This window comes from Anolis carolinensis, chromosome 3, assembly GCF_035594765.1.
Source record: "Anolis carolinensis isolate JA03-04 chromosome 3, rAnoCar3.1.pri, whole genome shotgun sequence".
Taxonomy (NCBI): Eukaryota; Metazoa; Chordata; class Lepidosauria; order Squamata; family Dactyloidae; genus Anolis; species Anolis carolinensis.
In genome coordinates, this window is record NC_085843.1 from 108,178,034 (window position 1) to 108,320,509 (window position 142,476).

Here is a 142,476-nt window from a genome sequence, read left to right on the forward strand (position 1 = left end):
ATGTAATATACAATTAATATTATTATATGGTATTATTATTAGTATTATACTGTATAACATTACAATATTATTATCAATATTACATGTATATACAATATATTATATTATTTAAAATGATATTAAAATATTATATTATAAAATTGAGGGCGGGGGCCAGGTAAATGACCTTGGAGGGCCGCATCCGGCCCCCGGGCCTTAGTTTGGGGACCCCTGTCCTAAATCATAACAGGAATTGTCATTTTCTTGCAACACAGTGAGCCTGTAGGTACAGTTCAGAAAATCATACCCATTGCTTTATGAAAATACCAAACATGCCAGGAAATGTTCTGTAAGAGGAAATGTAAAAGTGTACAAAGAGACTTCTCTCTGAGGACTTTTGACTCCTTGGAGAGCAAGGGAGCCTATAGCAGTAAGAATCCTCCTTCCTTTCTCAACTATGATACAGTAATGAAGAAATATGGTCACACAGTGGAGTGTATGTCGCAACAAGCTAGTTCCTGTGTCCTTTATTGTTATTTTTCTGCAATATGCCACCGGAAAATGTATGTTTCCTAACATAATTATGCCAGAGGCCAGACACAGCCTTTACACTGCCACCATCAAATAAATGACAAAAGACAAAATCTACCCAAAATTATTTGTTCCATTTTTGTCCCTGACGTCCAGACTTCATTTTTGTTCTTGTCCTCAAGTCATCATATTAGATAGTGAGCCCACATTTAAGGCAAGAGTTAGGAACACTAGAGTAACGTGATATTTCATTTTGTCATCATTAACAAGTTCCAGAGTGAATGTATTGTTGTTAACATGAATGATAAACATTTTAGGTTATAAGGCAATAGATATTTTTGCTAATATGTTGCCCAGTTCCATGATTGTCCATTTGGGGCTAATAGCCAGGGGACAAAATGCTGGAACAACTGGCTAAAGGGCATAATTTACAGGAGCTCTGGCATATCAGAGGCAGAACATTTGGAAATAAGCATATTTCTTCAAACAAAATTCAATCACACCATTTATTTAGTTCTTACTTTCCTTCAAAGTAAAGGGCTCTTGAACAATTTCTCTGGGTCTATCTGCTCACACAAATGAAGGCCTTTTCAAGGAAATTTCAGATATTATTCTGTTCCCACACTCTGGCATGCATAAGTACACCAGAAATGATAAAATTTCAGAAGCTTAGAAGGAAGGCTGGAGAGAAATAAAGGAAGATGGTGCCAGTGAGGAAGAATTTGCATTATTTTTGTTTAGTGGCCCTTGCTCTTTGTATCAAAACAATGTAGTAAAGGAGAATACAAATGGATATGGCCGTGTTGCTTTTGCAGAAAACGTAGTCTCATACTGTCCAATGTGTCACAAGGGAGACCTGGGACAAATCACGAGAGTGGAAAGTCCATAAAAAATGCAGGTCTTCCTCCATCTCCTTTCCTGTGAAAGCTCCCCTAGTTCCCAACCCCTTTTCTTTTTCCCCGCAGAAACCCATACAAACATGAAAGCCTGGACTCTTCAGACAGCAAAGGGTGCATCATAATCTTGTTACCTCCTTTCCCTCCAGCTCTACTAAATGCTTATTTGTTGTTTCCACCATCTCTTCTTGTTGATTCTCCCTTCTGGCTCATAATGCTCTCTCTAACTCTTTGTTCTTGAGCTCCAGAGACAATATAGCATGAGTTATAGCACCAGCACATTTGCATGCCCTTCAACAATGAAGCCACTACCATCACAATTTTTCACCTTTTAAAAAGATAACTCAGTTTTTTTCTCCTCCTACTTTCCCTCTTTGTCCTCAGCTTACTTCTTTGGGTCTAAACTAAGTTCAAGGTGCAGAAGGTCTTTCCCCTTTATTAACTTTACAGGGAGAGAGGAGGCAGCAAATTTCTGTATTTTTGTCTTCATTTTCATTAATGATTTTTGTTATCTCAACCACATACTGATGTTGTTTGATCATGTATATTGTGGGTTTCACCTGTGACCTTTGGTGTGTGTGTGTGTGTGCATTTTACAGTCCTCCACCACCATTTGTAGAGGACAACTCTTTAAATTAAAACTTGGTGTGGCTTTCTAATTTAAAATAATTGTAAAACTGTTCAAAATTATATTATTATTTGTATTCAATATATTTATGCAATTCTTCATGGGAAAGGTTAAAAACAGTAACCTGATACTTTAAATATTTATGTGTACAATAGAAAATAAAAGAGAAAAACTATATCTCCTAGACTTTTCTTTCCTACGATTTAAAGAACAGAAGTCCTGTGATCTTTCAGGCCACTTCCGATACAGCCTCATATTGCTGCATATTATTAAGATGAAAACTAAGATACACTATTCTGATGTCATGCATTCGTTCTTCTGTTGGATTGCTGTGTGCTCATTTAGAGACCATCTCTCTCTGTTGACACCAGGCAAGACAGCAGGCACTGCACTTGGTGCCATGTTTTTCACTTCTCCTTTTGCTCTCATGTGTACAGAGAGTAAAACATCAGCTTTTATTATCGGCTGCCACCTTTTAACTTGGATACTGGGAATTGTTAGGTATATTTCCTCTTTTCTAATCCATTAATGATTCTGTCATCCACCTGCTCTCTCCTTACCTCTCTGCTATGCAACAATATACCCATACAACTCTTCCCCCACATCAGGTAATAGAGTCAGATAACACAAGAAGGGAGAAAACTGGTAATTTAAAATGTTTTTTATTTGTTTTACATGGAAATTTAAAAGAGTACCATTTAGTTAAATGATATGGCCATCCTCCCATCTTCCTTTGGCTGGTGCAGGCAACTTCAGATTTTGTACTCAAGTAGTCAGTTAGTGATATGGGATATATATGGGTGAAAATAACAGTGGATGCAAAAATGTATTGTAAAAGTGTATTGAATATTTAATATTGAATATTATGGGTCTACTGTATAACAAATGATATATAACAAATGTTTTAATAAATATTATTTTTAAAAAAGCAATTGGTTAGATGAACCAGGAGATATAACAACAAACTCTTATGGATGGAATGGTTCAGCAGATGATTTTAAGTTGTACAGACCATTTCAAGTGGTTATCTAGAAATCCTGTTTCCATTCAAGAATATTCTTATATAGGTTTCCCTACTAAGGAATTTCCATCTACAATTTCGGCACAGAAGCCTATTCCCACATAGACTTTGTTACCAAGGAATGTCAGTCTACAGTTTTCATGATTCACTTTCCTATTCCTGTGCAAGTCATAATAATTCTACAGAAGAGCAGATAGGAACCCTGTCAGGCTTACTTCAAAGGACCAGTCTGAACGCAGATCAAAGACAGCTGCTCTCAAACACAATCTTTATTGAAGAATACATGACTTTGGAAAAGTCGAGAATGACCTAATGTTTACATACATCTAATTTTATCACTTCTGATGCAACGTAATATCACACGCAAATATCATCATCAAACCCCACCTTCTGGATCACATTTCCACCAAGGTTTCTATCCCCCCCACACTACAGCAATTATAATTGTTTATACTTTCACCCCTGAGTTCCCAGGCTCATTTTATCTTCTCCCGCCAGGTGCTCGCATGTTTATGTTATGAAGTCAGATTCAGGGCTTGGAAATTCAGCCCTGGGATCTGGCTGCATGACATGGCGCCCCCGTTTTCTTCGTCCTCCTCTTCGGTTCTTCTTTCACCATAGTCCTGAAGCAAATCAAACAATAACTCTATGGGCCCATTTTGTCTAAAGTCCCCATATATTTTTTCAGCAAGCTGCGATGGAAGACTGGGTGTATTTTTCCTAAACTTTTTGGCAATGCCAATTGGAAAGTCACTTCATTGATAACACCCTGTATTCTGAATGGTCCAATATATTTGGGGCCCAGTTTTCTTGAAGGTAACCCCAATTTGATGTTTTGGGTACTTAACCACACTAGATCTCCTTTATCTAATTTATCGCCTTCCACCCTCTTTCTGTCTGCGAACGTTTTATACTTTTTGTGTGCTTCTTTTAACGAAGCAGTCACTTGATTCCAACATTCCATCATTTGCGTTTTCCATTTCCCTGCCTCTGTTCCTTCATTTTCTGTCCACCTCGGCAATTGGGGTAACGGTTGTATTTCATACCCGTAAACTACTTCAAAGGGGGTTTTGTTTGTTGCTGAATGTATAGTTGAATTAAAGGCTAGTTCCGCAAACGCCAACCACCTAGACCAGTCATTTTGTCTCATGTTAGAGTACATTCGAAGGAACTGCCCAAGCGTTTGCTGAGTACGTTCTACCGCCCCGTTTGTCATGGGGTGAAAAGCAGAACTTAAACTCCTTTCTGCTCCTAGCATTTCCAAGAATTTTTCCCAAAATTTTGCTGTGAATTGTACTCCTCTGTCACTGACTACTCTACTTGGACATCCATGTAATTTGTAAATATGGTTTATGTACAATTCAGCTAGTTTCTCAGCCGATGGTAGCTTCGTCAGTGCTATAAAGTGGGCCTGTTTAGAAAACAGGTCTAATACTGTCCAAATATAACGATGTCCTTTGCTGACTGGCAGTTCTCCCACAAAGTCCATAGCTACACATTCCCAAGGCCTGGTAGGTTCCGCTACTGTCTGTAACAATCCCATAGGCTTCCCTCCTCCCGATTTATTTCTGGCACAATCATCACATTGGACAACATGATTCTTTATGTCCTTCCTCATTCCTGGCCACCAACAATGTTTTGCTATTGCCTTTGTTGTTTTGGTAATTCCTGTATGACCAGCGCTCTGGTTGTTGTGAAAACGATGCAGAATCTTAATCCTTAATATTGCTGGGATATACAGTTTCTTGTTTACAAACCAAAATCCCCCCTTCTGGTCCCCCTTTTCTGCGTTGGACGCGATCCATTGATCTCCTTTATAAGACTGTTTTAGTTCATTTCCCCAGTTATCTTCCCCGCCGAGTTCGACAAAAGCCGTGTCCTCCTTTTGGGTTTGTGCTCTTGTCCTGACAGCTAAGCCCCATTGTTTGTCAGAGAATATTGTCCCCTCCTTTGCTGTGGTTAGGCCTTCGTGTTGAGGCATGCGTGAAAGAGCATCTGCCAAGACATTCTGTTTCCCTTGAAAAAACTTTAATTGGAAATCGAATCTGCTGAAGTATTGCGCCCATCTGATTTGTTTGGGGGACAATTTTCTAGGAGACTTTAAATACTGGAGATTCTTATGGTCAGACCAAATTTCGAATGGGATTCCGCTTCCTTCGAGGAAGTGTCGCCAGCATTCTAAGGCTTTTAATATGGCTAATGCCTCTTTTTCCCATATTGGCCAACTTTTTTCAGTTTCGCTGAACTTCCGTGACAAATATCCACAGGGTTTTAAGTTCCCATTTTGATCCTTTTGCAATAGCACTGCCCCGTACGCACAGTCTGAGGCATCGCAATGGATTATGAAAGGGCTCCTGATATCAGGGTGTTTTAGGATGGGTCCTTCAGTGAAGCATTCTTTTAAGGTCTCGAATGCCTTTTGGCATTCTGGCGTCCAACTCAGTTTGGCGCCGGGAGCTTTCACTTTTGCTGTCTCCCCTTTCCCTTTTGTTTTTAAAAGTTCTGTAAGGGGTGCGGTTATTTGTGCAAAGCCTTTTATGAAGGGTCTGTAAAAATTTGCAAACCCCAGAAATGATTGTAATTGCCTCCTTGTTTGAGGCACTCCCCATTCTTTCACATCTGCTACTTTAGCTGGATCCATAGCTAACCCTTCTGGAGACATCCGATATCCCAGAAAGTCAATTTGAGTTTTATTAAATTCACATTTGGACAGTTTTGCGTACAGCTTTGCTTCTCTTAGTCTCTGCAAAACTTCCCGGACCAATTTTACGTGCTTTTCCTTATCTTCAGAAATGATCAAGATATCATCAAGGAATATGAACACCCCTCTGTACAATAACGGGTGTAGTATTTCATTTATAAGCTGCATAAAGCAGCCGCTTCCATTTTTTAACCCGAAAGGCAAAATTTCGTATTCAAAATGGCCGAATGCGCAGGAAAATGCGGTTTTCCAAGTATCCTCCGGTTTGATCCTTAATTTATGATACGCTTCAATTAAATCCAGTTTAGTAAATATGCTCCCTTTCTTCAATACGGTAATTAAATCCTTGACTAAGGGCATAGGGTATTTATTGTCCTTGGTAATTGCGTTTAAATTTCGATAATCAATACACAATCTTAGGGAATTGTCTTTCTTTCTCCTAAATAACACTGGAGCCCCGAGAGGAGAATTAGATGGCTTAATGAAGCCTCGAGCCAGGTTTTTATCAATGTATTTTCTCAATTCCTCCTTCTCTTGCACAGACATGGGATACACTTTTGGTTTTGGTAAGTCTGCTCCTGGGGTTATTTCAATCCCTACTTCTATATTTCTTTTGGGAGGCAATTTACTGGCCTCTTTCTGATTGAAAACATCCGCAAAGTCTCTGTATTCAGGTGGCAATAGCTGTGGGTCTATTTCCCCTGCTTCGTCTTCCTCGTCCTCCTCTTCTGCAATTTTGCTTATCTCCCATTGCATCTGCTGTTCTTTAAATGCTAAGCTTTTTCCTCTCCAATCTACTTCAGGATTTGCTTGTTCGAGCCATGGTATCCCCAATATTACATGGTATGTGGCAATAGGGGCTATCACAAAGGATATTCTTCCTCCCCATTTGCCTATTTTGCATGGAACTCCCCGTAATTCCTTTGTAGATACTTCCCCAGCAGCGACTGATCCATCTAGCTGCGAAAATGCAATTGGGGAGTCAAGTGCCATCTGCTGGCATTTCAGCGCTCCTGCTAATTCTGGGGTTATAATGTTCCTAGAACACCCGCAGTCTACAAACGCCTTGCAGGTGGCCCGATTTTCTAGCCCCGAGAGGCAAATTGGTACTACTATCATGCGTTTGTCCCGACTCACCAATCTTTCCGAAGATTCTGGGGCCTGCACCTCCTCCTCCGCACGCCTCCCGGTTGCTGGCTTGGGCTTTGGGGCTTTTGGCGGCTCCCCCTTCCGGGCCCAGCATTCCGCTGCTCGGTGGCCCGTCTTCCCACATACAAAGCATCCCGGTTTAGGTTTGTTGTCGTCTCCTCTGGAGGGAATCCCCGGCCTCCCTCCGGGTCTTTCTTGCTTCCTCGTTTCTCCTCGACCTCTCGCCACCGGTCTTTGCTGGCCGCTGCTGCTCCTGAAGCGCTTTACTTGTGCCAGGGTAGATTCGACGCGCCCCGCTAGTTGAATCCATCCCTGGAGCGTCTCGGGGTCGTCTCTGTGCGCTGCCCAGCTGAAAATCTCGGGGCGTAGTCCCTCTTTAAATAGTTCCACTTTGGTTACTTCAGACCACTCCGGTACCCTTTCCGCGAGGTGGAGGAATTCCTCTGCGTACTCGGGCACCGTTTTGTCCCTCTGTTTTATTCCTTTCAGCTGGTCTCGAGCCCTCAATTGCTCTAGCCGGTCTCTGAACCGGTTCTCCAGTGCGGCGAGGAAGCGGGGCACTGACCTCAGGCATGGGTCGCGTCTGGCATGCAATTGCACATACCAGCTGGCTGCTCCTCGCTTTAGTGTGTTGCCGATGGCTCGAACCCTGCTTGCTTCGGAGGGAAATGTGTGTGCGTTGTCTTCCATGTATCCTCTAATGCTAATTAGAAAAAAGTTCAGTTCCTCTGATTCCCCTCCGTATTCCAGCTTGAGATCTTCCCTTCTAGGCATCCATTCTGCAGCCCTTTGATATTGTCTGGGCGGCATGGGGAAGGGTTGCATCAGGTTTCCTCGGGTGGCTCCTTGGAACACGCCGCGCCCCACTCCGGTGGTCATTCTGCGCGGCTCCTGGAAGTCTGCCGCCGCTGTTGGCTCTTCCGCCCATCCGCATACTGGCCTAGCTGTAGCCCCCTCATCTCGCCTTTCCTCGTCGTACGGCACATCCTCCTCCTCTTCCTGGACCCCCCGCTCCTCTCCGCCTTCGTCTGCGAATCCACTGGACCCGATGCCTGGCCCCAGTGGCCTTTCCACCCCGACGCCCATTCGGGGGGTTGGGAGCTCTGTTGGAGACGGCGGCCTCAGGGTCCCCAGGGCTCGCTGACGCTCCATTTCTCGCGCCATGCTGTCCCGGAACTGCAGCTCCTGCCAGTATTCCTCATCTCCCTCGTCCCTTGCCGCCACGGGGCTCTGCGTTGACGCCCGCTGGCCCCTCTGGCTCCAATCTCCTTCTTTGCTTGGTTCTCTCTCGGCGCCATATCGGCTGGCCTCCTTCTGGAGATTCTCTTCCAATAATGGCACCAATCTCCCCACGGTTTCCGACAGCCTGGATAAATTAGTTTCCAGGATGGATAACCGCAGGGCCACGGTCTCCGGCATACTTCCTCCAGATCCCCAACTGGTTTCTGCAGCTGCAGAGATGCCTCTTCCGAGCCTGGAAATTCTCTGGGTCACGCCGTTCGGCTTGGGGTACCCCGTAGAGGAAGCTATGGCTTGCAGCGTCTCTTCTCTCTTCAGCCGGGCCCCTTGCAAAGGCCTCTCTGCCTCATTTGGGCTTTGATCTTCTTCCTCGCTCATTATCACTTCACTGCGAATTCCGCAGGAGGGTGAGAAATGGGATTCTCGACTTTAATGTCAGGCTTACTTCAAAGGACCAGTCTGAACGCAGATCAAAGACAGCTGCTCTCAAACACAATCTTTATTGAAGAATACATGACTTTGGAAAAGTCGAGAATGACCTAATGTTTACATACATCTAATTTTATCACTTCTGATGCAACGTAATATCACACGCAAATATCATCATCAAACCCCACCTTCTGGATCACATTTCCACCAAGGTTTCTATCCCCCCCACACTACAGCAATTATAATTGTTTATACTTTCACCCCTGAGTTCCCAGGCTCATTTTATCTTCTCCCGCCAGGTGCTCGCATGTTTATGTTATGAAGTCAGATTCAGGGCTTGGAAATTCAGCCCTGGGATCTGGCTGCATGACAGAACCCTGTATGATCTCATCAACTGACTGTCATAATTAGATATAAATTCTAACGAGCACCTACCAAACAGGCAGAAATGACTTATGTAAATAAACAGAAAGGTAATTATAAATATGTGCCAGTGTGGTATAATGATTTGAGTTTTGGATTTGAACTCTGGGAAACCAAGATTTGAATTGTTATTCAGTGGAATTGTTATTCATGGAAACCCACTGGATGAACTTGAGCAAATTGCACTCTCTCAGCTTAAGAGGAGGCAAGGGCAAACCTCCCCTGAGTAAATTTTTCTAGGAAAACCTAAAATAGTGTCACCATAAGTCATCATTGACTTGAAGGCACACAGTAACAACAATAACAACACATTTGCATATTGCTTTTGTTGGGCTGTAGGAATACCTTGAAATTCATAACCAATGGGAGTGAAGCCATCTCCAAGTTTATGTGTGATAGATAAAAAAAAATTCAGAAGTCATTACAAAACTGGGTGAAGGGGGGTGCTGACATTTCGTTTCTAAAGTGTTTCTAAAGTATCGTTAGTAAAAATTTCATTACTATAACGAGTGTAAAGAAATTTCGTTACTTTTTCATTATAGTAATTGTGCAAATGGGAAAATTTCCAGGGGCCCTTTCTCTCCCAATTTTATAGCTATTGGGGTGAAACTTGCTATAATGGTAGAACACATTTAACACTGTTAGCTTATCAAGTTTCAGCATGTTTCACTTATCTATCAATATTTGGAGAATTTTCAAAGTTTTTATAAACAACTTTTAAAAAACTACAACAGCTATCTTCTTGAATTTCTCTATAATTACACAACATAAGCAGGGCATAATTCCCCAACTTGCAGAAATATTCATAAATCTATTGATTTTGGGGGAATTTTTAAATTTTATTAAGCAAGAGCAAGGTCTCCCAAAACCTAGGGAATCTTTAAAGTTTGTGCCCCCCCCCAAAAAAAAGGATTTGGACTCAGTTTTTTGACTTGTGGTGGAGTTTGACAAGTGGTGGTGCTTTTTGTTTATTTTTGTTTTTGTTTTTGTTTTTGTTTTTTGCACAGTGATCACTTAAAGTCTGCCTGCCTGACTAACTCCGTCCTCTGGCTTCTCTCTTTTCGCTCTCCCGAGCTAGAATGAGGTGGAATGGGAGGCGCAGACAGATTTAAAGCCAAAATGACTGCTGCTCTGCTGCCACCTGCTTTCACCCCTCCATGAGATTTGTCTGGCAGAGAGGCATGCCAACAAGTTTGGCTTAACCTCTCTGCGGGGCTTGGTTACTCTGTGACTTTTTAACTGTGTCACAGAGCAATCCGAAGGAATCAAAACCTAAGAAGCATAGGCTTCTTTAGTTTCGATTCTTTAGTTTTGACATGGGGGCAATTCCCGCACTTCTAAAATAGTGTTGTTAAGTACAGATCATACAAAACTGATTCGACTTACAATGCTTTATTTTTTTTGCACATGTCTAATAATGAGTGTATGCATTTCATCTACATAAAAGGCCAGGTCATATTTTATTTGTATAGTCTTAATTTTATTCATAGATCCATGTAGATCCATTCATTTAACAAAGCTTGGTAATTCTATAAATGTTAAAGGCATCTCCCTATACTACAAACCCTGATTCTGCATGGGGCAGCCATCAGATTTAAATTGGGATGAACACTACCTAAACTGTAGTGTGATCAAGCAGGCACAAGTTCCATTCATTCATTGGGTATATTCTAGCTGCACCAAGCAAATGGAGGCAGGAGAACTATAGAAACCAGTTCTAGGACCTCTTCACATGGCTCTTTCAGGGCCTGCCGTTTTGCTGTGAAAGTGTTGCCAGTGAAAGGAAAGGTGTGTAGAGTGGCTCGTTACACCCTGTGTGTCCTCTCTTTCCCCCCATCATATGGTGGGGATGGGACAGGATGCATTGGCATGCTGTCCTTCTTCCTGTCCCCATCAGATAGGCAAAAGGGCAACAACGTGCAGCAACACATGTTGCCCCACACCATCCTTTCCCCATCATACGGGGAAAAGTGAAGGTAACTTAGTTGGAGCTACCCAAAACACACTTTCGTCCTCGTGGTGGTGGAGGAAATGCCTTTTGGTGCTTCCCTTCCAATTTGAGAGGAATGTGGGCAGAGCCTGCAGTGCATTGTGTGATGGCACTAGGCAGGCCCTGCCCAAACCGCAAGTAAAAGCGGTAAAACTGGGCTCTAAACAGTTCCGGCCCAGCTTATCGGTCCGAACGTGACTCTCGTTATGACCCACCTCGAAGTTTAAGATCTTCAGGTGAGGCCTTACTCTCGCTCCCGCCAGCCTCACAGGTGTGGCTGGTGGGGATGAGAGACAGGGCCTTTCCAGTTGTGGCTCTCTGCCTACAGAATGCCCTCCCAAGCGAAGTCAGGCAGGCTCCCTCCCTCTTATCCTTTCATAGGAAAGTTAAGACCTGGTTGTGGGACCAGGCCTACTAACAACTTTAAGTATTATAATGTGTGCTGGAACTCAATTTGATAGACTCGTATTTTTAGATCTGATTGTGCCTATCTGCTATTTAGTATTGTATTTTATGAATGTTGCTGTAATTAATTAGTTAACTATTTTAATTTATTTGTATTGTATTATATATTTTTATATACGTGTGTTTTATTGTAAGCCGCCCCGAGTCCCCTTTTGGGTGAGAAGGCGGGATACAAATGTTGTAATAAATAAATAAATATTTTGCCCCATGTGAAGAGGTCCTTTGTCTCTTGATGCTGCTGAATCTGTTATTTCCATCCTGTAGGTACCTCATGTGGAATTATATCGTTTAGTGCCACCTCATGTCCCTCATCAGCAATTGCAGGATGCTCTAGTGGCCATTCCATTTCTCTTTAAGTCTATGGATGTTTCGTATCTGATTTATCTAGTCTTACCCAATGGGACAGCCCTGGCAAAGTGTCAAATGTACTCACTTTCCATTAATAACACAAAACATTTGTTTGAGCTGTGACCATGACTCTGAGTATTTATGCATTTATGTGTTATGCTGTGATTCACCTTTAGGTATTTTAACTAGAAATTTTCCTAAGGGATTATAGTTGAAGAACAAATTTGGTCATCATGTGGCTTATAATAAAGAATGGTTACACACCAACATGTTATGTTTCATTCTTGTCTTCTTTTAGAACTCAGTTGTGACAAACTTCATTTCCTCTTCCACAGAAGGATGCCTCAAGATATCCCACTTGTCCTGGCATCAAAACAGTTGTTGGATCCATCATCTCTCCTGAACAATGGAAGAAATATAACAAATGCCACATGGGAGATGCTTCAGAGTTCTGTGTTTAGTATTGCCTTGCCTACACTTTTCTCCATTATCTTTACCATCAGCATTCCTCTCAATTCCATCTCCTTGTGGTTCCTCTGCAAGCATTCAAGGCCTTGGACTCCCACCATAGTGTTCTGCATTAATCTCACCATTGCAGACTTGTTATACAGCATGTTGCTCCCCTTTCAAATAGTTTACCATTCCAAGGGTAACTATTGGCCCTTTGGGGATGTTCTGTGCCGCATTGTCACTGTTTTGTCCTATGGAAACATGCACTGCTCTGTTTTAACCATGATGAGCATCAGCATAGAGCGCTATCTGGGGATTGTTCTTCCTTTGCGCTACAAAGTCATGAGATCCATTAGAACTTCTGTCCTGGCTTGCATCATCATTTGGGTACTTGTGGTCACTATTTGTTACCTGCCTCACATTGTCATAGCTGTCATTCATTATGTCCTCCTTGCTGATGATAAAACATTCTATGTAGCATATAAATTATCCCTTGCAACTGCTGGCTTTAACTGCTGTTTTGATCCATTGGTTTACTACTATGGCTCCAAAGAATTCCGTCGAAAGATACAGAAGAAGCTCTGCAGATGTGCTGTTGTTGGTTTTAGTGAAAATACCCCTATTTTTTCGGAGCATGATATGCAAATAACTCCCATACAAAAAGCACCGAGGATATAAGCCACATTGTTCTGGGAATTATATAGACTTGTCAAAAATGACATTATTAGGAGCCAGTTGCTTGTAGAACTTCAACTTCCACTGAAAAGTTTTCCAAATGAACAATGAACATCATCTATGATATTATATGTATAAGGAAAACTGAAGTTAAACTTCAACTGGATATGAATTTGATTATGTTACAGTTCAATAGTTTTTATCCTTTTGGGAGCAATGGAGCATTTTAAAAATCTGATGGAAACTATGGTTCCTACTCCTAAAAAATGAACATACAGAAAAACACACATAAAAGTTTGAATAACACCTAGTCCTGTTTGAAAAATATCAATGAATATTTGAAAAGGGCAAACATTTTCCTTAAAATACACTATGTTGGTGGGAGACACGTACAAGGACTTATTTGGAGCCCATAGGCTTCAGTTATAACTGTTTCTCTAGGCTGTGATTTACCAAAAAGTATTCTGAGATGGGAGAGGGGGAAGGAGAACAATCATATTTGACTATCAAAGGGCCCTTCCACACAGCCATATAGCCCAGAAAATCAAGGCAGAAAATCCCACAGTATCTGCTTTGAACTGGGTTATCTGAATCCACACTGCCATATATTCAGTTCAAAGCAGATAATGTGGGATTTTGTTCAGCTGTGTGGAAAGGGCCCAATAAATATTTTAATGCATAGAAAGAAGATTTAAGAGTTATTGTGCAAAACATACCTAAAATAAAGGTGTTCAATACTTTTAATTATATGACAGATGTCATTCTTAAGATGTACAGTCATATATTGATAATAAAGCAATGTGTATAGTTTCTTTGTTCTGATCTTAAGTAACATAATAGTTAGTATTATTTTTATTGCCCATATAATGTTCTAAGAATAACAGTGAGAAATCAGATCCAGCATGTATGTCAAATTGAATGAACACTTGGCTGTTTCCCTGTCCCTGGTTTACCTTGTGAAAAAGCTGTGCTGACAACACTAATGAGCAAATTTGAAGTTGAAAAGGAGAAACCCAGTGGGAAAAAGGGAAGTATGGCAAATAAGAAATTACACCATTTAGAAATGTGAACCTTCACATATAGTTTCAGGAAAACTGAATTGTGGAACTCCATGCTACAAAGGAATTTAGGAATTTGGGGCATTAGATATCAGTATAAAGCAGCATTGTCACTGATAGCTGATGGTGCCAAATGGACTTCCATTTGCTAGGATTATGTGATTGGTTGGCTAAATCAAATGGTGAAAGAATGATTATTTATTATGGTGCAATTGCTGTTATTGACAGGTGTTTTGTTTTTATAACAAATGTTATAAAAATGTTTCCTGCTTCTTAGCAGGGGGTTGGACTAGATGGCCCATGTGGTCTCTTCCAACTCTACTATTCTATGATTCTATGATTCTATGATTCTATAATTGTGGGTAATATGTTAGCACACACACAATACAGAGAGAGCCCCATCGAGAAATACTGTAAGCTAAAAAATATATGCTTTTAGAGACCAATATGCTTTTAGTTATAAAAAAATAAATAAAATCATGCTGACTTCAGTTGTGTTTTTCTTCTGCTAGTGGCTTGCAAACACATTACGCCTCTCTCTACTTTTCTTAAATTACATTTGGAGAATCTTTGATCCTTTAGATCTTTTAAATGACAACTCCCATAATCTTTGATCATTGGCATGGGTTTCTGGGAGTTCAGGTCCAAAACAACCAGAAAGATAAATTTGCCTCATTCCTGCCTGAACCCTTTTAACCATGATATGGGAAAGGTCTTCTCTACCAATGCATTTTGTCCTGTGGTTTGCTTACCACTGGAGACAGTCCATCCACACTATAGAATAAATGCATTTTGACATCATTTTGACTGCCATGGCTCAATGCAATAGAATCATTCTCTGCCAAAATGGGTTGATGTCTCACCAAATTACAAACCCCTGAATCTCATTCTATTTAGCCTTGGAAGTTAAAGTGATGTCAACTATGAATTCTACAGTGTGGAGGTACCTCAAGGATACATGAAACTTATGGTGAATCTACACTGACCCATTAACCCAGCGGCTGATCTGGTGTGATGTGGAATGGGGTTACACAGGCAACCAGCCCAGTTGACTGGGCAAGGGAGACATCTTGTCTAATGTCATTGCAGGCATCAACCAACCAGTAGGATCCATGTAGCAGCTAGAGACTGCCATGATATGGAGAATGGGAGGAGACAGTAAGTGCCATGCTGTGTTCCTCGGCCGCCAGAGCCTGGGAAACAAGAGATAACAGCAAAAGCAGTTGCAAACAGTTCTGTTTTGCTTGTACAGGCCCAAAGAAGAAAGCAAGGGTGTTGTAAATAGGTAACACATCCTATAGCGGGGAACACGATAAGGCTTTGTCCTTGTTGTGTTCCTTCAATAAGGGATTACAAATGCTTCACCACTTCTTGGTTTTGGTTTTGGTGTTTGGTTGTGTGGCCTGTGTTGCTATATAGAGCAGGATACCTGTGTTACTTTCTAGTTGCCTTTACAGAGAACATAAACCTGTGCCTTCTGCTCCAATCTTTCAACATAATCACAGAGTTGAAAGCGGTCCCATAGGCCATGCAGTCCAAGTGCCTGCTCAGTGTAGGAACTCTGGCTGGAGCATCCCCAGCAGTCAGCTATCCAACCTCATTTTGAAGATGTCCAGTGAAGGAGAAGCCATCACCTTTCCAAATAATTGGTTCCATATCAGACAGATCTTGCTGTCAATAAATTGCTTTTAATGTTCAAGTGAAATTAATCCTCCTTTAAGTTAAAACCATTAGAGTTGGTCCTATCCACTGGGGCAGTAGATAACAAACCTGTCCCATCCTTTCTGTGACAGTACTTTAGATATTGCAGTGTCAGTGTTACCACATACCAGGATGTATTTATCCTAAAATGAAAAGTACCAAACACCTCAGTTTTCTTTACTTGGAAATAGTTCTAGGTACCCAATCATTAGAGTTGAAAGAAGAGGCAACATTTTATAGATTACCACATTTCAGTCCTTTCTTCACCATGCCACACTTCAATCCTCTCTTCACCAGTTGAACATATCCATCTCCTTCCCTCATATATTTTGTTCTCCATGCGTCTTATTATCTTGGTTTCTCTTGTGTTATCCTGTTTCAACATGTCTATATCCTTAAAATCAAGTGCCCAGAACTGAATGCGGAACCTCAGATGATACCCGCATCTCTCATAAACTCAGAAGATAATTATCTTGGAAGCTTGTTTTAGGAACAATGCTTCTATCAATATAGGGTGAAATATTGTCTTGTTTGCTGCAGCATTGCATTTTTGGGCCATGTTCAACTTATGAGCAACAATTTGAACTCTGGTTTCTAAGTGCCCTAATTCAGCAGTCAGATCACTGCACCATTCTGGCTCTCTCATTACTCAAATCTTGTTAAAACCATCTTTATTTAAAAAAAAAAACCCCACCCTGTAAGAAGAAGAAAATACCACACCCAGGAAAACCAGCCTATTTTTTCAGTGTCTTGTTTGTGGTGTTTTGTAACCATAATGGATTTACTTTCGCTGTAATAAAGAGGTTTCCAAATACACTTTTAGAAAACAGCTCTTGTTCTAAGCAAGGAACTCACACTTCTGGCTCCACATGTTGTGCTGTGCTGTGTTGTGCATGTGTGCTATAGCTATATGCTCTAGTATTGCTTGCCTTTAGACTGTCAGTGCATTTTACATTAGAACTCAGAGTGCCTCTTTTTATTAAAATCTGACACATGCGTTTGGTGTTTGTGTGGGATTTTTCATTGAGAAAACATACATAAACATGAAACATCTAAATAAGAACAAGGAATCGATAATATGTAATATATGAACTCAAGTATATTGCTTCAGTTTTCAGACCTAACTTGATTGACCTGGTTTCGAAGAAAGATGAAGGTACTGCTGTACTGTTGATCATCCAGGTTTCCTTGATGACGTTTGATACTGTTGACTGCAGTATACCATTGGACTGGTACTGAAGGATTGGAGTAAGAGGCACAGGTTTATGTTGCTTCTGCTCCTACCTGTAGGGACAGTTCCAAGAATGCCATTGGGAGATACTGTTTAAACTCAAGGCTATGAAGCTATGGAGTGTCATAGTATTTCCTTCCACTTTCTGTTGGTGTTGAAATTAAACACCAATGATTATTTTATAAATATCTCACATCTTCAATCCTCTGATTGAAGCATTTGACAAATCTTGAGATTTTTCATTGCCATTTCCCATAGGTCCAAGAACTTAGGACATAATTTTTTGTAGCATGGAATAATCTATCAGGGCCTTCCATTTTTGCAAATATATCAGTGCCACAGTATATGTGGGTCTGGGTCCAAACTGGCTTTGGACAGTATACAGTTGTCTGACAATGATACAGTAATTTCTAGCATGTAATACTAATATGATTTTCTTTCTTCGTGTAATAGTTTCACCCTCTTTTTTCCCAGCAAAAAAGGGAGATTATTATACATGAAGTCTATATTGTACACAAGGCAATGCGTAGTACAGCAGTTGCTATTTTCATTATGTCTCAGTTTTCTTCTTCTGACAAGAGAGGTTCACTTGAAGAGAACTCATGCATACCTGTAACTCATGCAAAAGACCAAGCAGTTGGAGAGCATGTTAGTCAATCAAACAGGAAAATAATGGAGTTTTTCTTTTATAACCAAGTGCAATGATACTTCAATCTTAAATTTAATTTTAAGCCATGTGTGCTGCATAATCAGTTATTTTGTTTTTTTAACCCTAACGGTGCCCCAATTTTTAATTAACAACACAAAAATCCAAATTTAAGGGCCAAATGCATATTGTTTCGAATCCAGATCACAGCTGCATGCGTGCTTATTCTACAATACAAAAATCAATTGATTAAATGTAGCACATAGTCTGACCTTAAATCAGATCTTAAATCAGACATGAGGTTTGCACTTTGCTCTTGTACAGGAAAGGGTTAGTGCTGTAGATGTTAGTATCAGCTTCCTTCTTTCTAGCTTGAAACTGCAGCGATCTCTCTGACTCTTTCTGATAACCAAGGCTCTGTCACTTGTGGACATACAATGTGGAGCACATCCAATCTAATAACAAACTAACAAACTGGGCTGTCTTGGCCGATTTGTATCCGCACACCCATGAGGAAACAGTTAACGGTTGCATAATTTATACGTATGTATGGTCATTTCCTGAACTACAAAGAGCTGCCAAAACAACATCTTCTAACTTGCCTCCCATCACATGTGTCTTTTGCATGCTATGAATTACACACATCACAGCAGGTAACTATTTTTTTGTCATTCTAACTAAAAATTTAAATTTTATGAAATATGGATAATTTTTGAAATTACTAAATGTTGATACTAGTATTTATATTGCATATACTGATATGATATGACTCATAAATTATGAAATTGTTGCTGCAGCCAATCAGGGAAGCAGAAGATAGCTTAATACCGATATCAGTTATTGTTAACATTAATGTAGCAGATAACTTTTGGCATATTTTCTACAGTTACTTATTTTTGAATGAACTGCTTAACATGCTTTCTACATTAGAGGCAAATATATAATTTCATATTTTGAAATAATCTTGAAATTTCTATTTTTAGAGATAAATGGTGGAAAGAAACATGGAAATGGTCATAAGCTGCACAAATCCTGCATGAATAACTATCATGCATATTTAACAGGGAAAAAAATGTTTGTGATCTCTTGTCACTATGAAAGCAGAACTCGCTGGCTGCACTTTCCGAGGGGCTTTTTAAAAAAATCATGGCACGTGAAACAATACTGCTATTGTTGTTTGTTATACATAAAGTATAGCAGCCTTTACAGCTGAAAATTGCTTTAAGAGACACCCAAACTTCTGCTCAGGTTCTGCTCAGGTATGGGAAAATTTGTTTGATCTTTACTGGACGCCAAATTTCCCCAGAAATTATCTATATATTTTTTTTCAAAAATCAGATGCCTTTTTCTCTATTTTTTGTATTGTTTGTATTCTTTCCATCACTTCAGTAATATGTTCTGTATATTGCGTTTAGAATCTTGTTTTGAGACAGCTACAGCCAAATCTTTCCTTGAAGATAAGGACCAAGTGATTCTTGGAATACAATTTGTTAGCTTAATATACCTCAAAGGGTTGCTGTCTGACTCTTATGGGAGAATGGATAATTGTAAACCCCATGGAGGAAGGGTGGGATAAATACATAAATAATTATAATAAAGATATTCATAGATCTATAGGCTTGAGATACTGAATATATTTTGAGAGTTTTTCTGCCTATTACTTAGGCAATCCCTTGTTGTCCGAGTATGGTAGCCATCCAAGTGTAGTGTCTTGGCGGTGGGTACGTAGGTGACTGTAGAGTCCTATTCTTGACCCGCATGTTCTTTTACAGTGAGGACATCTGTTTCCAGGTAGAAGGCGGTCCCAGTCAGGGTTGTCTTGACATGCCTTCCTCTTGGCACATTTCTCCCTTTCACCCTTAATTTGTATCTTGAAAGATGCCGGTGCATGAGTTTTTTTTTTAATGTGTCGAGGTCGGTGCACAGCTGATCAACACACAGTCTTCACAGGGTGAGGTGCACATCCAGTGGCATGGTTAACACGACGACAGTGGCTTCATGATCTGTTGCAGCCTTCTTCCGCCTTCATACCCGTTGTAACATGTACCATGTTATCTTCCACCTGCTTTGCCATTGTGGTCTTTGGGTTTTTGGATTGTACTTGGTCTGGATCCTCTCCTACGGCCCTACCTGTGTTACACCCCTGGGCAACGAGAGCACCGAAAACCAACACAGAGGCCAATAACAATATAATATCTTTATTAAAGCAATTAAAGTTCCAAAAGGAAATAAGCAGCAAAGTTGAATAAGCAATTGACCTTCCAGGAAAGATCAAAATTAGTCCAATAAGTGAAAGTCTTATGTCTAATATTAAAGTCCAAAGTCCAGAAACCAAAACACACTCAAACTCAGCTCAAGTATTGAGTGGGGAAAAGGTTCAAAGAGGCAAGGAGAGTTCTTTGGAATAAATGTCCAAAAGCAGGATTTCAAAGCAAGGCATGAACTAGATGAGCAGGAGCTGAAATGCAGTCCAAACTTGGGCAAGGAGGTAGGCCAGCGGCCGGTCTACTCAAGAGTAAGCGCACCTTCAGGCCGCTTGGATTCCAAGAGCTAGAGACGATGATGCTTCCCAATGAGAAGTAAAGTTGACACCGCGAAGGAAAGTTCTGAGCGTAATACTTTTATTGCAGTTCATAAGCTCCCCAAAACCAGGTGCCTGACTCCCTAAAACTTCCCAAGAGAACTGAGCTTGTCATAGTCACCGCGCCAGGTGTCTGACTCCCAAATTCTTCCCAAGAGAACGGAGCTTAGCCATAGTCCCCACGTTCCGCTAATCTGGCGCTTCTCCTTAAACTTTGTCTCTGCGATCTGTCTGTTTTCAAGAAGGCCCTCCGATCAAACACTAACCCGTCTGGAGAATCTGGGAGAGCCGGCACTGTCTCAAGGGCATCCTTAATTGGCGCTGGCTCAGAAATGTCAACAGGAGGCATCTGGAAAGGAGTTGAATCTTGCTGACTTGGGAAAAAACCCAAGTCTTCTTCATTCTGGTCAGCAATGACCACAGGGTCAGGGGCCAAAGGTGCCTGAGGCATCACAACCTGGGAGTACATGACTCCAGTGGTTATGCCCGCAGGTTCATTGGAACACGCAAGCCCCCTCACCATGACAAGTTGACAATCCATGGAGGGGGGTCTCTGCCTATAATGTTCTGTAATACACAGTTATTGTTGATGTTATTGTGTAGTTTGAAGTAATTTATTGTGTATGATATCCCTATGGTGATTCCCTAAGAGTTTTCCTGGCAAAACTTGTTCAAATGTAGTTTGTGCCATTTCCTTCTTCTGCAGTTGAGGAAATATGATTTGCTCAAAGTCACCCAGTGAGTTTTCATGATTAAGTGGAGATGTGATTGCTGTTCTTCATAGCCATAATTCAATGCTCAGACCATTAAACTATCCTGCCTTTATTATAGCACCAGTATTCTGCTTAAACTGCCATTGCTGCATCATATGAAATATTGCTGTTTGTAGTTTGGATAGAGCTATCTTGAAGAAAATTCTAAATACTTGTCCCTAAATTTTAGATCCTTGGATTCTATAGGATTCTGTGCCAGATAAAGTGGAATTATTGCATGTTAATTAGGCAGTATGGAAGTGTAAAAGTGAATAGGCCCACTTTCAAGTATTAATTCACATTCCTAATTCAACCCGCATTAACTGTGCACGTGTATTTCTTTTATTGCAAAAGACCCTTTGAGGAAACATCTTCTTCCAGAAGAAGCTACAGATGAATAATTCTATCCATCAACCCTCTCTAATTCTGGAAAACTCATCCTTTTCCTCCATCATTTTGTCACCTATCCAATTCCATCTCTCATTCTATACTTGCCTTGTCCTAGAATCATCCCACAATCTCATTCAGATCCATCCTCTATAGCAGGGGTCCCCAAACTAAGGCCCGGGGGCCGGATGCGGCCCTCCGAGGTCATTTACCTGGCCCCCGCCCTCAGTTTTATAATATAATATATTGTATATACATATAATATTGATAATAATATTATAATGTAATACAATATAACACTAATAATAATACCATAAAATAATATTAATTACATACTCTATATTACATATAATATTACTAATAATATTACAGTATAGTGGTATAGTTCAATAAAGTAATATATAGATGCTAATATTGTGCTATGCTAATAATATAATATATTGTATGTACATATAATTTGTAAGCCACCCTGAGTCCCCTTTGGGGTGAGAAGGGTGTGATACAAATGTAGTAAATAAATGCAGTAAATAAATAAATAATAATTAAATACATTTTAGACTTAGGCTCGCCCAAAGTCTGAAATGACTTGAAGGCACACAACAACAACAACAACAACAACAACAACAACAACAACAGCAGCAGCAACCCTAATTAACTTGACTATCTCATTGGCCAGAAGCAGAAGCACACTTCCCATTGAAATCCTGATAAATGTATGTTGGTTAAAATTATTTTTATTTTTAAATATTGTATTGTTCTTTCGTTGTTGTTGTTGCTGTTGTTGTTGTTTTTGCATTACAAATAAGACATGTGCAGTGTGCATCAGAATTTGTTTGTATTTTTTTTCAAATGATAATCCGGCCCCACAACAGTCTGAAGGATAGTGGACCGGCCCTTGGCTTAAAAAGTTTGAGGACCTCTGCTCTATAGGAAACACAGCACAAATTAATTCCAGAAGGATGAAAAGAGTGGTGAACTTCCATTCAAAACTACTTCTGTAGTGGCTACCTTTTAACCAGTGTTTTGGAACAAGTCAAAACTCTAGTCATTCTTTTTGATAGTGGCTGTTTTTTTTTCTTCATCTTTTGCCATGCCTTTTAGAAGAGTTCAAAGAACACCATCTATTTGATTTTGTTTTTGAAATACAGGTTGAGCTGGATGATTCCTGCAAAGGGTGAAAAGTGTCAGGTGCAACAAGTATTGTGGTAAGACTGTGATTTAACCATACATTATTTCTCCGGTACAAAGGAGAGTTTTAAAAGTCTGAATATGGATTGATGAAAATTATAGTTTTAGGAAACCATAAAAGTCAAAGTAAGTTTCCGGACAGTAAACATTAACTAGCTTGCGAGAGAAAGATCAGAAGAAACCTGACATTATGTTGGTGCATCTCTACTGTTGGTGCATCTATAGCTCAAAAAGATCTTTCATAAAACAAATAGTCTATGGTGAGTTTGTGCCACCCAATGTTGCCATACTCTAATAGCTTCTCTAGAGATTCAAGAATGGAATTTCCCTTCTGTGCATACTGTATACTATATATGTAATTGCTTATTATGGTACACACAGGTGCAACACAGATAAGCAGTACAATTTAGGTTGAAATTTATGGATACTAGGTCCAAATAGAAATTTATACTAAGAATGGTATGCCACTCTATTGCTATAACACATACAAGGGATACTTGGCATCTACTGGGATTTTATTCCAGGACTCTCTGTGGATACCAGGGTGCTCAAACCCAATTATATACAATAGCATAGTAAAATGGTGTCATTTATATAAAATGAGCCATGGGTGATAGAATTTCTTGATACTGTATATAGGGCAAATTGAACATCTCAGTTCCAGGAAAAATGGGAAACTTGCATTGGCACTATAATCCCAACCATGAGCATTAGCTATGGCCCCATCGACTCTGTTATATAATGCAGGGTAGACTCATACAATGCCATTCATTGCAGTTAAACTGCATTATATGAGTCTACTGTGACCATATGATGCAGTCTCAAACTGTATTATATGGCAGTGTAGATGGAGCCTATGTCAAAAATCATGCTGCTGCCTCACTAACTGCCAATAGTTGTTCATACCTGTGTAATACCAACCCACTAGACCAACATGGAGGAAGGATAGCAATAGCTTTATAACACAGCATTCTATTGGCCAAAGAACCATAAATGCCACCCCAATGAAGTGGCTTGCTTGAGAAAAGGGCTTTACTCAAGAGGGCATAGATAAGCGCTTAAGGAATGGCAGTGCAAAGTATATCAAAAGTTTTCCCATCTCATCATTGGTATTGGCTGATGAATACAATATTTGTGTATATAATGGAATACCTCACTGGTTAAGGCCCATACAATCCAACAATGGTGATGTTTACTATCCTAGTTGGATGTGATTATACAAATCATAGAGCACTGATGCACAGTAAGGGTTTTCTTTTGTGCCCTTTCATAGGTGTTTATCTGGTAGCTGTCAATTTAGATGGGCTCTATGTCTCCTCTTTAAATTTCAGATGTTTTATGATGTCTTTTATATTTTTACTACTGTAATTATCTGACTGTACTCATGTCTTGTTATGTTTTGATACTACGTGGCAGAATAAAAACAAAAAGAAACTTAGAAGTATTTTGAAATTGCAGTCATAAGAGTCTGTTGATCATGAGATCAGTGTTTTCACTATGCGATTAGAATTTGTGAGCATTTGAAGGCAAAAAACACGTGCCGTCATCAGCTGCACTGCTGATCCAGATGTAGTGGTTCTCAACCTGTGGGTCCCCGGATGTTTTGGCCTTCAACTCCCAGAAATCCTAACAGCTGGTAAACTGGCTGGGATTTCTGGGAGTTGTAGGCCAAAACTCCTGGGGACCTACAGGTTGAGAACCACTGAGATACAGCATTGTCCCAGGAAACTTTTTCTTTCAAACTCAACAGAGAAAATGAAGAAATTAATATTGTTTAAATAACAACACCAACATATTTTTTTATTTGTCACTGTGGCTCAAAGTGGGGCACAATGTGATTAAAACAGACAAACAAATACGAAATCATTAAAATGCTTATATGAAAATACCCACAGCAAAGACCAAGACCAGGTTAAAACTGACTAAAAAAATAAAAATGAGGGAACACCAGGGAAAACAGTTTTAGGATTTGAAGAAGAGTAGATTCAATGTAGAAGTTAATGAAAGTATGGCTTAGATGAAGTAGGATGTTGGGACAATTATAACCACTAACTGGGAAGTTGGGGATCATTTATCTTTTCCCTTATCATTTTTATATTTTTGTATCTTGTATGTGTCTTATGTAGTTTTATAATTTATTTATTTATTTTTATTTACTTTGTTTTATATCCTGTCCTCTCTCCCTTGTAGAGGGACTCAGTGTGGCTAACAATTGGCAACAATTTGATGTCGTTTAAACATAAGACAATATCAATTCAAAATACATAGCAATTACATATACAAAAATTAAAATGACTGTACATGGTAAAACAATATTAAAACCCAACAGCTCCATCTCATTGGTAGGGTTTTTGATTCTAGTGTATTGTAGGCTTAGGTTAAGTATTGTATTTTGTTTTCCTGTATTGGGTCCAAACTGTCTGAAAGACTCTCTTTCCCTGGATAGGCCTCTCCAAGGTTTACAATCTTTGGAGGAGAGCTTTACTTCAATCACACCAATCTCAGACACATTTGTTGAGGACACATGACAAATCTTCCTTTGTGGCCGCTTCCATGATGGGAGATTTCTTCCCATGGTCTCCTCCATCCTATATTTTTGCTAGCAAACAAATATATTTTTATTAAGCTATTTACTACTTGTCAAAGTAAATCAGAAGACAAAGCTCAGTGTGTTAATAGATGATCATTTGCTTTATTTGCAAATTATTCAGAAGTGACCATCTACCAGCATTTGGAGCTTTGACTTCTCATATGTTTGTGTTTGTCTGTTGTCTGAGTTCTCTCCTTTGGACAAGATTAACGAGATCTGGCAGAAGATTGTTTCAGTGGAATGTACTGTATTTTCTCTTCTTTAGTAAGTCTTATATATGATTTAAATTAATGATGTTACTAGCTTATTAATGATGTTACTAGCTTGATTATTTGATGGTTTTTTTGGGGGGAAAGGGTATTAAGTACTGTACTTCGTCACATAGTAGCTGAGACTATTATGTAGTGGTGACTATTACACTGTGAAAAAATTGTACAGCTACAGGGTTTCTTTCGGCTGCTAGACAAGGTAATCCCTGTAGCTCAGAGAGGGGAGACATGCAGGTGGGTGAAGTTTCACCCACCCATGTGTCTATACCTATTGTAGTTGTAAAAATGACAGCCGCAAAGGCTTCACCTGCCAAGTTGCACTCTTGAGTCATCCGTCTGGGAATGGGTGAGTGAATCAAGGGTGCAATGATTATGTGAGGAAAGGAAAAACCCATTTTGGGACCCCCCACTCCCAAAATGGGAATGCGACCATTATGTGATGGTGACTATTATGCAAGGAAATATGGTGTATCTGTAGGAATCTTTGTTGTAAACCCGCTTTGAGTTCTGTGCCAGGGAAAAGGCGGGATAAAAGTTTTAAAAAGTAAATAAAATAAAACAGTATTTAGATTTCAACCCCACCACCTCACTCATTAAATGAAGTTGTGTATTGACATGAGCAGCACCTTTGTGTTGCTCAATTAGTCATTCAGAGAACTTAACTCCATAAATGGGTTTATGTTTCCAGAGATCGCCACTGAACTTATACTGGTTCTATTGACGTTACTGTACATTTACATGAATGAAAAATTGGTCTCCAGGTGACATCTGTCTCTAAACAATTTGCATCACTGTACATTAACGTATGAACAAAAAGTCATGTTTATACTGTCTGGTATTTTCATAAATTCTACTAATCAGAAAGCCTTATTTATTGCAAATTAAAGACACAAACTCATTTGGCTGGCTTATGAACAGAATTGAAATGAGATTTGAAATTAGTCCAGTTGATTGAAACAGTGCTTCCTTCCCAATAGGTATGTTGGGGATTGCAATCTCAGGACCTCATCACAAAGGCCCATTGATTCATCATGCATCGTGGCAAATCCATGCGGTCCTGGCGAGGTGTGGGGTGTGAAGAATCAATCGCTCCTTGCCCCACATCATCTGCCTTACCTTGACTCCCATCCCATGGGGGGAAGCGTCACCACCCAGCTTCCCCCAGTGCTCCTAAGGCAGCACGGGAGTTACTTTGCCCATCATATGGCACTTGCTCTCCTCTTTCGGCACAGAGCCCAGCTGGAAGTACACATGAGTTGTGCAATGGGCTCCATGCTGAAAGGGGAGAACAAGCAGCATTCGACAGGCAAAGTAGACCATTTGAGTGTCAGTTTATAATTCTTTATTTGCTCACTTGGAATAAGACCTACAGAATAGGTCTTATTCCAAGTGAGCCAAAATCCAATTGTGTGTGTGTAAGTATATGTCTCTGTAAGTATGCATTTAGCCATAGTTATTTATCAATAGCTTCATAAAAGCTAAACAGGGTTAAAAATTTCCACTCTGCTGTTTCATACACCATTTCTAAGGTTTAGCAACACATGCTCTGATTTGCAGTACCCTTTGATGCATATCCTTTTGACCACTTCCTCATTTCTCCTGCATTTTGTTTCACAGCTTGAAAGTCTCCTTCACAACACCCGCATTTTAACACCAGCTCATGCTGCTACTGCATGAAGGGTCTGTTCGGTTGCTTTACATGACCCCTGATTTCATATGGCAAGTTGTTTATGTGCCAGAATGTTCTTTTCAGGCTCTTTTTCTGCATACCTTAAAGAGGAGCGCTATGGTTCTGTCCAGAGGAAATCCTCCAACCATCTTCTTTAACATTGTCCCACAATGAACCACTTTAGCAGTGTCGAGACTAGCTACATGTTACAAGTAAACACACATAACTGAACCAAATGCCCACTGAAGGCACAAAAATGGAGATACCTGATTGATACTTCTGTGCTCCATATCTCTATCTCACCCAGCACACAGAGGGCACATCTACACTGACAGTTTAATGCATCTTAAACCAATATTGAAGAACATGGTTTCTCTGTGCAGATGATTACATAGGAAGATCTGGAACCATTTTGAGGCCTGGTTGATGATTAAACAAACCACAGAGAACTGAAACGCATTAAGGGCTTCCTTTTTCACTTTTGTAGAAGTGTGTTATCTGGCCACTTCAAATCTAAGCTAGCTTCAAACTGCATTAAATGATTAGTGCAGATGGGGTCCCTATCTGGGATGGTCCTATAGTTAGATGAAGTGAGACAGCTCTCTTAGATGGCAGATGATAGGATTCATCTGGATAGGAGACAACTGTGCCTCCTGAATCCTCCCCCTCTACAGCAGGATAGTTGTCTTTATACCACATATCCTATCTTGCTGCTCTAAGACACCATGTATCCCGCTACTAGTGCTACTAGATTCCCCTCCCACTATAGTTATGGATTGCAGATGGAATGGAGACTGTCTCCATATTCTCTTTTACCATAGGTAGGAAAATATCTTTAGATGTTCCCATGCCGAATGGCTTTTATTAGCTTTGTCATTAACTTTTGCTAGCAGAATTACTTTTTCAGACATTGCACAAGAAGGTATGTAGTATCACCTTGTATGTAGTATTCCCTAGTCGTCACTGATGTTTCAGGATGCCGCTCTGCTTTCTGCATACAAATACAGCCATTGATAACCCAGGTGTGTCCCCAAGAAGAACTCTCTCACCTTTTAACTTCACTAAACATCCCCCTTCTAGACCTCCCACATTCAAACATTGGGATTTTGGAAATAAGGCAGGTTAGCAAAACAGTAAAAAATGCAAATTAAAAAAAATCCCCTTTTTATTTGACAGAAGACCTCTCTAGGATTTTCCCACCAGATGGTAACTGTAGAATTGTGCTGGAGAACCTACAAATGCCTCAATAAGCGTTCTCTCTAGAAATATTTAGGTTTGCCTTTATGACTCTACTGTCATCATCTGGCAGAAGTTTATCATAAATCAGCACTGGAAGATCTCCACCCTAGAGAGAACATATTACTCAAATCCGTACCAAATTAAATCTGCAAATGTTAAACCTGCAGGGCTGGTTGCATATTTTACTTCCCACCAAACCACTGAAATGCAGTCTAGAAAGTGATGGAGGAGGGCTTACTTTGAAAAATGTATTGTAGATCAATAGGGAAAAGCTAAGGATGATGCAACCTAAAGGAATAAAGTGGCCTGAACTACACCAGAGTTATAATGTGCATGCTTCCTCACAAATAACATGATGGAAAAAAACAGTCTAGTTGCTTTCATTTTTACTGATGTTCTAGAGAACCAGTGATTCTCCAGATATAGATTCATTCTAATCTAAATCAACCCGTGACAGCATGACCAGTGGTGGGGAATGATGGGAGTCGCAATCAAACAACCTCTGGAGTGGTGCAGGTTTCCTGTTCATTCTAAACACTGTGACAATGTGACAAGCTTGGTCAGGGATTCAGGCCTTATTGGTCAAGTTCAACCTGGTTTAGGTTCCTGCTTTCCTTCTTTCCATTTGTTCGGTTTTACATATATTCTCCTGTTTAATCAATCTGAGTAAAACAAATACAGTTGCAATAAAATAAATAGTTTTCCATACTGGTATTTTATTGAAAACCCTTGGGATCTGTTGTGGCATTAGCTTCTTGTCTGAGTATGCATTTACTCATGTATTGGGAAAAGCTGAAGTTGGGAAAATGCATCCAGAAAACTGGAGGACAGTATTATAGAAAGCACACTGTAGAAACTAATCAAAAACTGGAGCAAGCATGCTATTGTTATTTCAAATAATCAGATTATGGAGTTATTTTTTTAAAGAATACATAAGGCAACTTTGATTTTGTTACAAGTTGCATGTCACTCATGTAATCTTGTCTGTTTCCATACGCTTTGCAATCCTACACTAACTCAGAGTTAGGAAAAGCTTCTTTTTGGACTAGAACTATCAAACTGCTTTCCCCTCCCAGACAGTTTAAAAGCCTGATGATTATTGTTTCCTGTCAATATAGACACTTTTTGCAATGCAAATTTTACTCAGATACCTCTTCGTACTTTAAAAAGTGTGGTAACATCAAGCCTGACCACAATTTCTTTACACATCCCAGTTTCCAATAACTGATGCTCATTGAGACGGAAGCCTACCCCTTTTCAGTTAACTATTTGTATGACAAAAGATTACATTGCGGGCCCGGCTGGGAGGGTTGGGCCAGGAGGGAGGGGGGCGGGCACATTGCTGGGTGGAGAGGGCCTGGGAGAGGGTGGGGGCCCAGAGAGAGCAGGGCCAGGAGGAGGCAGGGCAGGGCCCAGGTCATCCTGATTGTCATCTCAGCATAAGGATGGGGCTACTTGCCCCCTCCTTATGCTGGGAGAAAGGTGGGACACATGGCGACTGCCCCAATCCTCCTCCCGAAATCCTCCTCCTCCAATCCTCAGGCTGTCCTCTTGCCGGTGGCTGAGAGTGCTCCGGGGGGGGGGGGGGCTCTCAGCCACAGCGTGCCTTCCTCGAGCCGTCCTCCTGGCATAAGGATGGGGCCACTCGCACTGTCCTTATGTCGGGAGGAGGGTGAGACACTTGGTGACTGGGAGCACTTCAGAGGGCTCTCAGCTGCTACGTGCCTTCCTCCCCCATCTTTTTGACATAAGGTGGGCCACTGTGTCCTACTGCCAAGAGGACAGGGAAAGTGAGGAGGGTCTGAGGTAGCACCCAGGGAGCCACATCCGGCTCCAGGCCTTAGTCTGCCCATGCCTGGTTTAGATCCTCTGCTTTTGCAATCAAATAAATAAGGGATTGTTTAGTTTTTACTTTGGACTCGGAAACAAGCTGATTACTGGAAATTATTTCATCTGGAATTCCGGCACATGCTTATTATCATAAATCTAATGATAACTTTTGAATATTCATTCATTTTGCCATGTCTGAAGTAGTATTGAATACTGGTAGTTGATATATGAATTTAACTTTTACTTTAATGGTTAATATTGTGCATTTAGATTGTTTACTTGGTCATATGTTTTCTGCTTTTGTACATTGATATGAGATGTTTGAAGAAAGGCAGTATAGAAATGCTTAAATAAAAAGATATTCCCATTCCTGTGTAATAGGAGAAAGCTGAGCTATACATGCTCTCCTTTTCCACTGTCATATTTCAGGAAAAAATGATACTTTGATTGAAATTTACAGTTAAACACCTACAAAATTCTTCCCCAAAATTCTTTGGAAAACATCTAGCAGCACCAGGAACTATTTACAGTATTACAAGCTTATGTTTTGCACAATGTACTTGTTTTACTATATTTTTCTATCTCCATTCTTTCAGTGAGTTGAAGGTAGTGTACCTTCTCCATATTATCCCCACAATTCCCTCCCAAATGAAGGGAGGAATATAAGACTGCTGACTTCACAGCCTTCTGGCCACTACATTGAATTGTATGACATTTAAGAAGACTTGCATGAAGAGTCTAAGCATCACTGTCCAAAAGAACCCATGCGAATAATCTGTCTTTCTTTCCTTAGCATATTTTGTAGAATGGCAGGAAAGAAGATTGGTTGGAAAACACAGGATGGTTACAAGGGAAGATAACATTGTCTGAGGACTTCATCACATAGACATATTTACATGTCATGCAACACTTTCACCACAGTTCAGAGATGGAGCTGCTGGATCCAATCAAATGATATAGAGCTACCTCTGGCGGAGCTCCGTCCCCAAATTGTGGTGAAGGTGTTGTAAGAGGGAGCAATGAGAACACAGGAGGTTTCCCATGCTCTCGTTGCCTACAATGGGGCAAGCATGGAGGGGAAGCCATCTAGTGAGCTTCATGGCTTAGATTTAAATGTTGGTCTCAATTCATCTGATGTGCTATCTAGTTTTTACCTTGGAAAGAACTGTAATAGGTTATAATGAATAGCATATTATGACTTGGTGGATCTAACACATTGTGAAGCCTTTTTTCTAAGTTGAGTGGAAGAGAAATGAAGAGGTGAAGAGAACAGAAGATGATGGTAAAGCTATTTCTGGAAGACATATGTTCAAACTTTTCTAGATTTCTCTAACCTGCTTGAAAGGGGTAGAGAAAATTTTCCAGATTGAGAAGTTTTCTAACAGCATCTTATGAATTGGCTCACCATAGCAGTAGCAGAGCATTTATTTTCTTTGAATACCCACATGTCATGGTTCAAAGTTTTCAGCAACTTTAGGTGCAGCTACACTGTGGCATTAATGCAGTTTGACACCTGCCATATCACAATGCTATCAAACTTGGCGATTTGTTGTTTGACACCAGGGACTTTGTCATATGGGCAGTAATGGCCAGTGGCAACAGTCTTCTTAAGGGTGAAGCATGGAGCCCTTGTCTCACCTTGTCTTGCCTCATCTTGCCGGCCAGGCAATCATGTGAAGGGAAGCGAGGAGCACATATAATGCACGTGGCTTCCCCCCATGGAGCTGGCAACATGGGAAGCTCCCCGTGTTGCCAGATCCATGCCATTCCATTCCATGGGGAAAAGCCTACGTGCTCTCCTCACTTCCCTTCACATGAAATTTTCAGTCTGGTTCTAATTTTGGATAGATGGGTCAACATTCAAGGTAAAGCACAAAGACACAAATTGACAGGTCTCTGTCTGCATGAAAACTGAGGCAAGAAATAAATTAGTGCACCTCAAGCTGAGGTCTCATTTCTCCACATCTAAACACCACCTCAACCCAGTCTTCTCCAGTCATATGACCATCATGCACTGAAAAGGCAAACAAAAAAGAGAAAATGCTCTGGAACATGGCCACACAGCCCGAAAGACATACAACAACCCTGTGACCCCGGCCATGAAAGCCTTCGACAACACAGAAAATGCTTTGCTTATACATTAGTAGGTGTGTATTAGTTTGTTTCTAAAACTGTACACCAGACAGTTTGCAAATTATATGATTTATAAAAAGGAAGTTAAATACATGCTCAACTGTCCAAATATCCTCTTTGCCTTGTGATGCTCTTTCAAAATATTTCCTGTTGCAATTTATTAAATACACTAAGGTATATTAGAGAGTTGCCCTTTAAACTGTAAGAACATGACTAAGAATGTGGCCATATTGGATGGATTGTTGTTGGATAAGTGGGTGAATACAGCAAAGTAATTTTCCTCCTATGAGTCCTAGTTCTTTTCCTGATCCAATTTCTTTACAGGTTTGGGACTCTATCACATGAGGGAGAAAGATTGCAATTTCAGCAGCACAACAATGGAATTTATCGCATTGTGCCATTTGCCTTCTGTTGTTTTCTCAGTGGGAGACTGTTTGGGAGGTATTTCTTTTACAATTAATGGATTATTTGTGTTTGTAAAAGGAATCATTTCCAGGCTGTCTCCCACTGAGAAGTAAAAGAGGAACAATGCCATGTGAAAAGTCCCAGTTAAAGATGTCATCCAACTGCATTGTGTGATAAGCTCCTTGGTCTCTTCTGATCCTTGCCTCATCTACTGTCTTACCTGCTTTTTCACTCAAGCAGTCTTCTTTCCTATTATTTCCTATACAGTTCAACTGTAGTTTATCTCAGGGTGCATGCCGATGAGATACCCATTAAATTCTCCAGTTGTAGATAGTGAGGCCTTGCTTCTATGCGTCTTGCCTTTTTTCTCATTTCTTTCCCAGTTCATTACCCAGAGATCCCTATCTCTTCCTTAAATTCATGTAAATAAAGTCTTCTATAAGTGTCGCCTCAATGTGACATTTCCAGATTGACAATAAGAGGAAAAAACTTCCTCGGTTACGGTCTCCTGATTTCAGAATGCTTCCCTTGGGTGTGTTTTCCTGGCACTTTGATCTTTTTAGCATTGGCTTTTCTGCTATTTTGGCTGTTTTTATTGTTTTATTTTTCTTTCTCTGCAATTTAAAATCTAGTATTATGTCCCCATATGATCTGCCTTTGTAAAATTTCTTGAATATATTAGATTTAACCTTCATAATTCATGTGGTTACCTGTTCTTTTTGGAACCATGCTGTGTTTGTATGTTGTAATTGTCATTATTGAGATGGATTTTATTGATTGGCCATGGCACACTTATACTATTGTTTTTTATTTAAACCTTTACTGAACATTACAGAAAGAAGTTAATGCATAAGGCATTTCGCAGATACAATAAATAAATAGTAATATTCATAATTAAGAGCAGTGCAGTGATTATAAATTAGATAAATGCTAGATTTAACATCTGCACAAAAGTTGCATGTCAGGGTGTGGTGCCACTGAGAAAACCACAATTATTTTTTTCTTCACAGTGGTTTTTTAAAACTACTGCTTCAGCAAGTGTTATGCTTAATTTCTCAACGTCTTTTATCTTAAGGAACATTCGTGTAGATAAGAAAATCAAGCACGCAAAGCTGTCTGAGTAGGGCAATGCGGAAATAGCTGGTAGTCTGCACCTGGTCCACTGTTGTTTGTCTGTCCCCCCCCCCCCCCCCCAAAAAAAAAAAAAACCCAATTTGAATTTTATGAAAGAAAAGTTATTAGAGAAGTACTGGTCTCAGAGCAAACAGGTGCAAAGGGAAACTAGGCTCCTTTACCATTAGAGGGGGAAAATTGCTTCACTGCTACCATCGAAATGTCTCTTCTACATTACTACAGTAGAGTCTCACTGATCCAATGTTCTGTAATATCCAACACAGTCTGCTTCCTGCCTGGATCCACAGCTGTTTCTCTAGGCAGCAATGCACAGCAGGCCAACAGACCCAACAACAGCACAAGTGCAGCCACACTCCCAAACAAGTGGCAGACTTATTGTAAAACATGATGTTTTGGTGCTTAATTTGTAAAATCATAACGTTATTTGACATTTAATAGGTGTTTCCTTAATCCCTCCTTATTATCCAACATTTTTGCTTATCCATTGTTGTGCCGGCCAATTTATGTTGGATAAGCGAGACTCTACTGTATTGGTTATGTGGAGCCCTGTTTCTTTTTCACGTTTGATGACCATATATGATTTCTCAACTTCAAACAACAGGATGTTGTATCTTTCCGTAACTAGGGCCCCTTCCACACAGCAGTATAAACTTCACATTAAACTGTATTATATGACAGTGTGGACTCAGATAACCCAGTTCAAAGCAGGTATTGTGGATTATCTGCATTGATATTCTGGGTTATATGACTGTGTGGAAAGGCCCCTAGACAGGGGATTGGTCTGAAAAGGGCCAATCTATCTGTCCAGACTGCCACAAAGCCCCAGGATCTCCCATTTGGGATCCTGGGGCTTTGTGGCAGTCTGTGGTATCACCAAACTTTGCTTAAAGCAAGGCAAAGCTGCATTAACATGTCCTCCTCCAAATGGGATACCTGCCAGAAGTTGCTCTGCATTATATAACCACACAGTAGTACATTTATAGTATCTAACATCCTACCTCAAAGCTCATATATTCTTCTCACAGCCCTCACCCTACAAGCAATGATAAGAAACACAATTACAGATAGTCCCTGGGTTACAAAATCCTACTTACAAATGACTTATAGTTAAGAACAAGGCTAAGATAATAGGAAGTTGGAGAAACTTCCTCTGAAGGAAAATTCACTCCTGGAAACGTTATCATGGGGAAAAGGTGTCTCCACTGAAGCTTTATCACCAATCCTTGCTTTTACTAGCCAAATTGTTCAAAACCCAATTCTCACAGGGACAGAAAACGAGTTGTTTGCACAGTGACTATAACAACAAAACTAAACATCCCAGAAATACGAAATTTGGCAACACAATGCAAAAGGCTTGCCTCCAGGTTACAACAACACAACCACACCACAAAACCATAATCCAGACCCACAAAACTCACAACAACGCTTCATGCAATAACAACACAACTAAACGCCCCAGAAATACAAAACTTGGCAACACAATGCAAAAGCCTTGCCTCCCAGTTGTAACAACACAACCACACCACAAAATCACACAGGACCCACAAAACTCACAACAACGCTTCATGCGATAACAACACAACTAAACGCCCTGTAAATATAAAACTTGACAACACAACGCAAAAGCCTTCCCTCCAGGTTGTAACAACACAACCACACCAAAAAACTACACTCCGGACCCACAAAACTCACAACAATGCATCGTGACTATAGCAACACAACTAAACGTCCCAGAAATACGAAACTTGGCACACAACTAAACGCCCCAGAAATATAGAACTTGACAACACAATACAAAAGCCTTGCCTCCCAGTTCTAACAACACAACCACACCACAAAACCACACAGGACCCACAAAACTCACAACAACGCATCGTGACTATAACAACACAACTAAACGCCCCAGAAATACGAAACTTGGCACACAACTAAACACCCCAGAAATATAAAACTTAACAACACAATGCAAAAGCCTTGCCTCCCAGTTGTAACAACACAACCACACCACAAAACTACAATCCGGACCCACAAAACTCACAACAATGCATCGTGACTATAGCAACACAACTAAACGTCCCAGAAATACAAAACTTGGCACACAACTAAACGCCCCAAAAATATAAAACTTGACAACACAATGCAAAAACCTTGCCTCCCAGTTGTAACAACACAACCACACCACAAAACCACAATCCGGACCCACAAAACTCACAACAATGCATTGTGACTATAACAACACAACTGAATGCCCCAGAAATACGAAACTTGGCACACAACTAAACACCCCAGAAATACAAAACTTGACAACACAACACAAAAGCCTTTTCTCCCGGTTGTAACAACACAACTACACCACAAAACCACAATCCGGACCCACAAAACTCACAACAACGCATCGTGACTATAACACAACAAAACGCCCCAGAAATACAAAATTTGACAACACAACGCAAAAGCCTTGCCTCCCAGTTGTAAGAACACAACCACAACACAAAACCACAATCCGGACCCACAAAACTCACAACAACGCATCATGACTATAACAACACAACTAAACGCCCCAGAAATACAAAACTTGGCAAAACAATGCAAAAGCCTTGCCTCCCAGTTGTAACAACACAACCACACCACAAAACCACACCGGACCCACAAAACTCACAACAACGCATCATGACTATAACAACACAACTAAACGCCCCAGAAATACGAAACTTGGCAACACAACACAAAAGCATTCCCTCCCAATTGTAACAACACAACCACACCACAAAACCACAATCTGGACCCACAAAATTCACAACAATGCATCGTGACTATAACAACACAACTAAACGCCCCAGAAATACAAAACTTGGCACACAACTAAACGACCCAGAAATACAAAACTTAGCAACACAACACAAAATCCTTGCCTCTCAGTTGTAACAACACAACCACACCACAAAACCACAATCCAGACCCACAAAACTCACAACAACGCATTGTGACTATAACAAATACAACATTTGACAACACAACTCATCCACCTCTCCAATCCCTACATTCACACTTGGCCTCCAAAAAAACAATTACAATAATAACAATGACAACAACGACAACAATAAGAATCAACACCATCACAGGCAAGAAACAGCCAGGCACTGAGGCTGAGAGGCCAGTCAGTGCTACACTGGGCCTCCAAAAAACAATACAGTAGCATCTAACTTATCCAAACTTCATAATCACTACAACAACAATAATAATAAACACCTACACAGGCAAAACAAAAAAAAGACTATTGTACCACAATAAAAATATAAACCGCACTCAGCAGAATCAGACATTACAATTAACAACAAACCAAAGACAACAGGGATCTCAAGCAATTACCAATCAACACAAAATTGAAGAAGGTAACAGACTTCAAATACTACTACTAATGTGAGTATAAAGAAGGGTGGAGGTCACAGCATCAATACAACCTAATGTAGACTGACCAACACCACCAGACTAAGCCACAGCAACGCGTGGCCGGGCACAGCTAGTATATATATATAGGCTGGAGTTACACTTTAAAATGTACCTATTCTGACTTATATACAAATTACATACAGAACCTATTTTGTTCATAACTTGGGGACTGCTTGTATTATGCAATCATTGTCTGCAGATCCAATGGCTGAATGCATGTTGGATAGAGCAAAACTGTCCCTCTAAACTTTCTCTTTTCTGAAACTGTTACAAGTTTTATTCTTGAGATTAGTAACTTTTAAGTATGTTTTCCTTTTTATCTGTGACCACCTCTTGTTGAATATGCCTTTGCTATGATTTTACCGTTGGATGCCAATAGAGGCCATGTGTATGTAACTAACTATCCCTCTATCTATGGACAAGGTTTTCAGCTAATTGGGTGGGGGTCCCTGTGGCGCAATGGGTTAAATCCTTGTGCTGGCAGGGCTGCTAACTGACAGGTTGGTGGTTCAAATCCAGGGAGAGCAGGGTACGCTTCCTCTGTCAGCTCCAGCTCCCCATGTGGGGACATGAGAGAAGCTTCCCACAAGGATGGGAAAACATCAAACATCTAGGCATCCCCTGGGCAACACTAAAACAACATGCAAAACTGAGGAGACACACACATACAAAGATCGCACACAAAGCATAAAACACTATTTCTTGATATCCTTGTAGCTCCTTACAGACGGCTAATTCTCTCATACCAGAGGAGCAATTTCTCAAGTCACTCCTGACACACACACACACACACACACACACACAAAACAAAACAAAGTGGGTAATATGGAACACATCATATGTAGAACATGGCCATACAGCCCGGAAAACATACAACAACCTTGTGATCCCGGCCATGAAAGCCTTTGACAACACATATGTAGGATATTTATCATACAAGTTACACCTGTTCAAATTCCCTCTTCAACACGACTACAGTTGCCCTGTCCACCTTTCAGGAGGTCACCCTAGTAGAAGCACAGTTATGTTTGCAGAAATCTTCAATGGTTAGAGCTGCAGGTAGCTTTGAAGCTATGCCCTAACCAACTTACCAGGCAGGGATGTTGCAGCAGCTGGTGCTCCCCACCCACCATCTTCTCCTCAGGGCTTCTCTGGGTTTTGGTATAACCCCCCGCCCCATTGGTTGGGAAGTGGAGCATCCTTGTAGCATAGGGGTGCAGCAGTCCCAGGCTGGAACTAGTCGGCTCACTGCCTGCGACCCTTGCTGTTGTGATGTGGCATCAGCAGCAAGCTGTCCGATTCTTTTTCCAGGACCCATGCATGGCTGCCAACCCTGTTTTTATTGTAACCAATAAACAGGTTGTGGCCTTATGGTTATCCTAACTCCTTGTATTTGCCTTTTATTGCGAGTCCCTGGAGAGGGAGGTTGATCACCACTGCCCATACAATTGGACAAGCTAGTGCACACACACACACACACACACCGCATTTCATAATGTGTGGCTAAACTGGGTTAATCCGATTTACCCTGCAATAAGCAGCAAAAGTTTCAGAATGTGAAATTTCAGAAGTTTCAGAAGTCAGAGCGATTGCACAGTAAGTATGGGTTATTAAGCCCATTTAAATGAGACCTAGGACATGGAGCAATTATTGAAATTACAAGGGATTCCACCTAAACATTAGGAAGAGCTTCCTTTTGGTAAGAACTGTTCAGCAGTAGAATATGTTGCCTTGGAGCGTGGTGGAGTCTTCTTTTTTGGAGGTTTTTGAAGCAGAGGATGGATGATTGATTCCTATATAGCAAGTGGTTGAATTTAATGGTCTTTTCCAATGTTTCTATGATTCTGTAATCTATGAACCCTAGCTCCCAATCCAAGATGTTCTAGGACATATCAGGTCAGTGAATGTTGGACAAGTTTATGTACTTTCGGGGTCCAAACTCTTTGCTCCTCAACAGTCCCCACTAATAATGTTAGTCAGAGGTTGGTGTGGTTAAAGGTGACCCTTTTTCAAAACTCCTCCATCCTACAGCCATGTCTGTTCTCTGAAATGGGCAAATCTTGCATGAATGTATCCACTTCGTTTTTAGGATCATTAGGTCATAAAAGCACTACCTTTTTGTTTTTCTGTAACCTGTATTACTGAAATACTTTCAGAATGACAACTGTTGTATAGTAGCCTACACTGCCACATAATCCAGTTCAATTCACTTAATTTGCATTCTGAAACTGCATTATATGGCAGTGTAAATCAAGCCCATGGTGGGGTTTCAGACCTGAATGATGAATTATATATTTGTCCCTTGTAAGCACAACCACTACGTGAGCTGAGGATGCTCACAGAAACAACACACACACACACACATTGTACCCTAAAACAGCATGCAAAACCGAGAAGACACACACATGCAAAGGTGACACACAAAGCATAAAACACTATTTCTTGATATCCTTGTAGCTCCCATGGACTCTCTTCTTCATTATCTTTCCCTCTTGAGAATGGAGTATGCTTTGAAATGGAGTGCTGATTTACAGTCACTCATCACATTTGTTTCCTAAGACTGCCACTAGAAACAAAAGGGAAATAAAGATGGTTTCGAAGGCTGTTGCCTTTGCAAATCTCAGGATGGTTATTTTTTTTTAGATCACATCTCCCAGAATGTTCTAGCTGCTAGCATGTAGGGAATTCACTTGGAGAATGATTTTTTGCATTCAGCCTTTATGCACTCATACAGACACAGTTATATATGCAATGACTACTACTCCTAAAGAGGGATCGCCCAGCAACAAAGTAGTAATGTAATTGTAAATCAAGGAGAAATTATGATCACAATCATTGTCACCAATCTTTGTATTCATCTGTTTTCTTCATCTGTTCCTTTTCTAGATTACAGTGTTCAACTCTGCAGACTTTCAAAAGTCAGCCGCACAAAAATGAATGACACCATGACAAAGTTGGATAACGCAACCCTGGACATGCTCAAGAACCCAGTCATTATGATCACCTTGCCAATTGTGTACACTACGGTAGCTCTCATCAGCATTCCTGGGAATATTTTCTCCCTCTGGATTCTCTTCTTCCACACCAAGCCAAAAACAAGATCAGTCATCTTCATGATTAACCTGAGCATCACAGATCTTGCTCTGGCCTGCTGTTTTCCCTTCCAGATTATCTACCATATTAATGGGAACCACTGGTCATATAGCAAGAATCTCTGCAGCTTTGTCACTGTTATGTTTTATGCAAACATGTATTCCTCCCTTGTTACTATGACCTGCATCAGTTTGGAACGTTTCCTAGGAGTGGTATATCCAATGTTGTCCCAAAAATGGACAAAGAAGAGGTACGCCTTCATTGCCTGCTTTGTAACGTGGCTTCTTGTGTTGCTGGCTTTGTTGCCTCTGATAACGACTGACCTTACTTATGAAGTGAAAGAACTGAACATTACAACTTGTTTTGACGTCCTGAAATGGAGCATGCTTCCCAATCTTTATGCATGGGCAGCTTTCCTCTTAATACCACTTATTGTCTTTTTCATCATTCCATTCGTGGTGACGGTAATCTGCTACATTAGCATCATTCGCAAGCTCGTCAAGGCTTCTCACAGAGACGGCAACGGGCAGAAGACCAGGTCTATCTACTTGGTGGCAATTGTTCTCTTGGTTTTCATTATTTGCTTTGCTCCCAATAACATTGTTCTGCTGGGTCACATGATCTGCCGTCTCATGAAAGAGGAGGGTTACTATCACATTTACAAATTGACTTTGTGCCTCAGTTGCTTAAACAACTGTATAGATCCATTCATTTACTACTTTGCATCCAAAGAATTTTATCAGAAGTTCATGCAGGTGATAGGCCGGAAGACATCGGTGAGTGATACAATGGAAACCAGACGGGAAAGTGTTTTTTCAGCCAGGACAATGTCAAGTGGGCACGCAATAAAAACGGATGTGCTTACACCATGTTTGCAAAGACATGAAAGTGTTTTTTAGCTCTGTCATTCATATGAAACTGTGGTACTTTTTTTGTTCTATGGAATGAACAATCAACAACAGGAGTTGTGGGAGAGTAGAAATAGCTCAAAGAACACACCAGTTCAGCTGGGCCTTGAGATGTAATTCTTTTGGAGCACAACTCCAACCAGGGTTTGCTCAGAGCTTTAAAAGAAACTCTTGAACAAAATTTCCAAGAATTCCCAACCAATGCTTGATGGGTTTTGTGAGAGATATAGAATGCACATTTTCAGGTTTTGAGCTTGTCTTACCAGAGCAAAATAACATATTACTAGATGTGGGACTTCTTCTCCCAAAGATATCGGAATACCATATTCGTTCTTAGCCTCTCCAAATATGTTTGAACCCATGTGATGTAACAGTAATATCATATACTTCCTGGCTTACTGCAGCACCCTTTGATGTAGTGCTGGGAATGAGAATCGAACACTTATCTCAATGGGTAAAATATATATTACATGAGATGAATCCAGAGTTATTGTTGTTATTGTTGTTATTGTTGTGTGTCTTCAAGTTATTTCTGAGTTATGGCAACCCTAAAGCAAAACTATCAGTGTCTCTGGACTGTGTGTCAGTCACCTAGTGGGTTTTCAGTGGCTGAGTAGAAAACTGAACCATTATCCAAAAATGCATCTCAAACTACTACACCTAAAAATCTTACATCTTAAATTAGTGTAACTCAAAAGCCCCATTGAGTTCTAGAGGGTTTTCACTACATATTAATATATCTGGATTTATACTAGAACTGAAGGATTGTGGGCAGAACTCTTGGCTGCTCAAAATTTAGTGATATGTATCACCACCCTAAGGAATCATATTTGCTAATTTGCTTTAAAAATACATTTTGTCCATTATTCTCTCTTTCCACGTTCACAGCATTTAGCTCAATGAGCTGTCTTTCGATTTTTGTTTTAATGTATGACAAGGCTGACAGATTGTGGTCTTCCAAATGGTGTTGAACTACACTCCCATCATGCTTATCTCCTTGTGTTAACTACAGTTGACGAAATTTGTTATCCATACATTAGAGATAGAAATAATATTTTAAAGTGGTTTTTGAGTGTCAAGAAACTCTGACAAGAGTCATCCTGCATAGGCAAGAATCCCTGCAGTTCAGGATTAATTCTGTGCTAACTTTGTAGATGGCGGTTTTGAATAGAAAATAGCAGTTTTATAAAATAAACAATTTCTCCTGAACAGTATGTATTAAATTAAATATACTTTATTTTCATTTTTATTCACTGATCATTTGCAAGCAAGAATGACCAGGACAATCAGACAGAAAGATGTGGTGATTTAGAAACATTAGATTTTGTGTGGATGGATGAAGAGGTTAGGATCGCTTTCCTGGCATTGCTGCCAAAAGAAAACCCTGAGTGGATCTCCCCTTAGACATCCAGATAAGATTTCACCCATACTAAAAACAGAGCGTTGGGCCTAAGTAATAGACACATTCCTTGAGGTACTTTGATTGCCTTGCAACAAGATGATTGTTCAACCAATTTTCCAATTTCTCTGTGTATCCACCTTGTTTTCCAGATAATATTTTGAATACTGAATTACAGCCCACCATTCACTGTATAATGTCATTTGCACTTCTTTGCTTTCCCCACTGTTTGGACTCCCTTTGGCATACCTGAATCTACCTAATCCACAATCACAGCTTCTTTTCTATTCTGCAAGAGATTTTCCTTGCAGTCAGTGCCAGAAAGCTTTTTGAAATGTACCTGATAACCATAAGAGCTGCACCCAGGGAGATGTGTGATTTCCAACCCTACTTTTCTGAGCCCTCATCACCACTTTTCTTCCTTGGTTCTTCCTCACACTATTCATGCCTTAGAAATTTGACTCATCCTTTTTCATAAGCATTTGCCCCTCAGCATCTCACCCTCCTCATCTGCTGCACTCTCTCTGTTTCTTGGCCCAATTACTTACTGTGAAATTGGCAACACCAATTGTATCAATCTTCCATTGTTCAGCCCTCTGGCTCTAGCAGGGCTGAATTATTAATGATTCATTTGGTGCAATTGCTCCAAATAGGGAAAAGTGTGATTTACTTTCTCTTTTGCAGTCACTTTTGAATCTTCTTATATGTTGCCATGTCCTTGTGTAACTGAGCACAGACACAGGCCCTTCTAACCTTCCATATATCCCAGGATCCGATCCCAGATTATCTGCTTTAAACTGGATTATATGAGTTTCCACTCCCAAATGATCTGGGATCAAATCCTGGGATATAGGGAAGGGGCCACAGAAGGATGAGATCAGGGTCACAGGCTGGATCTACACTACCATATAATCCAGATTATCAAACAAATAATCGACATTACCTGCTTTGAACTGGATTATATGAGTCTACATTGTCATATAATCCACTTCAAAGCAGATAATCTGGTTTTTATATGGCAGTGTAGATGGGGCTTTAATCTCAAGATACTTCTACACTGTCCTGCACTTCATGATCTGATCCCAGAGTATCTGGCAATGTAGACTCATATGACCCAGGCCCCATCTACACTGCCATATAAAGTCCAGGTTAGCTGCTTTGAACTGGATTATATGAAAGTGTAGACTCAGATAATCCAGTCTAAATAAAATAATCCAGATTATTTTATTTAATAATCCAGATTATCTGATTTGATAATCTATATTATATGGCAGTGTAGATCCATCCTAATATAATCCACTTCAAAACAGATAATCTGGATTTTGTATGGGGCCCAAATTCAAAGCAGATAATCTGGGATCAGGTTTTGAGATATAGTTAAAATATAGGGTTCACTATTATTCATGTTTTCAGATATCCATGGAGAGAATTTGGAATATATCTCCCATGAATACAAGGGTGGTACTGTCAGGGCCGGCCCAACGCGGACGCCACTGAAGCGCCCGCTTCAGGCGCACGGTCCCGGGGGCGCCGTGGAGGCCAGCCGGCCAAGGGCAGGCAGGGCGGGAGGTGGGGTCCCGTCTGGGCGGAGCCCCGCCTCCCACCCCGTGCACCCTGGCCCCGCCTCTCACGCAGCGTGAGAGGCGGGGTCAGGATGAGCAGCACGGGAGGCGGCCTGGAGGAACCTCCGCTGCAGTCTGGCCACCTGGAAAAGGCCAGGGCGCGCGGGGCGGGAGGCAAGGCCCCGTCTGGGCGGAGCCCCGCCTCCCCCCCTTGCGCCGTGAGAGGTGGGGTCAGGATGAGCAGCGCGGGAGGTGGGGCCAACCCTGGCCCCGTCTCCCGCGCAGCTCACTCTTGCCCGTCTGGCCTTTTCCAGGTGGCCAGACTACAACGGAGGTCTCTCCAGGCCGCAATCACAGCCTGGAGGAACCTCTGCTGCAGTCTGGCCACCTGGAAAAGGCTAGGGTGCGTGGGGCGGGAGGCAAGGCCCCGTCTGGGCGGAGGCCCGCCTCCCGGCCTGCGCGCCCTGGCCCCGCCTCCCATGCTGCATGAGAGGCAGGGTCAGGGCGAGCAGCGCAGGAGGCCGGGCCAGGGCGTGGGAGGTGGGGCCAGGGCGCGGGAGGCAGGGCCAGGTCTGGCCATGCCCTGCCTCCCACGGTGCATGGCCACACCTCCTGCAGCGCGGGGGCGCAATTTTCGCCCCCGCTTAATATTCAAAATTTTCTCGGGCCAGCCCTGGGTACTGTATTTATCTAATTTGTATGCCACCACTCCTAGAGCAGTTTACAGATGTGCAAAAACACAACTGTGGTTTTGGAACTGCTCCAGGGCTCCAACCACCTTAATCCAGCTTTGGCCTCTAGTATCTTGGCTGCTAAACATGTTAAAAGAAATTAATCCAAGGTTTCTGGTGTATCAGTGTCTATTTTTTACAAATGTCAAATATGGCACAATAATTGTGTCCTTCAGATGAAAGAGTTCTGGAGGGGCTTTCCCTGAGAGAAAAGGTTCCAGGGGTTATCAGAATACATCCTATTATCTCTCCCTCCCTCTTGGTTCCAAAGTAATACCCTTGTATTCAGCAAATGATGGAAATGTGTAGTTGAGTACCAGATTCTTTTACACTGGGATCCACCCATATTTCTTTTTCTTTTTGTATAAAACTGTGAGTATATGTTGTTTCATTGCAGCTCCAGTTGTTGCTAAGCCATTGTCAAAGGCGGGGGTGGGGGTGGGGTGGGGTGGAGAGGGCACTGGAAAAGTGATATCAGAATTAGGCCAGCCACCAGGTCAAGGTCTATAATGGTGTCATGTGGCTCTAGGTAAATATTTCTGACAAAGACAGATTGGAGAGAAAACACACAACCTTTATCCTGGGTGGTTTTGAGGAAGTAAACGGTGCATTGTCAGCAGACAGGAAGAAGCGGTTGATGAGTGACTGAATTCTCTTACATCTTGGCTGCATTAAAATAAACAGTATGGTTCAGCTTTGCCAAGATCACACTTGAAATGCAAAGTATATTTGGTTTGATGCCTCCACTGTCTGAACCTGATTGCCAGGTGACTACCAATAAAAGCAGACACAAAGTAGAAGCAATACTTGTGCCTCACTGTGACAACTTTGTTTTACCAGATTATTTCATTGATTCTTCAAGATGTTGAACTGTGATGTAAGACTGAGCTCCACTGAGTTAAATAGGAATTGACTTCTTATTAGGCATTCATAGGACAACGGCATTACTCTCTGATTATCCCTGTCCTGACCAAACACCTTTTAAACTTTGGGATCTACTTTTGGATATACAATATAATATTTTGGGGAGGGGGTGTTAAAAGACATTTTTAAAAAAGGTCTACAACTGTTCTATTTTTGAACCTCAAAAATAGGATTACATAGTTAAACCGCTATGAAGGTCTTGATTACTCGAATGAACCTGCTTCAATTAGTGCCCTTTTTGCAGTTGAAAACACTGCACATTGTAAGTAAAATGAGCTTTGATCACTTGAAATAATCAGTTTTCTTTAGATGTCTGACATATCTGAAGAAATGCATAAATTAGTAGTTATAGTAATGTCTGGAAATGTTTTCTGCTCAGAGCTTGCAAAAAAGAGGGGACGGGGCTCCATCTGTCACATGTGTCCAAAGAATCAGAGCATTGACATGTTCATTTAAAAAAAAAAACACAATTCCAAGTATTCCTCACTTAAGTATTCTGGGAGTTGCAGTACAAAAACAATCTCATTCAAACACTCTAGTAAGCATGTAATGAAGGGACACATATACACACATACATATGTGTATACTTCAGCACATATACGTAGCAATATTATGACACACAGTATTCAAGTTGACACTACAGTGGCATCATTCTATAATCCCTGAGGGGGTTCCAGATGAAGTTTCTAAAGCAACCATTCCAAAGGCATCGTGGTGACATTTCATCATTAACCTGCTTTTCTTCTAATAAGAAAAAAATCCAACTGTGTTACTGATTGATAATGATTTTTGGATTGTCCCCTGGAATTCTATAAATGAGGAAAGACAGTAGCAAAATAAAAACCTTGTCTGTAAGCATTTCCATTTGAGGGACTTGACCACAAACAGTCTGCTTCTATTCCCACCCACACCCGCAGCCCCACAACCCTAGTAAAGCTGTTCAATTCCCAACTTGGAAATAATTTTACTAAAACCAAATTCATTAATGGGAATACTTCCTCCCAAAATGAGATAACTTAAAAATGTATGTGTTAAGAAAGCATTTAGCAGTATCATATCTCCAACAATTTGGATGAGCTCCCTGTCACCCCCAAAAAATCTCCTGAACAATATATTTAGATTTTGAAAATAATTGCAAATTATGCATAAATTGCACAAATAATATCAACCACTTTAATTGTAACATGCATTTTAATCATGTTTACCTTACCCCACAGACTCATCAACAAGCCACAGTGGTGCAATGGGTTAAACCCTTGTGCCAGTTGGACTGCTGACCTGAAGGTTGAGTTGCTGACCTGAAGGTTGCCGGTTCGAATCCACGAGACGGGATGAGCTCCCGCTGGTCAGCTCTAGCTTGTGGAGACATGAGGGAAGCCTCTCAGCAGGATGGAAACACATCCGGGCGCCCCATGGGCAACGTCTCTGTAGACGGCCAATTCTTTCACACCAGAAGCGACTTGCAGTATGTTCTCAAGTGGCTTCTAACACAATTAAAAAAAACCCATTCATCACTCTAAATCTTTTACAATATATTTTATTAGGTTACTTATATGAAGATTAATCTTTTGAGGTAAGTTCCTAGGTATATCCAAATATTGAAATTACCATGCTGTAAATATGCTGGCGCCAACCTTTAATTCCCACAGGCAGTATTTCTGATTTGGACCAGTTAACTGAATATCTAGATGTTTTACCAAAATTATTAATCAATTGCATCAAAACAGTGATCATCTGCTGGAGCTTTGAAATAAATAACAAAAGATCATCTGCAGAAAGAGCAATGTTAAATTCTAAACTGACATGCTCAAATTCATTCATCCAGGGATTTTGTCAAATTTCACATGCTAAACACAAATTTTCTTGCTTCGAGTGTGACATGAACTGTGTGCATATGTATGTATAGGAGGCAGAAAAGTTAAAAAACAAATTGAATATTAAGAGACAATGAACATTAGGTTTCAATGTAAAAAAAGATAAGGAAAAAACTATTGATCAAAACTCTTGCTCTTGGTACTGAGCATATTATATATTTCAAAAATATTTTTAGGAAACCCATGCACAATGCTTGGATTGACATCAGTCTAAGGATCTCATCACATGTAGGGAACTGAGTTACCCCATTCCCTCCCGTCTTGTGGGATCTCTAGCCATCCCACGTCCTTTCTGAGTCTTACCCTGTCATTCCCAAACATTCTTCATTTAGAAGTTGGGTAGAAGGTCTTTGGGCTCGATTTCCATGCACTTTGGAAACAGTGCCCCAGGGAGTCCCACCAGAAGTGCCCTTATGTCGTCCTTTTTTTCAGTGCATGGAAACGTAGCCTAAAGACCATAACATGAAGTCCTATGTTACTTCCCTTGTGTACATTCAGTGTAGGATGAGTACTCCTGGATCACGAATCTATAATAACTAGCCAGAAAAAGAAGTATTAAAACTCAATACTGTAGCTGAATTAGCCTGACCTCTAGAGGTCAGCTAGAGAAGAGCTTATCAATTGATAAGCAGATACTTAACTTTCCTACCAGTACCTCCTATACACACATATGCTATGCACACAGTTCATGTCACACGCGAAGCAAGAAAATATACAAGAATCTTGTTTCTCTTATTGATAGGAAAATATCTGAAATGTTTCTGGTTTTGAGCAGAACAATGGCCAAAGGTGAGAGGGAAAATCATAACTAATGTTGCTCCACATAGATTACACAGCCCAGCCAAAGAAAAGTCTTGGTGTCTTGGGTTTTAGGCTTGTTCCTTGAGTTATTTGGGGTGCTGGTTTAGAAAATTGCATTGGACAGACTGCATAAGCTCTAGTTTCTTAGATATGGTCATCATGATTTTATACGCAAGTGGGGGAAGACTGGTATATGACATATATACCCTATCTATTATTATTATTATTATTATTATTATTATTATTATTATTATTATTATTATTATTATATTTATTTTATATTATTATTATTTATTTTATTATATATATTTGATACAACAAAAAGAAAAGAAAAATAAAGTCCTAATTACAGGGAGAGGGATATTTGTTTTTATCCAATTGCTGCCAGTTAGAAGGCTAAGCTCTGCCCACTTGGTCTCCTAGCAACCCACTCAGCCCAGGGTTAGGCCTCACTTAGGCCTCTTCCACACTGCCTATAAAATACAGATTATCAGATTTTAACTGGATTATATAGCAGTGTAGACTCAAGGCCTTTCCACACAGCTATATAACCCATTTATAATCTTAGATTATCTGCTTTGAACTGAATTATCTTGACTCCACACTGTCATATAATCCACTTCAGTGTGCATTTTATACAGCTGTGTAGAAGAGGCCTCATATAATCCAGTTCTAAGCAGATAATATAAGATTATAAATATATAGTAGAGTCTCACTTATCCAACATAAACAGGCCGGCAGAATGTTGGATAAGTGAATATGTTGGATAATAAGAAGAGATTCAGGAAAAGACGATTAAACATCAAATTAGGTAATCATTACACAAATTAAGCACCAAAACATCATGTTATACAACCAATTTGACAGAAAAAGTAGTTCCATATGCAGTAATGTTATGTAGGAATTACTGTATTTACAAATTTACCACCAAAAAATCACAATGAATTTAAAACACTGACTACAAAACACTGACTCGGGCTGTGGCGCAGGCTGGAGAGCAGCTGCAATCAATCATTGCAATGAATCACTCTGACCAGGAGGTCATGAGTTCGAGGCCCGGCTCAGAGCCTATGTTTGTTTGTCTTTGTTCTATGTTAAAAGGCATTGAATGTTTGCCTATATGTGTAATCTGATCCGCCCTGAGTCCCCTTCGGGGTGAGAAGGGCGGAATATAAATGCTGCAAATAAATAAATAAATAAATAAATAAATACAAAAACATTTACTAATAAGGCAGACTGTGCTGGATAATCCAGAACATTGGATAAGCAAATGTTGGATAAGTGAGATTCTACTGTAATATGAAATACTTACTGTGGTAGAATAATACAAAACAATATAATCTCTAAAACCAGGACAGTAAATAAAGAGCAACACTCTGAAAGCAGGGAAATTGGGAATTCCACAAAGTAAACAATCAGGACCAGCTAACACCTCCCATGAAAGGATTCTACCAGAAAGGAAGCTGAGAAGGGAGTGAAGCAGTGTGTATTACCAAAGTCATTATTATTACTATTATTATTATTATTATTATTATTATTATTATTATTATTATTATTATTTTGCTGTAAACCGTGAAAATGAATACAATCTGACTCCAAGTATTCAAAAACACTAAAATCAGAATATATGAAAATTAGTGTGGTGTAATAAAACACAACAATACAATCTCTAAAATCAGAACACTAAATAAAGAACAACACTCTGAAAACAGGGGAATTCCACACAGGAAACAATCAGGGCCAGCTAACACCTCCCCACAAAGTATTCCCATCACCAAAGTCTGGCAAATCCTCTATTTTCTGAGGGCCACAGATAGTAGAAGTACATAAAATCTCACAAACAACACCACTCTGAAAACAAGGGAATTCCAGACAGAAAACAATCAGGGCCAGCTAACACCTCCCAACAAAAAAATTCACTTAGGCAGGAAACAGCCAGGCTTTTAAGCTGCAAGGCCATTACATGCTAATCATTTCCCCTAATTGCAGCATTAATACTTGCCTCCAACAGACAAAAAAACCCCCAATCAGAAATATTGTATATTCACAACATTTATGAAATAATAACCCCTGATGGCGCAGCGTGTTAAAGCGCAGAGTTGCTGAACTTCTGGAACGAAAGGTCGCAGGTTTGAATTGGGGGAGTGGACAGAGCCCCTACTATTAGCCCCACCTTCTGCCAATCCTAAAGTTCAAAAACATGCAAATGAAAGTAGATGAATAGGTACTGCTCCGGCGGGAAGGTAACGGCGCTCCATGCAGTCATGCCACATGACCTTGGAGGAGTCTATGGACAACACCAGCTCTTCGGCTTAGAAATGGACATGACTACCAAACCCCAGAGTCAGACACGACTGAACTTAATATCAGGGATAAACCTTTACCCTTTACCTTAACTACCACCAATTCCTCAATACTTTATTTCCCATACCACCATACTTCGCCACAGCAACGTGTGGCCGGGCACAGCTAGTATTATATATATATGGTATATATATGGTATATATATACTATATATACATATACAGTAGAGTCTCACTTATCCAACACTCGCTTATCCAACGTTCTGGATTATCCAACGCATTTTTGTAGTCAATGTTTTCAACATATCGTGATATTTTGGTGCTGAATTCGTAAATACAGTAATTACTACATAGCATTACTGTGTATTGAACTACTTTTTCTGTCAAATTTGTTGTATAACATGATGTTTTGGTGCTTAATTTGTAAAATCATAACCTAATTTGATGTTTAATAGGCTTTTCCTTAATGCCTCCTTATTATCCAATGTATTTGCTTATCCAACATTCTGCCGGCCTGTTTATGTTGGATAAGTGAGACTCTACTGTATATATATGTGTATACACACACACACACACACACACTATATGCCATATATTCTCCCTGGGGGAGAAGAGCGGTATATAAATTAATTAAATAAATAAATAATAAATAAATATGTTCTGTATCTCAAAAACTAAAGCTGATAGGGGGAATCAGCAAGACAAATATATCCAGAAACAGGTCTAATATTTGAGGCACCAGAATGTGTGTTAGCTTAGCTAGTGTTATTATCCCAGCTAATAACAGCTGATTAAGTTTTTTAAAATCTTTGCAAGATGGATTGTCTATCTCATGGTTTCTTGTCTAGTTTGACCCTCAGTAGACAGCTGCAATAAAAAGGGCAAGATTGCATGTTAGGGATTCTTAGAAAAAAAGATACATTCTAAGGTCGTTCATATCATGTTTTGATGTGACTCTTTGCTGTACCTGTGCCAGGAACAGCATATTTATTTCTCAGAAAAGTGAAATATATATGCTGGGAAAGATATAAAAATGAACCAAAATATCTCTAGAGAACTCTACTTTCTTACAAGACAGAAATTGAAGGGATTTTTTTAGTTGCTTCTTTAATTTGGTTAATGAAAGTGAAGCAATATCATTATGAAGGGTGTAATGAAATACATTGCTCTCACTCTCTTAATGATGACACTTGCTGAAGATTTAACAGGGATAAGATACATTTCTTCCTATGACATATTATTATGGAGTCTATCTGTACATGAGCCAGTATGGTTAATGCTGATGTTTACCCCTAGTATGCAGTTTCCATTCCAATCTACTGCTCTAAAAAGATAAAGGTTTTCCCTTGACATTACGTCTAGTTGAGTCCAACTCTGGGGGGTGGTGTTCATCTCCATTTCTAAGCCGAAGAGCCAGCATTGTCCGTAGACACCTCCAAGGTCATGTGGCTGGCATGACTGCATGGAGCACCATTACCTTCCCGCTAAAGCGCTACCTATTGATCTACTCACATTTGCATGTTTTCAAACTGCAATGTTGGCAGAAGCTGGGGCTAATAATGGGAGCTCACTGAGCATGGATTTGAACTTCCGGTCAGGAAGTTCTGCAGCTTAGCGGTTTAAACTCACGGTGCCATTGCGGCCCCTATCTACTCCTTGAGAAAAGTGAAATGGAGGGACTACTGCTACAGCCATTTAGTGATTGGAGATAAGAGCAGGAATGCCTTGGACACCTCTTGCCTTACTAACTGGGAGGAAAGGAGCAGGCCAAGGTTGTACACTTAGCAAAAACATTTGGCTGCCCATCATTGGAAATAAGATGTTGATGTAAACGAGTCTTTGGTCAGATCCAACAATAGGGCTCTTATTTTAATTTATTACGTTCTAATGTCCTATGATCATGGGGCATTAGAATGTAATCCTTAGGAAACTTTGGACAGGAATATTTCCAACTGTGATATTTGGTACAAACAGTGATGAATTAGTTCAATCACATATTTTTCAAGGATAGTTCCGTCAACAAGAACTAGCTTTGGAATGACTGTTATTCTGAACTATGTAATTCAAGAATTAAGTGGAATTTCCCATAAATCATAAGATAACTATACTACAACTCATAAGAACACATTACAATGGAGTAGGCCCTAAGATGCTAACTATGACTTTGGACAAATTCACATTTTTTTTAGTCCACTGGAATTTTTGTTTTCATAGACGAATGGGCTGTATCTAATGTCAGAGGGCACCAAAGTTATTTCAAACCATTTTGCTGGAAGAAATATAATCTGGGTGAATAAAAAATCTCTTCCTTAAAAATTTCCCACAATAATGTATCACTAGGAATAGCTTTGGCAGAAAATTGCAGCTACATAGAGACGAAAGTACTCAAATAATACAACAAATGTGTTTTCTGTGTAGGTCACTCTCTGGATCTCTAACACATACTGTAAAAAAATACATTACATATTTGTAAATGTCAACATTTCAAAACTAAACTTTGGATGTTGTCATCTTTGACCTCTATATCCAGCCTAGCCAGCAACTTTCCCAATAACTGCTGCTGTCTTTCTGTGGTTTCTGAAAAATCTTGAGTTATAATGATTACCTGCCACAATTTCCCAGTAACTTTGTTAGCTTATTAGACATAGTTTAGCTTGTTCACACAGGAATATTTGAACTTTTCCACAGATAGTCTAGCAGGGAGAAAAGTGTTTAGTGTAAGCAGCATGTTTGGGATTTATTTTTGTTTCATGGTGTTACAACAGCAACACAATTTTTCTATCAAATAGCACTGTTCTTATTCATGATTGTTGTAATTCTGCCTTCTGTTTTATGTTCTTGTATAAATTAAACAAATAGGGTAAAATGTAGCTGTATCTGACACCTTTGCCAATTCTTTTGCTCCTTATATTAGCATCATGTTCATCTTGTCTATAAGTTGCATATCAGGACAAAAAATGTTGTGGCAGACCCATATTTTGGGAGCATTACATATAGGATTCAAATAGTCAAAGACTTTATTCATAAAGCATTGGCTGTTTTTCTTCTGAAAATCTTTGATATATTCTATTAGCCAATATATGCCTCTAATATGATCTCTAGTGCCTTTTCCTTTTCTACATAGCTTTCTGGCATTTCTTGTCTTTGTAAAATCTTGAGCATCACTTTGCTTTCATTGGAGATAAGTATTCTGATAGAGCCCTTGGTGGCGCAATGGGTTAAACCCTTGTGCCGGCAGGACTGCTGACTTGAAAGCTGGGTTGCTGACCTGAAGGTTGCCGGTTCGGGAGATAGTGCGGACGAGCTCCCTCTGTCAGCTTTATCTCCCCATGCAGGGACATGAGGGAAGCCTCCCACAAGGATGGTAAAACATCAAAACATCCAGGTGTCCCCTGGGCAACGTCCTTGCAGACGGCCAATTCTCTCACACCAGAAGCAACTTGCAGTTTCTCAAGTCACTCCTGACATGAAAAAAAGTGTTCTGATAGTTTCTACCATTCTTAATGTCCCCTGTTTTGGGATATTATATTGAAAGTTTTTAGTACACGTTATTCTGTTTTTGATATTTGTTAGCAGATTTGATGGTTTATTTCTCCCAAATGCTTTGATAGCAACTTCTACTTCATTTTCTAAAAGTGTAATGTTTTCATTAAAACTTTCTTCTTTGAAGAAATCATTGATCTTTCAGACTCTTTGGTATAACTCAGGATATTGTTCCCACCACCTTTATTGTATTCTGATGCTATAGTGAATTTCCTTGTTGTCAGTGCAAAGGATGGATCAGAGCACAGATCAAATATTGCTAATATATATCAAAGCTAACAAAGAACATTAAATCAATCATTGTGGCAAAATGCAACCTGAAGATAATGTGTGAAGTCACTGCGGGAGATGGCTGGAAAGCTCTGGAGAGCTTCGGGCCATCACTGAGCAACTTTGCTGACATCAATAAGCAAAGGGTTTTTTTTTTTTTTTACCTTCCTTCCTTCCCTCCCGTCTTTCCTTTCCTCTTCTCTCCCTCTGTTGTGTTTTCTCTCTCTCCTTCTCTCTGCTCTTCCTCCCCCTTTTATTCCTCTCTAGCTTCCCTCCCTGCTTTTCCTTCCATCTCTCTTCCCGCCTTTCCTCAAAGACCGAGGAGGGAAGCAAGGCGCACGCTTCCGCGTCCTGCTGCTCTCTTTCTCTCTCTCTCCCCGCCCAGCCTTGCTGCAGCCCAAGAGGAGGAGGAGGAGCCGGGCTCTGGCTCTGCCTGCCCTTCTTCTCTTGCCCAGCGCGCCGTCATAAAGCCTCCCTGGCCGGCCTGCCATCTGCTCTGGGCGCCCTTCTCCCCAGCACGGGATCAGCTGCTGCGAGGCCGCCATGGTGCTGCTCAACCCCGTCATCGGGAAGCTGCTCCACAAGCGAGTGGTCCTGGCCAGCGCTTCCCCGCGCAGGCAGGAGATCCTCAACAACGTGGTAAGTAAGGCCGCACAACAGGCCCTAGGACGTGTGCTTGGCCTCAGGGGATTTTCTATGCACTTCTTATTGCTGGGCTGCTGTGAGTTTTCCGGGCTCTATGGCCATGTTCCAGAAGCTTTCTCCCCTGACGTTTCGCCCACATCTATGGCAGGCATCCTCAGAGGTTGTGAGGTATATGGAGAAACTATGTTGTAATTAATCACCTTGATTAGCATTGAATAGGAGCCTCCAGTGGCCTAGGGGATAAAAGCCTTGTGACTTGAAGGTTGGGTTGCTGACCTGAAGGCTGCCAGGTTCGAATCCCACCCGGGGAGAGTGTGGATGAGCTCCCTCTATCAGCTCCAGCTCCATGCGGGGACACGAGAGAAGCCTCCCACAAGGATGGTAAAACATCAAAACATTTGGGCGTCCCCTGGGGAACGTCCTTGCAGACGGCCAATTCTCACACTCCAGAAGCAACTCTGGTTGCTCCTGACACGGAAAAAAAAATTAGCATTGAATAGCCTCGCGACTTCAAGGCCAGGGGAAAATCTTTGTTCGGAGGTGTTAGCTGGCCCTGATTGTTTCCTGTCTCGATTTCCCCATTTTTCAGAGTGTTGTTCTTTATTTACAATCCTTATTTTAGAGTTCTTGAATACTGGTAGCCATAGTTTGTTCACTTTCATGGTTTTCTCCTTTCTGTTGAAATTGTTCCCATGCTTATGGTTTCTCTGTGTAACCTTACATAGTGGTGGTTAGAGTGGTCCAGCGTTTCTGTGTTCTCAAATAATATGCTGTGTCCAGGTTGGTTCATCAAGTACTCTGCTATACCTGACTTTTCTGGTTGAGTCAGTCTGCAGTGCCTTTCATGTTCCTTGATTCATGTTTGGGCAGTGCTGCATTTGGTGACCCCTATGTAGATTTGTCCATAGCTGCATGAGGTGAGAGGATCTCTCTTGTCCTATGTCTTGTTCCTATGCATAGGGAAGCTGATGAAGAAACACAACCTACAAAGTAGTTACAGACCCACTAAGAAAATCCAACAAATGCTACGTTCAGCAAAGCACAAGAGGGATCCTCGCACCTCTGCAGGAGTCTACCGGATACCATGCAGCTGTGGACAAGTCTACACAGGGACCACCAAGCACAGCATTGCCCAAACACGAATCAGGGAACACGAAAGACACTGCAGACTAACTCAAACAGAGAAGTCAGCCATAGCAGAGCACTTGATGAACCAAGCTGGACACAGCATATTATTTGCAAACACTTTTTAAAATGATGGCATGCACAAAGCAATAACCTGTACAAGAGTCATGTCAACCCATGTATTTGAAAGGCTGAACCTCTTGAATTTTTGCCTGTGAGCAGCTGTTGTCAATCGTTACTCTCCTTAGTTAATTGTTAACGTGAAATTGCATGGGCTCTACCTACAGAAAGTCTCAAGCTGGACATAACTGGTGAACATTTATCCTATATCAGGCAAGGCCCTGAGTGCATCTAAAGTAGCAGTCTATATGTTAGCACCAATGAGCTACACACTTGTGCTTTTTGTTTACTATCTAGTCAGACTGAAGGATCCAATGAATTTCTAGCTTCTATATATTTTAAAAACCCTGCTTCCTGAAATATTATTCCTTCCCGTTTCCACCTGCTACCTTTAAGATCTATTGTGAATCAGTAATATACCGAGATCTGTGTACTGTTCTAGAACCTTTTTTTCTTTTCAAAGTTTGTTTTGGCACCAAAGCCCTAAATCATTTGCTTTCCACATGTCCCTGCAACACCTGGAATTATATCTGGACAAACAAGAATATTCTGTACTTTGTTAAGGACAAAGTACTGCCTCTTCAATTTATAATGTATCTCCTACCTGTGGCAGGTTACCTATTACAGTCAAACCCTTAAAAACCCCCACCATGGAATTAGAGAACAGAGTCTAGAAAATGCACTGCTGGGATTAATGTAGAGTAAATGTAGTTTGACACAACTTTAACAGTACTTCTTTAGACAGACTATGAAAGCATATTATATGAACTTGGTTCTCTTTAAGGTGCTACAAGATCTCTTTGCATGCTGGTATTCCACACTAACACAACTATGTCTTGGAATGAATGGAATTTGCTCCCAAATACTGTATTAACATAAAAGGGCTATGGAATATATACTTCAGTTTTTTCTAGTGGAGGAAATCATTTCCTAGTGTTCAGAGGAGAATGGCACTTGAAATGCCTTATTTTTTCTTTGAACAATTCTGGACATTTTAAAAGCAGATTTACTGATATAGCATTAGAGAACAAAAGAGAAAGCAATGTGTTTGCCTGTATAATGCAATGCAAGGCCTGGAATAAATTATTTTACTCTGTCCAAGATACATATGTGTTGCAACACTGTGAGAAGATTCTGTTGCAGGAGAGGACAAAGTACAGCTTTGGGTGAAATGAGGGTCCACAAGGCTTATTTTCGTTATCAATTTATTCTCCGTCTTCATGATTTTGTCCCAAAAGTTTTCCTTTTCTGCAGATCCCACTTTCTTATCTTTCATATAATATTCTCTAATTTGTACTGTAACCTTTTTCCTTTTTCCAATTGACTATTTTCACCATGGGTTTTCAATGTTCTCTCTCCGTCTTGTTTTTTCCCCCCCAAAAGCTCTTTATATGTTAAACAATTTTTCTCTTCCTATTTCTCTTATGTTGCCTGCTTCTAGTGGCTAAATCCACATCGGGGGTCTGGAGTGTAGTTTTGTATTTTTCCCATGTCTTTCTCAAGGCACACCTAATAAAGAGCATACCACCTTGAGTCCCCTTGGGTGAGAAAGGCAGGGTAGAAATGTTGTAAATAAATAAATTAAATAAAGTAGTTACCAAAATTATTTTCTATTTTCATTCTTTCATACCATAGGTATGAATGCCATCCGGCTCTCAGGTCAAATCCTTCTAAATTTCATGTTTTGGTATTTGTCAAGGTCACCCAATCTTTAACCCAGCAGAGTCCACACGCCTCATAATAAAATGGTAGATCCGGTAGTCCAAAGCCTTTTTCCCTTTTTTCATCTGTTAAATTTAAAATTTTTATTCTTGTTCTTTTCCCCTGCCAAATAAATTTTTTGAGATCTTTGTTCCATATTTTGAAGGTCTGCATATTCCTAATTATGGGCAAAGTCTGGAATAAATACAATAACTTTAGTAATACATCTTTACTGCAACAATTCTTCCTAAAAGAGATAAGTTCAAAAATTTCCAGCTTTCCAAGTTCTTTTCTTTTCATGCAAAATCATAATTATTCTTCAATAAGTTTGAACATTTGGCTGTTATATTGATTCCTAAATATTTCACCTTCTTCGCGGTCCGGAGTCCTGTCATTTTTTGCAACATTTACCTGGTATATTTTTAGTTAATTTTTTTGTTTTCATTTTGTTAATCTTTAGTCCTGCCACCTTCCCAAATTCTTCTATTTTATCAATCTGTTTTTGTATAGTATCCTTCGGAATTTCCACAGTACACACTGTGTCAAATGCAAATTTTATCCTAATCAGGAGTATAGCAAGTGGATGAGAAATGCCAAAACAGACATACCCTCCTTTAGGATACATTGTCCCTTCCTGTATCACAGAAGGGCTTTTTAGCATGCTCCAGTTTCACTGCTGTATATTTCTCTGAGCTTGATGATCCCTCCCCTTTTTGTGTGGGTCGGGCTACCTTGGCTACATAGGATCCACATGGACAGTTTGTCGTAGGATGGTGGGCATTTTAACTGAGTTTATGAATCGCTCTAAACTTATTCGGTAGTTGTTCTAGCTGGATCTTTTAAGCAGTCAGCATCCATGTGAGGGCCCCCTGCGTGAGTGTGTCAAACAAGATTTTATCCAAAGTCACTTTGCTTCTCTGTCTTTAACAGGGTCTCCGATTTGAAGTTGTTCCCTCTTGGTTCAAAGAGACACTGGAGAAGTCATGTTTTGCAGCTCCTTATGAATATGCAGTAGAAACTGCAATACAAAAGGCACTTGAAGTGGCAAACAGAATGCATGTGGTAAGCCATTTCACTCTCCTGTCTAATTTGTGTTTAACATCTAAGCATTCACTCTGTCTACCCTCTTTCCAATTGCTGATATAGCAACTGGAATTTTAGATAGAACATGATTTCTTGTTTATTTCTCTCAACTAAACCCAACAAAGTTATTATCCTTTAAAATGGTCATGGTCATAAATACCTTACAAGTCTCTTCTGGTCTCTTCCACAGGGCTTTGGTTATATAAAGTACTAGCTGTGCCCGGCCACACGTTGCTGTGGCGAAGTATGGTGGTATGGGAAATAAAGTATTGAGGAATTGGTGGTAGTTAAGGTCAAGGGTAAAGGTTTTCCCCAGACATTAAGTCCAGTCGTGTCTTACTCTGGAGGTTGGTGCTCATCTCCATTTCTAAGCCGAAGAGCCGGTGTTGTCCGTAGACTCCTCCAAGGTCATGTGGGATGACTACATGGAGCGGCGTTACCTTCCCACCGGAGCAGTACCTATTGATGCACTCACATTTGCATGTTTTCGAACTTCTGGGTTGGCAGAAGCTGGAGCTAACAGTGGGGGCTCTCTCCGCTCCCCCAATTCAAACCTGTGGCCTTTCAGTCCAGAAGTTCAGCAGCTCAGCGCTTTGACACGCTGCGCCATCAGGTGATATTATTTCCTAAAGGTTGTGAATATACAATATTTCTGATTGGTTTTTTTTGTTTGTTGGAGGCAAGTATGAATGCTGCAATTAGGAAAAATGATTAGGATGTAATGGCCTTGCAGCTTTAAAGCCTGGCTGTTTCCTCCGAGTGAATTTTTTGTTGGGAGGTGTTAGCTGGCCCTGATTGTTTTCTGTCTGGAATTCCCTTGTTTTCAGAGTGGTGTTGTTTGCGATATTTTATGTGCTTCTACTGTCTGTGGCCCTGAGAAAACAGGATTTGCCAGACTTTGATGATGGGAATACTTTGTTGGGAGGTGTTAGCTGGCCCTGATTGTTTCCTGTGTGGAATTCCCCTGTTTATTTACTGTCTTGGTTTTAGAGATTATATTGTTCTGCATTATTCTATCCCAGTAATTATTTCATATTAAAGAAGAATCTCACTTATCCAACATTTGCTTATACAATGTTCTGGATTATCCAACGCAGTCTGCCTTTTCATAATCAATGTTTTTGTAGTCAGTGTTTTAAATTCATTGTGATATTTTAGTGGTAAATTTGTAAATACAGTACAGTAGAGTCTCACTTAACCAACATAAACGGGCCGGCAGAACGTTGGATAAGCGAATATGTTGGATAATGAGGAATTAAGGATAACCCTATTAAACATCAAATTAAGTTATGATTTTCCAAATTAAGCACCAAAACATCATGTTAGACAACAAATTTGTCAGAAAATGTAGTTCAGTACACAGTAATGCTATATAGTAATTACTGTATTTATGAATTTAGCACCAAAATATCACGATATATTGAAAGCATTGACTACAAAAATGCGTTGGATAATCCAGAACGTTGGATAAGCGAGTGTTGGATAAGCGAGACTCTACTGTAAATACTACATAGCATTACTGCGCATGGAACTACTTTTTCTGTCAAATTTGTTGTATAATATGATGTTTTGGTGCTTAATTTGTATAACGATTACCTAATTTGATGTTTAATTGGCTTTTCCTGAATCCCTTCTTATTATCCAACATATTCACTTATCCTGCCGGCGTGTTTGCGTTGGATAAGTGAGACTCTACTGTATATTTCTAATCTTATATTATCTGCTCAGAACTGGATTATATGAGGCCCCTTCTTCACAGCTGTATAAAATGCACACTGAAGTGGATTATATGGTAGTGCGGAGTCAAGATAATCCAGTGCAAAGCAGATAATATAAGATTATAAATGGGTTATATAGCTGTGTGGAAGGGCCTTGAGTCTACACTGCCATATAATCCAGTGCAAATTAGATAATCTGTGGAAGAAGTCTAAGTGAGGCCTAAATCTGCCTGTCCCCTAACTGAAACCTGGCTGTCCCTTGGTTGCTAGGCAACCAAGTGGGCAGAGATTAGCCCTCTAAACTGGCAGCAATTGGATAAAAAAAATTATTGCTCTCCCTCTAATTAGGACTTTATTTTTCTTTTCTTTTTGTTGTATCAACCTTGAGGCGTGGATGATGGGTTGTGTTGTCAAATTTTGAGGTTGGGGGGCCTGTACTTTTGTTGTTTTGTGAATTGCCGTGATGCCATCACTCTTTTATATATATAGATCCTCCTGTTCAGTTGTGCCTCTTATCTGATCCCTCTCTCTGCTCCTCCTCTAACTTCAAGCCAAGTTTTGCTCCTTCATTGAAAGATGTTGAGTTATGAATGAAGACTTTAACTAATCTTTTCATTAGTTAGTTAGAGTGCAGGTTCTGCATGCATATGTAAATTCAAATTCTAAGTTTGTATCCTACAACTATCTACTCTCATTCTCAATAATTTGATACTTCTAAACCAGGCCCAGGATGGTTCTTACTGCCATCACATGCAACCTCAAGCTGTTTTTTTTATTTCACTAGAGTAGTGGCCACCCTGTGCTTTAATTTGACATCCGAATTTTATTCTTCAGACCACTGGGGCTAATTAGTGATGTGGGTAAACTAATCAAATGTACTTGTATATTTTTCAGAAACATCTTCGAACACCAGATGTTGTTATAGGAGCAGATACTATTGTGGTGAGTCTTAGTATGTACTATCAATAGACATGTGGAATTCACTTACAGTAATATTCAGCATTCATTCAAAAGAAAGTTTTATTGTTGAGTAATTTGTTTTATTGTTTTGCTTTTGCTTTTATATTGTTGTGTCTGGGCAAGGCCCCATGTAAGCCGTCCCAAGTCCCTTTGGGGAGATGGGGCGGGATATAAGAATAAAATTATTATTATTATTATTATTATTATTATTATTATTATTATTATTAAAGTGCCAATTTCGGGAAGAAATGAAATACTCGTTGAGGAAAAAACTTGTTGAGGAAAAAAAATGCATATAGATACCAATTTTCCAATTCCCAGCAGATGAGGGGTTAACATCCTATAAGTTTGGGTTGCTCCTCGCACTTGCCCCTGTAGGCATGATTTTATATAAATAAATAAAAACCTCCAAATGTTAAGGTGAAAAAAAATATGTTCTACGTACTATCAGGATTTTTCATTGAGAACAGAAAATGACATTTCATTCAGAATCCCTACGGTCACAATTCTGTATTCGTTTTAAACATATATTTTTAATTTGATACTAATTCCACTGTAATGAGATGTATATAGCAAAGTATTTCTATTTTCACTTCAGACAATAGAAGACCAGATTTTGGAGAAACCAGTGGACAAACAAGATGCGTATAAGATGCTTTCAAGGTCTGCACTTTAAAAACTTCTGATGCTAATATCATAGTTTATATCTGTAGGTTCAGGCATTGTATTGTGTTATTTTTACACAGGATTTGGAAAATAAATTACTACATAATCATCATCTATATATATACAAATGTAATGTGCGGTTTTACTATGGAGTAAACAACAAATCCACTGAACCAAATCACACCAAATTTGGCCACAAAAGACATAGTCATCCAATTTATGTCTTTCAATAAAAAAAGCTAGAAAATAGTCCAAATTACAGAGGATGAGGAAGAGACTTTTTCCCTCTAACTGTCAGTCAGAAAGGTAGGCCCTGCTGCTTTTAGGCCCCCACAGCCGTTAGGCCCCGCTGCTTCATGTCCTAGCAACTCCCTTAGTCAAAATGGTACCCAGGGCACAGGCAGAGTGCACTGCCTCATCCACACTGCCTATAAAATACAGATTTTATTTTATCTGATTTGAACTGTATTATATGGCAGTATAGACTCAAGTCCCTCCCACACAGCTATATAACCCAGAATGCCAAGGCACTGCTATTCCACCTGGCCAACAAATGATTCCCATAAGCCACAGCAAAGCGTGGCCGGGCAAAGCTAGTTATCTCATAAATTATTAATAGGAGCCTCTGGTGGCCTAGGGAATAAAAGCCTTGTGACTTGGGTTGCTGACCTGAAGGCTGCCAGGTTCGAATCCCACCCGGGGAGAGTGCGGATGAGCTCCCTCTATCAGCTCCAGCTCCATGCGGGGACATGAGAGAAGCCTCCCAAAAACATCCGGGCGTTCCCTGGGCAACGTCCTTGCAGACGGCCAATTCTCTCACTCCAGAAGCAACTCCGGTTGCTCCTGACACGAACAAAAAAATTAATAAAATAGTACTTAAAGCTAAATAGTTGCAACTATTGTATCTGTTTTCCCTTAACAGATTGAGTGGAAAGGAGCACAGTGTCTTCACAGGTGTTGCAATAGTTCACTGCAGCAGTAAAGGTAATTGGTAAGGACCAATATAAAAACCCATGTCACACTATTGGCTCTGTAACAGTCTTGTGCTGAAATGTTATTGGTACACATGTAATGGCTCATTGACACAAACATTTGCAGTTTCTCTAGTTACATGTGAAGAGGATATGGCAATGGCCGGAAAAGTCATCCTCCTACAAGATGCTATTTTCTCTAATGAATGGTTTCTAACAAAGATGTCCTTCAAACTGGGTGGTCTGGGGAGGAGGGGAGAGATGGACAATCACTTGTGCCAACATACTAAGGGTTGCCTAAGACCACTCTTAGGGCACATTTTTTTTTAGGACCATCCCTCTCCAAAACTGTACATTGAGGAGATAGACATCTTGGAGGTAGCAACTTTCTTTTGGCATCTTCAGTGATTTATCCCTTTGCCCATTATCATTAATATCAATTCCAGGACTTTCGCTTGCTTCTCTTTATTCATGCTGCACTTTTCAAGGGCTCAGCTTTAACATCATTTGATTTGCATGGAGATGCCATGGTTCTTGTTCATTCTGAAGTAGATAAAACATTTCATGTAATAGTACCTCAGTAGCCTCTTGAGAAGTTTGTGACATCCAGTATGAGACGGTATGACAGTGGGTGCCACAGTCTGTATCAGCAACAAAATGGAAGAATCAGTAGAAAAGCAGTAATGGTCTTGAGATTATTATGCAGTTGGCTTTTCAGTTGAGAGTATATATAATGGATGGAAAGAAGCAGACGCAGGGCATGATGGACATCTAGATAGAAACAAAAGCTGTAACAACAGTGGTCTAGAAAAAGTCATTAAATCGCCAGATATGAAAAATCTTTACCTAATAATGTTGTTATCTTACTGGCTGTGGCTTGATTTAATACTTCTACTTGCATAAGTATTCAAAATACAGGCATGCTTGATTTGTTTTGTCTTTCCAGAAATTTTAGATCAGCAACACCTTTTCTCCCAAATTCCTCCTTCCAATAAATGCCTGTTACTGATAAACGTATGTATGCTTATGGAGAGTAAAATTAAGAACAAACCTACAGAACCTTATTCATAATTTGGGAACTGCCTATATCTAAAAGTAGCACTTCTACATCACATCCAAAATTTACAGCAGAATGTTTCCCTATGTCAAGGAATAAAAGTATCTTGCTTTTTTTCAGTTTAAAAGCTATGATGATCCCTTACTGTGGAATAATTCCAACATGTTTCTCTCCAGTTAAAATCGTTCAGTTCTGTATTGCATCTTCTCTGATCACTGCATTTTGCTGCTTCCAGTACAATGTTAACAAAGAAGTGCACCGCAGATAAAAGGCAGACTATTCTTGGCTGGAGGGGCAAGGAGAAAAAACTCTCCACGTATTACACCTAAATGCTGTACCAGTATAATGATAATTGTTTTATTATAAATGAGCAAATCTAGCATTTTGTTCTGGAAATATAGACTCATTTCTAGGTAAAACTAGAAGTCATCTTTCTTCAAAATTAAGGACTGATGACCTTCTGAGTGCAAGACTATTGCAAGTGCATGAATTCATATGTATATTATTGCTGTCTGTAATTTGTGAGGCTTGTAATCATATGTATTTGTTGATTAAATACCTAGATTTCAGATTTAGCAGTTGGGGAATATGGACTAAAACAATATCACATCTTTGCTTGCTGTCTGTTGAGGCATTGACGTTAAGCTTCTAATTAAGTGCTTCTAAGCTGCAGTTTGCAAGTTCCTCAAAAAGACAAGAAACAGACCTACAAAATAATAGATAGGAATCGTTAATTATTTCAGGTGATCCTTGCAGCACTACAGCAAATTCTGCAGCTTGGCAGAATTTGACAAAAGTATGGGAGAATGACTCATCCTAGAAGTAAAATTGGAGGTTTTTCTTTGTGCTATAGAACTGAGGTGAAATGCTACAATTGCTTTACAAACACCTTAACAGATGATGAAATTGGACATCATTTCAGTTCTGGAGTGAGTCATTAAGCAGCAAAGTAGGTCTGCCTTGCCCCTTCACAAGAGGCGTGCTTTGGGTTCAAAAGCAGTGTGGTTTACAAAGTGACCATCAGAACTGGCCCTTCCCAGTGGCACCTTGTTACTTTGCTGGTGCTTTCATTCTAGAATGATAGTTTTTGTGCCATGAAAATGGTGGTTGGGCTACTAATGAAAAGTGCTATCCAAGCCTTTAGTATTTTTAAAGAAAGTAAGGATATGTGTTATTTACAAATAGCATGACAAAATATTTGATATCTTCTGTTGCATGTTTCCCTGTCCTCTCAGTGTCAGCGCCTCCCATGACTGGAGTTGGGTTGGAAAGGAGGAGGTAACCTGGGCATCTTGCTTTAAGTGCAGCCCATCACATTTCCTCTGTTATCTACATTTTCCTCTGCTAGAATACGAAGTGTCTTCAAAAATCACACTTGAGTGTCATTATCAGATAATTTTATTGATTGATTGCATTGCATTTGTATGCCTTCTTTCTCCCAAAGTGGGACCCATCTCAGCTTCCAAAACATTTACTCAGAATTTTAATTTTCCAGATAATCAGCTGGAGACTGAAGTCACAGACTTCTATGAAGAAACTAAAGTTAAATTTGCTGAACTCTCTGAGGAACTCTTATGGGAATATATTCATAGTGGTGAGCCAATGTAAGTACAGTAATTAAAATGTGAATGACTTACATTGTGACCAAATAAGTCTACAAAACCTGCAGCATGAAGAAAAACAGTTATGTGTTTACTCTACACGTATGTCAAAATGGTGTGCATACTGCATGGAGGACATAGGGTAGTGAACCATTTTGTACTGTCAGAAGCAGTGGCTGTTTACTTTATCTCTTGCAGGCAGAAACACAAGTACAGTAGGAATAGTTAGGGTAGAATCTCATTCTTCCCCGGCCCTGCTTTATTGCATTGTTTCCTTCAGATATTTTGCTGCAATACAGCATTGAAAGTATTTTTCCAGCTCTCCTTCTCCATTGTAAAGCCTCCCAATGCCAGTGCAGCTAAAAGAAAATTCAGCCAAATAGAGGACAAGGATGAAAAATGGGCCTGGCTTAACAGATTCAACAAGGAGCTTGTTAACTTTGTTACCTCTGTCTAGTATGCCTGCATTTTTTTTGTTTGATCTTAAATTGTATTTTAATGTATATGTTTTAGTAATGTGTGTTTGTGTGTAATATGTTTTTTTTAATCTGAAGCTGGTATTGTTATGTAGTGTCATAAATATTTTTATTCTATAAACTACCTTGAAAGGTTTTGTGTTTAAGTAAATGATCTGCATTCCAGAAATTCTGATAATGCCTTCCTCCTTCTGGCTGTCTTTCTACCTTCTGTATTAAGAGTCACATGCTTAATGTTTTCCTGCATTTTTGGAGATCACAGCCCCAGGAAGCTCCTTTTTTTAAGGGAAATCCTAAGTTTGAATCTCATACCTGGGTGTTTTTCCTGTTTGAAAGAACAAGAGATGCCAATGGTTGCCAACTATATTTAAGTATAGTCTTCTGCTGATGTGAAAATATGCTTATTTGCATTACTCATATTTGAGAGGCAAATTCCCATATTTTGTCTTTAAAAATAGAACAATGGGATCAGTGTGACAAATGTGAGGTTTTTTAGATAGAAAGAATGCCACTCTCACAAAGGGCAAACTAATAAAAAAGCTGCCCTAAACAGTTAGTGGAAGGATTGGCAGTGGATTTAGCAGTTTCTTTTACTGTCAGGAGTTTGGAGTTCACCCATAATTAAATGTGCGCTTCAGAATTATCAAAAGTTCACAGACCTCAGAACCATAGCCAAAATTGGCCTGCTGTAAAATGTATGACCTAAAGAAGTAGCATGCCTTCTGGGTTTAGAAATTAGTCTCAACAGCATCTGGCACATTAAATGCCCGACATTAGTTCTTAATTAGAACAGATAAATTTGTTCCACGTTGGTAGGAAAACTAAAGGTTTCTGCAAAGGCACATATATCTACTCTTCTAACATGTAGTACTTTCCTGGTACAGCTCACATTTTATACTTTGTGATCATGTTTAGTGAATTGAGACTAAATTCAGTAAGCATTTGTAAAACAAAGTATATTAATAGAATCAGAGAACTGGAAGAGGGCCATCCAGTCCAGCCCCCTATCATGCAGGAAAACATAATCAAAGCACTCTTGAAAGATGGCCACCCAGTCCCTGTTTAAAAACCTCCAGAGGAGACTCAACACCCCCATTAGATATTCCTAATGTTTAGTTGGCATCTCTGAATGCATTGCACTGTGTCCTATTCTCTATAGCAGCAGAAAACAAGCTTGCCTGATTGTCAGTATAACATCCTTTCAAAATATTTAAACATAATTATCATGCCCTCTTAACCTTGGAGTTTTTCTTTCCTGGAGAGAGATGGTTAAACCATTTCTATTCCCCTTTTTCCCACTTGTTTTCCAGGCATGCAGTTCATACTAACAAAACAGCAGCATCACTATGCTGAAGTAGAACTCAAGGTCACTTTTAAGCTTAACGAACAGTGTGTATATGTGTGTGAATGCTAAATGACTCCTTGTTTTGCTGGCATGCTGGTCATTTTATAGCCATAATTTTAAGCTGCAACCATAATGTTACAAAAAGCTTTCAAGCCTTTTTATAATCTATGCCAACAGCATATACAGTGTTCCCTCACTACTTCACGGTTCACTTTTCGCGGATTCGCTGTTTTGCGGTTTTTCAATAAACTCTAAAAGACTATTATAAATCATAAAAAATCACAGTTTACAGCCTAAGGAAGGGAGGAAGGAGAAGCCAAAGAGAGAGAAAAGGAGCCCAAGCGTCAATGGGAGGAGAAGGAGCGATTTATCAACACACAATTGGTTGATAAAAACTTAAAATAGTGTATAACTACTAAAATAATGTATAAATATTAAAATAAATATAGAGTCCCTATTTCGCGGATTTTCATTTATTGCGGGTGGTCCTGGGAGCTAACCCCAGCAATAAGTGAGGGAACACTGTACCTAATTTTGACAGATCACCTTCCCAGGCTGGCCCTGCATTTCCAACCCACCTGTGATCTCTTCATAGATCTGGTACTTGAACACCAGGTTCCCCATATGGACCAGTGGGTAGATTGTTGTGGTGGGATCGTTGTGACCTGACTTTTTATCAGTCTTGATAAAACACAGCCAGAGATAGTGGTAATGCAAACAAACCAAAGTGAAAGTCACAGAAGGCAACATGTTAACCTTTCAATCACAGCTCTCTAAAACCAGAGTCCGTTATTTCTTCTGCTGACTGTTTCTGTATTTCTTTCTCTCTGTAACGAGAATCCTATTATCTATTAGCATTTCCCTGTCCGGCCTCTGACAGAGGCAAACTTCTGTCTTGTAGCATTTCTTCTCATGCAGGTGCCCCTGCACAATATTTCCTGAATTGTGATTAGCGGCTACCCACAGCCAGTCTTCCCGAGCTTTTCTTTCACATCCTCCTTCAGAAATCATTGCTTTATAGCAATGAGATCCAGCACCTTAACACAATATCACATTAAACAAGGTGACCATTGAAGTGACCATTCTCAAAATCATTATCAACTATTCTGGAATTGATATGATGTGTTGACAGGATGATACTGAGAAACCCTTTTTCTTATAGTGCCTCTTCTGCTTCAAAGTAACTTCAGGATGTGTAGTCAAAGTATATGTTGTTTCTTGATGACCTATAAGGCTTTTTCAAAGCAGTTAGACTTCAATCTAGAAGCACTTTTGAAAAAGCTGAACTTGTGAATCCATGTCAGATTGTGTAATCCTCCATGTTATGAGTCTGACTCACACAATACAATCGGACCTTGACATGCATAAGGGTTAGGGGTATAGGGTTCCCATGAAAGTGAAAAAAATGCAAATATTATAAGCCCCTTCTGCCCAAATATACATGCTATTGAGCCATCAGAATGCCTCAGCTAGATTTTAAGATCTCTTCCAGCTCATCCACCTTCTTGTCTCTTCCTCCCAATTCACTTGTGTCAACCTCCTGTTCTCCCAACGGTGCCAGATTTTAAGTCCCTTCCAGCCCATTGGTCTGACCTCACTCCTCTTCCTCCCATTTCTCTTCGCTGTCCTTACATGCATCTGATAAGGCAACCTTGCATCCACAAGTGATGCAGACCTTAAATAAAGCCAATGAGAAAGAGAAGAAAGTAAAACTAAGTTAACATGAAACAGTATTTTTTTAAAAAAGTATTATAAACAAATAGAATAACAGATAGAAAGTGAGGAAAACAGAAACTTCAAATAGAATCAAGATGCAAAGTGGCCTCTCAGTAAGCAAAAGTCATGAATTTGCCTCGATGAACAAAAAGAACTTGAAGTAATAATAGTTTAGTGGGCTCAAGAATAACTACTCAGCTCTAGAAAGTTCTAAATTTGGTCTCTGCTCAGGCATGAAAACTTATTTGTGTGAGGCATAGGAGCCATGAAGAAGAAACACTTATTGAAACTGGACAGGTACAGATCTGATCAGTATCCTGAATGGGAGACCCAGTTAAGAACTGAATATACAGATTTGCATATACAGATTTCCAGAATACTGGTGGCTGACCACAGAATTGCACTAGAGGGCCTAGAGCTTCCTATCAGGTTCTCCCTAAAAATCTACTTCCTCCATCATAACTAGAGAACATTGAACATAGAGACATGTTTGCGGTTCTAGCGATAGCTAGAGAGCATTTAAAATCAAATCTGCAAAAGTCAAAACCGCAAATGTTGAGGGACAACTGTGTATTGTAGCAAGAAGGCCAGTTGCTGTAGGGGTAAAGGGGAGTATAAATTCTCCTGTGCTGATGTGAATTCCTGATATAAGCTTTGCTTCTTGGTCAAATCGTTTTGTTTTTTAAGTAATATGGTGTGCCAAGCAGTTGAAATAGATACTCAAAATTTCAACAACTACTCTATTATGATTTATATATTTGTTTTTGTTTGTTTTTAGGGACAAAGCTGGTGGCTATGGGATCCAAGCACTTGGGGGAATGTTAGTGGAATATGTTCATGGAGATTTTTTGAATGTGGTAGGATTTCCTTTGAATCACTTTTGCAAAAAGTTGGCAGAACTATATTACCCTCCCCTGAAACACACCATTCATCACATAAAGCATGACTCTATCCCTTCAGTAGAGACTTTTGAGATCTTAAGTGATGGGGAATGTGCCTCTTCAGATAATATACAATATGAAGATGCAAAAAAGCTAAAAAACAGCCTGGGAAAATGCATAAACAGCAATCATACTTGCAGTTTGCCTGTGGAAAGTCAGAATGGAGTAGCAGAAAATGGAACCCATTTCCCTTCTCAACTTACCCACCTCCTGGATGGTTTCAGAGCATCAAAGGTAACATTTTCTTTGATGGTTTTTTTTTTGTTGGGGGAGGGGGAAGCATATGATTCTGTAAAATCTTGTGATGTTTCTATAGTGCATAGTCTGGCACATGTGCCATTGTTTACAAAAGAGTCAGAGGCCTTAAATACACAGGTTTTTGTCTTCTCTTACTTGAGGAAGGGAATGACTTTTGTTTTATATAACTTAAATAGTAATGCCTCTGTTTTTAGAGTTGCAGATTTTATAGCCAGATTCATATTATTACCCTCTGGCCATATTTCCTTGAGTGCTGTGATTAAAAAAAAATAAGCAGGTGAAGTTTAAAAAAAAAGATGAGGTCAAAGTAGTCATCAAGAGAATTAAGTCATTTGAAAATCAGCTTAATTTGTTGTATTTTGACATTCTTTCAGTAATGAATATGTCTTTTGTACTTACAGGCTTTGTTTGTAGCCTGTAAGCTGAAAATATTTGATCTTCTCAAAGAGAAAGGCAACATGACCCCAGTGGATGTTGCAAAACAACGCAATATCTCTCTGTGTGGCGCAGAAAGATTACTTGATGCATGTACTTCTTTTGACCTGCTGGAAAAGAGTTATCAAGGTGATTTGTTTTTTGCTTTTCAACAACTAGAAGGAAAAGGGTGTGAGAAATGAATAAATGTTGAATAACATATTAAAGCAGTTGGATTGTTTCCTAGATAATAATATCACTGAAAAGACAAATTCATCCAAAATGGAAAAGAGTGAAATTTTATTACCATTAAAATGAATTTGATATGGGTTTAGAGTTTCAAATTCAGCAGCAGCATAGCCCAGGAACCAATTTATTATTGTGAATTATGTAACATTTATTATGAGCTCTTTTTTTCTTTTTAAACATAGGGGTCCTTATCTGTAGGAAAGGGGAATTTGATCTATGAAAGTCAATAGGGCTTTTAGTCTTTACTAGTTGGTGGTGTTCATTGAATTTGTTGAAAAAAACACTTTTAAGAGCATATTATAATATATATTTTTAAAAAATCTCATTTAAGGCTACAGCAATACAGAACTGACAAATCTATATCTGGTCTCAAGCAGTGAATATTCATTTCATGACTATGTTCTCCATTGTAATGATCGCCTGTGGCCTCTGTATACACATCTGGAGTTAGCAGTTAAAGAAGGTACTCCACAGAATCATCTTGTGTTTGAGAAGAAAGGAGATGATTTGTTTCAGGTATTGTGCATATTGTATTATTTACTCTATATATTAACAAATATACTGAAATACTTTAATTGAAAATGATCAGTAGGCAGGTTTTACCATTTGGTAGTGTGACTTAACATGGCATTCCTTAGGAATGCATTTCTTTAAATTCTTGTTCTTAAATTTGCCTAGAAGATTCCCAAATGCATGTATTCCAAATTCAATGATCTCTGTTTTCTAACATTATCCAGAGTATAAGGATTGATCTTCCCTGTTAGTTAAAATTGTCTCAATTGTCATATAGGTTTGAATTAAATTATTAGTTTGCGCTGTTACAATAATAACTAGCTGTGCCCGGCCACGCGTTGCTGTGGCTTATGTTAATGCTTTGTTGGCCATGTGGAATAGCAGTGAACACTTGCAGCTTCAAACCTGACCGTTTTCTTCTTATGGGAATCTTTGGTGACCTGGAATACAAGGGAGTAGGCTTGCTGCTTGGAAGGCTGGGTTCTTGCGTTCTAGGGGAATGGTTGTTTGGGCTGCTAGAATTGAAAAGAATAGCCTTGCTACGTCAAAGCCTGGCTGCTTGCTACCTAGGGGAATCTTTAGTTGGTTGGCTTCAATACTACAGAGTTTTATCACTGCTTCAAAGCCTGGTTGCCTTCTACTGAGGTTAATCTTTTGTTGGTCTTGTTAAATTGCACTGAATAGCCTTGCAGCTTCAATACCTGGCTGTATTATACCTAGGGGAATCCTTGTTTGGCGAGCTGGAGTAGCACTGTCAATCAAAGAGCTGCTTTGAAGCTTGGCTACTTCCTTTGATTGGCGAGCTTGAATTGCATTGAATAGTCTTGCAGCTTAAAAGCCTGGCCGCTTTCTACATAGGACATCCGTGGTAGGCCAGGTTAAATGGGACGGAGTATCCTTGTGGCTTCAAAGCCTGGGGTCTTTTACCTAGGGAAAATCTTGGTTGGCCAGGTTGAATAGCAATGAATAGTCTTGATGCGGTGAGTATGAATGCTGCAATTTGTCACCTTGATTAGCATTTAATAGCTTTGCAGCTTCAAAGCCTGGCTGCTTCCTTCCTGGGGGAACCCTTTGTTGGGAAGTGTTAGCTGGCCCTGATTGTTTCCTTTTTGGAATTTCCAATTTCCCTGTTTTCAAAATGTTGCTCTTTATTTACTGTCCTGATTTTAGAGATTATATTGTTCTGTATTATTATACCACAGTACTTATTATATATTATATTTATAATCTTATATTATCTATTTAGAACTGGATTATATGAGGCCCTGTCTACACAGCTGTATAAAATCCACACTGAACTTGATTATATGGCAGTGTGGACTCAAGATAATCCAGTTCAAAGCAGATACTGTGGATTATGTGCCTTGGCATACTGGGTTATATAACTGTGTGGAAGGGCCTTAAATCTACACTGCCATATAATCCAGTTCAAATAAGATAATCTGTATTTTATAGGCAGTGTGGATGAGGCCTACGTTCACTCTGCCTGTCCCCTGGGCGCCATTTTGGCTGAGAGAGTTGCTAGGATACAAAGGGGGCAGGGCCTAAAGGCAGCAGGGCCTACTTTTCTGACTGACAGTTTAGGAGAGAAAGGCTTTTCCTAATCCTCTGTAATTTGGACTATTTTTCTAGGTTTTTTTATTGAAAGACACAGGTTGGCTGACTGTCTTTTGTGGCCAAATTTGGTGTGATTTGGTTCAGTGGTTTTGTTGTTTACTCCATGGGAAAAACGCACATTACATTTTTATAATAATATTTTATTTCTTATCCGCCTCTCCTCATGGTTTGAGCGGGTCACAACATACTTAACTATTAGATAATAATCACAGGAATATGACAGAAAAATTCACTAATTCTTTAGGCTTAGGATGGAAAACCCATAACTGACTCCAATTCAGCAAAACATTGAGATTTTAGAAATATCTCTATTTTAATAATAACCCATCAAAGAGCCAGTGTGTCACGCCCTGGCAGCGGAGCACTAAGAACCAACACACGGAGGCCAATAACAATCTAATATCTTTATTAAGGAAATATTATAGTAGGATAAAAACAAGTAGAGAATGTAGATCAGCAAACGACCTTCCAGGGAAGGTCAAATATAGTCCAGAAATATATTGTCCAGTATATAATATTAGAGTTTAAAGTTGTAATCCCAAAACTGAAACACACTCAACTTCCAAGCAGTTAGAGTGGGGAAAGCGTCCAAAAGTTTTACTGGAGTTCAAAGTAAGTCCAAGGCGGAACTGAAGACAAGACTGGGTACTTGGTACAAGATGCAAGGCTGGGAACACGGTGACCGGTCACGAACACGGCAAGGCAAGGCACGGAGAGACTAGAGATAGTGGACTCAAAACGCAGTCCACACTTAGCTAGAACCGAAGTTAATCCGTCAACTGACACGTTGACTCAGCACAGATTAGCCCGTGCGAAAAGCTTTTAAGGAACTTCAAATCTTCCTGCAAACAGGTGTCCAGAGCTTCTTTTCCCAAGGGAAAAAGAAGCGAAACACATCTTCATCCAGATGCGTTCCTCCCTGAAAGCTCCCAGGGGAAACTAGCTAATTAGCGCCCTGTCTGGCTGCTAATCTCGCGCTTCTCCTTGTTTGCGCTCTCTGGAAACGGCTCGCCTCGTAGAACTCCCTTCTCGCGAAGGGGGTAGAAGCGCTGGGAAGAACTTGTTCAAGGTCTGTTTTAATGAGTTCTTGGCAAGAACTATCAACAACAGGCATCTGGAATGGCTCCGTCTCTTGCTGAGACGGCAAAAATCCCATGTTTTCATCATCATGATCCATGATGGCGCTGGGGTCAAAGCTCCGAGGCCCATGGGGCATCACACAGTGTAGTTTATGAGTGGTAGGATACAAGAGCACAGGATTCAGGTTTTTCGAAATTCACTGCGTGACCTTGGGCTAGTCATACTCTCAGAGGAAGACAATGGCATACCTCCTCTGAATAAATCTTGCCAAGGTTGCTGTAAGTTGGAGTTGACACAACACATTTGTCAGAATTATATAGTTTACTCTCATTAATTTATTAAACAATTTCTATTACCAGTCTACAGAAGTGAAGCAGCGTTTTATGAGTGCAATGCACAGCATTTCCAAGCTGACAGCAAGGGATTTGAGCATGGCATTTGATCTTTCAAAATTCCAAGTTGTATGCGATTTGGGAGGTAAGGGTTCCAATAATAACTTTTGTGTGCTGAAATGATATAATCACTTTTGAGACTGAATTGTCTAACATTACTTTTGAGGACACTTACTTACAAAATTCTTTAGCTTTTTGAATGGTGAGATGACATAGGGCAGAGGGAGAGACATAGGTCTGAACTCATCTAGTAAACCAAAACATTCTACTTGTTTCTTGAGGATTAGTATTCCTTTCTTGGTTTCGATTGATTTAACCAGTATGTTCAAAGTTGCAAGACATCAGTCCCTAAGTATTCTTAGGGTTGGCTTAACGTTGAACAGTTCCATACTGAGTCTCAAAGGCCAAGGAATTTATGATCCTGTACAAAAATGCATTTTATCAATTCGGAATAAGTTTGTGTGTGCGGGGCGGGGGGACGGACATCTTGCAAAGTTGTACATAATTTATTTTAAGTAATCACTGAATACCAATATTTCAGATACAGCCTTTACTTGAATTGCGATTAATAGAAATTCCTTATTTTAATATTTTGCTTCCTGTAGGTTGCACTGGAGCTTTAGCTTATGAACTAGTTCATATGTACCCAGAAATGAAAGTCACTGTGTTTGACCTTCCAGATGTCATTACAAATGTCACCAGTTTTCAACCTTCAGAACAAAACAGTAATAGAGTATCTTTCACATCAGGTAAATGTGCTATGGGGAAAAAATATATTCTATATATCTATCTATAGGTGATCACTTGTGGCAAAGTATGATTGCCTTCTAAGGATAGAGTCTTGTCAGTGGGTTATAAGTGATTGTAGAGACCTATTCTGGATCCGCATGGTCTTTCACAATGAGGACATAAATGTGCTGTCGAGTAAAATATATTCTATGTAATGGCAACAGGCATCTGCAACCTAAGGATCACATATTAACCTGGACTCATTCTGCAAACCCTGCCCAGATTGCTTACTCTGTGCTCATCTGTTAATAGAAAGCAGATCTTAGTACTCTTGGACCAAGGTAGTATGGATCTTGATATGATAGAAAATTCCATTTGGGTTAATACAGGCAGTCCCTGAGTTACAAACATTTGATTTACAAAGGACTCATATTTAAAAACAGGGTGAGACAACAGGAAGTGAGAGAAATCTACCCCTCTGAAGGGGAATTGTCATGGGGAAAAGCTTTGCTTTCCTGGACACTCAGTTTCTTACAAGAGAAGAAGAGACTTGGCATTTACTAAGGTGTTTTATGTGTGGCGATTTCCTTATGAAGAGCTTACTTTTCTGTGTTTCATTTCCCGCTAACATTAGCATGCTCGGTTTCCTGTGCCTGGAAACAGATAATAATAATAATAATAATAATAATAATAATAATAATAATAATAATAATAATAAACTTTATTTATACCCCGCCACCATCTCCCCAACGGGGACTCGGGGCGGCTTACATGGGGCCATGCCCAAAACAATACAATGTAAACTGCATATAAAAGAACAGCACATCACAATACAATAAGCAATACAATAAATAATAATATCCATTACAAAATAAAACAAGGAGACAATGAAAACAAGGGCAGACCACATGAACATTAAGTTAAAACTCGGGGTGAGAAAGACATAAAAATAAAAACCACAGCAAACAGGGTCATAAGGGAGTGGGGTATTCTGGAGGATAGATATTAGAGGGAGCAACGGAAAAGAAATATAAAATGGTTACTCTCCAAAAGCACAGCGAAAGAGCCATGATTTCAAGTCTTTCTTGAAGGCTGCTAGTGTGGGGGCTTGCCTAATCTCAGCGGGCAGAGAATTCCACAATCGGGGGGCCACAGCAGAAAAGGCCCTCTCCCTTGTTCCCACAAGGCGGGTCTGGGATATCGGGAGTGGGGACAGGAGAGCTTCCCCTGATAAATGAAGGGATCGGGTAGGCTTATGATAGATATATCTGGACATGCATTAGATGGAGTGGGCAATAGTTTATATAATTTTAAAAATATCAGTCTTTAAGGTGTCACAGTTTTGTTTATTTTTGCTGTAGCAGTAAATAGCATTTTTTTCTTATAAAACAATCACTCCTGATATGCTCAATGTTTATTTTTGATTTAAGTGAATTGCTTCCGCCCCCCCCCCCCCCGCCCCCCCAAGGCAGATCAGGGTTAAAAGCAGCTTACATATTTATGTGGTGAAGTCTTTTCCTTTATTTCCCAAACAGCATCCTTGTTCTACCCATTTAGAAAGTTTAAATCACAGTTTGCATTTTTAGTATCAATGTGTACAAGAAGCCACCAAGATTAAAAAGGGTATTCATACTTATTAGAAGTAATACAAATGCCTTTTCAAATAGGTGACTTCTTTAAAGATGATCTTCCAGAAGCAGATCTTTATATTCTTTCAAGAATCCTACACGACTGTTCTGAGGAAAAAGTCCATACGCTTTTAAACAAAATATCTGCTATTTGCAAACCAGGTAAGAGCTTTGTTTCTTATTCCCACTTTTCGTAGTATTTACTGAACAAAATGAAACGGCATGCTTATTTACATAACAAAGTTGTTGATGACAATAGCAGAAATTGAATGGTTCTTCTGAGCCAACATTAGCTTCAAAGTATTCTAATTATTTAGAACATTTATATTCAGTGTAACCCTTGTAACAGCAAGGAATATATTCCTGAATTTTCCTAAACAAAACATTAACCTCAAGCTAGAAATGTGTTGCTAAATATCTCTTGTGTGATTTTTCAAATGCAGGAAATGCTTTGTTGGTTGCAGAAATTGTGCTAGACGACAAAGGAACAAGCCCTGCCAGAGGTGTTCTACAGTCTCTCAGTATGACTGAAGGAAAGCAGAGAAATGGTGTGGAATACAAAAAGCTGTTGGAGAAACATGGATTCACCAGTGTGCAGATTAAGATAACAGGAACCCTGTTAGATGCCATTTTGTGTATTAAATCCTCTCGTCCCCTAAATTAGATGTCACTTTCATTTTAGTACTATCCATTAACTGTAATTGTAAAAGTTGTATCTGTTTTGGATGTTTGTAAACAATAAAGTTTGGTAATTTCTTTTCTAGTTTGTTACCAGTATAAAATGTTTGATGGCTATTTTGAAAATGCTGTTTTAGTCAACGGCTTCCTTTTCCTCTTTAGAAAATGCATTGTTTGCTTCTTTCTATAACTTGATAATTTTTGGTTCTAAAGTTGTTCTGCTTATTTTTCTTTAAACATATATCATTTGATGGCACTCACTAAAATTCAAGAAACAAAAAGGAACCAAAGGATAATTTCTACCATATTAAAATATTTCAAAGCTTGATTTTTTTAGAATTATTGAGTATGTGATTATAGAGACAGTCTAGGCTGCCTTGTTGAAAATGGATAAATATGCATTTAGTAAACATTTGCGGCAGTCCTCTCCGTGTAATATGAATATAGATAAGGGAATCTTAATGTATATAAATAATATACCTCAGGAAACAAAAAATACTTTTTTCTTCGTAAACAGCATGAAAAAGAACTTTTATAATAGCTATATTTTACTTTCTGAATGGTAAAATGAAAACAATTTGATACAAATTGTAGGAGATACTGTAAGATATAATTGCAGTTGGATGTATTTTGCTAATGAGGGTAACTACTGGGGAATTTTTAAAATCTTTTTTGTTTTGCCAATGTTTGTTTCGCCATTTATGCAAAACAAATTCAAGTACTTTGTTTACTTGATAAAAAAAGTGTTATTCTGACAACATGCTTTAAAAGCTCAAGTTATTTAGTAGGGGTGTGCAAAACCTTGTTTTTAATTAGTTTTTCGTTAGTAATTTGTTAGATTCATATATACAAAGCGATATTAAGAAACATTTGAGGCAGCCATGCAAAAAACTTAAAATTCCAAACACTGATGTATGATTTTTGGATGAGTTTTGTAACTCTTGTAAATGGCTGCAGGTGTCTGTTGCTGGTGCTGCTTTCCCCCCAAAAGGGCTGGGTTTGGTTCCCCCAAAGTGTCTTGAGGAGGGTGGTGAGGCTGGAGTGGAGGGAGGACCCTGCTTTTTCCCCAAAGGAGACAGTGATGGGGGCCCAGAGAGGGTCTGGCTGGATGGCCAGGCAAGGAAAAAGTCCCTCCACACATGGCCGACCCAGAGAGGCAGAGACCACACTCATATTGAGGCTTTAATGCGGGAAGCGAGCAGAACTCTAGGAAATTAAATTTAGGGCAGGGCCTTTGGAATTCTCTGCCACAGGAGTCCTCACCTTCCCAAACCTCATTTCCCAGAATTCTGCTTACTGCCTTGTGCTGCCGTCCCCCACCCCCATCTCCATGTTTGTTCTCTAAAGGAATTTTAAGGTAAGCAAAGTTGAAAGGCAGTAATTCCAAAGTTTATTAGTAGGTTTCCTATTATTATTGTTGCTATTATTTTAAAAGCTGGATGGGCATCTGTTGGGGACGGTTTGACTATGCTTTTCCTGCCTAGCAAAATAAAGGAGGTTGGACTCCCCCCCCCCCCACCGGTACAATTACTTAACAAAAAGTAACAAAGAATTTTAAAACAATATTTTTAAAACACTTTAGAAACGATTCTCCACACCCACCTAATTTAGTAATGAGTACTGAATGTGACGACGCGAGTGGCGCCATCTATATGTCAAACTATAAGTTTCAAGATTTGAATTGTTGTATCATGCCTGATTTTGCCCTTACCCTGTAAATGTAGTTGGATTGGTTATTTATATCTGTCAATCAATGTTGTTTGTACCTGTTATATTGCTCACTCAGCAAAACTGTTTGGCTCCACCTCTTCCTGGAGTAGGACTATGTTTCCTCCTTTTCATTCCACTCTATTGGATGGACGTGAAAGAGAGGCTTGGCTCTGAAAGCCCTTCAAAAGTTACCTCTCAGCACCAATTCTGAGGTTCTTACCCTTGGGACTCACACTTCATGTTCAGGGCCAACCTGAACAACGTTGAGGAGTCTCAAGCGCCTTCACATCAGTCCTTTGGCAACAGAGGAAGACTCTTGTCTTCAGATATAGGTCATTGGACTGAGGCTGAGTTTGCTCCGGCATTCACAGCCAGAGAAAGAGGGATCTGGACAAGCTTCATGGACTTAAACAATCAAAGACTGTAATGTGTGTTTTCTTTTACCCCCTTTGTGAAGAATAAACCCAGTTTTTGAGTTAACTACAGTGTTTTGGTCCTTGGGAGTTCCAGTTTCCCTAAAGGAGGGCAAGAAGCAATCCCCTGGGGAAATACCCCCTCAGTCCATGCCTCTTTCACTAAGAGTTTACAGCCCCAGGCGCGACGGCACAGTGCTGAGAGGACCCTTCTTTTCCAGCAGTGCTGAGAGAAGCCTTCTTTTCCAGAAGTACTGAGAGAGGAGCCTTCTTTTCCAGAACTGCTGAAAGAAGCCTTCCAGAAGTGCTAAGAAGGGAAAAGAAGGAGTGAAAGGGCCTTAAATTTGCCAAGCCCATAGTCTCCTAAAGATAAAGAAGTCAAAAGAAGCCTGCCTTTGCCTCCAGAGGGAAGCCCAGCCTTCACAAAATTGAGTCATTTGCAAGCTTTCCCGCTCTTTTTGCATCTCAATCCACCAGCAAATTGCTACATTCAGCTCTTGCAGCTGCAGCAAGTTCAAGCCTTCTGCAAAGTGGATACATTTGCTAGAAGCCTAGCCTTTGCAAATTGAAACATTTGCTAAGTTTCCCGCCTTTTCTGTTTCTCAAGCCAGCAAATCGCTACATTCAGCTCTTGCAACTGCAGCAAAATCCAGGTTTCTGCAAAGTAGATACATTTTTCCAGAAGTCAGCCTTTGCAGACCAACCAAGCCTCTTCCAGAACTCTGTTTGCAAAGCAATAAATTTCCAACCTTCTGCAGTTCCTGCCATTTCTTCAGAGCCTGCTGCAAGTTTATGAAGGCCCAGGCTTAACTTCCCAGTTAAGCAGCTGTTTTAATTGTCTTGTTTAAAATATTGCATTGCCCTTTTGTGTGCCTTTAGTTGTATAGTTATATAGTATTGCATTTTGTACTGTTTGAAACTTGGGATAAGTTTCCTTTTGAATTACAGAATGTCAAGTCATAGCAATGAGATTTTGCAAACAAGGGTCAAATCCCCCCGCCCTGTCAGAGAAAGGCACCCCACAGAGAAAACAATGCTCTGCCTTTTGCAGCAGGAAGGCCAGCTTAGGCAGAGGTTTAACAGAGCTTGGCAAAACCTGCCAACCATAGCTGATGCAATAAAGGCATCCCTTTGCCCAAAGGAAAAGGAAATTCTTAGGCAAGAATTTTTAAAGGCCTTCAATAATGGGAGTGCTATTGCAGAAGAAATAATCTATGTACTGAACAAAATTAACACTCCAGAGTCTTTAGATAGGGCTAAGGAAATTTCTTTTAGCCTACAAGAAGAGAGGAGGCGCTACAGCGCGGTTCTATCTGAACTAGAGCCCAGTTCCTTATTCAAAGGTGCAGAAGAAAGGGTTCAAGGCTCCCCATGTGTAAGCCTTAGATCCAGTCTGCTCAAGATTCCATCTAATGATGCTAGCCATAAATCCAAGCATTCATCTAGGCGTAGCAGTTCCTCCCAATCCATACATTCATTCATCAGTACTTCTTCCAAAGCAGCCCACTACAACAGAGAGGCTGTCCGTTTGAAAATTAGAAAAGAGGTTTTAGAAGCAGAGGCGTCTGCAGAAATGGCTAGGCAAGACTTTGCCTTCAATGAAGAGGAACTCCTCCTTCAACAGGCTAAAGCCAAGCAGAAACTGCTTCTAGCTCAGGCTAGGGCCCAGCAAGAAGCTGACCTAGCGCAGGCTAGGGCCCAACAAGAAGCTGACCTAGCACAGGCCAGGGCCCAGAGAGAAATAGAGCTTGCAATGGCTGAAGCCAAGCAAGATGAACTGCAACGGGATCTAGATCTGCTTCAAGTAAAAAGAGACACAGCACAAAAGATAGTCAGAGCTAACATTCTAGCCAAAGCTCTATCACAGGAACTAACCCAAGAAAACCTTAGTTTCCTGCCAACACAAGAGCCTACAGCAAAGGTTTCAGCACACCTGCAACTGGCACCACCTGTAGTGCAGAGTCATATCTCCTTTTGCCACCTTGAAGATCGCTCACCTGTTCCAGTGTTCGCGACTTCAAGGCCAGCCCATTCCTCAGAAGTACAGCAAAGCACGGCCGGGAGAGTGCCATCTCTGTCAGAGTCCATCCCTGTACTTAGGCCTCAGAGATACCACTTGTCTACTTGGGAACAAAAGGATGACGTCTTTCAACAACATCCAGATGTCCATTCACATTGGCAAGGCATGGCCGGGAGTGAACCACCACATTCATCCCTGCATACCAAGTCAATTCTCCCATCGCTGAAGATAAAAGCTTCAGAGGTGCTGCCTGCCAGCAATCTGCTGAACCCAGCATCGCCTACCATCGCGAAAAGATGTGTTCAACCGAAGAACATTGAGTTTGTCACGCCACATCACACTACTCAGATGTACCCTTACACACTGGAGTCTCAATTGGGTTCCCTCTTGCGAAATCCAAGAAGAGACATCAGAGACAAAGGCGTCCAGAAATTCACTGACCGACCGGATGACTACCTTCTGTGGAAAATCACCTTCATGAGGGCCATTCGAGATTTCAAGCTAGAAGCGGATGAAGAACTGTCCCTTCTTATGGCGTGGCTTGGACCCAGCTCAGCCGAGCAAGTAAAAAGACTTTACGCTGCTCATGTAGCAGACCCCCAAAGAGCTTTGTCCACAGTGTGGTCTCGCTTGGACCAGCGCTTCGGTGCGAGCACTGAGATAGAAGCATCCCTCATGGATCGACTCAACAGGTTCCCATCACTGAAGATGAAAGATTGCAAACAGCTTTGGGACTTTAGTGATCTTTTACTAGAGCTAGCTTCAGCCAAAGGAAATCCAGAGCTGCCAGGTTTAGCATGTCTGGACCAGCACACGTCGCAGAGTGCCATCCTCTGCAAACTTCCTTTTCCTCTTCGAGAAGCTTGGGGGAAACAGGTATTCAAGTACAAAGAGGAGAATGCAAATGTATGCCCGCCCTTCACCTTTTTGGTGGATTTCGTCACTAGAGCAGCCCGTGAGAGGAATGACCCTCAAACAGGTCTTCTCGCTTTGTACCAAGACCTAAAGCCTGAAAAGACCTCCAAAGAAGACCAAAAGCCTACAGAACCTCAGGTAGCCCTCAAGGCTCCTGCGGTTGCCTGCACCAAGCTTTGTCAAAATAGCCACAAGCCCAGGATTTGCCACCCAATCTGCCTGGCAGAGGTGTATCCAGACAAGCAGCCGTGGAATAAGAAAAGGGTCTACGTCGCCTTGGATGCCCAAAGTGACGCATCTCTTGCAACCCCAGAGTTCTTCGACATGTTCGATCTTCATACAGAGACAATAGAATACACCATATCCACTTGTTCCGGAAAGAATAAGATGAATGGCAGAGTTGCAACAAAGTTCAAAATCTCGCCTGTCGGACAAAAGGCCAGGTACGATCTTCCCAACCTTATAGAATGCAGCCTGATTCCCAGGAACAAAGAACAGATAGCCACGAAGGAGGTGGTACAAGCCCATCCTCATCTCAAAGGTATTCAAGACCTAATTCCAGCTTTGGACTTAGAAACAGACATCGTCATGCTTATCGGTGCAGATTGTCCCACACTGTTCCATGTTAGCAACCAGATTGAAGGTCCTAAGGGATCACCCATGGCCCAGCAGTTGCCTTTAGGATGGACGGTGTTAGGCCCAGTCTGCCTGAACAAGATGTTCCAGCCTGTCACTAAAAGGCCTTCACTAATGCAAGGATGTGCCAGCCACATCTCAGTTTGCTGCCAGGGAGTAATGCCTGATTACTCTCCCATCATCGAAGTCACAGAGAGAGATGAGCAAACAGCCTTCTCTAAAAATGATCAGAAGTTTCTTGAGATGATGAACAACCAAGTCACTCAAGACCCTGAAGGTAATTGGATAGCACCTTTACCTTTCAAGCTGGAAAGACCATCTCTACCCAACAACAGAGATGTTGCCCTTCATCGTCTCCTGTCCTTAAGAAGAAGGATGCTAAAGGATCCGAAGGTAAAGACCCAGATCACCCAGTTTGTGGAAGACCTCTTCAGAAGCAACTACGCTGAACCAGCCAGCGTGTGTGCGGAGGGAGAAGAGCAGTGGCATTACATATCCACTTCAGAAAATCCGGCAGATGTGACATCCCGAGGAACATCAGCCGCAAAGTTGTCCAAGTCATCCTGGATCACTGGACCCAAATGTCTTCAAAATCCTTCCTTTCCAGAAAGCATTTCCGTGCTCAAAGACACTGAGTTGCCAGAAATTCAGTCCTGCAAATCTACCATCGATGGCCAAGACTTATCAAGGCAAGGTTTAAATCCAGCCAAGTTTGAAAGATTTTCAAAACGGACTAGACTTCAGGCAGCCATTACCAGGCTCATACATTACATCACTACAAAAAACAGTGGTGCAATTCAGCCCCAAGATCTTTCAAAAGCCTCAACAGGCATCCTGAGATCCACTCAAAGACAGTGTTTTTTAGAAGAAATAGCTTGTCTAGAAAGAAAAGCATCCTTGCCCAAAAATAGTTGTTTAAAGGACTTGAACCCCTTCCTGGACAATGAGGGTCTCCTTAGGGTTGGAGGTAGACTAAAAAGAGCAAAGATTAGATCCTGTGTTAAAAATCCTGTTATTTTGCCACACCATAGCCACATAGCTCTGCTGTTGACACAGCATTTCCACGCAAAGGTCAAACACCAAGGAAGGTCATTTACTGAGTCTGCCCTAAGAAACTATGGGCTTTGGATTGTTAGGTGCCAACGTAAAGGTTGGGGATTTGGTGTTACTTAAACCAAGATGCTCCTAGATCCCAATGGGCTAAGGGTATTGTGTCAAAATTATATCCTAGCTCTGACAATAGAGTGCACAAGGCCCAGGTTAAGGTTGTCTCTAACGAAAAGGTTTCTTTGTTTGACAGGCCTATTAGCGACATGGTTATGTTATTTTCACAAGACATACAGTCTTAGAGTTATTAGAGTTAAAGATATTTAACTCCATTTTGTTTAGATTTCCGAAAGTCCGGAAATCTAGGCCGGGAGTGTGACGGTGCGAGTGGCGCCATCTATATGTCAAACTATAGGATTCAAGATTTGAATTGTTGTATCATGCCTGATTTTGCCCTTACCCTGTAAATGTAGTTGGATTGGTTATTTATATCTGTCAATCAATGTTGTTTGTACCTGTTATATTGCTCACTCAGCAAAACTGTTTGGCTACACCTCTTCCTGGAGTAGGACTGTGTTTCCTCCTTTTCATTCCACTCTATCGGATGGACGTGAAAGAGAGGCTTGGCTCTGAAAGCCCTTCAAAAGTTACCTCTCAGCACCAATTCTGAGGTTCTTACCCTTGGGACTCACACTTCATGTTCAGGGCCAACCTGAACAACGTTGAGGAGTCTCAAGCGCCTTCACATCAGTCCTTTGGCAACAGAGGAAGACTCTTGTCTTCAGATATAGGTCATTGGACTGAGGCTGAGTTTGCTCCGGCATTCACAGCTAGAGAAAGAGGGATCTGGACAAGCTTCATGGACTTAAACAATCAAAGACTGTAATGTATGTTTTCTTTTACCCCCTTTGTGAAGAATAAACCCAGTTTTTGAGTTAACTACAGTGTTTTGGTCCTTGGGAGTTCCAGTTTCCCTAAAGGAGGGCAAGAAGCAATCCCCTGGGGAAAGATGTCACGTCCATGCCTCTTTCACTAAGAGTTTACAGCCCCAGGCGCGACGGCACACTGAAACTTTTTTTCATTGATCACACAGGCCCATTATTTAGTGTGCAATAGTTTGACAACATACTAGAGAGTATTATTTCTGAGTAAACACTGTATTTTACAGCATAATAATCACACTCCCTTCTACCCCAAAAGGAGGGGAAGTGTGACTATTATGTGATTATTTTTTATTTTTAGTTTTTGCAGCTACAGGGCTTCCCTTAGCTGCCAGCCAAGAGAAACCCCATAGCTGCTAAGCTGCCCATGTGCCTGCCAGCTGAAGGAGATCTTGTAGCTCTCTCTCTGGCGGGCGTAAAGGTGGTTGAATCCAGTAGCTCCAAGGGGTAAGCGCATGGGCAGGGGGTGCAAATTTTATGCAAGTAATCAGTAAATTCCTAAACCAGGACCCCAAAGGGTGTGTACGGTAAAGGTAACGGTTTTCCCAATGTCAAGTCTAGTCGTGTCCGACTCTGGGGGTTAGTGCTCATCTCCATTTCTAAGCCAAAGAGCCGGCGTGGTCCATAGACACCTCCAAGGTAATGTGGCCAGCGTGACTGCATGGAGTACCGTTACCTTCCCACAGGAAGCTACGCACATTTGCATGTTTTCAAATGCTAGGTTGTCAGAAATTGGAGCTGACAGCGGGAGTTCACTCCACTCCCTGGATTCAAACCACTGACCTTTTGGTCAGCAAATTCAGCAGCTCAGTGGTTTAACCCACTGCATTACAGGGGGCTCCTGTGTGTAACTATTATGGGATAAAATACTGTATTTAAGATTGTAGTGCTAAAAACATTTGAAAGATTCTACCATATATCCTCAGGATGCTTTTTATGATTCACTATAAAGATAAATTGTGCATACCTGCTTTTAAACTATTCCAATTTCTTAAAAGTGATTTGTTGCAATGTTTGGAACAAAATGTGTTCTGAATAAGACTTTGGAAAAAAAAAAACTTGCCATCTGTATGATTGACTCAAAACTAGTTTAAATATATTAGCATTATGACCAGTTAATTTTCAAATGAATAACTAAAAGAGAAATAATTCCCATCAAAATGTTCAGCACAGTATGGTTTATTTATTGATCTATTTTATTTCACTTATGTTGTTGTTCTTCCAGAGTAGAATTCAGGGCAGCTTCTAGGGAGAATCAATTTTAAAAACTCACAAAATTTGAAAATAACTCAAATTGTCATCACATAAAACAGAATAAAATCATCTTTAAAAAAGCACAAGTTTTAAAAGGGTGGGCACAGCCACTGAGAAGACTCTGGTTTCCTCACCAACGGAGCCTTTCATGGTGGCGGAAATGGGGGAAAGCTTCCTCTGAAGATTTTAGGTTCATATGGGGAGATAGTCTTTCAGATAATCTGGACCTGAACCATCCAATTATTTTTTTCCAGAAAAGAAGCTATTTGAAAGATTGTTACTCATACTTTTTAAGCAATGCTTCTGATTCATATATCAATCATATTTCTCAGATTTTAAAAGCAGCATAGCTGAAGTTTTTGTTTACTCATTCAGTTGCTTCTGACTCTTCATGACCTCTTGGACCAACCTATGCCAGAGCTCCCTGTCTGCCATCACCATCCCCAGTTCCTTCAAGGTCAAGCCAGTCACTTCAAGGATTCCATCCATCCATCCATCCTGCCCTTGGTCGGCCTCTCTTGCTTTTTCCTTCAGTTTTCCCAGCATCATTATCTTCTCCAAGGTTTACTATCTTATTATGTGGCCAAGTACTTCATCTTTGCCTCTAATATCCTTGCCTCCTGTCAGCAGTTAGGCATTATTTCCTGGAGTATGGACTGGATTGATCTTGTGGTCCAGGACACTCTCAGAATTTTCCTTCAACATCACAGTTCAAAGGCGTCTATCTTCGCTCAGCCTTCCTGAAGTAGAGTCTCACTTATCCAACGTAAATGGGCCGGCAGAACGTTGGATAAGCGAATATGTTGGATAATAAAGAGGCATTAAGGAAAAGCCTATTAAACATCAAATTAGGTTATGATTTTACAAATTAAGCACCAAAACTTCATGTTATACAACAAATTTGACAGAAAAAGTAGTTCAATACACAGTAATGCTATGTAGTAATTACTGTATTTACGAATTTAGCATCAAAATATCATGATGTATTGAAAACATTGACTATAAAAATGCGTTGGATAATCCAGAATGTTGGATAAGCGAGTGTTGGATAAGTGAGACTCTACTATATTTTACTTAATCGGTGATACTAAAATCTGACCACAGGACTACAAACATAAAAATGGATACATATAAATAGTAACAATGTAATATTTGTATCTAAAAACTTCTACAAAACATGGAAAGGCAATATAAATAATATGACAAAATGTTTAATAAGTTTAGTGGAGAGTATGAATGTTGCAATTGGCCAGCTTGATTAGCATATAATGGCCTTGCAGGTTCAAAACCTGGCTGCTTCCTGCCTGGGGGAATCCTTTGTTGGGATTTGTTAGCTGCCCATTGTTTCTTGTCTGGAATTCCTGTTTTTTGAGTGTTGTTCTTTATTTACAGTCCTAATTTTAGAGTTTTTAAAATACTGGTAGCCAGATTTTGTTCATTTTTATGGTTTCCTCCTTTCTGTTGAAATTGTCCACATGCTTGTGGATTTCAATAGCTTCTCTGTGTTGTCTGACATGGTAGTTGTTAGTGGTCCAGCATTTCTGTGTTCTCAAATAATATGCTGTGTCCAGGTTGGTTCATCAGGTGCTCTGCTATGGATGAGTTCTCTGCCTGAATTAGTCTGTGGTGCCTTTCATGTTCCTTGTTTCGTGTTTGGACAATGCTGCGTTTGGTAGTCCCTAACACCTCCCAAAGAATCCCCCTGGCAGTAAGCAGCCAGACCTTGAAGCTGAAAGGCTATTCAATGCTAATGAAGGTGGCCAACTGCAATATTCACACCTGCCTCCAAAAGACAAGAGTTCTTGTCTGAACATTCCACAGATATATAGATCCCACTTGCTTAGTTTTCCAACAGACCTCAAACCTTTGAGGATGCCTGCCATAGATGCAAGCAAAATGTCAGGAAAGAATGCTTCTGGAACATGACCATACAGCCCGGAAAACTCGCAGCAACCTAATTCCTATGTCCTGGTTCACATTCCTAGCACTTTACTCGTGCCAAATGTTATCCTGTTGTTTTGTTTTTGCTCGTCGATGTAATGTGAGTGGCCGCTCAACCACCAGAAAGGAAAGACGCCTCTACTGCAGACCATGTGGGAGTAGAGGGGACGCCTTGGCTTGCCTCCGCCCCTCGGGACCGAATGGCGCGTGCTTTCTCGCGGCGACAGGGCCCCATGGTTTTCCATTCACCGGGCTGCTTCCTGCCCGGCGCAGGCCCTCCTCCTCTCACTGGCGCCTCCTCCGCCAATGGCGCATCGCGGGCGGAGCTTCCCCAGCCGGCCATTTAGCACTCCAGCGCCGGCGGCTCTTCCTTTCCGGCGTGCATCCTGAGCCACGCCGTCCTCCTCCTTCTCCCCTCCGGCAACAGCACTCGAGCCATGGCGGACGCGGCCCTCTCTTTCGCCAAGGACTTCTTGGCGGGCGGCGTGGCGGCGGCCATCAGCAAGACGGCCGTGGCGCCCATCGAGCGGGTCAAGCTCTTGCTCCAGGTCAGGCTCCTTGAGGGCGCGCGCGAGCGAGCGAGCCAATCTTCGCGGCTTCCCTTGGAGCGCGTGACGGGTTTCGCGAGCGGAGGGGGGGGGGAAGACTTCACAGCATGGGGGCGCGCGTGTCCCTTCCCTGCGCGCGGTTAGTCTGGCCGTCTGGCCGTTGGGAGGGTTGACCCGTTACAGGAAGGGAGGTCAAACGCGAGGGGGTGCCTTCCTTTCCCTCCTTCCCGCTGCGGGGCCCTTGAGTCCGGAGGCGGACACAGCGAGGAATGCAGGGAGGGAGGGAAGTGGAGAGAAAGCCCCGGCTTCTGCTGCCATCTTGCTTCCGGCGGCGTGTTACTGATTGACGCGCCCAGCAGGCCTATGGGAGAGAAGGGGCGGAACAAAACCCCGCCTGCTCCCGTCGTTGTTCTCTTTGGCGTGGCGGAGGAGAGGCTCCTTTGTGGGCGGTGCTTTGAGGGACGCGGCGCTGCGGCTGTCCCTGGCCCCGCCCCTTTTGTGGGCGGGGCTGAGTGCTCGCTCTTCATGCGGCACTTCTGAAGACCAAACTCCACTTTCCAACAAAGGCAGTAAGCAGCCAGGCGTTGAATCTGCGAGTCTATTAAATGCTAATCCAGGTGGCCAGTTGCAACATTCACACCTGCCTCAAACAGACAAGAGTTCTTTCTCCTACCCTGGACATTATCCCACAGATATATTAACCCCACTTGCCTAGTTTCCAACAGACCGTACAACCTCAGAGGATGTCTGCCATAGATACAGGCAAAACATCAGGAGAAAATACAGCCCGGAAAACTCACAGCACCCCAGTACAGATTGATCTTCCCTTATCTGGACGTTGAAAACATAGCCAGCACGCCACCTTTCTGAGTCTGACCTTTGCAGGTTTGACTATTCAGGCAATCTCTTAAGTCCTCTAGAGTCATTGTATGGTTTGTTTTTCTCTGGTTAAAACTTGCATTTTTAGTTGCAGTTTTTCACATTCATGGGGGTTTTGTGCCCCAAACTTCAGCCAATGTGGAGGACTGGCTATTCCAGAATTGTTCATGTGGCTGAGAAAGGTTCAGTGTACCCATATTTTGATTCATTTATTAATTTATTAGCAATATTGTATTTCATAATAATAAAACTATATTTGTATAGCACACTATCTTCCTGAAGGGACTCCAGGCCGTTTCAAACATATAAGGCAAATATTCAATTGCTGGAAAGAAAACCATACAGACAATACATCAAAATACATTACATCAAAATAAACTCTTTCGACAATATAACACTACTTAATTTAACTTAATGAACAAAATAACAACTAAAAGCCTCATAAAATGCTCAAGTGCTGTTAAAACACACTAAAAATATTAAAAACCCATTTCATTTTAGCTCCATCCATGGAGAGGTTCAACAACCAATGGCCAGAATTACAAAATGAATGTAGCTAACTATAAAAGGGCTGGGCAAGGGATAGTGCAACGGTGTATCCAAGTGCTGGGGAAGTGGATGAAGTGCAGGACAAAGTCCTGGTTACCTAGGGACCGGGCCTAGAGACTAATCATTCTCAAAAATTTGCTGGAACATCCAGGTTTTCAGGTCCCTACAAAAGGAGGACAGTGTGGGGGCTCTCCCTGGGGAGGGTGTTCCTGAGGCACAGGGCCACCACCGAGAAGACCCTCTTTCTCTTCACTACCAACCGTGCTTGTGATGGTGGTAGAAGTGAGGGGAGAGCCTCCCCAGCAGATCTTGGAGCCCGCGCCGATTCATTGGGGGATATGTGATCCCGAAGATAGGTAGGGCCTGAACCATTTAGGGCTCTAGGTCACAAGCTGTACCTTGAATTGGGACCAGAAACTTCTCGGCAGCCAGTAGAGCTGCTTTAATAGGGGTGTCGTTCATTATTTACAATTACAGGGCAGTATTATAATATTACGTGTATTTATACTCTGCTTTTTCTCTCCATAAGTGGCTTGTTTTGATTTATTTTAGTTGGGAAATGTGCTGTACAATGTACATTTATTATTCTGTGTGAGCAACCCAATCCACCCTTTATTCTGCAGCAAAAATTGTTAGAGGATGAGTTGTTATAATCAATTAACCTGTAGTCTTAATCTAGAGGTTTTTTTTTAAAATAATTTTTATTAGGATAAGGATAGATTTCTTTTACATAAAAAGTGGGGGAACAATCTAAGTAAATAGAAAAGTAGGAAATATAGAAACTAAAAAAAATAAAAAAATAAAAAAATATCAAAAGGAGAAAAAAAAGAATGAAGGTCTTAATCTAGAGTTTGAAGCTCCTTTTCATGCTGAAAAAGCAAGTACAGGCAGTCCCTGAGTTACAAACCTCTGACTTGCAGACAACCTCTAGTTAAGAATAGGTGTGGGATGACAGGAAGTGCAAAAAATCTACCCTATTGGAAGGAAAAATTCACTCATGAAAGAGTTATCATGGGAAAAGGTGTCTCAATTGAAGCTTTAGCCCAAATCCTTGTTTCCACAAGGCAATTTTTTCAAAATCCAATTCTCACAGGGAAGGAAACTGAGGTGAACAGGGGCACAGGCAGCAAAACAAACACCACAAGAGTTTTAACCCTTCACTATGTTATCCAAAGCGCACGGGCACACACACACACACAAACACATGGCTAAAGTTACACTTTAAAAATGTGCCTGTTCTGACTTGTGTACAAATTGAACTTAAGAACAAACCTACAGAACCTATCTTGTTCGTAATTTGGAGACTGCCTGTATATGTAGCTTCCATGTTCATTTTTTTCAGTGTAGTTAGCTTATATTTTTAGTTGATATCTTGATATGTGAATATGTTTGTTAGAGTTGTCTAGTTTTATTTTTTTTGGATAATTGCTTATTGGTACAGTATTAAATTCTAGTAATAGTTGTTTGGCATATTTTTTTTTACTTATTTTGTTTTGATGCAATTTGTTCATATGTTTCTTTGTTGGCATAAAAAGTTTGCCATAAGTGTTGAAAACCACCCTGAGTCCCTTTGGGGAGATAGGGTGGTCTACACATAAAGTTTATTATTTACTAGCTGTGCCCGGCCACGCGTTGCTGTGGCTTAGTCTGGTGGTGTTGGTCAGTCTACATTAGGTTGTATTTATGCTGTGACCTCCACCTTCTTTATACTCACATTAGTAGTAGTATTTGAAGTCTGTTACCTTCTTCAATTTTTGTGTTGATTGATAATTGCTTGAGATCCCTGTTGCCTTTGGTTTGTTGTTAATTGTAATGTCTGGTTCTGCTGAGTGCGGTTTATATTTTTATTGTAGTACAATAGTCTTTTTTTTTGTTTCGCCTGTGTAGGTGTTTATTATTGTTGTTGTTGTAGTGGTCATGAAGGTTGGATAAGTTAGAGGCTACTGTATTGTTTTTTGGAGGCCCAGTGTAGCACTGACTGGCCTCTCAGCCTCAGTGCCTGGCTGTTTCTTGCCTGTGATGGTGTTGATTCTTATTGTTGTTGTTGTTGTCATTGTTATTACTGTAATTGTTTTTTTTGGAGGCCAAGTGTGAATGTAGGGATTGGGGAGGAGGATGAGTTGTGTTGTCAAATTTTGTATTTGTTATAGTCACAATGCGTTGTTGTGAGTTTTGTGGGTCCGGATTGTGTTTTTGTGGTGTGGTTGTGTTGTTACAACTGAGAGGCAAGCTTTTGTGTTGTGTTGCCAAGTTTTGTATTTCTGGGGCGTTTAGTTGTGTTGTTATAGTAACGATGCATTGTTGTGAGTTTTGTGGGTCCGGATTGTGGTTTTGTGGTGTGGTTGTGTTGTTACAATTGGGAGGGAATGCTTTTGTGTTGTGTTGCCAAGTTTCGTATTTCTGGGGCGTTTAGTTGTGTTGTTATAGTCATGATGCGTTGTTGTGAGTTTTGTGGGTCCGGATTGTGGTTTTGTGTTGTGGTTGTGTTCTTACAACTGGGAGGCAAGGCTTTTGTGTTGTGTTGTCAAATTTTGTATTTCTGGGGCGTTTAGTTGTGTTGTTATAGTAACGATGCATTGTTGTGAGTTTTGTGGGTCCGGATTGTGGTTTTGTGGTGTAGTTGTATTGTTACAACCGGGAGAAAAGGCTTTTGTGTTGTGTTGTCAAGTTTTATATTTCTGGGGCGTTTAGTTGTGTTGTTATAGTCACAATGCGTTGTTGTAAGTTTTATGGGTCCGGATTGTGGTTTTGTGGTGTGGTTGTGTTGTTACAACCTGGAGGGAAGGCTTTTGCATTGTGTTGCCAAGTTTCATATTTCTGGGGCGTTTAGTTGTGTTGTTATAGTCACGATGCGTTGTTGTGAGTTTTGTGGGTCCTGTGTGGTTTTGTGGTGTGGTTGTGTTGTTGTAACCTGGAGGCAAGCCTTTTGCATTGTGTTGCCAAATTTCGTATTTCTGGGATGTTTAGTTTTGTTGTTATAGTCACTGCGCAAACAACTTTATCATTTTATATATATAGATTATGAGCAGTATTTTACCAGACTTTTTACTATTAAATTTGTAGTGTACCATCAGTTAACTGGCACACATGGCTACATGTAGATTCTGGTTCCTTGAGAGGTACTATTAAAAATAGGACTAACACTATATCTTATACTATACCTTACCATAAACTCTGTATTGACTTGATATTAATATTGAAATACAATAATCAAATTGAGACAAACTTAACGTAAGAAAGTTCTATTACATGTTAATGTTGATTCAAAATACTCTTTCTTTGAACATTTTTCCCAATTATTTGAAAGTTCCAATTAACAGAGTGTACTGTATATACTTTTCTCTAGCACTCATAAATAGTGTATAATTGAAAATTTTTGAAATTGACATTTCAAACTGAAGCTGATAGGATCCAGCTATTAAATCTGGAATACTGAGTCACAAAACTACATAAATGCACCTTCCATGTTTCCAGTTTTCAAAGATAATGGGAGGACCTTTTTCCTACATAGTACCTAAGTAATCTAGTTATCCAAAAATATAGGAGAGCATTCATTTTGGCTAAATTCAATGTGCTTCCTTCTGAAGTATTGGAAGCAAGATATAACCATATGCGATATTGCAAACTCCTATGTCCCTATGAGGCTGAGGCAGTAGAAACTGGGTTATGTTTTATTGTACAGCTTTTTCTGTTGAGACCTTTGGCAACATGTTATTAATCCAATTTTATAAAGAACACTCGAGAAACCTGAAAGGTTTTATGTTGATTATCATTTGGCTGACCAGGCTTCTGAAATCACAGCCAAAGTTGTTAGTTTTTGTGCAGTAGGAATAGCTTTCCACTGCAGGATGCTGTCACAGTCTTAAAAGGTTCTATTGTTTTATCTCAGCTTTTATCACTGCTGTTTAAATATATAAATATTTGATACTGTTTTTAACTCTCATGCCAAACATTGTTTTTTTTAACTGCTTTTAAAATTGTATTTTAATGCCTAAACTTTTATCTATCTATACCTCTACAGACACACACACACACACACACACATACACGATGTCTGAGTAATGCTTTTTTATTTTACCCATAATAAATATATTAACAATCTTTTTTTTCTTACAGGTACAACATGCAAGCAAGCAGATTACTGCTGACAAACAATACAAAGGAATCATTGATTGCGTAGTCCGCATCCCTAAAGAGCAAGGAATGTTGTCCTTCTGGCGCGGGAATTTAGCCAATGTCATCAGATACTTTCCCACTCAAGCTCTCAACTTTGCCTTCAAGGATAAATATAAGAAAATTTTCTTAGGAGGAGTAGATAAGCACACACAGTTCTGGAGATATTTTGCTGGCAACCTGGCCTCCGGCGGTGCCGCTGGAGCCACATCTCTCTGTTTTGTCTATCCTCTGGATTTTGCAAGAACCCGCCTGGCTGCTGATGTCGGAAAAGCTTCTGGTGACCGAGAATTCAAGGGTCTGGGAGATTGCCTGGCCAAAATCTTCAAATCCGATGGCTTGCGGGGTTTATATCAAGGCTTCAATGTGTCTGTCCAGGGTATAATCATCTATAGGGCTGCCTACTTTGGGATTTATGATACAGCAAAAGGTAAAAGAGGCATTTAAATTGATTTTTACATACATGTCTGTTTTTGAAGATCTGCATAGTGTGCCATGATAGATTTCCAGTTCATGTGGGGAAAACTATAATGTACATCATACATCATATGTTGATTTCCAAGGACAAACACATCTGTAAATTATTTTGAACTTTTGTTTTCTTAAGGTTTTTTTAAACTTTCTTTCTAAATAAACATAGTGGAAAAGACTTTACTAGTCTCACATGTTTAATATCAAAGAAGTAAATGAGGATTTTAAAAAAAATTACGTAAATAATGGAAACCACATATTTGGAGGTGCATTAGAGAAATCTGAATTTGAAATCCATGAAGAGTAGGTAGGATTCCCAGGTAAGCAAAGTCTCTTTCCGTAAATTCACTGCTTGGGTAAACTAAGCTGTTGCATGAAATGCTATTGTTTTGTTGCGAGTAGTTCTTAATAGTATGGAACTCCAGCATAAACCATCTATAGTGTTATTAATACAACATGATCAAACGTTCAGGTCTTCAGATCTTTATACCCATATTACGGATAAAGGTAAAGGGTTAGGGTTAGGGTATCATATATACTTTGATTGCTTAGTTAGATATTGAAAATTAACCAAGCAATGTTTTAACTTGTAAACAAAATTGATCTGCTTTATTTCAAGAAAACTGTACAAATAAGTCGTAAATCTTTTTCTTTAAAAGATCTAGTTCCATATTTTCCTTCGGAAAAAAAAACTATTCATGTTTCGTTATAGGTATGCTCCCAGATCCTAGGAACACTCACATCTTTATCAGCTGGATGATTGCACAATCAGTAACTGCAGTCGCTGGTGTAGTCTCCTATCCCTTTGACACTGTGCGCCGTCGAATGATGATGCAGTCTGGCCGTAAAGCAAGTAAGAAGCAGGGTTGTTGTATGTTTTCTGGGCTGTATGGCCATGTTCTAGAAGCCTTTACTATGAACTTTGAGAAGTAGGAAGATATTGTCAAGCTGGTGATCTTGCTGTCTTTGAAGGGCATCCCTAGATATGCTGCATTCACATCCTATTCACAGCAATCTGAATAGGAGATAATTGAGTCATGGAGAACGGGAGCAAGACTGTCTTTTTTTGAAGGGAATGTTCTAGTGACTGAATTCATATCAATGGCCACTTTCAAGCTACAAATGTGAGCCTAAAAAGGAAAGTACAGACCCCCTTCTAGATTAGCCACCAATCTGGACTAATAATCTGCAGTAGGTAGGAAGCCTAGTTTGATTTAGAATATATTGGCCCGTATTAAACCATCAGTTTCACACATCTCCTACCTCACCTGAGTTTGAAAAACAGAAATAAAAGGTAAGTACATCCTGATTACTCCCTAAATCACCCAGAGGACCTTGCTCTGTCTGTTTAGTTTGCTAAGAACTGTACTTCCTTCCACCAGTAAATGATGTGTGGTATACTTTCAGAGTAATCTTTGCAAAATGGCATGTTGTGAATAAAATATGCAACGTGTTATCTCTGTACAGCTTTTAAAATGTTTGAAACCAAAATGTGCTGTCCTTTAGATTAAAGCTTCAAATGAATTGTCTTATTTGTCCCACAGGTGATATCATGTATTCTGGAACAATTGACTGCTGGAGAAAGATTGCAAGAGATGAGGGTGGAAAAGCTTTCTTCAAGGGTGCATGGTCCAATGTTCTTCGAGGCATGGGGGGTGCTTTTGTTCTTGTCTTGTATGATGAATTAAAAAAGGTCATCTAAAAAGGCATGTTGCTAAAATTGTATGTTAAATTGACAGATCATGTAGAAAACTTAATATTATGGACCATTGACCTTCAGAACAATTCCTGTGAAGTCTTGTTTATCAGGGCCAGATCATGTTTAAAGTAGGACTAGAAACTGCCTTCAGTGAACTGATACACTTTGTAATACTATTATACAGGCATCAAAACAGACAGTTCAGTTACTAGATTTGTCTATTTTTGGTGTTTAATGCAGTGGTAACTGTTTGGGTCCAAGGCAGATGATTTGCATTTGTCATTAGATCAGCTGGAAGTTTCAAGTCCTATCTTAAGAGGACCACACAATCATGCTTTGAGAAGTATTTGTTTAACTAATTATGTTTTTTTCCACTTGTACTTAAGCACTATGTACTGTTTTGCACAATTGAACATCTAGCATTTGCATTCTTAAACTTGGGGCATTCTGTGAAATAATAAACATAACTGTCTTGAATTCACTGTTACACCTTGATCATTCCTGCCATGTAGCATAATGAAGTGATTGGCCTCAGGCAGCACTTTTTTGGGGGTTGGGGGGATAGAGGGGAAAGATGGGTGCAGCAAAACTTGTCCTATTCCATCATAGATGCTGGGATGGGCACACTTTGAGCTATTTTTTAGGCACTAAAGTGTCATGTCCTGGGTTTGTTTTTTGTTTTTTTGTTTTTGGGTGGGGGGTTGCATTATTCTTAGCCACAAGATTCATTATTACACCTTGATGAAAAGTTTGACCTCCAGCCCTAAAGATCCTATTCTGGATGAGGAAGAAAGAGTTTACAAAATACAAATTAAATGGCTTTCAGTAAGGAAGCAATAAGCAGTTCATTAAAACATCCAGGAGAGTAATTAAGAGATGGAGATGTTCAGATTCATATTACTGTTATGTGCATTCCTAATATCTGTCAAATGAATAAAATGATAGAGAAATGTAGCTTTTTGACTTATGGGTAATTTGGTTTCTCTGTTTCCAGTATAAGAAACATCTTTAACCGCCCAAAAGTATTAAGCATGTCCTGTATAGCATCTGTTAAACTTCACAATGTTTAAGTATGTAAAGTGGTGCAACTAGCTAATCTTACAAACTTTCTGGTTTCATGGGCCATCTTTGGACAAACATGTGTTCCTTTTTGTTTTATTAACTTACGTTTTTAAAATAAATACTTTTCAAACAAAAATGGAACAGAGGGTTATTTGTTGACATGGCTACTCAGTATTGTTGTGTAACAGATAATGTAGCTATTTTAATCTAAAGTTACCTGTGTGAACTGTGGAATTGGCTATTTACACTGGCAAAGTGGTTATTATGATTGTGAAAGAATTAACCCTCCCCCACACACCTTTTTGTGCTATGGTCCTGCTTTTGCATTCATTAAAATGTTGACACCACAGCTTAAGAAGTATATTGAAGAGTAGCTGCAACAGTGAATATTCCTGTAAACAATTTTTACAAGTAAGAGGACACTACACCAATTAATGGCAGCTTTGATGAACTGTGATGTCATTTCGTCCCTACATTTTTATACCAAGGTGCATCTTTCAAAGTTTGGAGTTAAACAACTGAATAAAGGCTAAGCGAGAAATAATTTGGCTAAGATCTATTGACAAGCCACATAACAGATCATTATTGCAATGGAGATTCCAAGTGTGACATCGAAATGGCTGTATATTCTTGAGTCCACACTTTGCAACAGGAAACGTAGATTTCCTGTTTTTTTCCTGTTTCCTGACTTTACTATTGTAAAGTCATGCATATGTGCATGTTTGTATAGGAATACAACAGTGCAATAACATGAATATTAATTGAGATTGGTTAAAGAAGGGAAAACAGCAAATCTAAACTTGGTCTCTGGTTAAAGAGGTAGTTTCTTGGGTAGCATTTCCTGCTTATGGCTTAGAAAAAATTGATCTACTCTACAACTTTACTCATGAGTGGATTTAAAAAAAAAAAAAAGACTTTCCATACTCATTTGTTAGCCATATATGAGGAATCTTCAAACAAGTATCTTAACTTTTATATTTTCAATGGAAACAGCGAGTAGTAATTGGTCGTGTCTGAGAGTGTCATGAGTTATGCTGTGGCAAAAATGGCTGCGAAGTTTTTAAATTGCACCAAAGAGGAAGAGGAACAGGATATTGTTATACTCTTTTTATTAAATCTCTTAGGGCTACATCTTAGCACTTTTTAAAGCACTTTAATTGTGGTAGCAGTTTGTGCTGTTTTAACCTGGTGATTTATTTAATATGATTGACCCTATTAATATGGTCATGTTGTTTTTATCTGGTACTATTTCAAAGTGTTTATACTGATTTATACTACTTGACACTCTGAGATTGTATGATAGAGATCCTTCTCCATAGGATCCCTTTACACTCCTCCCAGTGAAACATTTCAACTGCTTGATGGGGGACGCATCTGCACACTCCTTCCTCTCTCCCCCATCTGGTCCCCTTACACTCCTCCCAGCCTAGTGAGGGAATCATGTAATAAAATTCAACAAAAATACATATTAAAATGTAAGAAACATACATTAGTGAACACAGACTCACACTTTTGAAAATTGATGAGTAAAAAATGATGAGACTATTCAGACCTGTCTCACTCTCCATCCCACCCTTTCCCAATCCTGACTCGGTGCACAGGGAACACATGCAAAAAATGAGTAAAAAACACAAATTGAGTTTACTTAGAAAATGCATAGTGAAAATAATGTTTTTTAAAAAATCATATTAAAGCCATCAGGCAACTAAAAGAAGTGTTTTGGCTTTGAAGAGGAAAGTATGTTCAGTAATGAAGTAAGGACAGACTATTTTGCAGATGTTGATTATTCCAAAATGAATAAATAATCAAGCCAAAAATAATAGAATCAAAGCAAATTGTCATGGGGTCTGTTCTGGTGTCTCTGAGACACCAGCACACCCCTCCCCATGCCATAATTCATCCCAAGATGATGAATGCATAAAATGAGTCCCACCATGAGAAAAAGCTGATAATTTCAGCATGGCTTGAGAAGAGACTGATAACATGAGCCAGCTTGGACCAGAACAAGATACTTGTAAATGTTCAAGAATTGAAGGGGGTGGGATCTCAAGGGAGTATTGGACTAGGGACCTCATCCGGGTGATACCGGGTCCCCAAACCGGCTGATAGCAGGGGGATTCTCCATGGATCGTAGTGAATCTGGTGGGGGGGGGCATGGGGAACTCATTGTCTCACATCACCTGGGTCACCACTCATCTCATGGGGGAAGCGTCACCGCTTGACTTCCTCCCGTTTTCAATGCAACATGGGAAGCCTCCTGTGTTGCTGGTTCTGCCTCCTAAGACAACTGTACCTCTCTTCAAGGACAGATCTTTCCGGAAGTAGATCAATATCATGTGATGTGATCCAGAGGGCTCTGTGTCTGAAGGGAGGTGCAAGCCTCGTAGGATGGACAACTTTGCTCATCTGATGAAGTGGTCGTTGTTTGCCTGTTTTTTCTTTAGTCGTAACTTTCCTGTAGTGTAGTAACCTATCATTAAATATATTTCCAGGATTTGTCTTGTGAGTGCCTTTGCTGATAAGGTTCCGCCATCCATCACAATTTTTATTTTTATGAAAAATACTTTGGGAAGAACTTACATGCAAACGCATTTCCATTAAGATTGGTAATTGATGATCTGGAACCAGAAGGCATTAAGCATGGCTTCAGAGATATAAAAGAGTATCTTGCAATATACAGAATTTATTTAACAGAATAAAATGTTATTATTCATACTGTGAAGTAAAAAAAAAAAACAATTGTTACACAAGTTCTAAGACTAAGGTGTGGTGGGAGTTTTGTAATGGGAATCAATGCCACTTTAGGCTGGCAGAGATGGGCCATTAGTGTAATGGTACCTGCGCCACCCCAAAAGGAAGCCCTGATATACCCATAGAAAGCTCTGAACAGATATTGCTAGAAGACTATGTAGGGGCAAGCCAGATTTAGTTTTCATCTGTAGGGTCTGAAACTCCTCAATCTCCTGACCCCTGACAATGCTTTCATTTGGGGACCATTTCATCCTAGATTTTGCATTGTCCACCACCACAGCCAGGCATCCCAGGGTTCTCCATTGGTGTGAATTTGCATGACCCCGCCTACTGCCCTTCCCTTTCAATTCTATCTGCATAACAAAGACAGCAGAACTGAGCACCAACTAAACTTACTGGAGGACTTTGGGGGATTGACTCCACATGGTGGAAGTTGTAGTTTACCCTGCATCAAGTTAGATCACTGTGACTCCTACTGGGGAATTTAGATGAGTTGTAGTTCACCTGCACCCAGAATGCTATGAACCCAAACAATGATGGCTCTGGGCCAAACTTGCCATGCATACCTGATATGCCCAGATTTGAATACTGGTGGGTTTTGAGGGGAATTGGCCTGGACATTTGGGAGTAGTAGATACTGGGATTTATAGTTCACCTGCAATTAATGAGCACTCTGAACCCCTCCAATGATGGACCAAGACCAAACATGGCACACAGAGCCCCCATAACCAAAAGAACATATTGGACCAGTTTGCGGAAAAGGGAGTTATAGTTCACCTGCATCCAGAGAAACAGTGGCCACACCGACAATGGACCGGGACTAAACTTTGCACAGAGAAGCCTCATGACCAACTGAACATACTGCAGGAGTTTGTGGTAATGGGCCTTGATTTTGGGAGTTGTAGTTCACATGCGTCCAATGAGCGCTGGACCCAGCCAACGACGGATCTGGACCAAACTTGGCACACAGACTCAACATAACCTGCTGCGGATACTGACAAATGTTTTAGGACCATTGCCCCTGGAATCTGGGAGTTGTAGCAGTTCATCCCCATCCAGAGAGCACTGCAGCCAGGCAATGACCAGCCAACAACAGATCTGGACCTCACTTGGTACACAGACCCAAAATGGCCAACTTTGAATACTGGCAGGGTTTGGGGAGGATTGACCCACGACTCGGAATAGTAGTTCACCCACTCCAAACTGAGAATACCTAACAATCAAAGACAAATAATGCCTTTTTCAAATAACCCGGGCATTGCCGGGTCCCCAAACTAGTAAGTTATAAACATCAAAACAAAGTCAAAGGGTGTAATGAATGTGTGCTAAGCATTAATCAGTTCTATCCAATAAACCACTACCCATGTCAAAACCACGAAAGAAGAAGGAAAAGTAACCCCTAAGGGCTATGTTGTGGACAGAATATACTGGGATATACAAAAGCTGGTACAGTGGGTCAGTTGTAGTTATGCTTGTATCTTATTGTGGAAGAATCCTGATTAATTCATTTTTGAAGCTGTGTGAACTCTCCCAAAGAAATGGTATTTCCATAATTTCTGAGGTTTAATTGCTGGACAGTTAAGGAAAATGACTCATACTTCTTTGTTAACAGTCATGTCTTCAACCAGTGTGATTTTTTCGTCCTCTGCTGTTGTCGATAATGGATCCATGCAGGCTTTCTATGAAAGGGAAGAGAAAAAGCTTTTTGAATTAATTCCTAAACCTCCGAACTATTTCAGTTCCATTTCTGCATTGTAGCTCAAAGATAAATTCTATTGACACAGCCAACACATAACTTTGTTATTCATATTGTTTCCCCAGAACAACAACAAAAGCATAAAAGACCCTTTGTTGTTGTTGTTTCATTTTTCATGTGCATAAAAAGTATGATTTAACACATTCAAGTTGTTCTGATTTTTTTTTTGAGGAGCAAAAACCACATCTTTATTCTTTCCCTGTTATTTCTGTCTTGGTACCAAAAGTTGTTTAAAAAAAAAAAAGAAGTAAGACATCTACTTCATTAACTGTAGAACAAAAGACAGGATCTGGTGTTTAATGAAACTTCTATTAGCGAGTGTGTATAGCGGAACCAGCAGTGTCCAGTTAACACCATGTGCAAAAGACTCAGACCAGGCAGAGGAATTAAAAGAACAAAGAAAACTTTACTTGTTGAGTTGAAGTCAAATAAACAGTTCAGCAATCGTACAATGTCCTTGTAGTTGCATAGGATCAATAACTAATCAATCAGCATTCAATATACCCAGCATAGCATATTTAAACTGCTACTTGACCGTAGCTAGAGAGCCTGTCTTTTCTGTGCTCTCCCTACAAGCCCAGATTCCCAACTGACAAACCCAGCCATCTGCCAGCAAACCGATACATTGTTTGAGGTGTGGCTTGCCTCTGCATAAACTCAGCTCCCTTTTTGCAGAGATCTTTTGCAAGCAACTTTGCAAGGATTTCTTTACACACACACACACATAGCAATTTGGCGCAATAACTTCTACATTGTTCTAGCTGTTCTTTTGTTCTTGTTAGTATTTTGGGGTGAAAGATGGGATGTTGATGAAAATAATCATGACTGCAATAATAATAGTAACTCAACTTCAGTAAAATTAGTTGGTAAACACAGAAAGCAATTTGACATAGTAAATCTTTGAGAGAGATTGTCAAACATCATTCCGTCCCCCCGTCCCCCAGAACTTACCTCCATGTTCTTCTCATACTGCTTAAGAATGTCTTTTGGTTGTGGGACTGGAGCAATAATTTTTTTCCATGCATGAGATCTACAGGTAAAGTAGATGGGGGCATTAGCAAATGCTCAAAATGCTTCCTTCCTACATAGACCTCCAAGGATAAAAGGACATGTGCACAGTCCATGGACTGATCCAAGAAGGAAGTCACACACTTCCTGTCCCAGACCCTGGGCCAACAGGGTGTATAGTGATTACTCTTCAAAGTCATCCATTTGTAAATACCAAAAGAATTATCTACATGTGATGTAGATCTGTGCAATTCTTGTCTGATCTGAATTCTCCAGGAATAAGCATGGTGTTTAATGCTCCAATTTGGGCTGGGAAGTGGCATTAATGACCACTACTGAGACCCAGGATCCAAGCTCAGAGCTAGGTCCAGAAAAAAAACCCATTCTATGAGCCTGTGATTTCAAAAGGAGTGTTATCCAGCATTTAATGGAGACTCACTTGGTTCCTAAGATGTGATCAGAGTAGAACTGGCTAAGTTTCAGTGACTCTAGGTTTTTTTTAGCAGTAAGCAGGGTTTCTCCATTTTTTTAAAACATTTTTGCTTCATGAATGCTAATTAAACAAATATTTTCTGTTTTTCTCCTTGTTTTCTATATGTTACTAGATACTGAAGAGAAACCATTGGTGGGTTGTTGTTTTTTTTTAAACAACTCTTGGCCTAGCTGATTCTTCTTCCTTCCTCTACTGTTTGTTTTGTGTGGGCTGCAGTAAGTCTTGTTTTCTCCCTGGTTTTCCACTCTTGCCCAAACACATTAAGTGTGGACAAGAGGAAGAAAAACACAGGTGTTGCTGTGCAAATTAATCTGCACTGAAAATGGATCTCCTGTAATGGCAGATATCCATTGTTAATTGATCTGCATAGTTGCTAATTTGCTAATTTACAGTAACTGTTAATTGTTAATGTTGAAATGTTCAATCACTTTTGGTTCAGGCAACTCCAGAGAAGGGAGGGAAGAGAAAATGAGTTGAGACAAGGAGTTAGAAAACAATGGGCTTCACATCACATCTGCAGTGTAAGTTAGCAAGAGTTCCCTAGCAACAGGAACAAATGAGGCATTCAACTCAAGGCTAAGGCCTGAGAGCAGTGCCCTGGGCAGGCTCAGTAGAACTGAGGGAATGGACAAGGAGAAGGAGAGGTGGAGCAGAAGGTGGAGTTAAGAGGTGGAATGAGCAGGGGCAAAAGGGATGTGGATGTGTTCTCTGTGTGGTCTTAACATTTGTATAAAAAGCCTGCCATTTAGTTGCTCTTTGTGGTACTACCCACCTTCTACCTACTACAGAGACCCACCTTTTAGTTTACTGTCTGCAGAAATAAACTTCTGTGATTATAATCGACTCTGTCCCTAGTCTTAATTGGGAAACAGACTAGGAATATTTAAAGCATAGTGTTAACACTTCACATCCATTAATGATAGACCTGGGAAAGATTGGTAGAAAGTTGTTCTTTTCAGAATAGGATCATGGAGTCATAAGAGTTGGAAGAGATCTTGTGGGCTATCCAGCCCTTCCTGAGACAGAAACGACAAACAGGTGCTTCCAGTTTTTTTGGGGGAAAATGTTGCTCCTGGGGGCTTCTGGAGGGCAGAATTCCCATAATTGTTTTTCGTTTTGTTGTTAACATGCAGGCGTACAAAAAATGAGAAAGCGGGCTAAATGTGGCTCCCCTCTTGTTCTATAGGAAGAACCAGGGACATAGGTGGCAGAAGCTTAACTCTTTGCCCTGTTGTGTCAAGATCAGGCCTTCTATTTATACTATTTTTGTTCAAATTTGTTTCAATCAGTCAATTCTGAGATTGAAACAAATTTGGGGATCACAACTAGAAGAAACCAGACAACCCGCATCAACACCCTCTGAATTAAGATCCTAATCTGGATTAAGATTCCTTGTTATAGGTGGCCAAACTTGGCCACAAAATTTAAACTAAGCTTTTGTGGGGAAGTAGTTTTTTAGATCTAATTTCTTTGGTAAAATCCCTGCAATAAAAACAAAGATAATTTAGCAGAAGTCAGAAGAAAGCCTATAACTTAACATTGTTGTTATCTGTGTGTACATAATAATGACAAGATAATTATGTTTTACCTTTTGCAGGCCAAAACCAGAGCCAAGCTTATAATTATGGTTCCTGCTAGAACAAAGATAAAGAGCATTGTAGGGAATGGACTGGGATCAGTGCCTGAAAAAAAAAAGGAAGCTGGCATTATTGGTATGCATATTATAACCAAAAGCCCCACATCAGGAGAAGCCATGGTAGTATAAATCCTGGGACTCTAAAAGAGCAAACTGTAGTTGATAGCAGTGTATAGTTACATTAAAAAATAAATTTTGGGGCTCTAGCTCTGAGAGGACTGCACCTTTATATTTCTGGTTCATTCCCAATTGTGGCAACCCTGTAACCTCATTCAGCCAAATGCAGTAAAAAACAGTGAATGCCTGAAGAAGAGTAGAGCCTAACTTAATCTCTTTCTGTACTGGTGAGAGTTCTGGATATAAAGCAATAAGGAAACTTGGAAATTTAGCATAGCTGCAATTGGCTGTCCTGGGTACAAATGCTGCAAAAGGGTAACAAAATAGACATTTTATTTGGCGCAAAAGGAAAACGGGGGAGTGAAAACAAATTGAGCATAGATCTAGAATTTTATTTTCCCTTTTCATGTTACAACAGACTGAAATGCTTTGATGAATGTATTATGGCATTGAGTGTTTGCCATTTTTTTAATTTTTTTAAATGATAAACATAATTTAATACAATATCATAAAATTGGGGATTACGAAAGTGGTTATGGGCTGAAACAAGTAACCCTAATAATTCTAAAGAGGGTACATATAATAATATGCAATAAAGGAGAAAAAAGATAGAAAAAACATTACTAATTACTACTTCCTAGGGATATAAAAAGGAAAAAAGGAGGAAAGAAAACAGGGAAAAAGTGAACTTCTGGTTGACCTCCAATCTTCTTAATCTTGGTTAAGTAAAATAGTGTCATTTTTCTTCTTCTTTCACTGCTCTCCCTCTTCGTCTTTCATCTAAGTGGAAATCATGTTTCTCATTATGTTTTATTGTCTATATTATCATTTTCATGTTCTCCTGTTTCATATAGTCTTTAGAGCCCAATCTATCACTTTTTGGTGCTATTCTGGTGGTATGCAAGTAGCTGAGTTAATTTGTCCATATTCATTATTTCTGCAATTTTCACCAGCCTGTGGTCTATTAGTGGTAATTCTTCCATTCTCCAATTTAGAGCATAAATAATTCTGGCTGTCATTACCAAATAGTTAGAGAGTATATCTTTATTCTTTTCCAAGTCCATGTCTACTATGCCCAATGCAAAGTATTCCGGTTTCAGCTGTATCTTTATTTGGAGCGTTCTCTGAATCTTTTCATGGATTTCCTTCCAGTAATTTTTTGCTGTTTTACAAGTCCACAACATATGGCAAAATGTACCCACATCGGATTCACATTTCCAGCAGGGATCCTGCACATTTTTGTAACACTTTGCCAACTTTTGAAGTGTGATATACCATTGGTACATCATTTTGTACCAATTTTCTTTCAGATCATAGGCATATGTGAATTTTTTGTTAGAAGGAATGACAGCGCCAAATTTATTCTGAAAATAGTCAGAAAAAAAATAATCTTACCAAATTCAATTGGTTCACTCCATTCACCAAATTCATCTGTAAGGGGACATGTAATTTGTTTTCTTGTACGAATCCTCAATCTTTGTCTTACACCCTTAGAGTAATTTTTGAAAGAGACCTGTTCTGTTATCTAAAATAAAAATATACATCTGCTTTATAGTTGTTGTCAGTGAAATTGGATTGTTTTGTAGGTGAAATTACAATGGATGCTGAATCACCCATGTGCAATTTTTCTCTTTTAATTAATGCCCTCCTCCACATATACTATATAAAATCTAGTTCCTATGTTTCAAATCTGCAACTAGAGTAGGAAAGAATATTTAAAAATAGTTGAAAAACACATTTTTGAATTTCGAGACAAACAGAATTTTGCAGTAAAGAGAACCTTTGCCATTTGAAACTTGTTCTAGTAGATGACCATCACTAGAAACTGGATAGAGAAATGTGCTTATATTGGGTTTTCAGGAGTTTTCATCCCCCTTTACTGCAATTAACCATAGTGCCTACCACTTTGCTATGCTTTTATTTGGAGGGACCTTTATTTTAAAAAAGGGTACTGCTCCATTATCTGGGCGGGGACCACAAGGGGGTGCTAGACAGAGAAGGGTAGTCCATTTTACAGAGGGGAAAGGGGTTTGAATGAGTTAAACCATTTCCCCCTGTTTTCTTGTTATTCCCGCCACCAACGTCACCGTCATGGAAACAACCATTGTTTATGATATGGGAACGGTGGAATAACCAGTGAAAATTGGGGAAATTGTTTTCTTCTTTCAACTCTCCCTCCCCCATAAAATGGGTTATCTTTCTCTGTCTAGGACTTTTGGAGTCCACCCGGAAAATGGAACAGTAGCAAAAAAGAACAATGCTTTCACTTCTTCCTTGAAAGACAACCCTAGAAGATTATGTCTGAGGAATCCTGTTCAATTCCTGATCACTGGCACATGGAGACCCTGTGATTCTATCCCTTCACCCATACTGATAGATACATATTTGAAACTGTGTTTTTCAGTGCAGTGCCAACAATATGCTCATGTAACTGCCAATTCTATAGCTCTTTTCTATCTTAATCCAAATAACATATTTAGTTTCTCTTTCAATATCTGTTTTCTTAATGCACTGGACAAAGACAAACAAACTGAAGTTTAATGCAGACAAGATTGACATGCTCCTGACTAGTTGCAAGGCAGATCAGAGAAAGGGGTTCACCTGGTGATAGAGTGATTACCAATTAATTGCTTTCAAAACTTAATGCAAACTGAAAGCTTTTTTCTTTAGGGGAGAGTGATGCAGTTTGACACCACTTTAACTGCCATGGCTCAATGCTATGTAACCATTGGAGTTGTAGTTTTGCAAGTTCTTTAGCCTTCTCTACCAGAGAGTGCTTCTGTCTCAGGCATCTACCACTCCCATGATTCTATAGCACTGAGCCATGGCGTGTTGATTTGCAGAAGCTTATTATATTTTGACTATATTTACATATTCATTTTTTTGAATTGCATTTCAATAGTTTTATTTTAAGCCATTCCACAGTTTTGGGACAGCATGCAATCATGAATCAATAAACCGAATGTATGATGGAAGGTATTATAACTGAATTGAGCATACATGTTTAGAATGAGGTTACAATACTTACATTCTGATATGTATTTCTGATTTCATCCTAAGAAACAAGTGAAATTATACTGTTAGAATTCTCATATAAAATGTTTATTTCCGCCTTCTCTAGCTTTACTTATCTTCATATATTTAGCTCTGTACTGTTTTGAACAAGGAATCTAGTCATTGAACTAGTGGCTCAGGTAGTAAAAAAGCAATGATTTGCTTAACTTCACCCAAATATTTTCTTCTTCCACTATAGATAGGATTAATCTTACAACTTTACAATATTGGCCACTGAGTGGCATACGCCAGTTTGGCTTTAGTTTAGCCATGGAGCCTCGCCAGAAGTAGCTGTATGTTGTGGGATGGAAGCTGGCAGGCTCATGACTAAACTGGAGAGTAACCAGAGTATTCCGCCAAATTCAGTCTCGTCTGATGAGATCATTAGACATTTTTGTGTTTTGTGTTTGTGTATATAAATTTATGTTACACAAAAATAATAGAACATGCAAACATTTTAAATGTTATATGTTTTAAAAACTACACATCTACATTTAACTTACTAACTTACTACAACTACAAACTACAACTAAGTAAGTACCTATTAAAATACATATTGTAAACATAAAAGTGAAACACATGATTAAACACACTTGCACAAAACTAACAGAAGAAGAACAAGTGAATCACTTATCTATGAATCTCTCACTCTTGATGATTTATATCTCTACTAATCTTTTCCCTATTTATTTATTTATTTATTTATTTATTTATTTATTTATTTATTTAATATCCCACTCTTTTCCCCTAGGGGGATCGTGGTATTATATAGCCACACTTCTACTATTAATGCCATTTTTTCTAATTCATAAATCTCACAATTAACATATGCCCCATCATTATTAACAAAGTAATAAAACAAGCCCCAATCTTTCTTAAAGTTGGACAATAATTTCTCCTTATTTACCCTAATCAGATTGACAACTAATGCACAATCCTCATAGTGCTTCGTCTTTCCTTCTCCATGAATTGACCCCCCTCTTTGTTGATCACATTCTTGTATCTCATCCTCAATGTGCTCAGTTGGTGGAGAATCACATCACGAATTAGTGATGTTAGGACATTACCCATCACATCTCTGTGGAGGTTTTTGTTTGGCCACATAGGAATCCAGTTGATAGATATCAGCTTCCCAGCTGGAACTTTTATATAAAACTTCCAAAAATTGGCCAGGACTTCAGATATTTTGACTTGAATGACTTCTTCCTGCTGTTCTCCCATGAAATGCTCTCTCCCCCCTTAAAATCTGGTGCTGGTACTTCTAAAAATCCCTCCTGCTTGTGCATTTGTTTCTTTGCTATTTCTGCCTGATTCTGAACCCCAAGTTTAGGTTTCACTGATTTATGGTTCATCTGTGTTTGTTCCTCAGTCAATTTTTCCAAAGAATTATGCATCTCTTTCATATCAGCTGTAAAGTCCTTTTTGATCATTCTTAATTCATTAAAAATGAGTTAATCCTATTGTTCACAAACACTTGCAATTTTTTAAGAGCCATTTGCCTTGAAATCCTCTAAATTACCAGTTGATCTAAAACATCAGAGATAGATATTATTGCACTAATTTTGCTTAAACACGCAATGACTCTGTGTGTAAGTTCAAATATTCACCTCCTTTTAGTCTCAGAGGCTTGATGTCATAACTTGGGGTAAACAATATAAAACAAACAATCTTTAACTCTTTGTTAATTGTCTAGTTCTTACTAAATCTAACCTATTAATTACAGTGGAGTTATATATACGTATCAGGAAAATTCATCCTCAAGACATGTGGCTAGCAACACCAGGTAATCAAAGGGTTAAGATGCTTGAGTGAGTGCCTAGAGAGGCCAAACTAGCCATAGAGCCAGGACAATTGATTCATGTTGGAGATAAAGTCCTTTGAAAGATGTGTGGCAAGCTTTGAAGCAGGTACACCAAAAGGAGTTGTGTCTTTCCCAAATAATCTGGACAAAGAGATTGTATGATATAAAGCTTCTGCCACATGGAAATCTTGATAAAATGAAGGATCTTTTCCTGCAAATGCAGTGTGTGGTGTTAAAATCAATGAGGCTCAAAAGTGTTATATACTGGGATGTTTTGTTGCACTGTTTTCAGAACCTCAGGGTACAGGATTTAAATTTAGATTTTGTCTGTGGCCATTTCGACCAGCAGATGGCAGGTCATTGCCACATGTCTCCGGATTGCAATAAACTATCAGCCTTTTGTGCATCTGCCAGAAGTTGTTATAGTTGTGGAAAAATTGGGCATTTAAAAAGCCATGTAAGGCTCTTAAAAGACAACCACATGGGAAAATGATGGTGATGGTCAGGGACAGCTGGTCTTCCAAGGTGGTGCTAGTGCTTCCCCTCCCCCCCATGCAGAATGACCCTCAACTTATATCAAAATCCAAAATTTTGGCACACAAATCTGTCCTCAATTTAGATGTGAGATTTATTGATATATGAATATATAGAAGAAATGTGGTAAACTTTTAGAATTCTTAATTTTGCTCAGGATTTCAATTTCTGCATCAAAATGTCACATCAGATGTGCAAAGGCAATCAAAAGTTATTCAAAAACAAAAAAATACCTTCATCTGTTACCTTTATTTGATACCGAAAACAGTCCGGTTTAACACGAAGGCTACTTGGAGGTGGCTTCCATTTTACTGTACAGTACAATTGTTCTTCACAATTCACAGTGATATTTCTTGGTGGTCCAAGTTTTTCTGGAAGGAAATTGTCAGTATATTTTTATGAAAATTGCTCATTCTGCATAAACATATATAATACTGGCTGATTTGTGTGGGCAACACTAATTTCCACGGACCAGACATCATAGGCAACTATGACTAATGCTTGGTGCGGGGAGGCAAGTTGCGGGGGTATAGTTTGGGTGGTAGGTCAGGGTCCAGAGGGGGAGCAGCACAAATTGCTATTTTTGGCACCCTGCTGCCTGACGTAGCTGCTTCAGTCAGGTGGTAAACTTAATAATTTTATCATATGGCGGTGGCATAGCGGGCTGCTGAATTTGCTGACTGAAAGATTGGTGGTTCGAATTTGGGGAGCAGGGTGAGTTCCCATTGTTAGCCCCAGCTTCTGTAGTTCTAAAACATGCAAATGTGAGTAGATGAATAGGTACTGCTATGGCAGGAAGGTAACAGCGCACCTTTCAGTCATGCCTGCCACATGACCTTGGAGGTGTCTACTTACAACATCGGCTGCTTGGCTTAGAAATGGATATGAGCACCAACCCCCCCGGAGTCAGACATGACTATTCTTAATGTCAGAGGAAAACCTTTATCTTTTCCTATGCTATACATCTCCATAATAAAAAGAGCCAAAGATTTTTTTATAAAGAAAATAAACAATGAAAATTCAAAAATATGAGTCTAGAGAATCAGGGATGTGGAGCCTATGACAGCTCTCCTCTGCGCCCCTGCCATCTTTGTGACTTTTATGAGAAATCCATTTCTAACCACACGATTCATACCTATTGTCACGAAGCGATAAAAAAACAGAGGAAAGAAGTAAACAAGGTCCTGACGTATCTTTCTTACCAAGTAAATATGGTTGAGGACTATGAGAAGAAGGCTGAATTGGTGATTCTTCACTTGATCCATTCACTGTCAGGTCCACTCTGTCTCCATTTACAGTCACATTGAGAAAATAGCATCCAATATGTCTTCCAAATTTATCACTGATGTAATGTGGGCATTCTATCTCTTCGTCCCTGTGTATACCAAAATGTTTCATTTTAAAAAGAAAATTACAGCTTGTTTTAAACCACTCCTTCTCAATATAAGAAACAAAAGTGTATTACGTGTTGTATTTTAACCAAAGAAAATATTGGGTGTCTTTTGGAGCCTCTTTGCCAGCCTTCCAAGTGCAATTCATAGAAGGGCCTTTAAATGTGTATGACTTAACAACACAGGAAAAGTTTTGAGCTGATGTTCTGTCAGTACCTGGAAATAAAAATAAAAAGCCAATTATACAATCATTAATGTAATATGCTGAAGGGCTGGGGCTGAGCCAAAACATCCCAGCAGAGTTCAGAAATAAGATGCAATTAAAAAAATACCCTAGCTTTATATTGAACTTGAAGACACCTTTTAAAAGTGTAAGAAATTGATAACTTCCAACATGGGGTTATTGAAATGTTGACCAGGACTTCAAAAGCATTTCACCATGAAGATGAGATAAAACATAGCTTGTAAAAAGGAAACAATCTGGAAAGTGATCTTTTAAATCTTTTTCCCCTGTGATTTCATACAGTGAAGTCTTCATTACACCAGCCTGTTGTCTCATTACATTTCCATAGTTTAAGCAAACAGAAACACACTATTCTTGGAACAATCTTTTTCACACCTTGAGACCTTCTCAAACCATCCCAAGTATTATTTGCCTAGGAATTCCCAGTGAAATTCATGGGGTCACCATAATTTGAAAACACATACAGACACAGATATATACATACCCTTTTCATTTGGAAAAGCAAAATGTAATATGGAGCATAGCACAATGAGCCAAATTATATAAATGCACTGTAGATTGGCAGCCATTTCTTCTTTATAATAGTCAAAAATAAATCCTAAAATGAAATTAAAAAGATGAATGAGTCATTTTTAGTAAAATGTGATCTTCACAATACTTATATAGCTTGTTATTTATTTATTGTGTCAAAAGTGAAACGAGGATACAGTTGTAATGCATTTGAAAATACAAAGTTAAAAATTTGGCATTACACTAAACGTCCTTTGACCAGTAGCTAGCCACTTGGAGTGCCTCTGATGTTGCTATAAGAAGGTCCTCCATTGTGCATGTGGCTTGCTATTTTTTAAATACTTAAACACATGCTATGTTAATATTGAACTAGCAGTAGTATTAATCTACAATATAATATATAAACTGGGTTTTAAATGTCTTCTTTGTAATAAACCCAAATGACAATCTATGGAGTTCTTAGGAAAGACCATGACATCTGAGCTAATATTATGGACAGTATAGACATGGCAAAATACAGATTGTACACAAGGGAACACAAATTATAGCGAGGAACTCCTTCACTTCCAGTGAGACAGATGCCATCAGATTATGGTCACTTTCCTCTTTGATTGATATATTGTCTAGGGCACCGGTGACAGCCCTATAAAGGTTCACGCAGACTGGATACCTCAGCTTTTGAGAGAGAACTGAGTGATCTGCTCACCCAAATAAGGTCTGCATCTCAAAGGAACATTTTATTCCAGAGAGAGGTAGTCAGGTCACCTCTCCCAGGTTCAACCCCTTGTACAGAGTGGGAAGTCAGAACATGATTGGCTTGAAACTTAACACTCCTTCCTGTTTCTAAGAGATCATATCAAGCATGTTGCTGACTTCAGTGGATAAGCCCAGAGATGACAGAATTTATGGGCTATTTTAGTGCTAGAGCCACTTGGGGCTATCACTACTGCAATTAGCATATGGATCTTGGCTCAGGGTCTCTCATAACCTGTGCTCAAATATTTCCTTTCTCAATGGCATTGCCTTTTCAGAGTCTGTGTACAAAATGCATATGTCTATTCACATGCATAAAGTGGAAAGCAAACCAGAGTGCCCATGGCCGTGAGGCCAGAAATAATGCAAAGTATAGCACATGTGATCATTGCAGGAGTGCCTTTTAACAACAAAGTTGTTGTTTACACTTGTGTTGTTGAAGGCTTGTTTACACTTGCATTTTCCTGATCCGTAGTGATCGCAGTAATGCCACACACACTGAATTGAAAGCAGTATTACCAACCACACATTTCTTCTTTGGGAATTCACTTTGTTGTTAAAAGGCACTCCTGCGATGAGCCCAGGGATGAAAGAATTTTTTGTACACATGTCCTGATAAGATATTGGCCATCCTATTAAGTAAAGTACAGTAGAGTCTCACTTATCCAAGCTAAACGGGCCGGCAGAAGCTTGGATAAGTGAATATCTTGGATAATAAGGAGGGATTAAGGAAAAGCCTATTAAACATCAAATTAGGTTATGATTTTACAAATTAAGCACCAAAACAACATGTTATACAACAAATTTGACAGAAAACGTAGTTCAGTACTCAGTAATGTTATGTTGTAATTACTGTATTTACGAATTTAGCACCAAAATATCACGATATATTGAAAACATGGACTACAAAAACGGCTTGGATAATCCAGAGGCTTGGATAAGCGAGGCTTGGATAAGTGAGACTCTACTGTAGTTGGTGTTTAAAGGTTGAAATATAGAGGTGCACTAATACCTCTATACAATTATCTGCACAAATGCACCTTCAAAAAATAATGGCGACTGTACCTGCAGAAATGCATTTTAAAAAATTAAGGCAATGCATGCTGGGAAAACCAAAATGAATAGCATTCAATGAAGGGAAGAATCAGGGAACTTCCCCACAAAATTCCCACTTCTGGCTGATTTGGCCCACAAGCACATGTAAAATAACCTGGATTTTCTAGAAAAGTGTGGGCTAAAATAAATAAATAAATAAATAAATAAATAAATAAATAAATAAATAAATAAAGTTTTATTATTTATTATTGTTAGAAATGGTCAATCTTCTAAACACAAGATTTAAGCCCTCATGGATAGAAGAGAATTTAATTAGATTTTTTCACCTAGGGAGATAGGACGGAATATAAATAAAGTTTTATTTTATTTGTGCAGACAACCCTTTTATGTAAATTGATTTTCTCCTTGAATATCTAGCAGCATATGACCCTGACTTCTTGATACCCGTGTCAACATTTTGTACATCAACAGTTCCACAGACAAATTAGATGACAAAGAGAATGGCTAGAAGATTTCCATTTTATATTTGATCACTAATCTGAAATAACTTGGGACTTTCCTGCTAGAGGGGAGAATCATGGGACTTAGACAAACCAGCATTTCAACATTCATATTGTTTGTACATACTGTGTTACAATTCCAGTGATGTGCTTCACTTTGTAAAAGGAGTCCTTTATTTTCTGTTCTTTGTTTCATTATCAGCCACATCTCCTTTTAGCATTGAACATTTCCTTAAAGAAGATCTGAAATTTAGAACTTTTATAAATATGAATGCGTGTTATTGTTGTGGTCATCTGTCACTCCACAATGTTCTTTTCAGAGGATTACCTATCTTAGTATGTTACAGCGTAAATGACAAGGTGTCTCGTGATACCTCAAATATTAGTAGATTAGTAAATTATCAGATAAAATTATTTTAGAACTGGAATTGATTTTACTGTCATTAGACACATGTCAACCCTACATCAGGACAGGAGTTTGAAATATTAAAATCAGAGGTTTTTAAAACATTAAAACCAAAAGTTAAAAACATTAAAAGCAGAAAGTTCAAGATATACAACCATCGTGTACACAACTAAACAACTACAAATGGCTAATAAAATGACTTCCACTTTCTTGACTTGTAGTTGTAGTTACTAAAATTCCTCTAAATAATATCTTAACTGCAATTTTATAACAAGAATATCTCTACTATCCCTTGACACTTAATCCTGATAACAGAAATCCAATCCTTCTTAAAATTTGACAAAGATTTCTTCTTGATCAAAATTGTCAAGTTGGTCATTTCTGCCAAGTCAGATATTTTCCCTAACTGATCTTCTTGTATTTTTCCCCATCTCTGAACATATAATATCATATTTATTTGAGTATATTGCGTCATCAAATGTAATGTGCACCCACAATTTTGAAGGTATACATTACCAAAAAAGGGTGTTGAATGTAGTGCGCAGTTTGATACTTTAACTGCCATGGCTCAATGCTCTAGAATCATGGGAGCTGTAGTTTTACAAGTTGTTTGGTCTTCTTAGTCAAAAGTGACAGAATTAGAATCAGTCCAGGTATCCGCATCAACCCAAGAGAATTCCTCAACTTCTACTAATGAGGGGTAAAATTGGACTAACTGGTTTTACACCATGTTAGGGGCTGGGAGACTCTGAATGTTATGTGGACATCCAGGAATAAATTCTTTTCTGATTTGGACCAATGTAGATAGGCCCTAATTTTGCCAGCCTATAAATACAGGTCAGTGCAAACATGCCCAAACTTATCAATTCCAGGCCACATCCTGGAAATATCCCTGAATTTCCATTTTCTCATGAACTCATTTTCCACTTCATGATGAAGGCTTTCTCTCCAATATGAAAGAGGCAGCTTTATTTCTCTCTATATATATTTTGCTTTAGCATTATCTTTAACATTTGTAATAGAAGAAGTGGGGTGAAGTGCGGGCTCTGCACCAATAAAAGCAAAGCAGAACTATAAAAACAAATGTTATCTTTGATATTCTTAATTATTTCTCTTAATGTATATGTTTTACTAGTTGACACTATACCTCTGACTCTATCAGGACTAGAGACGGCACCAACTGCATATCAACACACTTTATTGTCAATATGTTCTGTACAACATACAATGCATAATAGATATCTGTTATTGGGATATGTGTATTGCTAATTTTCTTGCTGAATTTGGACATACACACAGAGAGAGCAAATGCAAACCACGACCTCCAGAAAAAAACAAAACAAAAATGGTTGATTGTCCAATTGTCTTAATAAAAATGGAAAGGGGTTTGATATTTAAAATAGTGCAGTGTAACTCTGCAACGTCTTCAAAATATGAACTGCCACTTTTAAAGTCTGCCAGAAGAGGCAATTTAGCTTTTCAAAAAATACATTAAAAGCATGTCCTTGGTGGAGTCTGATGGAGTCATGGGCTGAAAAAACAACCTGGAAGGCTATCTACAGCCACCAGGTTCTATTTTACCTTGACCAGCTAAAAATCTAAAAACTCAGGCTAGAATGAATAAGTTAGTCTTTTGATACATCACAAATATAAAAGTTTGTGAGATTTCTGGCAAATGAATTTCTCAAAAGTTGAAACAATAATTTTATACAGGGTTAAAGCTCACTGATAAGCATCAATCAAGGATTTTACCCATGGGAGCAACAGAGCAGTGAAAAAAAACTACTTATGGGAAATCACTATGGCTTGTTTTCCCATGAGCAGAGATAATTAATTGACATTTGTGAGCATTTTACTGTTTCTCCTCCATTCCATCAAAAATAGATAATATTTTGGGGTGTCCCCAGGTCATCTGTTAGTGGGGAGTTCACCTTACCTTATTCTGTTACTACTAGGGTTGAAAGAAAGACGAAAACTGGGAATAATGGCAGCAGTTGAAGTTTTCAAGTACTCTTCTTCTGTGAAGTCATATGAATGTGTTGTACGGAGTGTTGCTTCTGTTTTTCTTATAGTTCCTTTTTTCACTTCCAATTCAACTTGGCACAGACAAAAAGGAAGTGCTTTCCTCTCTTTCTGAAATGCAGTACGTCCCCTGCATCCAGCTTTATTCATCCACATCTGGCAAAGCAAGTCATCAACACATTTTCTATGTCTTCCAGTGCAGCCTCTGTTTTAATTGTGATTGAAAGCAAAATAAATAAATATCCAATATTATCATATAGAAAAAAAGGTTGTTTGAAATGTTATAATCCAAACAATACTTGTCCATGGCTGGTTCATATGCAAGATAATTAAAGCTACGTTTAGAAGCACTGAACCATGTTTTGTGCCACTGGGCAGCATCTCCGCAGCCACTAAGGAGTCCCTGTGTGACCCATATTGGGGCAAATCTGGCCACGGACGTTCCGGTCAGTGTAAATGTACTATGCACTCATAATGACCATTTTTTTCTAAGCTCTGTTGGCTTATAGTGTATTTGTACATTTTTGGAGAACATGTCCTATAGTGACACAATATTGGGCCATAGGTGTAATTATGTATTATATCCCTTATTTGTTTGCGCATGTGGCATGTGCATGTGTTTCCAATTACAGTTTTCTTCATTTTGGGAAAGGTTATTAAATATTCTTAAATTTTTTTTTTCCAGAATCACTTACAACTGTGAACAAACGTGTTCTGTTTGCTTCTTTAGATAGACAAAGATGACAGTGAGTTAAATGAGGAGGAGGAGGACAGGGAATACTACTTTGTGGATAGGAAAATGGGGTACTGCATATTTTACAGGAAATTCTATTCATGTGTTAAACATTTTCAGCTGTTTGAGGAAATGTGAAAAAAGGAAATTATCAGAAATAACAAATTAGGAAGAATTGTGTGGGTTTGCGTCACAGACATCTTTTGTCCACAGTTGCCTCACTGAAAGCAGTCATTTCCTCTCTGCAAGGTCAGAAAAAATCTTCTTTGTAAAGTTCCCATTTTCAAGATTTCTCAGCTGACCAGAGGCTAAATGTTTGTGAATCTCAAGAACTAGACATGTTCCTGGGTTACGGACAAGATATGTTCTGTAGGCTTGTTCTTAAGTTGAAATTGTGTGTAAGTTGGAACTTACTTACAAATTAATGTTTAACTGCAGCCAAATTTTTAGTTTTTATAGCATAGAGAAGGGCTATCTGTGCTCTTGTTTAGAAGATTTCACCTTACTTTCAGTCCCTGTGACAATTGGATTTTGAAAATTTTTGGGTTGCTGTGGAAACAAGAATTGGTGATAAAGCTTTAGTATAGACATCTTTTTCCTTGATAACGTTTACAGGAGTGAAGAATTTCTCATCCTAGGGGTAGATTTCCTCTCACTTCCTGTTATCTCACTCCAGTTCTTAAGGAGTCATATGTAAATCAGATTTTGTAACTTGGGGGACTGTCTAATACAGGGGTCCTCAAACTTTTGAAGCAGAGGGCCGGTCCACTATCTTTCAGACTGTTGAGGGGCCAAATTATCATTTGAAAAAAAAATACAAACAAATTCCTATGCATACTGCACATGTCTTATTTGTAGTGCAACAACAACGAAAGAACAATACAATATTTAAAAATGAAAACAATTTTAACCAACATAAACCTATCAGGATTTCAATGGGAAGTGTGGGCCTGCTCCTGGCCAATGAGATAGTCAAGTTAATTAGGATTGTTGTTGTTGTGTGCCTTCAAGTCATTTCAGACTTTGGCCGAGCCTAAGTCTAAAATTAATTATTTATTTACTGCATTTATTTACTACATTTATATCCCACCCTTCTCATCCAGAAGGGGACTCAGAGCAGCTGTATGTACATACAATACATTATATTATTAGCATAGCACAATATTAGCATTATATATTAATATATTGAACTATACCACTATACTATTATATAATATGTAATATATAACATATAATTAATATTATTATATGGTATTATTATTATTAGTATTATGTTGTATAACATAATATTATTATCAATATTATATGTATATACAATCTATATATATAAAAGGGTAATGGAATCACGGCACCGGACAAAACAACTAAATTTAAACGCCCCACAACCTCGAAAATTGACAGCACAACCTCTCATCCACGCCTCTACGTTCATACAACAAAAAGAAAAGAAAAATTAAGTCCTAGCCACAGCAACGCGTGGCCGGGCACAGCTAGTATATTATATTATTAAAACTGATATAAAAATATTATATTATAAAACTGAGGGCGGGGGCCAGGTAAATGACCTTGGAGGGCTGCATCCGGCCCCTGGGCCTTAGTTTGGGGACCCCTGGTCTAATCCCATATGTAGCTCATCCTTTCCAAGACAGTAAAAACAACAGCAAAATAAAAAGCTATTTCATGATCTCCAAAGTCTGCCTGAGATAGCTGTCTCATTTCAGCCGATGCTGTGGTGGCTTTGGGAGAGTGCAATACAGCCTGAAAGAATGAGTTAACCTCACAGAATATGATTTAACTCTGCATTTTCACCAGTAGAAGGAGAGATTGAGTGGGATCTCTCTCTTAGAATTGCCCACTGATCCTCAATGCACAGTAAAGTATTCCAGAGGTGATTTTCAGAAGACTGTAGGGAGGAGTAATTTATTTGAAAAAAACCAGCATAAAATTGGATTTGGCTGGATATATCTTTTAAGTTCAGGAAGTTACATATAGATTCAAAATGTAAATCTATTCCAAAAATTTGATAATGCTAAATTTGTCATTATGAAGACACAATGCAAGGTACTATTAAAATACAATGTTTACACTTTCCACTAGTCACCACTGGATGTCATGATTTCTCTTCCAGTTACTTTCGGTTATTAGCAATGGAAATGTCAGAAGATGAAAAATGGAATGTCTATATTTATATATCTGCATATCGATCCTGAATTCAGTTCATCATCAGTTCCATCATTCTCATTGTTAAAGATGTAAATATAAACCTTGCAAAGGCACAGGTTCTTTAAAATATTTAAAATGTACATCATTGTCCCACTCCTGCCACCTGTTGGGAAAATGATATTTTAAATATTTTAAACTGCGGCACCTAGAGTCAGGCAATACTTTTATTAAAATTGCCATATGGAGAGAAGATAAGGAAAATAAGACTGAAATTGATGGAAGTCATAAATTATTTTATCACATGAAAACGCTAGTCCACAGCAATTATGACAGCAAATACATATCAACATCAGCATCCTTGTAACCCTACCCTCCCTCAGTTCCACTTCTCTATAATTTTTGAAACTATTTTTTAAAATAAATTTTGCAATTGCAGGTATAGATACTTTTAAATTTAAATACAGTAGAGTCTCACTTATCCAAGCTAAACGGGCCGGCAGAAGCTTGGATAAGCGAATATCTTGGATAATAAGGAGGTGTGACGGCGCGAGTGGCGCCATCTATGTGTTGGAACTATAAGTTGCAAGATTTGAATTGTTGTATCATGCCTGATTTTGCCCTTACCCTGTAAATTCAGTTGGATTGGTTATTTATATCTGTCAATCAATGTTGTTTGTACCTGTTATATTGCTCACTCAGCAAAACTGTTTGGCTCCTCCTCTTCCTGGAGTAGGACTGTGTTTCCTCCTTTTCATTCCATCAGCAAGTTCTCTATCGGATGGACTTGAAAGAGAGGCTTGGCTCAAAAAGCCCTTCAAAAGTTACCTCTCAGCACCAGTTCTGAGGTTCTTACCCTTGGGACTCACACTTCATGTTCAGGGCCAACCTGAACAACGTTGAGGAGTCTCAAGCGCCTTCACATCAGTCCTTTGGCAACAGAGGAAGACTCTTGTCTTCAGATATAGGTCATTGGACTGAGGCTGAGTTTGCTCCGGCATTCACAGCCAGAGAAAGAGGGATCTGGACAAGCTTCATGGACTTAAACAATCAAAGACTGTAATGTATATTTTCTTTTACCCCCTTTGTGAAGAATAAACCCAGTTTTTGAGTTAACTACAGTGTTTTGGTCCTTGGGAGTTCCAGTTTCCCTAAAGGAGGGCAAGAGGCAATCCCCTGGGGAAAGATGTCACGTCCATGCCTCTTTCACTAAGAGTTTACAGCCCCAGGTGCGACGGCACAGGAGGGATTAAAGAAAAGCCTATTAAACATCAAATTAGGCTATGATTTTACAAATTAAGTGCCAAAACATCATGTTATACAACAAAATTGACAGAAAAAGTAGTTCAATACGCAGTAATGTTATGTTGTAATTATTGTATTTACAAATTTAGCACCAAAATATCACGATATATTGGAAACATTGACTACAAAAATGGCTTGGATTATCCAGAAGCTTGGATAAGCGGGGCTTGGATAAGTGAGACTCTACTGTACAACTGAAAATCAACAAATTGTTGCCTCAGAAATATTGAAGGGAAAGGAGAGGAGGGGAATAGCCCCCTTCTATATATGATCATGCAATTTCAGTTCACCCAGTAGCTGATGGAAAACATAGTGCAACTGGCAGTTATTGATGGATTTTTCCTGTCAATATCTGAGGATGTGTTAATCACAGGGAGGAGGCTGACTGGCAACAGGATGTCCATCCTGCTTCAGTGTTGATTTGCCTCCTTCATACATTCATAGTCTGGACAATCAGCAGTGAACAGTCACGGTGTAATCAGTCAAATAGTGCTATAAGTGTGTAGTCTGAGTGAGCCCCATGTTCCGTCCCCCAGGACGATGGTTTGCCTTACCTATTGGTCGTTTGTTTGCTTTCCCTCCTTTACATTTTGTTTGAGCCTCTGGCTGCAAAAGCCTAGGAAAAGTGGCTTGGAATCTGCAAGAGCTGGCTGCAGTTTTCTTTGCAGTGATTGGTCAAAGAGTGCAACATCTTAGGACCGCCCTTTTTACCAGGGTCTAGTCTCCATTTTGGAGCTTCATTCTGGCTATAGTCTTCCAACGTGCTGGAGCTGTGCAAAGCTAACTGGGACAAATCATCCTCAAAACCAGGCCAATCTAAGCCTATCCAAATTAGATAAGTATTGAATTATATTGATCTGGAATAGGAAATCTAGTTAGAGGAGCAGAGTTATTCCATCGCTTCTAGAACTAATCTTTGCTGTAAAGATAGGGAAGGAAAGAGTTTCTCCTTCTAATATAGGCAGCGTGATTAGGGTATAGTGGTTTTATAATCACCTTTGCCTTCTGGAACCAGGGATAATTCTGTGACTAAAACCTATAGAAATTTGTTTCATTTTCTGCAACTTTAAGATCTGTGCCAGGTTTACAACCTTGTATGAATAAACATCCTTTTTTGAAGTTATCCAGACTCAGTCGTTCAATATCTATAGGACAGCTTATAGGGATTTGCAGTTCGCCCGGATAAAGGACAGCACGTTTCAGTTTTATAGTTTTTTATTGTCCGGCGGACGGCACAGTTTTGAGGTAGATCAGCGGTTTTTCCGCTTGAGCTAGCTTGCACGGCTTATAGTTTTTTATAGTTTAGGAAGTTTAGTATAGGCCGCGGCTTTTCCGCCTGAGCTCAGTCTGCATACCTAAAGACTCTACCAGCGTCTGAGGCAGTGGAGCCCGCTCTCAGACCTGAAGGAGTCAATTAGTGGGGCTCTATTTCCTTGCTATTTGGCTCGCGTGTGCGCACGTGGCCCAGTGGCTTTCTGGGTTTGCACAGGCTGTGCAGTTCCCAGCAACGTCCAGGGCTCCCTCGGCGGTAGACCTCGAGCCGCGGAGCACCAGCGACAGTTCTTTGGCTGGCTCTGAGGCGTGAAGCCCACCAGAACCAGGCTAGAACCTGGACAGGCCTGGCAACGCTGCTGCGAGTTCGGCCGGAGCACTCGGCCGGCTTCGACCTGCCTCATCGTCCTGCGGTGGTGACCTGCCTCATGGTCCGGCGGTGGTGACCTGCCTCATCGTCCTGCGGTGGTGACCTGCCTCATCGCCTGGCGGTGGTGACCTGCCTCATCGTCCTGCGGTGGTGACCTGCCTCATCGTCCTGCGGTGGTGACCTGCCTCATCGTCCTGCGGTGGTGACCTGCCTCATCGTCCTGCGGTGGTGACCTGCCTCATCGTCCTGCGGTGGTGACCTGCCTCATCGTCCTGCGGTGGTGACCTGCCTCATCGTCCTGCGGTGGTGACCTGCTTCATCGTCCTGCGGTGGTGACCTGTTTCATCGTCCTGCGGTGGTGACCTCCCTTCACAGCGGGGAGGAGGCGTCTCTTCTCTCCTCCTTTCCAAAGCCAGCCTCGGTGCTCCTTCGGCGGCAGGCCTCGAGCCGCAGAGCACGAGGTGCTTGAAAATTTGGCGAAGTCGCCATTTTGGCAGTTTACGTCACTCGGGCAAGGGAGGTATCAAGTGGCAAGTTGCTGTCAGTTGGCATTTTGCAACTTGCCCACCAAAATCTGGCGCCAAAGGTCACAATCTTTGTAAAGTATAGTTACTTAGTGATATATATTGCTATGGTTAAGTGCTGTGAATTGTATTATATATTGAATTTGCTTTTATTGTAAATTTACTTGCAGGTATATTGCATTTGCCTTTGTTGTAAATTTACTTGCTATTAAGAATACATAATGTCTATGCAATTCCAAGATGATACAGATGGTATACCTCCTTCTGAGGCTGAAAGTAGGAATGAAAGGCCCCAAAGGATAAAGCACCCTTCAGCCAAGATGCTAGCCCATCTAATAGATGAAAAGGAGCTCCTCCATGTGAGGTTAGGTTCGGCATGGGAGCGAATTGTAACATTAATGGACAGAATAGAGAGCTTGGGTATCACAAGGGTGCCAGCCATATTACAGACAGACCTCGAAGAAGCCTTCGGTCTTTGGAGGGGTTTAGTGTCTAAGATAGTCCAGGTCCTCGAGCGCATTAACGCCAAGGATTCAGAGTTAGAAATAGGGAGTGTTTTAGCTGACACTAATGAGAAAGAAAATAGGGTGAGGGCAATCCTAGCTTCCTTATGCAGCCATGAGACCAATCTTTTGAAATCACCTGCTGTGGCACTTAGTCTTAAGTCCAACCGCTCTAGCCAGGTATCTAAACTAAGGGAGCGTGCATCGTCTAAGCACAGCCACTCTAGCAAGTCTTCTGCTGCTGGGAGTGCCATCTCTTCCCTAGCTGCCTTGCACATTAAGGAGGCTGCACGTCTGGAGCTAAAGAGCAAGGTAGCGGGGGCGGAGGCTGATGCTAAGGCAGCTGATCTCACCCTTCCCTTTAAAGAAGAAGAGCAACGACTGCAAATAAAACAGGCCCGTAGACAAAGCGAAATGCAAATGGAACAGGCCCGTAGACAAAGCGAAATGCAAATGGAACAGGCCCAAAGACAAAGCGAAATGCAAATAGAACAGGCCCGTAGACAAAGCGAAATGCAAATAGAACAGGCTCGTATAGAGATGCTTAGAATAAAGATGGATGCCGCAGCCAAAAGGGTAAGGGCTGAGACTTTGGCCAAGGCCCTAATTGAGCCACTCACAGAAGAAAATGTAAGCCAGTTACCAATACAGGACCCTTCTGCCAAAGTGTTTGCGCACCTTGGCAGCATGTACAGCCAGTTTTCGGATGAGGAACAGGGAGACTTCTCTCCTTACCCAGAGCAGGGCCCCAAAGTCACTTTTGAGTTTCCTGCAGAGCAGAGCGTCATAGCGGGGAGCTCACCCTTGCTCGAGCTACCTGTGCCTCCTGCTAAAACCCTAGGTCAGTCAATCAGGGCCTCAAGGCCGAGCGCTAGTTGGCCCCTACAGACAGCTGCACAGGGAACCATCGATTCGTCAGTGGTCGATGTCATCCCTCCAAGAGGCCAAAGGTTGACGCAAGGTACACGGTGGGAGTCCACTCCACAACAGCAAACTCCTCAATTGTTCCCTTCGACGCCGGAGTCCCAGCTTGTCTCCATCATCAGAAGTCCCAGAAGAGATCTTAAGGACAAGGGTGTCGAAAAGTTTTCGGACAAGCCTGAGGAATTTCTTCTCTGGAAGGCCACCTTCCAGAGAGCAATCAGAGACTTAAAGTTATTGCCTGAGGAAGAACTGACTCTTCTGGCTGCATGGTTGGGCCCAGCCTCATCCTCACAAGTTAAGAAGATCTACGCAGCCCACGTAGTCGATCCCGACAAAGCCCTGGAAAAGGCCTGGGCCAGGTTGCAGCAGAGGTATGGGGCCAGCACAGAGATTGAAGCATCTCTTATGGACAAGCTCCAAAGGTTCCCAGCTTTAAAACTCAAAGACTTCAAACTCTTGTGGGACCTCAGCGATCTCCTTGCGGAATTAGAGTCGGCCAAGGAGAATCCAGAACTGCCCGGTTTGAAGTGCCTCGATCAGCACCTGTCCCAGAGGCAGATCTTGACCAAGCTGCCCTTCACTTTGCAAGAACGCTGGGGACAGGAGGTCTTCAACTACAAGGAGGCCCACTCCCAGGCATACCCTCCATTTTCTCATTTGGTCCAGTTCATCACCAGGGCAGCCAGAGAAAGGAATGATCCACAGACGGGCCTCCCCACCTTATACCAAGGGACCCAGCCAGAGAAGGCACCTGAAGTGGACAAGAAACCACCTAGAGAGGCCAATAGACCTGTCAGCGTAAAGGCAGTCGAAACTCAACACAAGACTGACGAACCCAGGTCGGAGGTAAAAGAGTTGCTTTGCCCTATTCACCAAAAGCCTCACAGCTTGGCCAACTGCAGGGAGTTTAGTAGAAAGACATACAAAGAAAGGCAACAGCTAGTTCAAAAGCAGGGAATCTGCTTTAGATGCTGTGGAGCAACTCCACACTTTGCATCCAACTGCAAAGAAAACATCAAGTGTGAGAAATGCAACAGCCTCAAGCATTGCACCGCAATGCACAACTCCAATATCATCCCCCACCCCAAAGAGAACGCTTCACCAAAAGAAAAGTCAGCAGTCGAAGACACCGACAAGCCAGCCGCACCAGAGATGCAGGTGGAAGTTTCAGCAGTCGCCTGTACAGAGCTGTGTTCTGACTCGCACCAGTACAGAGTTTGTCATCCTATCTGCCTAGCGGATGTATATCCAGCCAAGAGCCCTTGGCTTAGAAAGAGACTCTATGTGGCCCTGGATTCACAGAGCGACGCCTCCCTGGCTACTCCAGAGTTCTTCCGCATGTTTGACCTTAAAACCAAGATGGTCGACTACACTATGACTACGTGTGCAGGAAAAAAGAAGTTGCAGGGTCGCATAGCATCTGGCTTCGTTGTCTCCTCTTGCGACCAGAAGAGACAGTTCAAGTTGCCAGACCTGATTGAGTGTTCCTCTATTCCCCGGAACAAAAGGCAGATTGTCACCAGAGAAGTTGTGGAGGCTCATCCACATTTGCGACGGTTAAAGAATGCTATACCAGCCTTTCGGCCAGATGTGGACATTGCCCTTTTGCTTGGCTCGGACTGCCCGAGCTTGTTCTGTGTGAACGACCAAGTTAAAGGACCTCCAGGTGCACCTATCGCACAACAATTGCCATTAGGCTGGACAGTCATAGGCCCAGTGTGCATAAACAAGATGCACCCACTATCGTCGTTGGACTCCAATCAAGCACAGGTGCTTAAAGGTGGACGTCCTACACTTGTGCGCAGTTGCCTAAGTCATATCTCGGTCTACTGCCAAGCAATAACTCCAGAGTATTCCTCCATCTTCAAAGTCTCTGAGAGAGACGAAGCCACAGCGCTCTCGAAAGATGAGCAAAGGTTTTCGGACATTATGAATGCTCAAGTCTCACGAAGTGCAGAGGTGAAAGCCTGCAAATCAACCACAGAAATCAAGATGGGCCAAAGATCTTGTCTGGAACGACACCATTTTGAACGTTTTTCGGAATGGCACAGTCTTCTTAGAGCAGTTGCTAGGCTTATACATCGCTTAGTCTGCAAAGATAGTCAGCCTTTGCAAGTTCAGGACATGTTGAAGGCTAAGGGAGTAATATTCAGGTCAGTTCAGAGGCATGAGTTTAGTCTAGAAATAGCCAGGTTAGAACAAGGGCTTGACACCCCCAGCCGGAGTTTCTTGCGTGAGTTAAACCCATTTCTAGACAAGGAGGGCATTTTAAGAGTGGGAGGGAGGTTAGCTAAGGCTAAACTCAAAGTGTGTACAAAGAACCCCATCATTGTACCCCCCAATAGCCATATTGCTTTGTTGTTGGTTCGTCACTACCATGAGAAAATCCATCATCAGGGTAGAACTCTAACTGAGGCAGCCCTTAGAAATGAAGGTCTGTGGGTAGTTAATGCCAAAAGGTTGGTCAACAGTTGTATTTTTAAGTGTGTCAAATGTCGGCGACTCAGACGTAACTGTCAAAGTCAGTTAATGGCAGAACTACCTCAGGATAGGACTTTGACAGACCCACCCTTTTCCCATGTGGGAATCGATGTGTTTGGTCCTTGGGAAATTGTTACCAGAAAAACCAGGGGTGGTGTTGTAAATAATAAAAGATGGGCGGTTTTGTTTACTTGTTTGTCAAAACGAACTGTCTATATTGAGGATGTAGAGGGAATGGACACTTCATCATTTTTAAATGCATTGAAAAGGTTCATAGCCCTCAGAGGGCCAATTAAGTCAATTCGATCGGACTGTGGCACCAATTTTGCATGTACAGACCTTAGCCAACCACTTCTGGAAGAGGTGGAAGGCCGAATACTTAAGCCAGCTTCCAACCAGAAGACTCTGGCAAACCCCAAAGGACAATGCCAAGGTGGGAAACCTTGTGTTGCCAAAGGACAAAGACTTGCCCCGCTATGCCTGGCCTATGGGCATTATACTAAAGACCTTTCCTTGCCCTGACGGTAAGGTTAGAAAAGTTCAAGTAAAGACTCATAGTAAGGACAAAATGTCTGTCCTGGACAGACCAATTAGTGACCTCGTGTTGCTTATTGGAGATGTTTAAAGTTTTATACTGTTGTATTGTTGTGTATACAAAGGTGTTTGTATGTTTTTGATTGGTAAATTCCCACATCCTGGGAATTTAGCGGGGAGTGTTCCGTCCCCCAGGACGATGGTTTGCCTTACCTATTGGTCGTTTGTTTGCTTTCCCTCCTTTACATTTTGTTTGAGCCTCTGGCTGCAAAAGCCTAGGAAAAGTGGCTTGGAATCTGCAAGAGCTGGCTGCAGTTTTCTTTGCAGTGATTGGTCAAAGAGTGCAACATCTTAGGACCGCCCTTTTTACCAGGGTCTAGTCTCCATTTTGGAGCTTCATTCTGGCTATAGTCTTCCAACGTGCTGGAGCTGTGCAAAGCTAACTGGGACAAATCATCCTCAAAACCAGGCCAATCTAAGCCTATCCAAATTAGATAAGTATTGAATTATATTGATCTGGAATAGGAAATCTAGTTAGAGGAGCAGAGTTATTCCATCGCTTCTAGAACTAATCTTTGCTGTAAAGATAGGGAAGGAAAGAGTTTCTCCTTCTAATATAGGCAGCGTGATTAGGGTATAGTGGTTTTATAATCACCTTTGCCTTCTGGAACCAGGGATAATTCTGTGACTAAAACCTATAGAAATTTGTTTCATTTTCTGCAACTTTAAGATCTGTGCCAGGTTTACAACCTTGTATGAATAAACATCCTTTTTTGAAGTTATCCAGACTCAGTCGTTCAATATCTATAGGACAGCTTATAGGGATTTGCAGTTCGCCCGGATAAAGGACAGCACGTTTCAGTTTTATAGTTTTTTATTGTCCGGCGGACGGCACACCCCAAGTATCATGCAAATGTCCGGTTTCACCCATAATTTTTTTAGATGGCTGAAATCAAGATATAATATCAATGTATGAAACATCTCATATATTTATCTATAGACTAAAACACACAAGAACAAATAAGAAGTTTAATGGGCAACACAATCCTTTTAGAAGCCCTTTTACCAGACTGTAAAGCACTGGAAGTGTGGGTAATTAATTTGCTGGCATCCAGGGGTGGAGCCAGATAATAATTTTCCTGGTCAGGCTATGGTATGATGGATAATAATAATACCGAAGGGTCTTGGGGCAGCTTACATATGGCACAAAACCACTAGTATATAAAACAACAATTGGAACTCAGAACAGCGCCCAATAACCTATAGTGTCAACTGTCATAAAAACATGGCCAACTGTAAACAAGAAGAAAGGAAAGGGATAGTGCAAGTTGTAGCCAAGAAACAAGGGAATGGGATGAAAGTGTTGTGCTGTATCATAATTGCAGACCATTGGGCTAGACATTATCAAAGGCTTGTCTAAACATGTTGCTTAGATTGCTTATATGAGACAGTCACACACCCATATCTGCCTCTTTGAATCTTTTTTTGGCCAACCCTACCACCTCTTTTTACAGTGTAACTTGACGTTGTCGCTTCAGGACTGGATAGGAATTTCCCCCCTCAGGAAGCGCTATACAACTGGGAAAATGGAGGAAAAAATGTGGGATGGGATCTGTCAAAATTGCCCATGCTGAATTACTTCAGTAACATGGAGTAAGAGGTGTTCCCATGTGCGGTTTCCTACCATGCATTGACATTTCTCTGCAAAAATCCTGCTTTGTGAACTTGGCATGGTAATTTTTTAAATTTAATTTAATCATTAAAAATAATGAAATTTCAAAATACCGCTACTTTGCTTTTCCTGTCATTTCTCCTTCATAGTCATCTCAGCTGTTGAAATAGCGCAATGGCTAGCCATTTAACTTTTTGGAATTCTGTGATTGAGAACAATGACATTGGGAGGAAAGAAAGGAGCCCAGAGAAGGGAGGATGCAGTTCAAAGGCAAAATCATCAATTTTCAGATTTATCACACGACCAATTGCAGTTCCCCATTTCAGAAAAAAACTCCTGCCTTCTTGGGAGTAGCAGGATTTGAAAGAAAAATCGAAATCCCTAAAGTGGTGCCTGTCTTCCCAAATCAATGCTCCTGCCTCCTTGGGATTAGCAGAATTGGAAGGAAAAGTCTAGTGTCCCCAATGTTTTTTCCTTAAAGTTTTTTTTTAATGCCACTGATATATGACATCCCTCTCAACTCCCCCCCCCCCCCACCCAGGATAATGTCCTGTGGCTATGCTGCTATATAGCACTCTTTGGAACTGCATTATATGATCAATCTATATATATAAAAGAGTGATGGCATCAGGGCAGCGGACAAAACAACAAAACTACAGGCCCCCTAACCTTGAAATTTGACAACACAACCCATCATTCACGGCTCTAGGTTGATACAACAAAAAGAAAAGAAAAATAAAGTCCTAATTACAGGGAGAGGAATAATAGTTTTTATCCAATTGCTGCCAGTTTGAAGGCTAAGCTCCACCCACTTGGTCTCCTAGCAACCTACTCAGCCCAGGGGACAGGCACAGTTAAGCCTCTTCCACAGATTATCAGATTTTAACTGGATTATATGGCAGTGTAGACTCAAGGCCCTTCCAAACAGCTATATAACCCATTTAGAATCTTATATTATCTGCTTTGAACTGGATTATCTTGAGTCCACACTGCCATATAATCCACTTCAGTGTGCATACTAAACATAAAGACAACCATACAACAGACATTCAATACCACCACTACCTCAACAATTTCTCACCAACACCACCAGACAATGCCATAGCAACGCGTGGCTGGGCACAGCTAGTATATAATATAATTTAACTGCATTGAAGTGCATTATATGGGTCCACACACTGACCATATAATGCAGTTCCAAACAGTATTTATGTGGCAGTGTAGATCAAGCCTGAGAAAATGTGACTTGTCCAAAGTCATCTAGTTCGTTTCCATGACTGAGTACGGATTTGATCACTGGTTTCCACTACATCACATGAACTCCTTAGCAGAAATATTATGCAAGAATCAATGAAATTCAAAATAGTCTCCAAGTCATTTAAAATGCTTCAAATTCAGGTACAGTAGAGTTTCACTTATCCACCCTTCGCTTAGCCAACGTTCTGGATTATCCAACACAGTCTGCCTGCCACCCAGATCCACAGCTCTTTCGCTAGGCATCAAGGAGTGAACTTTTTACGGATTTAACTTCTGACATTGTTGTTACTGTAAATTCATTTTATGCAATCCTACCTTTATTTGTAGTTAATTTTTTAGTAGTCAATGTTTTTGTAGTCAATGTTTTCAATACATTGCAATGCTTTGGTGCTAAATTTGCAAATACAGTAATTACTACATAATGTTACCGTGTATTGAACTGCTTTTTCTGTCAATTTGTTTTTTAAAAAATGATGTTTTGGTGCTTAATTTGTAAAATCATAATGTAATTTGATGTTTAATAGTCTTTTCCTTAATCCCACCTTATTATCCAACATTTTCACTTATCCAACATTCTGCTAGCCCGTTTATGTTGGATATGTGAAAATCTACTGTAATTTCAACAAAGAGCAGCCAAAGACTATTTCTCTTCTGAGAAAGGTCTAGCACACCTCAGACCCAAGAGGGAATCTGTAGACCATCAAACAATGGAAGAAAATAAAAACCTTATCCTTTGTGCACTTCCCAATATACAGTATGTAATCTGTATCATTCAGATTTCCCTCCAGTATAATTGACTTTGCCTTAATTCCATTAAGAATTTTAGATCAGGGTCTGACTGATCATTGGATCAAAAAGCTTGGATAGTTTCTTTGTTCCCTTTTCTTTTAATTGGGATGAATTTTTCAAACTTTTCTTATAGAAATACATGCATTTGCGTATCACAAAGTTCTTCTTTTTGACTAATTGGATAAACATCCCAGTCTGATACCATACATTTGTGTTCCCTTTTTAAATGAATCTCTATCATTGAAAAGCTTTTAGGAATTCAAGTCAAATAGTAATGTCTCAGTCAATTGCCAGTAGTTTAAAAATAAAACATTATCGAGAACTTCAGTAAAACTATTGTTTCAGTCACTTGATTTTCAGGCCTACAAAAACTCACAAAAAGTCTGTCATAACAGCATATAGAAAAATCTGTATATATGAAACAAAGTAACATTGGTAACTGTAACATAAATCAGAAGAAAAATATTTTTCAAATTTAAAATAATCTACATGTTGAATTTAAATCACCCACCATCTTCTCTCTTTTAATGATGGTATTTTTATACCTTTTATTATTGTAAAGAAGCAACAGTAAAACAATAAATATAAGAAAATGCAACCAAAATAACAATAAAATGCCACCAAAAATGCAACTAAAATAGCTATGTTGGAATTTTCTAAAAAGAGCAATCCTGTATCTATATTTGATTCCTGAATTTCTCTGCATTATTTAATAACTAAGTAATATGAATACAGTAGAGTCTCACTTATCCAAGACTCGCTTATCCAAGGTTCTGGATTATCCAATGCATTTTTGTAGTCAATGTTTTCAATATATTGTGATATTTTGGTGCTAAATTCGTAAATACAGTAATTACAACATAACATTACTGTGTATTGAACTACTTTTTCTATCAAATTTGTTGTATAACATGATGTTTTGGTGCATAATTTGTAAAATCATAACCTAATTTGATGTTTAATAGGCTTTTCCTTAATCCTTCCTTATTATCCAAGATATTCGCTTATCCAAGGTTCTGCCGGCCCGTTTAGCTTGGATAAGTGAGACTCTACTGTACTTACTAATGGGTATGGTCTGGTTGTTCGTCCCTTGGGGATTCCCAGGGCAGAGCCAGCCCTAGGTATTTTTCAAGTGTAGGCGAACAGAATTTTGCCCCCCCCCCCCCAAAAACCAATCACTGAAAAATAAAAGCATTGGGTAAGTGAAAATGTTTGATAATAAGGAGGGATTAAGGAAAAGCCTATTAAACATCAAATTACATTAAGATTTTACAAATTAAGCACTAAAATATCATGTTTTACAACAAATCAACAGAAAAAGCAGTTCAATACCTTGCGGAGACAGGAGTTGCCTTGATGGCGCCCCCAACAAGATGGCGCCACAGACAACTGCCTAGTTGGCCTGGTGGTTGAACCGCCTCTGTCCCAGGGAAATCTCCAGCAGGGAAATCCCAAACTACTTCTGATGCATGAGCATAGAGTACACAACTTCTGAAGAGAACAGCTGTGTTTTGTATAGTCTTTATCAATGTGATGCTGGCAGAACCTTGATAGCAGTCAAAGGCACTCACAAGAGAACCTTGGAAATATCTTTAATGCCACTACAGCAAAGTTGCAAATAAAGAAAACATGGGCAAAATTTCTCTTCAATATTCCCTTGAGACTCCACCCAGGCTGGGCCCAGATTATCAGTCTCTTTCCTGTGCTGGGCCTCCAGATGTTTTGCATTCTTCAACCTAGACAGTACTCATGACACTGAGGTGATCTGGTGTCTTAGAAACACCAGATGAATCCATGACAATCAGAGCCTTTCAAACTGTGTGTCACGAGACATTAGTGTATTGGCTGCAGTGTGCAGGTATGTCGTGCAAACATAACAAGAAACTGCTCAGTCTATGTGAAATAAGCAAGAAATCATATATATCTCTCTGTGTGAAAGGTTTTCATGAGAAACGTTGTGTGTCCATACATTTGTTATTTAAAATGTATACGTGTCCATATTTCTTATAAGGGGTTGGTTTAGCCTGTGGTTAGCGAGTAAAACTAATTTTTTGTGTTGCAGAATAATGCATGTCTAAAATGTGTGTCACCAGCATGAAATGTATGGAACCTCTGGTCTACATTGCTGAAATCCCTTTCAGATTTTCTCTTTCTTTCTTTCTTTCTTTCTTTCTTTCTTTCTTTCTTTCTTTCTTTCTTTCTTTCTTTCTTTCTTCTCTTGCTGTTGTAGTGGAATAAAGCTGCTATCATGTTCTTAATTACGTGATGCTGTTTTCACAGCTAAACACAATAATTTTCTATAAATACACAAGATTATAAATCCCTGTTCAGATTTAGATGCTTAAAAAAAAACTGGACTTGGTGGGGGGTTCCATTCTGCAGAATGCCAAAATTAACGGCTATGATTGATTTCCTATATTTGGGTTTTTTTTAAATTAAAAATGCATGACAACAATACCACAAACAAAAGTGTTGCCACCACTGTGTTATTTTTGAGTAATTATGTTTGACTGGGGATACTGTAAGTTACAACAAGAATACTACCACCTCTTGACCAGTAAGCATTGAGTGCCATTGTTCAGGATAAATATAAGCTATTGATGATGCATTTCAGAAGTTTTACCTGAAAAGTATACAAGGTAGCATCAGCGTTTGATTATTTTTTCCTCCCCAATACCTTTCTTGGAATAAAATGCTCATTAGACTCAATCCTGGGAAATGCCTTTTAAAATACTTAAGTTGTGAGTCAACAAGTCTGGACACATGTAATACCACAGGTCTAGGCTACAGCACAGGCAATTGCTTTTGTGGAGTATACTGCATAGAAACTGAAAGCATTTTTTAAAAATCAGTAAGTTTCCTATTATGTTCATTATATAGTTGCACAGCAACATCCAGGAAATAAGTATGTTATGTAGACTGATGTAAGCTAAGACTGGTGTTGAAGCTTGAGTTATTAATGTTGTCATAGAACTTCTCAAGGGACACTATCAATACACCAACTGATGCCAGAATTTTCAGTCCTCCTAAGTCCCAAGGGACTCCTGGCAATCAGGAACCGAAGACTTCACCAGGATGAAGGCAAATGACAGAGACTTTATTCAATTTGTGCAAAAGGAATACTTGTACAGCACTGGTGCTTGAAGGGTACAAGTGTAAAAATGTATTCACAAGCAGACATCTTTATACACAGAAGTTTCAATTCACTGACATTGCCCCATTTCGAAATCTCCTTGCTTCCTCCCTGATTGGTCAACTCGGCAAAGCCAGCTGGCACTTTCCCTGGCTTCTGTTTGGTTGGGAGGTGGGTCTATGCTGGCGCTTGCCCTGATTGGCAGAGGTGCCGGTGACATAACTGGGCATCTCCTCCCAGCTGGCCAACAAAGCTCGGAAGCCTCCAATCATCCAGCAGAAGGGAGGGAGGGAGGGAGCTCTGGGGGCCATGCCAGCCCCTGGGTGTGTAATCCAGGAATGTGGTGAATAAAGGAAAAGCCCAAAGCTGATCTGACAGGATTATGCAAATACTTGGTCTTGCCAAATGTCACAATGGAGGCTGTTGTCACAGATGGGTTCTCATGTCCAAAGACAAAGGGAGACCCCAGAGATGTAGATTTGTAGATGGTATTGCAATCACAGTTTCGGTCTGGACCTTTGTCCCATGATTGTCCAAGATCTCCAAAAGGAAATCCCAGGGCCGTGAATGGATGGCCTCCTGCTGGGATCCGGGAAGGTCCTTTGTCTAAGGATTATGGCCCATACCTGGCTGTCATCTGGGGTCTGGAAATTGCTCAAACAAGAGGTTTCTGCGTTCATATACATTTGCCTTCATTTTATAGAGTTTAATAACAATAAAAATTAAAAAAAATAGAGAAATAGAGAAATAGGGTTGGGGGTCTTTGATATTACAACAAGCCATTGTTATATATGGTAAGCACAAATGGGAAGCACTAGTAGTCCACTTTATGTGTTTATTCAGTGCAGCTGTGTCTTAATTCTCTTTCTCAGTGATACCACATCTTAAAAGAGTTACTTCGATAATACCAGAATCTCCAGCCAGCATGCCCAGTGCTGAGATACATTTGGCTACAGCAGCATGTGCCAGACTATTGTTACAGCACAGGAATTTGAAAAGTGAGATATCTCCTTAGGAGATTTTGAGAGGTTTATCATACTAAAATAGTTTCAGATGTGGAATATTCAGGGTGGCAAAAGGCATTGACTATATTAGTAAAAAGCCTAGTAGGCATCCTCATAAAATGGAAAAATAAATGTATTGTGGCTATGTCCTGTGCCTTATTCTTAAAGCACTACAGGTATCTTCACAGAGATATCTATGGTATCTTAACTGAAGCCTCATAGAACCATAATTAATTACATCTTGAAAAAAGATGGGGAAAATATGGATGTTATTGAAAAATAAAGGAATATATACAGAGAAAACAGGATCAAGCATTTTTGTGGCTGCAGGACATTTAGATCTTTTGTAGCCATTTTTCTGAAACATAGTGGATAAAGACTTTTGTCCTTTGCATCTGTTTAACATTGTCATCAGATAAAACTTCCTAAGTCTAGACAGCCAAAAGTTATCTTCATGTTATGAAATATTCCTCTTTATTGAGAAAGATATATTTGGCTATTCTCATAGTTATAAAAAACCATGTTTCTAAACTCCACATTTCATCGATGTAAAGAAGGAAGCTAGTGGAAAAACATGAGATTACCGTACATGTTTATTGGGAGTAAGCCTCACGAAACTTACTAGAACTTACTTCCAAGTAAACAGATATAACTGCATCAGTAAATTAAATGAAAAATTGGCCTTGGAGATGCAGACTCTAATGTCTCTACTCCTCCCCCCCACCCGATACATCAGGCACCCTTGATGCCTTCATCTGTCTGCCTGTCTGCCTGCCTGCCTGCCTGCTGCCTGTCTTTCTATGTAGGGTAAAGGTAAAGGTTTTCCCCTGACATTAAGTCTAGTCGTGCCCAACTCTGGGGTGTGATGTTCATCTCCATTTCTAAGCCAAAGAGCCAGCATTGTCTGTAGATGCCTCCAAGGTCATGGCTGGCATGACAGCATGGAGCGCCATTATCTTCCCGCCGGAGTGGTACCTATTGATCTACTCACATTTGCATGTTTTCGAACTGCTAGGTTGGCAGAAGCTGGGGCTAACAGCGGGAGTTTCCCCCGCTCCCCGGATTCAAACGGCCAGCCTTTTGGACAGCAAGTTCAGCAGCTCAGTGGTTTAACTCACTGTGCCACTGAGGGCTTATATGAATTACCCAAAGTTTTATGAATTACCCATAATTTGGCTTTCTCTCCCATGAGGATATCAGCAGCTTTCATCAGATATATCTGAAAACAGGAAGTTATTTAGCACTTCTCTAAAAATGAGAACTTAAAGTGTGTCATGAAATGGTAACAAAATTTTACGCTATCCCAAAAGATTAAACCTGATGCACATATAATTCAAAGTAACACAGTACTAGAAATGCTTGTGAATGTGACATTTATACATTGTAGATAATTTCTCCTTCATTTGCACATTGCTTCCTTAGGAAATGTAGCATATTTCTTCCTCAGGTATGTTGCTACCTCAATCTTCAATTGAAAGACACCATCAATTGTAAGATACACGCTAATTTCATTACCACCACCACCAAAAATGCATAAGATACACCTTCCATTCTAAGATGCATCCCATTTTAGAGATGTTTAGAAAAAAAAGTTTTTCTTACAACTGAAGAAATAGTCTTTTAAAAAAGTTGAAGCACCATTTTAGAAAGTAGAAACCAGTATCCACATAGAGAGAACTTCCTATAAAATCTGGAAAGAATGTTAATTAAGACTTGTAGCTATTTATGATGCTGTCTCAATGAATTGCCTAATTAAAAATTAAATAGCTTGCTTTTCCTTTTAATCAGCCTGCACAGAAGAAAAGCTGCTCTCATCATGTTCCCTCCTCTTTATGCATGCTAGCTCTCTAATACACGAGAAAGCACACAATGTTCCACAAACCCTTATCAGTCAAGATGAATGGATAAAAAACAGTTGATTAGTCAAGTTATTAAAGTTCTCTCCATCACAGCACTTTTGGGTGAAACATACCATGATGAATCATTGTTTCCTTCGATTTATATAGGAGTTAAGATAACTTGTTTTCTTTCTCTTTGGAAATTCACAAATATTTCGAAGAAAGTATTGAAATTCTTCAGATTACAAAACCTAACAAATAAAACATTTTAGAATTTTAAATGCTTTTGCCAAAGGCAGATGCTATAATCACTTTGAGAAAAGATTCCCCTCTAGGGACCTCATCCTATGCAGCGGGGGGCAGTGGGAGGAGTGTCATCTTACCTTGACTTTTGTCACATTGCATTTAATATCAGATCTTATAATTTCTCTGATCCCATCACACATTCTTTTCTTTTTTGCCTTTCTTCTCAGAATCATTCATTTTCAGACTTCTCTACTCCATTAAAAAAAACTGGGAAAACTGCAAAATCGTGGAAGTTCAAAATCCCGTGCTTTTCCAGGATATAGATACCCAAGGTCTTGGACCATCCGGAAAACAGTTTCCAATAAAGGGATTTGGGAAATCAGCCCTAAAAGCTGTCATTCACAATATTACAATGCATTAACTGCAACAATTGACTATTGTGTGCACCATCATCTAGATAATGTGAGGGAACCCTTCACTTTGCAGAGAGATTTATCAAGGATACACTATGAAAGTTATTTGAAGGCAAGAACATTATAATGAAGGACAAGTTTTAAATAATTTTAGGCGTTGTCATGTCTCAGATTATAATTAGAGTATTTCAAAAAGGACATTTTTATTCATACCAAACGTAATTATTGAAATCATAAGTTTCAGGAAAAAAGTAATTCTTTAAAATGTAAGGCACAATTATACTCTGTTTCCCCAAAAATAAGACATCCCCAGAAAATAAGACCTAGTAGAGGTTTTGCTGAATTGCTAAATATAAGGCCTCCCCCAAAAGTAAGACCTAGCAAAGTTTTTGTTTGGAAGCATACCCGCCAAACAGAACACCAGAGCATGCAGGATTGGTAAATATACATACCACAGATTGTTGTACATGGAAATAATGGCAGTAACAAGAAATTCTTGATAAGATTCAGTTTGTCTGGTTATGCTGGTTTGTGATGACAACTACTGTACAGTATATAATAAATGTTCATTTTTTGTTCAACAATAAATGTGAATTGTTCTTCATGGAAAAATAAGGCATCCCCTGAAAATAAGAGCAAAAATTAATATAAGTGTCTTATTTTCGGGGAAACACGGTAATACTTATTGTTACAGGGTCTTCTATTGATCGCTACCTCCGATTAAAAAAATTAAAGGCAGTGAAATTTTGAATGGGAAATACCAAGCAAAAGCAAAATATATATCTCCAGAAGTTGCACAGTTTCTACTGACTGCAATAAATAAAAGTTATATCTTGGAAGGACACTGCCCATAGAAACGCCCATTCCCCTATGTCACCAAATTGATTCATTGCAGGTGAATCTGACAGATCCCGTCCTATGTTTTCTCCTGCTTTCTACTGTTTTCGAGTGATTCCAGAGCTCAGAAGATGACTTCTCCTGTCTCCTATGAATCTACTATGAGGTTTTGCTTGGGTTTTAAGAATTCACTCTGTAGCACCTTGAAAAGTGCCTTTAAAATCTGGAAGAAAAGCTAGAGCAGACTCACTGACCCACTGGCATGGAAATTACCAGCCACAGTTTTACGTTGCGGCATGGTGAACAAGAGACATGCTGGGATTTTGACCTTTTAGAGCTGAAGTAAGTTACACACTGTCAAACATTTCATATATAAAAACCAGGATACATGTGGTCAAGAACTATCAGATTGTGGTCAAGATAGCTAAAATTAGGAAGTTTGGACAAGTTAGGAGAGGCTGCAGCAATGTGCTTTCATGTGAGTTTACAGGAAAAGGCAAAATTCTGCCTATGCCTATGTCCCACAGAGTTGAGTGCAAACTACTTTTGTACTTTGAATTCATTTTGCAGCAATTGAAGCAAGGCATGGACAAAGCAGGAAAGTGGGAAGAGGAAAGAGAAACCGAAAAGCATCTGAAAAATTGAGATAACAAATGATTAATAAAAAAAACCTCTTGGATTGTCTACATTGGCCCAAAATTCTGTACTCACCAGAAACTGATTGGTGTCTGTTCCTGTGATATAAAATGAGTTATCCCCCTCCCCACCACTATACTTCAGTTTTTGGTTTTTAGTGAAGTTGAGGGATATTCTGCAATTTACAGGAAACTCCGAAGCATCCCTGGGTTTCAGGGCAGTATGAACAGTGGCACTGGGTCTGATTTGACCTATCTGCTATCCAAATGGTCACCACCATCATACTTTCCCTGTGCACACCAGTGTCTATGTAATTGTTGCCACCTTTCCTAGCTAGCCATGAAGCTCAGTCCAGGCTTCTGGCCATTGTGTGTTCCTCTGCTGATGTTGGGATACATGCTACAGATTTAGATATAAATAATTTTAGAGTCAGAGCAGACCTGTTAAAATTAATGGTATCAACAGTAATTCAAGTCACATTGATTTTAATTAGTTTTTGAACATTACACATCAAAAATAGATTTAGCTCTTGATTTCTGTTGCCTTGGACATTAGTCATGCTTGTTTGCTGCGCCCATGTAGTCAAAACAGGCATAAATTTCAAAACCTGGTTGTGATTGTTAACTACTGTCAAGTCAATTTCAACTTATGGTTGCTTGGAGAGCTCCAAACACCTTTTCACCAACAGGCTTGTTCAGGTCTTGCAGTCTCAGGGCTATGACTTCACAGAGTCTTTCCATCTGTAATGCAGTCTTTCTCTTTTCTTATTGATTTGCCAAGAATTATTGTCTCTTCAAGTGAGTCATGCTTTCTCATGATATGTCCAAAATACTGAGTAGTTTCCCCTGAAGTCTTATTTATATTATTCAGTTATTATTGATATTATTCAGTCAGACTGTTCATTATATCCCATGACTTCTTTCTGCTACATCTCTCCTCATTATTAATGCAACCCCATTTGTTCTTGGATTTCCATTTCCTTGTTCTATTCCTGTCTACTTTAGTTTGCTCACCCCAAGTATTGCATTCTTTTTCTCTTTCATTCCATTTCTTGTTTTACTATGTCTAGCCTGCCCTGTTTCATGCTTCTTATATTTCATATTCCTGTAATATGTATCGTGCAGCTTCAGACTTCCACCTTTGAACACATCAACAAGTGAACACTCTTTCAGCTTGAGTCCAGCTGTGCCAAAGCACCACTTGTAATTGTTCTGTTTTTCTACAGTAACTTGTGGAGTGCCTTCCAACCTGGAAGTTTCATCTTCTGACATTATCTC

The 142,476-nt window shown here is 39.9% G+C and overlaps 5 protein-coding genes across 8 annotated transcripts; 4 read left to right on the forward strand and 1 right to left on the reverse strand.

Annotated features, from left to right (window-relative positions):
* Positions 1-11,910: 11,910 nt before the first annotated feature.
* On the forward strand, positions 11,911-14,468 carry LOC100556702 (P2Y purinoceptor 8). The gene has a single exon (XM_016992357.2). It carries the CDS (start codon positions 12,139-12,141, stop codon positions 12,925-12,927), a length of 789 nt encoding a protein of 262 aa, XP_016847846.2. The 5' UTR covers positions 11,911-12,138; the 3' UTR covers positions 12,928-14,468.
* Positions 14,469-17,876: 3,408 nt separating this feature from the next.
* On the forward strand, positions 17,877-41,668 carry LOC100556508 (P2Y purinoceptor 8). 2 transcript variants are annotated; one of them, XM_008107142.3, is made up of 3 exons: positions 17,877-18,213; positions 22,429-22,485; positions 40,074-41,668. In XM_008107142.3, exon 3 carries the CDS (start codon positions 40,121-40,123, stop codon positions 41,177-41,179), a length of 1,059 nt encoding a protein of 352 aa, XP_008105349.1. In that variant the 5' UTR covers positions 17,877-18,213; positions 22,429-22,485; positions 40,074-40,120; the 3' UTR covers positions 41,180-41,668. The 2 variants fall into 2 exon arrangements, with proteins under 2 accessions (XP_008105349.1, XP_008105350.1); XM_008107143.3 differs by lacking the exon at positions 22,429-22,485.
* A 13,240-nt stretch (positions 41,669-54,908) lies between these two features.
* asmtl (acetylserotonin O-methyltransferase like) lies at positions 54,909-78,363 on the forward strand. Its single transcript, XM_062975321.1, has 13 exons — positions 54,909-55,234; positions 59,117-59,248; positions 61,882-61,929; positions 62,546-62,610; positions 63,536-63,597; positions 66,137-66,245; positions 70,558-70,954; positions 71,380-71,542; positions 71,973-72,157; positions 75,211-75,328; positions 75,849-75,992; positions 77,640-77,762; positions 78,044-78,363. Exons 1-13 carry the CDS (start codon positions 55,139-55,141, stop codon positions 78,262-78,264), a joined length of 1,863 nt encoding a protein of 620 aa, XP_062831391.1. The 5' UTR covers positions 54,909-55,138; the 3' UTR covers positions 78,265-78,363.
* Positions 78,364-89,465: 11,102 nt separating this feature from the next.
* Positions 89,466-97,951, forward strand: LOC100554158 (ADP/ATP translocase 2). The gene is made up of 4 exons (XM_003218806.4): positions 89,466-89,703; positions 95,248-95,734; positions 96,488-96,628; positions 97,320-97,951. The coding sequence occupies exons 1-4, from the start codon at positions 89,593-89,595 to the stop codon at positions 97,475-97,477; spliced, it is 897 nt and encodes a 298-aa protein (XP_003218854.1). The 5' UTR covers positions 89,466-89,592; the 3' UTR covers positions 97,478-97,951.
* Positions 97,952-100,158: 2,207 nt separating this feature from the next.
* On the reverse strand, positions 100,159-118,622 carry LOC103278321 (granulocyte-macrophage colony-stimulating factor receptor subunit alpha). Of its 3 annotated transcripts, none has more exons than XM_016992356.2 (11): positions 118,483-118,622; positions 116,268-116,396; positions 113,806-113,919; positions 113,152-113,293; positions 112,889-113,061; positions 111,933-112,057; positions 109,326-109,352; positions 107,693-107,822; positions 106,133-106,226; positions 103,995-104,073; positions 100,159-102,966 (listed from the first exon to the last, which is right to left on the reverse strand). In XM_016992356.2, exons 3-11 carry the CDS (start codon positions 113,888-113,890, stop codon positions 102,880-102,882), a joined length of 942 nt encoding a protein of 313 aa, XP_016847845.1. In that variant the 5' UTR covers positions 113,891-113,919; positions 116,268-116,396; positions 118,483-118,622; the 3' UTR covers positions 100,159-102,879. The 3 variants fall into 3 exon arrangements, with proteins under 3 accessions (XP_016847845.1, XP_062831393.1, XP_062831392.1); XM_062975323.1 differs by having other exon boundaries at positions 116,268-116,371; positions 118,483-118,616; XM_062975322.1 differs by having other exon boundaries at positions 116,268-116,383; positions 118,483-118,616.
* Positions 118,623-142,476: the final 23,854 nt, after the last annotated feature.

What these genes read in the sequence shown, in the direction of transcription:
- LOC100556702 (XM_016992357.2), top strand. Translation starts at nt 12,139, where the DNA reads ATGCCTCAAGATATCCCACTTGTCCTGGCATCAAAACAGTTGTTGGAT.
- LOC100556508 (XM_008107142.3), top strand. Translation starts at nt 40,121, where the DNA reads ATGAATGACACCATGACAAAGTTGGATAACGCAACCCTGGACATGCTC.
- asmtl (XM_062975321.1), top strand. Translation starts at nt 55,139, where the DNA reads ATGGTGCTGCTCAACCCCGTCATCGGGAAGCTGCTCCACAAGCGAGTG. An exon ending in AGTTGTATGCGATTTGGGAG is followed by an intron (nt 75,329 to 75,848) that starts GTAAGGGTTCCA and finishes TGCTTCCTGTAG; the next exon opens with GTTGCACTGGAGCTTTAGCT. An exon ending in TAGAGTATCTTTCACATCAG is followed by an intron (nt 75,993 to 77,639) that starts GTAAATGTGCTA and finishes CTTTTCAAATAG; the next exon opens with GTGACTTCTTTAAAGATGAT.
- LOC100554158 (XM_003218806.4), top strand. Translation starts at nt 89,593, where the DNA reads ATGGCGGACGCGGCCCTCTCTTTCGCCAAGGACTTCTTGGCGGGCGGC. An exon ending in GATTTATGATACAGCAAAAG is followed by an intron (nt 95,735 to 96,487) that starts GTAAAAGAGGCA and finishes GTTTCGTTATAG; the next exon opens with GTATGCTCCCAGATCCTAGG. An exon ending in GCAGTCTGGCCGTAAAGCAA is followed by an intron (nt 96,629 to 97,319) that starts GTAAGAAGCAGG and finishes TTTGTCCCACAG; the next exon opens with GTGATATCATGTATTCTGGA.
- LOC103278321 (XM_016992356.2), bottom strand. Translation starts at nt 113,890, where the DNA reads ATGGCTGCCAATCTACAGTGCATTTATATAATTTGGCTCATTGTGCTA. An exon ending in GAGTGAACCAATTGAATTTG is followed by an intron (nt 106,227 to 107,692) that starts GTAAGATTATTT and finishes TTTTTTTTTCAG; the next exon opens with GCACTGATCCCAGTCCATTC. An exon ending in AGTATGAGAAGAACATGGAG is followed by an intron (nt 102,967 to 103,994) that starts GTAAGTTCTGGG and finishes TCCCTTTCATAG; the next exon opens with AAAGCCTGCATGGATCCATT.